Source organism: Macaca fascicularis, chromosome 12 (assembly GCF_037993035.2).
Source record: "Macaca fascicularis isolate 582-1 chromosome 12, T2T-MFA8v1.1".
In the NCBI taxonomy this organism is placed as follows: Eukaryota; Metazoa; Chordata; class Mammalia; order Primates; family Cercopithecidae; genus Macaca; species Macaca fascicularis.
The window spans coordinates 20,786,807-20,897,473 of record NC_088386.1 but is presented as its reverse complement, the minus strand read 5'-3'; the positions used below and the strand labels follow the sequence as shown (position 1 = coordinate 20,897,473).

General features: G+C 41.8%; 1 protein-coding gene across 2 annotated transcripts; it reads left to right on the top strand.

Annotated features, from left to right (window-relative positions):
* The first annotated feature begins 44,426 nt into the window (after nucleotides 1–44,426).
* On the top strand, nucleotides 44,427–107,349 carry MAP3K19 (mitogen-activated protein kinase kinase kinase 19). Of its 2 annotated transcripts, XM_015432016.4 has the most exons (11): nucleotides 44,427–44,589; nucleotides 47,127–47,242; nucleotides 50,326–50,441; nucleotides 67,290–67,386; nucleotides 71,461–71,539; nucleotides 72,480–72,739; nucleotides 81,177–81,220; nucleotides 84,664–87,117; nucleotides 89,101–89,250; nucleotides 91,712–92,409; nucleotides 106,915–107,349. In XM_015432016.4, the coding sequence occupies exons 1-11, from the start codon at nucleotides 44,492–44,494 to the stop codon at nucleotides 106,979–106,981; spliced, it is 4,179 nt and encodes a 1,392-aa protein (XP_015287502.3). In that variant the 5' UTR covers nucleotides 44,427–44,491; the 3' UTR covers nucleotides 106,982–107,349. The 2 variants fall into 2 exon arrangements, with proteins under 2 accessions (XP_015287502.3, XP_015287503.3); XM_015432017.4 differs by lacking the exon at nucleotides 89,101–89,250.
* The last annotated feature ends 3,318 nt before the right edge of the window (nucleotides 107,350–110,667 follow it).

Genomic DNA, 110,667 nt, shown 5'->3' with positions numbered 1-110,667 from the left:
TAATAATAAGTCAAGAGCAGCTAATTTCAGTCCTTAAGTTTGTAATTTGTTGTCTGGCAGGTTTGAATAAGACATAACTGCTAACAGGTTGATTTAGTTTGCTCAAGTTTATGTGTTTCTAGTTTTAAAAATATTTTAATGGATCTTCAACAGAGAATGTGAGAAACAAAATAGTTAATTGAAGAATCATGAGAATTACATAAAGTTTAGAGAATAAGCATATTCTGCTAAGTGAGTACATGTGAGCATATATCTATATACAACTAATTACTATATTTCACACAGACATATTCTTATTTAAACTCTAATCTTTCCTAATTCAGGATGGGGAACTATTCTAGCTGCAGATGATTAACAAATGAGGCCGAATGCAGTGGCTCATGCCTGTAATCCCAGCACTTTGAGAGGCCGAGGCAGGCAGATCACCTAAGGTCAGGAGTTTGAGACCAGCCTGGCCAACACGGTGAAACCCCGTCTCTAATACAAATACCAAAAAAATTAGCCAGGCGTGGTGGTGCGCTCCTGTAATCCCAGCTGCTCAGTAAGCTGAGGTATGAGAATTGCTTGAACCTGGGAGGCAGAGGTTGCAGTGAAACAAAATCGTGCCATTGCACTCCAGCCTGGGCGACAGTCTAAAAAAAAAAAAAAAAAAAAAAAGCAAAGTTTTAGACCTAATCCTGACTATCTTCATCTGTTTCCTATTGCTTATAACAAAATGTCTGGAAACTGGGTATTGTATGAAGAAAGAAATTTCTTATAGTTGGCCGGGCGCGGTGGCTCAAGCCTGTAATCCCAGCACTTTGGGAGGCCGAGACGGGCGAATCACGAGGTCAGGAGATCAAGACCATCCTGGCTAACAAGGTGAAACCCCGTCTCTACTAAAAATACAAAAAACTAGCCGGGCGAGGTGGCGGGCGCCTGTAGTCCCAGCTACTCCGGAGGCTGAGGCAGGAGAATGGCGCAAACCCGGGAGGCGGAGCTTGCAGTGAGCTGAGATCCGGCCACTGCACTCCAGCCCGGGCTACAGAGCAAGACTCCGTCTCAAAAAAAAAAAAAAAAGAAATTTCTTATAGTTATATGGAAGCTGAGAAGCCCAAGGTCAAGGAGGCATCACATGAGGAGAGGGCTGAGTGTGCTAGCTTAGATCTCTTCTTCTTCCTCAAAGCCACCAGTTCCACTCCCACGATAACCCATTAATCCATTAACCTATTAATTGATTAATCTGTAAGTGGATTAATCCATTCATGAAGCCAGAGAGCTCATGATCCAATCACCTCTTAAAGGCCCCACCTCTTACATTGCCACATCGGAGATTTTTAACATGAGTTTTGGAAGGAACATTCAAACCGTAGCACTGCCTTTCTTTTGTGTCACATTGCTCTGAGTCCCAGTAACTACTTTCACAGCAATAACATCACCAAATGCTTGCTGGTCTGCTCCTCAGATTTTTTTAAACATCCACTTCAGTCTAATTACTAACGTTTAAAGATTTCCATCTCAGCCGGGCGCAGTGGCTCACGCCTGTAATCCCAGCACTTTGGGAGGCCGAGGCAGGCGGATCACGAGGTCAGTAGATCGAGACCATCCTGGCTAACACGATGAACCCTGTCTCTACTACAAAAATACAAAAACCTTAGCTGGGCATGGTGGTGGGCGCCTGTAGTCCCAGCTACTTGGGAGGCTGAGGCAGGAGAATGGCATGAACCTGGGAGGTGGAGGTTGCAGTGAGCCGAGATAGCACCACTGCACTCCAGTCTGGGTGACAGAGCAAGACTCCGTCTCAAAAGAAAAAAGATTTCCATCTCTACCACTTCTGCTATGTTGTTGCAGTTGATCTTGCATCTTCCATTTATGTCTGTTGTTTGGAGATACTTACCACTATTTATCACCAAAGATACAGCCTGGGAATCTGTATTTTAATTTAAATTGTCTAAGTATGAGACAAGTAATAGAAATGTCATAGGAATGTCTTCTCATTGTAAAAAGTTCAAATGATATGCATAAAATGAATGCCTTCCTTGACTGTCTTTCCAATGCACATACTCCGAAGATATAATGATTGATACTAGTTAAGTATGAATCTTTTCAGATGCTTTCCTATGCTGTTACATACATATTTGCATATAAATAGTTTTTACCTTTTATTTTATCAATATTTTGCACAAATAAGGATGTCTGTCACTTGATATGTACACTCCTCTAAGTACTTTACTCCTATTAATTCATTTAATTCTCATAATAACCCTATAAGATATACACTATTGTCATACAACCCTATTTTATAGATGAGGAAACTGAGGCAGAAAGAACATAGACGACTTGCCCAAGTCAGTCACCTAGTAGGTGGTAGGGCTGATCCCTGAAGATGTTCTCTGAATTCCTTCATCATACTGGTATCATATGATATGCATTATTTACCAATTCACTTTTTTTACTTAAGTATATGACTTGGAGCCCATTTAAGACGCGATATAAGCTCTTTCCTCCTTTCTTATGCTGTTGCACAGTATTCCAAACTCCAATGCATGGATATACCACCTTTTGTTTAACTGTCTTCTAAGTTTTGACACACAGACCATTTACTATTGACTGATAACTTGCTGTCAATGACAGTCTTAGATGGGTGAGAAGTTTATGGGGGTTCATTTTACTATACTGTTTACTTAGTACATTTGAAATTTTCATAATAAACATTTAAAAATATGGTCATGTAGGAATTATTGTAGGGTAAATACTGAGAAATGGAAATGCTGGGTTGAAGAGTATGTGCATTTTGCAATGTAATAGGAGCAGATTGCAATGTCTAAAATGGACTTCATTAATTTACATACTTACTAATAATATATGAGTACATATTTCCCTACAACATTTAAAACTATTAATCTTTTATACATTTGGCAATATGAACAACAATGGGTTGATTTGCATTTCTCTTGTCAAATTAAACAATTTTAGGCCAAGTGCAGTGGCTCACATCTGTAATCTCAGCACCTTGGGAGGCCGAGGTGGGTGGATCACTTGAGCTCAGGAATTCAAGACCAGCCTGAGCAACTTGGTGAAATCCTGTCTCTACAAAGAATACAAAAATTAGCCGGGCATGGTGGCTTGTGCCTATAGTCCCAGCTACACAGGAGGCTGAGGTGGGAGGATGGCTTGACCCCAGGAGGCAGAGGTTGCAGTGAACCAAGACTGTGCCACTGCACTGTGGCCTGGATGACAGAGTGAGACCCTATCTCAAAAACAAAAAATAAAAATAGAAAATAAACAAAACTATTTTATATGTGATTTTTAGCCACATATATTCCTCTCCTCTAAAGAATGATTTCAAATATTTTGCTTCTTTTTCTGTGGAATTGCAAGAATCTGTGTTTTTATAAACTCTCTCCAGATGAAGCTAATAGTCAACCATATTTGGGAGCTAGGGCTTTAAGGGATGGTCATCTTTGGCTCTATGCCATAAAGTTGGGAACCTCCCTGCTCACATTGCCTTTCTGAGTCATAAAACACCTTAGTTAATGAAATTGGCAGCCATCCATTCAGAGTTACAGGAAATCCTGTTCCTTCACATTTCTCCAAGCGTCTGTGACTCTTGGCCCAGACCAGAGTGCAGTGGCGCGATCTGCTCACTGCAACCTCTGCCTCCCAGGTCCAAGCAATTCTCCTGCCTCAGTCTCCCGAGTAGCTAGGATTACAGGCGTGTGCCACCACACCCAGCTAATTTTTGTATTTTTAGTAGAGACGGGGTTTCACTATGTTGGCCAGGCTGGTCTGGAGCCCCTGACCTCAAGTGATCTGCCGGCCTCGGCCTCCCAAAGTGCAGAGATTACAGGTGTGAGCCACCGTGCTTGGCCCCTCAGTGGTCTTTTACCTCTCTTCTCAGCCCACTGAGATGCCCTAGTTATCTTGCACCCTTTCTTCCATCTTCTATTTCTTCCTGATACCATCTTTTAAATGGAAAAAAAAAAAGAGATTTTGGGCAAAGTGTTCCGAGGAAATTTGTGTTCCTTAAAAGCAACAGACTTCTTCATGGTCTTCCTGAAAAATCTTTCACCTTTTCCAAGTGTGTTGCAAGGGACAAATAGGTCATGCTTTGTCCGGAGCTGCACGCCCCGGCCATAGCGAATAATAATTAGGGATTAAACGCCTGAGCTATATTCATTTCCACCCCACACCTTCTCCCTATCTTTGCCTTTTTTCCCCTGTACTAATACCTCGTTAAATATGGCGCTCTTCCTGCTTCTTCTTCACTCACTTTTCCCGCGCCCGGGAAAATTGTTACTTAATAGCGCAAGCGCAACATGATGTCCGACCGGAGAAACCGAAACTAACCTGGCCACGCCCTCGGCAATGAGATCATTTCCGCCTTAGCCCAACCCCTTCCCTTCCAAGTGTATATAAGGCAGTGCATTACCGCCATTAAACGAGACTTGATCAGAGCACTGTCTTGTCTCCATTTCTCGTGTCTCTTGTTCCCCAAATTCCCACCCCCTCCTCCAGGGCCTGCTCTGACTATCCCGCGGGCCGGGATACGTGGCACCCGAACAGGGACCTGGAAACGAGGGACTCCGTGAGGAAGAGGACGCCAAAGGACGGTCTACCGCTAACGAAGACAAAAGGAGTCAAACTTTTCCGATCACCGCGGGAACCTGCCGCGTCAGGATCAAAGGTAAGTGACGCGTCCGAAATGGGACAAGAATTAAGCCAACATCAAATATATGTAGGACAATTAAAAGAGGCTTTAAAGATACGAGGAGTAAAGGTTAAAGGTAATGATTTGTTTAAATTTTTTGATTTTGTAAAAGATACTTGCCCTTGGTTCCCACAGGAAGGAACTATTGATATTAAAAGATGGCGTAGAGTAGGGGATTGTCTTCAGGACTATAATACTTTTGGGCCAGAAAAAATTCCTGTAACCGCCTTCTCTTATTGGAACCTCATTAGAGATTTAATAGATAAGAAGGAGGCCGATCCGCAAGTCATGGCTGCGGTCGCTCAGACAGAGCATATTTTAAAGGTTAGCTCCCACTCTAACCTCGCAAAGCCTCCGCAAGATACGGAGGAAGATCTCATTTCCCTCGAAAGTGATCATGAGGAAATGAAGTCTCCTTCTGTAACAGATAAAGAAATACCACATGAAAACAAACCAAAAAAATACCCAATTTTACAGATGCTTCAAAAGGACGAGGAAATTAATAAGCCTAATCAATTGGATATAAATTGGGATGATTTAGAGGAAGAGGCGGCTAAATATCACAACCCTGATTTGCCTCCCTTTACTTCATACCCACCCCCATATAATAAGACACATAATGAGGCTTCTGCGCCCATTGTTATGGCAGCAATAGATCCCAAAGAAGAATTAAAGCAAAAAATTGTTCAATTAGAAGAACAGATTAAACTTGAAGAGTTACATCAATCATTGATAATTAGGCTCCAAAAGCTAAAAACAAGAAATGAAAAAATACCTAACTCAGATGCTATGGAGGGTTCCTTGCGCGCACTTCAGCGGCCTGGACAACATGTTCCAAGAGGGGGGTTAGTTGCTAGCCGACATAGAGAAGACTCCTCCCCCAAAGACGTTTTTCCGGTCACGGAAACCATAGATGAACAGGGACAGGCTTGGAGGCATCATACTGGATTTGATTTTATTATTATAAAAGAGTTAAAGACTGCTGCCTCTCAGTATGGGGCTACTGCTCCATATACTCTTGCTATAGTGGAATCTGTAGCTGAGAATTGGCTCACTCCTACAGACTGGAATACCTTAGTCAGGGCAGTTCTTTCTAGGGGAGACCACTTAATTTGGAAGTCAGAGTTCTTTGAAAATTGTAGAGATACAGCTAAAAGAAATCAACAGGCAGGAAACGGTTGGGATTTTGATATGTTAACTGGTTCAGGTAATTATGCAGACACTCAGGCCCAAATGCAATATGACCCTGGACTGTTCTCACAAATCCAGGCTGCTGCTACAAAAGCCTGGAGAAAACTTCCCGTTAAAGGAGATCCAGGGGCCTCGCTCACAGCGGTTAAACAAGGACCCGATGAGCCATTTTCAGACTTTGTGCATAGACTTATGACCACAGCAGGTAGAATCTTTGGAAATGCAGAAACGGGTGTAGATTATGTTAAACAGTTAGCTTATGAAAATGCTAACCCCGCCTGCCAAGCGGCAATCAGACCTTATCGAAAGAAAACAGATTTAACAGGATACATTCGCCTTTGTTCAGATATTGGGCCCTCATATCAACAAGGCCTAGCAATGGCCGCCGCTTTTAGCGGCCAAACAGTAAGAGATTTCCTCATTAACAAAGGTAAAGATAAAGGGGGATGTTTTAGATGCGGTAAAAGGGGACACTGCAAAAGATTGCTGTGAAAACCAAAATAAGAGTCCAGAAGCAAAAATCCCAGGCCTTTGCCCAAGGTGTAAAAGAGGAAGGCACTGGGCAAATGAATGTAAATCTAAAACTGACAGTCAAGGAAATCCTTTGCTCCCCAGGCAGGGAGACGGGATGAGGGGCCAGCCTCAGGCCCCGAAACAAGCCTATGGGGCAGTCAGCTTTGTTCCAGCCAGCAACAGCAATCCATTTCAAAACTTAGTAGAGCAACCCCAGGAAGTGCAGGATTGGACCTCAGTTCCACCTCCCACACAATACTAACACCTGAAATGGGACCGCAAACCTTAAATACCGGAATATATGGACCCTTACCACCTAACACTTTTGGGCTACTTTTAGGAAGAAGTAGTGTCACCATGAGAGGCTTACAAGTCCTCCCTGCAGTTATCGATAATGATTATGAAGGAGGAATTAAAATTATGGCCAGAGCTATTGATAATATTATTACTGTCCCTCAAGGAGTTAGAATAGCTCAGTTACTCCTGCTACCTTTGGTTAAAACAGATAATAATATCCAATACTCTAATAGAAATATAAAAGGTTTCGGATCATCAGATATATATTGGGTGCAACCAATTACAAATCAAAAACCCTCTCTAACCTTATGGTTAGACGGGAAGACATTCACTGGACTAATAGACACAGGGGCTGATGTAACTATCATTAAACAGGAAGATTGGCCCTCTCATTGGTCTACCACAGAAACTTTAACTCACTTGAGAGAAATTGGACAAAGCAGTAATCCTAAACAAAGTTCTAAATACCTAACATGGACAGATAAAGAAAACAATTCAGGCCTCATTAAGCCATTTGTTATCCCTTACCTACCTGTTAACCTTTGGGGGCGAGATCTACTCTCTCAAATGAAAATTATAATGTGTAGTCCAAATGATATAGTTACTGTACAAATGTTGACTCAAAGATACACCCCTGGTAAAGGTCTTGGAAAAGGAGAGAACGGTATCCCACAGCCTATACTGGTTTCAGGACAACTTGATAAAAAGGGGTTTGGAAATTTTTAGCTCAGGCCACTGACATACCTGCACCCCAAAGGTGCACTGACCCCATTACTTGGAAGTCAGATGAGCCCGTTTGGGTTGATCAGTGGCCTTTACTCAATGATAAACTAAGTGCTGCCCGACAGTTAGTGCAGGAACAACTAGCAGCAGGACATATTGAGGAAAGTAATTCCCCTTGGAATACACCTATTTTTGTTATTAAAAAGAAGTCTGGTAAATGGAGACTCTTACAAGATTTAAGAGCAGTAAATATCACTATGATCTTTATGGGTGCCTTACAACCAGGATTGCCTTCACCGGTTGCGATTCCTCAAAAATATTTTAAAATCGTTATTGACCTTAAAGATTGCTTTTTTACAATTCCCCTTTACCCTGCTGACCAGAAAAGATTTGCCTTTAGTCTTCCATCTACAAATTTTAAACAACCAATGAAGCGCTATCAATGGAAAGTCTTACCTCAGGGTATGGCCAATAGTCCTACCTTGTGTCAAAAATATGTAGCTGCCGCTATAGAGCCAGTCAGAAAAACATGGGCACAAATGTATATTATACATTATATGGATGATATTTTAATAGCAGGAGAAATTGGCGAACAAGTCTTACAGTGCTTCGCCCAACTCAAACAAGAGTTAACAGCAGCCGGACTACAAATAGCCCCAGAAAAAGTACAATTACAAGATCCATACACTTATCTTGGTTTCCAAATTAATGGACCCAAAATCATTAATCAAAAGGCCGTTATACGTCGTGATCATTTAAAAACTTTAAATGATTTCCAAAAATTACTGGGAGACATAAATTGGCTTCGACCGTACTTAAAGCTCACCACAGGAGAGTTAAAACCTCTTTTCGATATATTAAAAGGAGACTCTAATCCAAAATCCCCCAGGTCCATTACTAAAGAAGCATTAATAACACTCCAACAGGTAGAACATGCCATTGCAACACAATTTGTTACCGGTATTGATTATTCTCAGCCATTAATATTCCTTATTTTTAACACAACAATAACCCCTACTGGCCTATTTTGGCAGAACAATCCCATTATGTGGGTACACCTGCCCATCTCCCCTAAAAAGGTTTTGTTGCCTTATTATGATGCCATAGCTGATCTAATTATCTTGGGAAGAGAAAACAGTAGAAAATACTTTGGAATAGAACCCTCTACCATTATACAGCCCTACACTCAATCACGCATCCATTGGCTGTTACAAAATACGGAAGCCTGGCCAATTGCTTGCGCTTCTTATACTGGCGCGATTGACAACCATTACCCACCTAACAAACTTATTCAATTTTGTAAACTTCATGCGTTTGTATTTCCCCATATTACCAGTAAAGAAACTCTCAATGACGCATTACTAATTTTCACTGATGGATCTTCCACAGGACTTGCCGCTTACACTTACAATAATGTAGTCGTTAAATTCCAGACCACTTATACATCAGCTCAGCTGGTCGAATTGCAAGCTATAATTGCAGCACTATCAGCTTTTCCTTGTCAGCCACTTAACATTTATACAGACAGCGCCTACCTGGCTCATTCAATACCCCTCTTAGAGACCGTGTCTCAAATTAAACATATTTCAGACACAGCTAACCTATTTTTACAATGTCAACAACTTATCCGAAAAAGGACTATTCCCTTTTTTCTTGGGCATATTAGAGCACATTCAGGATTACCGGGACCTCTAACACAAGGTAACGCAACAGCTGACACGGCAACAAAAACTATAGCCACAGTCACTACAGACAATTTGCAACAAGCGCAAAAAGCACATGCCTTACATCATTTAAACGCCCAAACCTTAAGACTTATGTTTAAACTTACCAGAGAACAAGCTCGACAAATAGTTAAACAATGCGCCAACTGCATAACCTATTTACCTGTTCCCCATCTAGGAGTTAACCCCCGAGGACTCATCCCCAACGAAATTTGGCAAATGGATGTTACTCACCACTCAGAATTCGGTCAACTAAAATATATCCATGTATGCATAGACACCTATAGTGGATTCATCAGTGCAACTCTCCAAACAGGAGAGGCCACCAAACATGTCATAGCTCATTTATTACACTGCTTTTCTATTTTAGGAATACCCAAACAAATCAAAACAGATAATGGCCCCGGTTATATATCCAAAACCTTCTTACAATTTTGTAATACCCTACAAATTAAACATACCACAGGCATTCCCTATAATCCCCAAGGACAAGGTATAGTAGAAAGAGCTCATCTGTCATTAAAAACTATTATCACAAAATTAAAAGGGGGGAGCTGGTACCCCGTGAAGGGTACCCCCAGAAACATACTCAATCATGCCCTGTTTATCCTTAATTTTTTAAATTTGGACAGTCATGGAAAATCGGCTGCCGACCGTTTCTGGCATCCTGAATCTCAAAAACAGTTTGCAATGGTAAAATGGAAAGATCCACTTGATAGTTCATGGCATGGCCCCGATCCAGTTTTAATTTGGGGAAGAGGCTCAGTATGCATCTTCTCACAAAAAAATGATGCAGCCAGATGGCTGCCTGAAAGATTGGTAAGACAAATAAATCATAACCATTGTCAGTCCAGGGAAGATAAATCTCCCTGAGAAGTTCTTTCCTTCTTGTTTTTCAGAAAATGAAGCCTAACATGAAATTCCTTTGGAGAATAATTGCTCTATATAACATAGTGAGAGTCTATGCAGGTTTTGGTGACCCTCGTAAGGCAAGAGAATTATTACGAAAACAATACGGCCAGCCTTGTGACTGCAGAGGGGGACAAATATCTGAACCTCCGTCAGGTAGAATCACCCAGGTGACCTGCACGGGCAAGACAGCTTACCTAATGCCAAACCAGTTATGGAAATGTAAGTCTACCCCAAGAGATACCTCACCTAACGGGCCGCTCCTAGAATGCCCTTGTAGCTCTTTCCAATCTTCTGTACATAGTTCCTGTTATACCTCCTATCAACAATGCAAATCAGGCAATAGAACATATTATACGGCCACGTTACTAAAAACACAAACTGGAGGCATTAATGACGTACAAGTATTAGGATCCACTAATAAACTTGTACAATCTCCTCGTAACGGCCAAAAAGGAAAGCCTGTTTGTTGGAGCACTACCGCCCCCATTCACATTTCTGATGGAGGAGGCCCATTAGATATTGCAAGAATTAAAACCGTCCAGAAAAAATTAGAAGAAATTCATAAAGCTTCTTATCCTGAACTTCAATATCACCCTTTAGCCCTGCCTGAGCTTAGAGGTAATTTTAGGCTCGATGCCCAAACCTTTGATATCCTCAATGCTACTTACAATTTACTTCAAATGTCCAATACAAGCCTGGCCCACGATTGTTGGCTTTGTCTTAAAATGGGCCCCCCTATTCCTCTAGCCATACCTAACCTTTCATTGTCCTATGTCAATTACTCAAATGAATCCTTAGTAAATAATTCCTGTCCTATTCCCCCCCCCCCTTAGTTCAACCGATGACGTTTTCTAATTCCTCTTGCCTCTTTTCACCATCATATAATAACACTAAAGAAATTGATTTAGGCTATGTTGTGTTTGGCAACTGTACTTCCATAATCAATGCCACCAACCCTTTGTGTGCTATAAATGGCTCGGTTTTCGTTTGTGGAAACAACATGGCATATACGTATCTACCTACAAATTGGACAGGGCTTTGTGTCCTGGCCACTCTTCGCCCCGACATTGATATCATCCCTGGAGATGAACCTATCCCCATCCCCGCTATTGAACATTTTATTTATAGACCAAAACGAGCCATACAATTTATTCCCTTGTTGGCTGGACTAGGAATCACCACTGCTTTTACTACAGGAGCCACAGGCCTAGGAGTCTCACTAACCCAATATACTAAATTATCCAATCAATTAATTTCAGATGTACAGACCTTATCCAGTACTATACAAGATTTACAAGACCAAGTAGACTCGTTAGCTGAAGTAGTTCTCCAGAACAGGGAGGGATATGTTTGGCTTTACAGGAAAAGTGCTGTTTTTACGCCAACAAATCCGGAATCGTCAGAAATAAGATAAAAACTTTGCAAGAAGAACTAGAAAAGCGCAGAAAAGGCCTGGCCGCCAATCCACTATGGACTGGACTCGATGGACTTCTCCCCTATCTCCTGCCATTTCTTGGTCCTTTACTCACCCTTCTACTTTTCCTCACTCTCGGGCCTATAATCCTTAATAAGCTTATGGCATTTGTCAGACAACAAATTGAGGCCTTCCAGGCCAAACCTATACAGGTCCATTATCATCGCCTTGAGATGACTGAAAATGGTGAGTCTTATTTACCTTAATAAGACCACCTCCCCTGTGTGCTGAACTGGACAGTCAATGACGGGTAAGAGGACACTATCTCCATCGGAGTCTAAGACAGGAGGGCCGCCCTTGCTGCTGCCTTATCCCATGACGGGCCTAGAAGGTGGGGGTGAGTTGACCCAACCTAAGACAGGCGCAGTTCCCGAGGGGTTTTCTTATCATAAAAATATAAAAAGGGGGACCTGTCCGGAGCTGCACGCCCCGGCCATAGCGAATAATAATTAGGGATTAAACGCCTGAGCTATATTCATTTCCACCCCACACCTTCTCCCTATCTTTGCCTTTTTTCCCCTGTACTAATACCTCGTTAAAGATGGCGCTCTTCCTGCTTCTTCTTCACTCACTTTTCCCGCGCCCGGGAAAATTGTTACTTAATAGCGCAAGCGCAACATGATGTCCGACCGGAGAAACCGAAACTAACCTGGCCACGCCCTCGGCAATGAGATCATTTCCGCCTTAGCCCAACCCCTTCCCTTCCAAGTGTATATAAGGCAGTGCATTACCGCCATTAAACGAGACTTGATCAGCACTGTCTTGTCTCCATTTCTCGTGTCTCTTGTTCCCCAAATTCCCACCCCCTCCTCCAGGGCCTGCTCTGACTATCCCGCGGGCCGGGATAATGCTTCACATGCAGAAGATGTAGCTCACATTCGAACCAGTGCTGTCTCAGCAAAAAAGCTCTTTTTTAGAACCTTAAATACCTTTAATCATTTTTAACTCAATTCATTGGGGTCACCCAAGCATTTCAAAATTATTCATAGTGTTCGTCTCTTACAGCTAGCATTAGATTCAAAATGATAATTGTCATCCTTTTCAAGGTCCTCCTTTCCAGCATCTCATCTGACACTAGTTTCCTGAAATTATTTCTCCTCCTTTCCACCCAGCCAGAATATAATAAACACATAGCTCTGCTGAGAACCTGAGCTTCTGCTAGAGTGAGCAAAATGCCACTGCGTGAAATTCTCTAAGAAACTTTTTTTTTTTGAGATGGAGTCTTGCTCTGTTGCCCAGGCTGGAGTGCAGTGGCGCAATCTTGCCTCACTGCAACCTCTGCCTCCTGGGTTCACACCATTCTCCTGCCTCAGCATCCCGAGTAGCTGGGTTTACAGGTGTCTACCACCATGCCTGGCTAATTTTTTAAAATATTTCTGGTAGAGACAGGATTTTACCAAATCAGTCAGGCTGCTCTTGAACTCCTGACCTCAGGTGATCCGCCTGCCTCGGCTTCCCAAAGCACTAGGATTACAGGCATGAGTCACCGTGCCTGGCCTCTCTGAGAAACTTCTATGTGTAAAACACATAACCACAACACAGGAAACAAAGGTAATTAAAACACATTTCTAATCCTCCACAAACTGGAATCTAATGGAGAGATAAAACAACTCCAAACAAGACTGGCTTTGTTATGTGTTGTAATAGAAATAGGAAAAGGCATGGGAATAGAATGGCTTGGGGCTTGGGAGGGAATATAGCTGAAGGAGGAGTATAGCTGAAGGAAGGCAGGCGTTTGAACGTGTTGACCACCAGAGGGAAGACTTGACTACTGTCATGATTCTTGTTTCTTTCTTAATTTTTCTTGTGTAAATAAATTGTTGGCTGGGTGTGGTGGCTCACGCCTGTAATCCCAACACTTAGGGAGGCAGAGGTGGGCGGATCACATGAGGCCAGGAGTTTGAGACCAGCCTGGCCAACATGGTAAAACACCGTCTCTACTAATAATACAAAAATTAGGACAGCTGCCTTAACTCCTTCCTGCCCAATATTTACATATTCAGTAAAAAGTAAATTGGCCCCATACGTATTCATCTTCCATAACACTACCAGATCTTTATAGGAAAGAGAAAAAAAAAACAAAAACCGAGAAGCCTGTAGTTGTCTATATTTAACTATGATCGAGTGAGGGGAAATGAAAGTGTTAGAACTAGACTCCTTCAGGGTCTAGTTTGTGCTTAGCCCTCCTACTTCAATGCTAACACCTTCCCACCCTCCTTCTGTCTGTAACACTACCAGATCTTCATAGAAAAGAGAAAAAAAAAAAAAAACAAAAAACAATAAGCCTGTAGTTGTCTGTACTTAACTGTGATCAGAGTGAGGGGAAATGGAAGCATTGCAATTCTGGTTCTAGAGCATCTTTAATCATAATCTATAAAAATGCTAACGCAAATTGGTTTCTTTGGACCAAACAAATAACAGATGTCCACAGGCAAGCAGTCACTTCCCAATGCCTTTTATTTCACTCTGCCTTAGTTTAAAAAAAAAAAAAAAAAAAAAAAAAAAAGTGCTCATAAGAATGTCCTTCAACCAGAGCACTTTTAAAGTCATTTATATTTTTTGCCTTTGAAGTTTCCACTCATTGGCAGATAGGCAAACCAAGCACCAACTGCTTTGACATTCACCTCTGACTTCCATTTTTGTGCCCTACAATCTTTTCTCTATAAAGCTATTGATGTGATCTTTTAAAAAACCAAGTCAGACCCTATCATTTCCTTGAGTAAAATATTCTAATGGCTTCATATTGCATTTGGAATAAAATCAAACGTCTTACTATTATCTATGAATCCCTTCAGAGTCTATTTTGTGCTTAGCCTTGCTACTTCAATTCTAACATCATCCCCACCCTCCTTCTTTCTGTAACTTGAGCATTTTATATATATATACGTGCCTCAGGACCTTTGCACAAGCTGTCCCCACTACCTAGAAGTTTCTGCCCCCAACTCTTCAAAGGGCTGGCTGCTGCTTTTCAATCAAGTAACAGATGAAATATCGCCTCTTCAGGAGATCTTCCATGAGTGCACAATCTAATAAAATTCCCCTCTTGTCCACAACTGTCAGGCTCTATTACTTTAATTTTCTTCATAGCATTTATAGCCAGTTATTATTACCTTTACTGTTTATTTGCTTATCTTATCTACTTTGTTTTTCTGATATTTCTCCAGTGCTTACAGTAATACTTTGCACAAAAAAAGGAAACTCAAGATACAGTGTTGAGCACAGGTTCAGCAGCTCACACCTGTAATCCCAGCACTTTGGGAGGCCGAGGCGAGTGGATCACTTGAGGCCAGGAGTTTGAGACCAAGATGGGGACACTCCATCACTACTAAAAAATACAAAAATTAGCTGGGCATGGTGGTGCACACCTGTAATCCCAACTACTCAGGAGGCTGAGGCACGAGAATCACTTGAACTCAGGAGGCAGTGAGCTGACATCACACCACTGCACTCCAGCCTGGGCAACTGAGTGAGACTCTGTCTCAAAAAGAAAAGAAAAAGATATAGTGTTGAATGAAAGAATGAATGAATGGGTAGGTCTCCTTCCTTCCTTCAGGCACACTTTCAGGTAATTTCACCCAGTCCCATGGCCTTATGTCATCCATATGTAGACGACTCTCAGATTTTTCTCTTGCACCCAAATAGCACCCTTGAACTTCCATATCCAGTTGCTTACATGATATCAATTCTTGGAAGACTAACAAATATCCCAAACTTAAGTAGGTCCAAAACATAACTCTTGGTTCTTTTGCCCTAAACTTTCCTCTAGCACTATCTGTATCTCAGTAAATACATCCTGTTGAAAGACAAAATTACAACAAATTTAATATAAAGATATCAAATGGGCTTATTTTCAATTCTATCATAAGGCAACACTTTATTCTATAAAGTAGAATAAGTGTTTCAATGAGCTAAATGGAAAAAGTTGCTTTTATAGACATAGAAGGACCAAAGAAAGCAGAAACCAAGAACCAAAAGCAAATTTTCATCATTTCAAAGTTACTTCCCTTGTAAGGCAGGAACAGAACAGAGAAATAGAAAAATAACTTAGTGGTTAACATCAAGTTACTTCAAGTTATCTTTTGTGTAAGGATTAAAGACTGGTGAAACTTCATTATTATGCCAATTGAAACTGGTCTATTTGGGAAATTAGGCTATTTTCTCTCCTAATTTCTCGGAAGGACTGACAACAACTCAGTTTTGGTTTGGTGTGTCATAGAACCTCACCATGAGTGACTCCATTTTGATTTAGTCTGGTCAGTTGGGGTCTGGTGCAGGAGCTTAATCTAAAACTATAGCCTTCTATAATTTTTATTTAACAACCTCCTCCATTTATACTGTTGCTGAAGTCTGAACATTAAGCCTTCCTTGATTCCTTTCTATCCTTCACCTCCCAATTCCAATCCTCTTAACATAACCTATTAATTCTACTTCCAAAATAGATTTCAAATAGTCCACTTTAGAACTGGAACAGAAACTATCACTTGCAAAGCCAACTCTTTCCTGACTCAAAACAAATAAATTGTACCAAATCATGATGTGCAAAACAAACTGTCTAAGCTTAATTCAGAGTCACATCTACCAAAACAAGTCCACAGTCATGGTAATTTTACATAGATTCACATGTTCTAAAGATAAGCCCACTGACTGTTGAAGCAATGCACCTACTTTACAGATTCCCTGCCAAACTGTCCTGTGACTAATTCCAGTACTTAAAACTCTAAGTATCCTTTCCTAATGCCCCCTTTTTGAGACACCTCTCCCCTTTGCTCAGCAACTTTAATATATCCATCTCCTTTTCTTATAATGAACCGTTTACCTGGTGGTTTTGTATAGGGATTTCAACAATTTCTGTCTCTCCTCATGGCTACCATTCTAGTCAGCCTCTATCATCTCCCATCTGGATTTCCAGCAAAGTCTTCTAAACAATCTTTCTGCCTCTCTTGTTGAAATTGTCTTTGCAAAAATTATAACTGTGAATAGAAACTATCCCAGCAAAGAAAAGCCCAGCACCCGATGGCTTCACTGCTGAATTTCACCAAATACTTAAAGAGGAAATAATATCAATTCTATTGAAAGTGTTCCAAAAAAATAGAGGAGGAGGGAATATTTCCAAACTCATTCTAGTAGGGCAGCATTACCCTTATACAAAAATCAGACAAAGACACATCAAAAAAAGAAAATTATAGGCCAATATATCTGACAAACAGATACAAAAACCCTCAACAAAATAGTGACAAATCAAGTTCAAGAACACATTAAAAAGATTCATCATGACCAAGTGAGATTTATCCCGGGGATGCAAGAATGGTTCAACATATGTGAATAAATCAGTGTGATACATCATATCAACAGAATGAAGGACAAAAACCATATGATCATTTCAATTGACACTGAAAAGCATTTGATAAATTCAACATCCTTTCATGACAAAAACTCTCAAAAAACTGGGGATAGAGAGAAGATACCTCAATACAATGAAAGCATAGACCCATGGCTAGTATCATACTGAATGAGGAAAAACTGAAGGCCTTTCCTCCAATAACTGGAACAAGGCAAGGATACCCACTTTCACCACTGTTATTCAACATAGTACCAGAAATCTTTGTTGGTGTTATTGTTGTTGTTGTTGAGCCAGAGTCTTGCTCTTGTCACCCAGGCTGGAGTGCAATGGCACTATCTTGGCTCACTGCAACCTCTGCCACCCGGGTTCAAGCCTCTCCTGCCGCAGCCTCCTGAGTAGCTGGGATTACAGGCGCCCACCACCATGCCCGGCTAATTTTTGTACTTTTAGTAGAGACGGTGTTTCACCATGTTGGCCAGGCTGGTCTCGAACTCCTGACCTCAGGTGATCCACCTGCCTCAGCCTCCCAAAGTGCTGGGATTACAGGCATGAGCCACCACACCCAGCCCCAGAAATCTTTGCTAGAACAATAAGACAAAAGAAGGAAATAAAGGACAGCCAAATTGGGAAGGAAGAAGTCAAAGTATCCTTGTTTGCAGATATGATCTTATATTTGGAAAAACCTAAAGACTCCACAGGAAAACTACTAGAACTGATAAACAAATTCAGTAAAGTTGCAGGATAAAAAAAATCAACATACAAAAATCAGTAGCATTTGTATGTTATCAGTAAATAATTTGAAAAAGTATCAAGAAAGTAACCCCATTTACAACAGTTACAAATAAAATACCTAGAAATAAACTTAACCAAAGAAATGAAAAATCTGTACAATGAAAACCATATCCAGGCATGGTGGCTCATGTCTGTAATCCCAGCACTTTGGGATACCAAGGTGGGTGGATCACTTGAGGCCAGGAGTTGACACCAGCCTAGCCAACATGGTCAAACTCCATCTCTACTAAAAATACAAAAATTAGTCAGGCATGGTGGTGCACACCTGTAATCCCAGCACTCAGGAGGCTGAGGCAGGAGAATTGCTTGGACCAGCAGAGGTTGCAATGAGCCAAGATGGCACCACTGCACTCCAGCCTAAGTGACAGAGTGAGACTCTGTCTCAAAACAAACAAACAAACCAACCAACCATAAAACGTTGATGCAAGAAATTGAAGAGGACACAAAGAAATGGAAAAACATTGCATGTTAATGTATTAAAAGAATTGATATTGTTAAAATGTCCATACTACTCAAAACAATCTATAGATTTAATGCAATCCCTACCAAAATACCATGACCTTCTTCACAGAAACAGAAAAAACAATCCTAAAATATATATGGAACTATAGAAGACCCCAAATTGCCAAAGGTATCCTGAACAAAAAGAAGAAAACTGGAGGAATCACATTACCTGACTTCAAATTATACTACAAGCTATAGTAACCAAAACAGCATGGTACTGGCATATATGCAGACACCAATGGAACAGAATAGATAACCCGGAAATAAATCTCTGTACATTTACAGCCAACTTATTTTCAAAAAAGAAACCAAGAACATACATTAAGGAAAGGACAATCTCTTCAATAAATGGTGCTGGGAAAACTGGATATCCAAATGCAGAAGAATGAATCCAGACCCCTATCTCTCACCATATACAAAAATCAAATCAAAATGGATTAACGACTTAAATCTAAGACCTGAAACTATGAAACTACTGAAGGAAAACATAGGGGAAACTCTCCAGGACATTGGTCTGGGCAAAGATTTCTTGAGTAATACCCCACAGGCACAGCAACCAAAGCTGTAATTGACAAATGGGATCACACCAAGTTAGAAAGCTTCTGCACAGCAAAGGAAACAATCAACAAAGCAAAGAGGCAACAGAATGGGAGAAAATATTTGCAAACAACTCATCTGACAAGGAATTAATAGCCATATTATATAAGTAGCTGAAACAGATTAATAGGAAAAAAATCGAATAATCCTATTTAAAAAATAGGAAAAAGATTTGAATACACATTTCTCAAACGAAGACATACAAATGAGAAACAGGCATATGAAAAGGTGCTCAACATCACTGATCATCAGAGAAATGCAAATCAAATCTACAGTGAGATATTATCTCACCCCAGTTAAAATGGCCTTTCTCCAAAAATAGGCAATAACAAATGCTGGTAAGGCTGTGGAGAAAAAGGAACCCTTATATACTGTTGGTGGGAATATGAATTAGTAAAACTACTCTGGATAACAGTATAGAGGTTCCTCAAAAAACTAAAAATTGACCTACCATGTGATCCAGTAATCTCACTGCTAGTTATATACCCAAAAGAAAAGAAATCACTATATCAAAGAGATGTCTGCATTCCTGCGTTTGTTGCAGCACTGTTTACGATACCTAAGATTTGGAAACAACCTAAGTGTCCATCAACAAATGAATGGATAAAGAAAATGTGATACATACACACAATGGAACACTATTCAGCCGTAAAAAGAATGAGATTCACTCATTTGTAGCAACATGAATGGAAGTAGAGATCATTATGTTAAGTGAAACAAGCCTGGCACAGAAAGACAAACATCACATATTCTCTTTTACTTGTGGGATCTAAGAATCAAAACAACTGAACTCATGGACATATAGAGAGTAGAAGAATGGTTACCAGAGGCTGGGAAGGGTAGTGGGGGTTGGTTGGGGAGGGTGAGATGGTTAATGTGTACAAAAATATAGTTAGATAGAATGAATAAGATCTAGTATTTGATAGCACATCAGGGTGACTACAGTGAACAATAATTTATTGTAAATTTTAAACTAAAAGAATATAAATGGAATGGTCATAACAGAGAAATGATAAATACTTGAAATGATAGATACTCTCCATTTATCCTGATGTGATTATTTATACATGTTATGCCTGTATCAAAGTTTCTTATGTAACCTGTATCACCTACTATGGTCTCATAAAAATTAAAAATTAAAACAAAATTATAACAGTGTGAGAAAGCCAATCTGATTCCATGTTGCTTCTAACCTCAGTGGTTTTGCTAACTTTGAAACAAAGAGAGTAACAGTCCCTCCCTGAAACTAACCCCCTCCTTGCTTGGGGACTGAAACCACCACAAGGTTAGGATTATGGGATGGGCTTGAATTCCACTAAGATGTAGGCATAGTTAAATGATAACCAGCCATTGTTCCCTAGTTTGCCTTTGTGTAACCACTTACTGCTCAAGAGTTCAGTAGCTGGGAAGCCACAAGATTTGCAACTTCCACAATTGCTCCTATAGATAACATCACCATTGTCAAAACCTAAGATTGGTCTTTCAGATATTTTTAGACTTTTGCATTTTGGTGACTGACTGACTCCACCCAGACCTGTGACTCATATCTAGAGACTGACTCCCACCCAGAAACTCCCACCAGAAACTGATTCAGCACATGAACACAGTTTGAATACTCCTACGGCTTCATGGGTGCTGATCAGCAGCACCCATTCCCTATCCCCTCCCTGCCAAATTATCCTTAAAAACTGTATCCTCTGAGTTCTCAAGGAAGTGGATTTGAGAACTATCTCCCATTCTTCTGCTCATCTGGCCCTACAATAATTAATCTTGTTCTTTACTGCAAAACCTGCTGTTCTAAGTGCATTGGCTTTTTTGGGCCAGTGAAAAACCTGTCAGGCTGCTACATGATTGCCTTCCTTCAATTTGTTCTCTTGATTGTGAATCTTGCTAAAGAAGGATTTTGGGGGTGAGGGGTTGGTCTGCTTTCTGTTTCATTGGTTATACTCTTTACTTTGTTATTTGCTTTCACCTATTTACGTCTTCTACATTCTTCTGTTTATAGCTTCTTCAGATGGAATCTTTGAAGGTCAATAGCTTTAGCCCTTTATTCTCTCTTCTAATATAATTATTGAGGCTATCAGTTTCTCTCTAGGCGCTACTCTTACCATAGCCAACGAATTTTAATATGTTGTATTTTTATTGTCATTCACTTCAAGATATTTTAAAATTCTGCAAATGATTTCTTCTTTGATCCCTGGCTTTCTTAGAAGTATGTGTACAATTTCCAAATATTTGAGATTTTACTAGATATCATATTGTTATCTAATTTACATTGTAAAATTTCAATATTTTGAAATTTATTGAGAACTGGTGTGGTACAGCATATGCTCTATCTTGTTGACTACACTGCATTCACTTGAAAAGAATATATATTCCATAGTTTTTGTGTCTGGAATTCTATACACATCTATTAGGTAATAGTGACTGATTTTCTATGTTGTTACTAACCTTTTCGGTATATTTAGTCTCCTGATTCCTTAAAAGGAGTATTAAAATCTCCAGCTAGTATTGTGACATCCCTTTTTTTCCTTCAATTACGTCCATTTTTGCTTCATATTCATGATTGTTGTGATTTCCTGATGAATTGATTCCTTGACCATTATGAAACATTTCTCTTTATCTCTGGTAATACTCTTTGCCTTGAAGTCTATTTTATCGGATATTAATATAGCCACACCAACTTTGCTTTGGTTGGTTTCTGCATGGTATATCTTTTGCAATCTGTTCACTTGCAAACTATCTATGGCTTTATATTTACAACATGTCTCATATATAGCATGTAATGTGGGTCTTCTGGTTTTTTTGTTTGTTTGTTTGTTTGAGAAAGAGTCTCACTCTGCTGCCCAGGCTGGAGTGCAATGGCACGATCTCAGCTCACTGCAACCTCCGCCTCCCGGGTTCAAGCAATTCTCCTGCCTCAGCCTCCCAAGTAGCTGGGATTACAGGCATGTGCCACCACACCCAGCTAACTTTTTGTATTTTTAGTAGAGATGGGGTTTCATCATGTTGGCCAGCCTGGTCTCAAACTCCTGACCTCAGGCAATCCACCTGCTTTGGCCTCTCAAAGTGCTGAGATTACAGGTGTGAGCCACCGTGCCTGGCTGAGTCTTCTGTTTTATTCATTCTGACAACCTCTACCTTTAAGTTATAATCAATATAGTTATTTTTATGACTGTATTTCTGTCTACCACCCTACTATTTGTCTTCTAGTTGCCCCATCTATTCTTTGTACCTTCTTATCTCTTTAACTTTCAGATTACCAGTTCATTTTCCATACAGCAAACAGAGTGATCTTCTAAAAAAAGGGAATTGGACCAATGCAATTTCCTGCTTAAAAGCCATCAATGGCTGTATAGTGCCCCGAAATAAAATTCTAACTCCTCACGGTGGCCTGCATGATCCAGCCTTTTCATGTGACGCAAATCTCATATGCTACCGCTTTCTCCCTTGACCAATCTTCTTGAGTCACGCTCCTCCTTCTTTTTGTTTGAACAAAGCTCAAAGTTCTTCCCCTCCCTAGGCCCTTTCCATTGATGACAACCCCTTTCCGTAGTGCTCCTCCCCAGGATCTCCAAGCTGGCGAAGTCTCTGAAGTCCAACTGGAAGTGCTGGGGCAAAAATTACCCATCAGGAAATGCGTAGCCCCTTGTACTACGGCCTTGCTCAGTTGACCATTGGCCAGGATCTCCCCAAGAAAGGAGTGGCCTTGGCTATCACTGTTTGCTCAGCTTTTGGCTGGAGGAAGTACTCCAAGAATAGCAGGTCCTTGGCTGAACAGTTAGACAAACCTGATAAACCCAACAGCCGTTCACCTAACTACACGCCTTATAGCTGGGCAGTGACTCTTTCTTTAAGGGAGGTCTGAGCAGCACATCTCTGTGTCTGCTACTCTCTTTTAATAGACACCCTCTTTTAACATGCACCTACAATGTTTTCCACATGCTGTGCTTTCTCTTTCCTCTGGACACGCTATTGTTTAGAATCTGCAATGTCCTTGTGTCTATAGTTTACCTGGTAAACTATTTGTCCTTCAAGTTTGAGCTTGGATATTTGCTCTTCTGTGAAGACTTTCTCTGCCCCCTGTTATGAGCTTATTTGTATTTGCAGTCAGTTTGGTGGTAATCAGTTGGATTCTCACTCAAAATTCGTATGTTGAAGCCCTAACTCCTAGTACCTCAAAATGTGACTGTATTTATGGACAGGGTGTTTAAACAGGTGATTAAGTTAAAAGTAGGCCATTAGAGTGGGCTCTAATCCAATCTGACTAGTGTCCTTATGAGAAGAGATTAGGAAACTAGGGATGTGCACACACAGAGGAAAGGCCATGTGGGGACACAGAGAGAAGGTGGCCACCTGTAAACCAAGGAGAGGGGCCTCAGGAGAAACCCAACCTGCTGATACCTTGGTCTTGGTCTTCTAGCCTTCAGAGCTGTGAGCAAATAATTTTTTTTTTTTTTTGAGACGGAGTCTTGCTCTGTCACCCAGGCTGGAATGCAGTGACGAGATCTTGGCTCACTGCAACGTCCGCTTGCCAGATTCAAGCAATTTTCCAGCTTCAGCCTCCTGAGTAGCTGGGATTACAGGCACATACCACCACATCCAGCTAATTTTTGTATTTTTAGTAGAGACAGGGTTTTACCATATTGACCAGACTGGTCTCAAACTCCCGACCTCAGGTGATCAACCCACCTCGGCCTCCCAAAGTGCTGGGATTACAGGTGTGAACCACAGTGCCCAGCCCTGTGAACAAATAAATTTTTGTTGTTTAAGCCTTCCAGTTTGTGGCATTTTGTTCAAGCAGCCTGGGCAAACATACATCCCCCACCCTCAATCCAGGAAGTCAGACACTCCCCTTCCATGCTTCCTTAGAGCTTTTGACACAGCCCTAGGGCAACCTGATACTGTCCTTGTTTTGCATGACTATCCCTTCACTATTTTTAAAAATTGAGTTTCTTTAAAAAAAGAAAAAAAGATTCGAATGACTCTATCTCAAAATGAGAGACAAAAGGAGGATTCCTTTTTTGTTTAAAGACAGAATGTCTTTCTGTTTCCCAGGGTGGAGTGAAGTGGCATGATCATAGCTCACTGCAGCCTCAAACTCTTGGACTCAATCAATCCTCCTGCCTCAGCCTCCTGAGTAACTAAAACTACAGGTGCCCACCGCCACCTCCAGCAATTTTTTTCTATTTTTTGTAGAGACATGGTCTCACCATGTTGCTCAGGCTGATCCCAAACTCCTAAACTCAAGCAATCCTCCTACCTTGGCCTCCCAAAGTGCTGGGATTACAGGCATGAGCCACTGCGCCTAGCCAAAGGATTACAAAGGATTACAGCCGTTGCCCAGGCTGGAGTGAGGTGGCACGATCCCGACTCACTGTAACCTCTGCCTCCTGGGTTCAAGCAATTCTGCCTCAGCCTCCCAAGTAGCTGGGATTACAGGCGCCAGCCACCAGACCCGGCTAATTTTTTTTTTTTTTTTTAAGACGGAATCTCCTTCTGTCGTCTAGGCTGGACAGCAGTGGCGCCATCTTGTCTCACTGCAAGCTCCACCTCCCGGGTTCACGCCATTCTCCTGCCTCAGCCTCCCAGTAGCTGGGACTACAGGCGCCCGCCACCACACCCAGCTAATTTTTTTTTTTTTGTATTTTTAGTAGAGATGGGGTTTCACCGTGTTAGCCAGGATGGTCTCAATCTCCTGACCTCGTGATCCACCCGCCTTGGCCTCCCAAAGTGCTGGTATTACAGGCGTAAGCCACCATGCCCGGCCTAATTTTTTTTTATTTTTAGTAGAGATGGGGGTTTCACCATTTTGGCCAGGCTGGTCTTGAACTCCTGACCTAAGGTGATCCGCCCACCTTAGCCTCCCAAAGTACTGAGATTACAGGTGTGAGCCACCACGTCTGGCCAGGATTACTTTTTGAGAAGGCAATTTAAAGATTCATGGATTGCAGACAAGCCAGAACCCTAGGATAACCTGTCAGAAATCCTAAAAGTCAGAAACTACAGTACTTACACCTTCCTCTGTTAGGCTGAGACAGTACTCACCTTGCTGGGAGTGGAGACAAAGTAGAGTATAGGAAGCAAAACAGAGTAACAGCTTGTGTGTGCCTAAGTTGGTGTCAAGCAGCTTGAAACTGAATTGGTAATGAGGGAGTTTACATAGATCTAACAATCTCTGAATGGCTTTTACCCTGAAGTCTTCATCCACTGGAGAAGAGAGAGAGAGAGAGAGAGAGAGAGAGAGAGAGAGAGTGTGTGTGTGTGTGTGTGTGTGTGTGTGTGTACGCGCTCACGCATAGTAAAAGTAGTATTTCAACATCGTGCCCAGGCCGCTTATGTTCAATCCCTAGCTCCACCATTCATTAGCTTAAAAGCTCTGAGCCTCAGTGTCATCTTCTGTACATGGCAATGATGCTATTTATTGTTTTAACTCCATGGAGTTGTTGTGAGGGTTAAATGACATTAATCATGTCCTTTATGGACTAACGTAGGAACTAGTCAATAAATGTCAGCTGTTGTTATTGTGATAGAATATCGTAGCCCATTCAGTTGAGAATATATAATGTGATGCCCTACCTTAGAAGAGAAAGCTACCTTACAAGAGAAACCCCTGCATCCTTTGGTTACTGGCAGAAGATAATTTAGCAGCACACAAATGCCAGGTGACCTTATGGAGTGCCCTGTGTCCACTTCCTCATGAGTATGTTTTCATAGTCCATGATTTGAAGTCTTTTGCAGCTGGGTTTATTACCATTTGACTCAGACAAAAGTGCAGTCTCTTTACCGAAGCTTTTGCTTCAGAATACCACAAGCGTACCTAGAGAAGAAGTATGTTGTAATGTAAGGATTTCCATCTGCTGGCGCTTTCTCAAGGCTGAGTCTAAGAATGCAATCAGTTTGGTGATAATCGATTGGATTCTCACTCTGTCACTTATACGCAGCTTTGAGAGGGCCCCTTCAAAGGCGTGGATCTCTTGGAGAAAGCCTCCGTGCATCAGGTGATCATGGTAATTGTGCCAACCATGGAAGTACATAGGGGTTCGGTAGTTTTAAAGCACGTGAGCAACAACTCGGAAGAGCATACAACACTTGTTTTCCTTCCCGGATGGACTGTCCTGCTTTCAATTCTCTAAGCTAAATGCACAGTGGATGGTTGCCTGGGCAACAACCTGTAAACTAAGCAGTCTCTTTGTAGCTTACTTAAGGGTTTGTGCATGCAGGATCAGCTTAATTAAAGAAAAAATTTAAAGAAAAATTATTTGGGCTGTGTAACACTGTAAAATCATTAAAGAAAAAAAAATCTGAATCTATGCTGTTTTTAAAATGGATCCCTAGTTGAAGTGTGGGCTACAGCTGTCCCGGAAATCAGTGCCACGATGAATTAGGATGATGTTGGCTACTGTTTGGCTTGGTGTTTCTTCAACCGTGTGCCACCTCCCTCAGCAAAACACAGCACAGGTAAGCCAAATCTCTGCTTTTCATTCCATTTTAGATAAACTGTATGTTGCGACTTTTTTACTCCCCAAAGGATGTCCCAGAGGAGGAACGCCAGGTAAACTGATAGAAGAAACTGTGTCCTAATCTCAAATAATAATATCCTTAGAGTTGTAATAAACTATTTTTTACTTTTCAAATATTGTGACGATTTCCTCCAATACTTATGTAGGCACCTCTAGACCATAGGCTAAATTACTAATGACAAGAAAAGTATATGAAAAACACTTGCCTTCATTGAATTATACCTAGGGGTAATCTTTTAGTTTAATCACCCAAATATGTGTAAACTTTACATGGTATGAATCTTCTTGTAACCAATCAATATTGTATACATATGTTCTTAACCACGCTTTCTCAACATGAAATAAGATTTCTGTTGCTTTAAATCTTCATTACATAAGGTTCTAAATCAGATGTACAGTATAACAAAAGGTTTTGGTTTTACAGATAGATAAACCATGCATGCAATTAAAAATAAAAAAGACTGGGCTTTAATAGATGCTAAACTAAAAACCTCTGTGGAATGAAAGATTATTCCTCAAAAATCATTGACCAAAACAATTCTAAATGGGCAGGCATGGTGGCTCATGCCCGTAATCCTAGCACTTTAGGAGGCCAAGGAGGGTGGATGACCTGAGGTCAGGAGTTCGAGACCAGCCTGTCCAACATGGTAAAACCCTGTCTCTACTAAAATACAAAAATTAGCCGGCGTGGTGGTGGGCACCTGTAATCCCAGCTACTTGGGAAGCTGAGACAGGAGAATTGTTTAATCCAGGAGGTGGAGGTTGCAGTGAACCAAGATTGTGCCACTGTACTCCAGCCTGGGCGATACAGGGAGTCTCTGTAACAGCAACAACAACAACAATTCTAAATGGAAAATCGAGAAATGTTTTCTTATGAAAGAAACCTAAAATGGACATGTACAGATTGAATTCAGAAGGGGATATAGAGCTCAATAATAAAAGGCATTGTGGGTTCATGACTAAGCCTGGGCAAAATAGTGAGACTCTGTCTCTACAAAAATAGAACATAAAAATAACTAGTGGGGCATAGTGCTGTGCACCTGTAGCCCTAGTTATCCGGGAGGCTGTGGTGGGAGGATCCCTTAAACCCAGGAGTTTCAGGCTGCAGTGAGCTATGATCAAGCTGCTGTACTCCAGCCTGGATGACAGAGTGAGACCCTGTCTGTAATAAAAATAATTTTTAAAAGCCATGGTCTGTGCATGTTAACTAAAAGAATGACCTGCATATAGAGATAATGCTATGAGCTCATTTAATAGTCACTGTCTTCCTCCCATCACTATTGAGTATGTGAGACAATAAATGGCCAAATAATGACCACATTGCCCGGTATTTCAGTGATTTGATTTGATAACTTTGGGATTGTAGTTTAGCTAAATCTAAATTTTTATGTTTTATTTTAGATGATAGATACTACTTACGAAATGCTCTCCCTTAAGGGTTACATTAAAAAGTTAAGTTACAACTCCATAACATTGCTAGGTAATAACCTTGGGGGAAAAATGTTTGAAGTTTTATTTTTACTTTATGAATAAGGTGTGATATAAATATCTATTTGTTGCCTAACTGTTATTTGAATACCTGATTTTTAGCTTTATTGAAAGACAAGTTTTAATTATCTTTTGTTTCTGAAAACCATTTCCCCCCCCCCCGAAATGATCCTGCAAATACTGTTGCATTTTCAAAAACAAGTATGTAAAATGTAAATCTGAGTTACAAAGCAATTTGCTGGGACAGATGTGTGTATTGGTTTTAATTATTTCTGTGGCCTGATTTTGAGTATATCATCTGCCCCTTCCGCCCTTAGTAAGGTTCCAAGCACACTGCTTATTAAATGCTAATGATGAAGATAATGATGATTAAGTGACAGCAATCAACCAAACGTCTGCTTCTCTTAAAAGAGCTTAAAGAAAACAGGCATTATCGGTGGCAGTGTAAATTGATACAGCCATTCTGGAGGACAATCTGGTAGTACTTTGTGAAATTAAATCCATTCGACCCACTTGCCCCAGAGAAACGTTTGCAGGGTGCATAATAAGGCCTAAACCAGGATATTTATCACAGTGTTGTTCGTGGAGTGCACAACTTAGATGTCCATCACCAAGGCAGTAATAAAATATGGTGAACATAAAACCAACAACCTTGTACATATAAGTACAAGGATAAAGCTTAAAAGCGAAGTGTTAACAAATAATTAATGAGCTCTAGAGTACAATATTATTTGTGTAAATTAAAAACCAATGTAACATAACAGCACTATATGCCTTATAAGGATATACACTTATTGAGGATACCTCTCAGGCACATTAGATTGGGTTCTTATCAGACAGAGGGGATCAGAGCTGAAGGGTAAAAATAAAACAAGAGGAAAGTCTGACACAGTCCAGTGTGGCTAGCAAGGAGTAATGATGAGCTCATCCGCATCTACCTAACGTCCAAACATGAAAATGGAAATAAGCCTATTCTGCAAATGCACCTTTAAATACTCGTTCCATTACATCTTTTTTTTGTTGTGGTTTGTTTGAGACAGCGTTTCACTCTTGTTGCCCAGGCTGGAGTACAATGCTACAATCTTGACTCACTGCAACCTCCACCTCCCGAGTTCAAGCAGTTCTCCTGCCTCAGCCTCCCAAGTGGCTTGTATTACAGGCATGCACCACCATGCCTGGCTAATTTTGTATTTTTAGTAGAGATGGAGTTTCACCACATTGGCCAGGCTGGTCTCGAACTCCTGACCTCGGGTGATCCACCCGCCTTGGCCTCCCAAAGTGCTGAGATTACAGGTATGAGCCACCGCGCCTGACTCCATTACATCTTTTTGGGCAGTAGCGCTCTCATCTCTCTGGAGTGAGATCCCATTTTGCCAGTGTCTGTGCTTCATTTTCCTCATCTATAGAATACAGATAATAATACAACTGTTCTGATAGTATTATTTGGAATTAAATAGAAAAAACACCTGTAAAGCATTTAGAACAGCATATGACACGTAGCAAGCATTCAATGAATGTTGGGCATGTTGCTGCTGTTGTATTATTGTTATTATGTAACTTCACTTTGAACAAAGGTAGATAAAGACTTGAGGAATTCATTCTCTATTTCAAAGTATTCCACTAGAAATTAGAAGGGGGAACTACTATCTATTCTAGGAAGTTTAAATCAAAAGGAGTAACAGGTAGTAATGATAAATGTCAATTAGAAAACAAAGTGGATTGCAAGAAAGATTGTGGATTCAATTCTGTGTTTCTAGAAGTTGCCTGATGGGAGCCTCCCAGAGACAATAAAAAGGTCCCCGGTTGCCCAGGGCTAGTGTGGAGGGAGGAAAGAATGGGCAGAACACAGAGATTTTTAGGGCCATGAAACTATTCTATACATACTAAAATGGTGGATACATGTCATTATACCTTTGTCCAAACCCATAGAATGTACAACACCAACAGTGAACCCTAACGTAAACTATGGACTTTGGGTGATAATACTCTGTTTGTAAATTCATCAGTTGTTAACAAATGTACCACTCTGGTGCAGGCTGTTGATGGTGAGGCCAGTAGTGGGTAGTGGAGAGGGAATATTCTGTACTTTCTGCCCAATTTTGCAGAATTTGCCCAATTTTGCATAATAAGCTTTAAATTGCCCTAAGCAATAAAGTCAATTTTTTAAAGTCTATGAAAAATTTCTTTCAAAAAAGAGAGTCCCCAGCCTCATCCCAGATCTACTAAAGGAAACTTGGAATCTTTATAACAAGGCAATGTTTATGCTCAAGCAAGTTTAGGAAACTGCACTGAGCTAAGGCCACCATTTCTTTGAAAGCCAAGAACACCAACCACACACACTTGTTTATGTACTGGTTCTGCTGCTGACCTCATCTATTGTCTTTCTGTAAAAAGAATCACCTGCCCAGCTGTGGGTCCTCCCTCAGTTCCTGGACCCCAACCTCTTGGACCTTTTCATTGTCTGTGGTCAGTCAGTCACAAATCCTGTGAACCTTCACTTCAAATTTTGTTGTTGTTATTGTTTTTTGAGATGGAGTCTCGCTCTGTTGCCCAGGCTAGAGTGCAGTGGTTTGATCTCGGCTCACTGCAACCTGTGCCTCCTGGGTTCAAGCGATTCTCCTGCCTCTGCCTCCTGAGTAGCTGGGATTACAGGTGCGCACCACCACACTGAGTAATTTTTGTATTTTTTAGTAGAGACAAGGCTTCACCATGTTGGCCCAGCTGGTCTTGAACTCCTGAACTCAGATGATCCCCCCACCTCGGCCTCCCAAAGTGCTGGGATTACAGGGGTGAGCCACCATGCCCAGCCACATTCAAATTTTTGTTTCTGCCTTTTTCCTCTGCATCATAATAATCTTACTAAAGTACCAATGTTCCTAAAACGCACTGCTGAAAGCTCTCCATGGGCTTCCCGATGTGTTGGGGAATCCAGGGTAAATTTCCTTCTGGTTTCACTCTCTCCTCCTCAGACCCGGGTAGAGGCCTGGGTTCATGCCTGTCCTTCATCAGAGCTGCCCATTCTCCTTCACTCTGACTCTCCAGATATCACAAATGCCTTCCTTCCTTCCTTCCTTCCCTCCTTCCCTCCTTCCCTCCCTCTCTCTCTCTCTCTCTTTCCCTCCCTCCCTTCCTTCCTTCCTTCCTTCCTTCCTTCCTTCCTTCCTTCCTTCCTTCCTTTCTCTCTCTCTCTTTCTTCTCTCTCTTTCTCTCTCCCCTTCCTTCCTTCCTTCCTTCCTTCCTTCCTTCCTTCCTTCCTTCCTTCCTTCCTTCCTTCCTCCCTTCCTTCCCTCCTTCCTTCCTTCCTTCCCTCTCTCTCTCTCTCTCTCTTTCTTTCCAGAGTCTCGCTCTGTTGCCCAGGCAGGAATGCACTGGCACGATCTCAGCCCACTGCAACCTCCGCCTCCTGGGTTCGTGCCATTTTACTGATTCAGCCTCCGGAGTAGCTGGGACTACAGGTGCCCGTCACCACACCCGGCTAATTTTTTGTGCTTTTAGTAGAGACGGGGTTTCACCGTGTTAGCCAGATCTCCTGACCTCGTGATCCGCCCGCCTCAGCCTCCCAAAGTGCTGGGATTACAGGCGTGAGCCACCAAGCCCAGCAATGAATGCCTTCTTTCAAGGGGATCTTCCAGATCACATGGCCAGCCCATTTCTCTGACATCTGTAAGATTCATTATCTGCTGTTTGCATGGACACTTAACCATGTGTGCTCTTTCTTGTATTTTGTCTAACCTGTTTTGTGTTATGTTTATTGGGACAGGTCAATGAAAGCGGCTGAAGGGCATATAGCATCTTCCTAATGAATTGATGAATTCATGGACTAGAACTATTTCTAGAGTGAAGCACATGTTCTCATTTGAGAACGAGGGCTCTATGTAGTCTGGCCCATGAATTCTGAAGCCATTTGTGTGTTCAGAACATTAAAGAGGAAATCTAGACTTTTTCTTGTTTGTTTTCCTTAGCTTTCCTCCACAAAGTTGTACTATGAAATGAGCCTCTTGTTCTTTTGTTTTCAATCTCATGCCAGATTACTGCAAGGAAATTGCACATCGAATCGATAACATGTGGCTACATACAGTGAGGTGGTGTCAGAAGCAGAAGTTGGAGTATAGAGCCTGACAAAGGATGTCATGCTGTTACTAACAGCAAGAGGCTCCAGGCTGGGCGCGGTGTCTCACGCCTGTAATCCCAGCACTTTGGGAGGCCAAGGCGGGTGGATCATCTGAGGTCAGGAATTCCAGACCAGCCTGGCCAACATGGTGAAAACTCATCTCTACTAAAAGCTACAAAAATTAGCCGGGTGTGGTGGCCGCCTGTAGTCCCAGCTACTCGGGAGACTGAGGCAGGAGAATTGCTTGAACACAGGAGGCAGAGGTTGCAGTGAACCAAGATTGTGACACTGCCTTCTAACCTGGGTGACAGAGTGAGACTCTATCTCAAAAGAAAAAAAAAAAAAGGTCCATGCAGGAGAGGGTAGTTTGGTGACCTCCAAAATTGCAATTTGAGATATTTCAATGATTTGGAAAACTGATGTGAGATATTTAAAATTAGGGCTTTCCTGGAAAATCTAGAACAGTGGGCACTGTGCTCCTCCATGATTCCCACTGTGCTACAATCAAAGAGGAGATGAAAGGACAAGTCATGTAATGTCCCTGCTATTGAGGAGCTTACCGTATTGTTGGGAAGATGGGACTTTCAGAAAGGAAATACGTATAAGGTGGTTAATAAACAATCTAAAAAAAAAATAACAAAATCCAACAAGAATTTTCACCTGTAGAATGTGCCAACCCTCTGTAGATCATATTTCAGATCCTCACCAACCTTTTGAAGAGGGGACGATCATTTCCATTTTAGAGATAAGTAAACGCAGCCCAGAGATGAGCCATGTGCTCATGGTCACACAGTTGGTAATCTGTGGAGAAGGAATTTAAATCCAGGTTCTACTGGGCTCCAAGCTTGTGCTGTTTCCATTCTGCTGTTGATCCATCCTCTCTTCTCCTCTACCATAGCAGATCTTCCAAAATAATGGTGAAATTATTATTCTTCCTAATTCAACATGTACGCAAAAAACCAAGCCTGGTGGTATTGTGGCATTTCCCACTCTTTTCAAAATTGTCTTTGAAACGGTTATGAGATTTTTATACATAAAAGAAGGAAACAGGTGGCAGTAAAGGCAGACTATGTTACATTTGAACCATTCACAGCTTTGCTGGCTCTCATATAATTAAATCGTTCCTTTTCTCTTCAAGGCAATCATGTGGAACTAGCAAGATGAATAAAAATAAACTGATTCATGATTTCCTAGAAGTAGTTTCAAGAGGTGATGTGGAACTCATCTGTGACTATATTACTAAAGTCCAGTCCGTCCTCGGAAACCTCGACTTTCAGCACCCAAAGACGGGAAATACGCCTCTCATTACTGCCGCAGAGGAAGATCTAACAGAGGTAACATGTGGCGTGCTGGGCTCAAGGACAAAAAGTCTTCCAAGCTAAGGATTCTGAGAATGAGATATTTGTGAATAGTGATATCACCCATTGCCATAAACGAGTGTCCGAAGACACACAGTGGGGTATGGGGAGGGAGATACCCTAAATCTAGATAGGAACCATCTCTATTCATTTCTTCACTCAGTCCACAAATATTCCTGCTATATCCAAGAAAATCACTAGATTTCATGGTGGATCTGGATGTGAGTCAAACATAGAAGCCACCCCCGAGGAGCTAATGGTCTAATGGCACCATATAATGAACCCCCAGCTCCATCGGTACCTGGAAATTTATGCTCTGCTCTAACAAATGCACGTAAACCTGGAAGGAGGGAAACAGGGGTAAATAAGTGAATAATAAGGCCTAAAAGGGCAGGAGACTTTGTCCTCTTTGTTCTAGCTGTATCTCCAGCTACAAGCAGAGCGCCTGACCCAGCCAGGTGTTAATAAATATTTATTAAATGGAGACATTAATGAAAAAGTAACCCATTTGGATCTTATTCATCAGTTACATCATTGTGTGTGGTAACTTATAAAGTTCTGTTTAAGAATTCAGGTAAAAGTGGCAACAATATGAGCATGTAGAGTTGGGGAGAGGCAGCAAAGAGGGAGGCTTCATGAATAGAAAGGGCAAGAATGGGGAAACTAGGGTGGAAAAGACAAATTTCACTCAACTGCACAAGTTGATGCCTCTACAAGTTCTTGGGACTTTGTTTTTTTGTTTGTTTCATTTTGTTTTGTTTTTTGAGACAGGGTCACTCTGTCACCCAGGCTGGAGTACAGTGGCACCATCTTGGCTCACTGCAGCCTCAAACTCCTCGGACTCAGGTGATTCTCCAACCTCAGTCTCCCAAGTTGCTGGAAATTACAGACACACACCACCATGCCTGGCTAATTTTTTTTTTTTTTTTTTTTTTTGTAGACGTGGGGTTTCAGCATGTTGCCCAGCCTGTCTCAGACTCTTGGTTTCAAGAGATCCACATGCCTCAGCCTCACAAAGTGCTGGGATTCCAGGCATGGGCCACCGCACCTGGCCAGTTCTTGGGACTTTAAATGCAAGTGGACCCTGAATCCTGCCTGGTCACCTTTGCTTCCTCAATTAGCCTCTCTTGACTATGTTTTAAACTCTTTTTCTTTTTTGACTCCTTTCCTTGAATGCTTTTTGAACAAATTATAAAATATAGCACATATGCTAGAAAGAAAGAAAGAAAGAAAGAAAGAAAGAAAGAAAGAAAGAAAGAAAGAAAGAAAAAGAAAAAAAGAAAATTAATGAAACAAGCACCCGTGTACCCAACACCCAGGCCAAAAATTAGAACGTTGCCATGCCTCAAAAGCCCTCTCCATATATTCCTGTCTTGAATTGCATCCCCCACCCTGGCTAACCATTATCTGGCATTTTGGGTTAATAATTTCCTGGCCACCTCTGCATCCGTGCCTAAATAATTGCTTGCTTTTTCCTGCTGTTGAATATTATAAAAACAAACTCACACTGCATATGCCCTTGCATAACTTTTTTTTTTTGAGATGGAGTCTCACTCTGTAGCCCAAGCTGGAGTGCAGTGGCATGATCTTGGCTCACTGCCACCTCTGCCTCCTGGGTTCAAGCGATTCTCCTGCCTCAGCCTCCTGAGTAGCTAGGACTACAGGCGTGCGCCACCACACTCCGCTAATTTTTTGTATTTTTAGTAGAGACGGGATTTCACCATGTTGGCCAGGCTGGTCTCAAACTCCAGACCTCAAGCAATCCTCCCACCTCGGCCTCCCAAAGTGCTGGGATTACAGGCCTGAGCCACTGTACCCAGCCATGTTCCTGCATAACTTGCTGCTTCTGTCCACTATCATGTTTTTGGGATTCCTCTATTTTGAAACACAAAGTGTAGCTATGGTTTTTCATTTTTAGTGCTATGTAGTGTTCCATTAGATAAAAATATGTGGCACAATACAGGCGCAGTGGCTCATGCCTGTAATCCTAGTACTTTGGGTGGCCAAGGTGGGTGGATTGCCTGAGTCTGTCAGGAGCTTGGGACCGGCCTGGGCAACATGTCGAAACCCCATCTCTATTAAGATACAAAAAATTAGCCGGACATGGTGGTACACACCTGTAATCCCAACTACTTGGGAGGCTGAGGCATGAGAATTGCTTGAGCCCAGGAGGCACAGGTTGCTGTGAGCTGAGATCGTACCACTGAACTCCAGCCAGGGCAACAGTGCAAGATTCTATCTCATTAAAAAAAAAAAACAAAAAACAACATATATATATTTGACTCTGTCAAAAACAAAAACAAAAAAAAGAATGTTTTACTGGTTTATCCTCACTGCCCCTACTTGCTTACTTCTTCAAACTATATATATATAGAGGCTGGGCGCGGTGGCTCAAGCCTGTAATCCCAGCACTTTGGGAGGCTGAGATGGGCGGATCACGAGGTCAGAAGATCGAGACCATCCTGGCTAACACGGTGAAACCCCGTCTCTACTAAAAAATATAAAAAACTAGCCGGGCGAGGTGGCAGGCGCCTGTAGTCCCAGCTACTCGGGAGGCTGAGGCAGGAGAATGGCGTAAACCCAGGAGGCAGAGCTTGCAGTGAGCTGAGATCCGGCCATTGCACTCCAGCCTGGGCGACAGAGCAAGACTCCGTCTCAAAAAAAAAAAAAAAAAAAAAAAAAAAAAAAAAATATATATATATATATATATATATATATATATATGCCACAATTTATTTGCCTACACAATTTATCTGCCTATCCTACTCTGGTGGACATCTGGGTGGTCTCCAGATTCTTGTTATTACAAACAATGATGCTTCTTTCCATCAGCATTTAAAAATGCTTAGATAAGTGCCTTCTGCCAGTGCATAAAGAAGCAAACACCTCCACTGATCCCACGTCCTCCTGCAACCACTTCCTTTCCTCTCTCAGGCCTTTTCACTTGCAGACATCTCTTGAGAACTATGAAGGATCTGAGATTTTACCCTACTCGCAGCTAATGAGTTAGCTTGCCAGAATTGCTTGGATTCCTAGCAGAAGAAAGAACTACTGGATCAGAGCAAAAGGGCAGTGTGTTTATTCATAACAATAGCATTAGTCAGAATTTTAGCAATTTTGTATCCGTTCCCTAAGCCCTAATTCCCACTGAGTAATAGGAAGAGGACCAGGTGACCCCTGAACATGCAGTGGGTTGCATAACAGCAGAGGAACCCTCAACTTGGAAATCCCTAATAATTTACAATGGGCAGTAAGCAAAGCTACTCTTTGCTGGAGAAGGAGACACTATCTCTATCTTCCAAAGCCATTCACTATACAAATAAGCTTGAAAAGTTTGCATGGAATAAAAGCAATCAGTGCCTTTGCTCACAAGACCTGCAGAAATATAAGAGACCCATGGAGACGTGCCTCCTAACAAGGTCCACCCCTCATTTCTACACTATCTTGGCATCTGATGATTTTTCTCATGATCTCACCAGTCTGTTGGCCACTCTGATTAATCTCACCAACAGAGGCTAGGGCCAGATTCATCACTTTGTCTCATATAACATTCAGTGAAAGCTATTGTCAACAGAACTCCAAGCAGCAGGAGGAGGCCAATCTACAGTAATCACCTCAACAATGCCACCCAAAGTCCTGAATCCATTCAGCTGAACAAATCACATAAACCATCAGGGTCTGCTGTCAAAAACCAGGTGACGGCCAGGCATAGTGGCTCATGCCTGTAATCCCAGCACTTTGGGAGGCCGAGGCAGGCAGATCACCTAAGGTCAGGAGTTTGAGACCAATCTGGCCAACATGGGTGAAACCCCATCTCTACTAAAAATGCAAATATTAGCCGGGCATGATGGCGGGTGCCTGTAGTCTCAGCTACTACAGAGGCTGAGGCAGGAGAATTGCTTGAACCTGGGAGGCAGAGGTTGCAGTGAGCCAAGATAGTGCCACTGCACTCCAGCCTGGGCAACAGAGGGAGACTCTGTCAAAAACAAAAACAAAAAAAAGAATGTTTTACTGGTTTATCCTCACTGCCCCCACTTGCTTACTTCTTCAAACTACTGCAGTCTGACATCTTCCTCTACTACTCCATTGAAACTGCTCTTGCCAATGTCCCCTATAATGTCCTTTGCCACTTCTACCTCTTAGCACCGTTGGACTCCAATTTTTCTTCAAGTGTTTTCTTCCTTGACCTCCTCCTGGTTTTTCCCCTTACCTCTCTGGCAACTTCTATCCAGTCTCCTTCATGGGTTCTTTCTTCTCATCCTTTAAATTTTGGTGTCCTTCAATAATGTGAGGATGGCCCGTGATTCTCAAGCCCATATCGGACACACACACACACACACAATGTTGAACTCCAACTAAATATCTCCACTTGTATATTATAGACATCCCAAACACAACAGGTCCAAAATTATCTTCATCGTCTTTCTTCCCAAACCTTACCCTCCTGAGGGACACCGGTATCAGTGTTACCCATCATATTAAATCAAATAAACATTTAATTATTTGAAATTGAATTAAACTAAGGCATCATCATCTATTTATCTTAAACCATTCACTCACTCATTCATACAATATTTGTTCATGTAATAAGATCTCTTGTCCTTGGGGACTTACATTTGAGGGAAGGTGAAACACAACAAATAAGGAAACAAGAAGCACTTTAAAAAATTACAAATTGTGGGCCGGGCGCAGTGGCTCACGCCTGTAATCCCAGCACTTTGGGAGGCCGAGGCGGGCGGATCACGAGGTCAGGAGATCAAGAGATCAAGACTATCCTGGCGAACACGGTGAAACCCCGTCTCTACTAAAAATACAAAAAAATTAGCTGGGCGTGGTGGCGGGTGCTGAGGCAGGAGAATGGCGTGAACCTGGGAGGCGGCGGAGCTTGCAGTGAGCCGAGATCGCGCCACTGCACTCCAGCCTGGGCGACAGAGCGAGACTCTATCTCAAAAAAAAAAAAAAATTACAAATTGTTATTAGTACTTTGAAGTAACCAATAGAGGGCTTCTCTTTTGATAAAGTGGTCAAGAAATCCTTACTGATGTGTTGTATTTATGCTAAGACATAAATGAAGGTCAATTGGGGTAGACGGAACAGCAAAGACAAAGGCCTTGGTTAGGAAAAAAAAGTCTTGGCTGGGAGCGGTGGCTCACGCCTATAATCCCAGCACTTTGGGAGGCTGAGGCAGGCGGATCACCTGAGGTCAGGAGTTCGCGACCAGCCTGACCAACATGGAGAAACTCCGTCTCTACTAAAACTACAGAATTAGCCGGGCGTGGTGGTGGGGGCCTGTAATCCCAGCTACTTAGGAGGCTGAGGCAGGAGAATCACTTGAACCCTGGAGGCGGAGGTTGCAGTGACCCGAGATCGCGCCATTGCACTCCAGCCTGGGTAACAAGAGTGAAACGCCATCTCAAAATAATAATAATAATAATAATAATGAAGGAAAAAGAAATCTTGTACATTTGAAGTATAGAAAGGTGACTTGATCTTGCAGAGGGAGGATGAAGACTGGCACAAGATAAAACTGGAAATGCAGACAGGCGCTGGATCACGCAAGGCCATAAAGGCATGCAAAGGCATTTTCAAAAACAGCTTTATTGAGATAAAATTCATATACCATACAATTTACTTTTACTTAAAGTGGCTACTTCCTTTTTTTTGAATATTCGTATTAATGTGCAATTCTCACAATTGATTTTAGAACACTTTTATCATCTCAAAAAGAACTTCATCCCCAGAAAAAGAAGATAAAAAGAAACCTGATATCCTTTAGCTATCACTCTCTATCCTTTCTTCCCAACTCCACCCCAGCCCTAAGCAGCCACTTATCTACTTTCTTTCTGTATAGCTGTTCTTTTTTTATTGTTTTTTGTTTGTCTATTTGTTTGTTTTGAGACAGGGTCTCACTCTGTTGCCCAGGCTGAAGTGCAGTAGCACAATCACAGCTCACTGCAGGCCCTACCTCCTGGGCTGAGGTGATCCTCCTGCCTCAGTCTCCCGGGTAGCTGGGACTACAGGCATGTGCCATCACACCCAGCTAATTTTTGTATAGAGACAGGGTTTCACCATGTTGCCCAGGCTGGTCTTGAACTCCTGAGCTAAAGTGATCCACCTGCTTCGGCCTACCAGCCTACCTACCTGTGCTGAGGTTACAGGCATGAGCCACTGTTCCTGGCCTCTATAACTTTTCTTATTTGGGACTTTCATATGAATGGAATCATGCAGTATGTGATTGGCTTCTTTCACTTAGCATAATGTTTTCAAGGTTCATTCATGTAGTAGCATGTGTCAGTACTTGATGTTTATAGCCAAATAATATCACATTGTCTTGATATACAACATTTTATTTATCCAATCCATGGATGGAAAATGGTTCTTTTCACCTTTTGGTTACTATGAATAATGCTTCTGTAAACATTTGTGCACAGGTTGTGGTGTGGGTATATGTTTTCATTTCTCCTGAGTACCATACCTAGGAATGGAATTGCTGGATCATAGGGGCGTTCTATGTTTAATCATTTGAGGAACTGCCAGACTGGTTTTCTTTCCTTTTCTCTCTCTCTCTCTCTTTGAGAGAGTCTCACTCTGTCACCCAGGCTGGAATGCAGTGGCATGATCTCGGCTCACTGCAACCTCTGCCCCCTGGGTTCAAGCAATTCTCCTGCCTCAGCCTCCCAAGTAGCTGGGATTACAGGCACCTGCCACGGCGCCCAGATAATTTTTGTACTTTTAGTAGTGATGGGGTTTCACCATCTTGGCCAGACTGGTCTTGAACTCCTGACTTCATGATCCATCTGCCTTGGCCTCCCAAACCAGACTGTTTTTCAAAGTGGATGCACCATTTACACTTCCACCAGCAGAAATGGTGGTATGAGGGCTCCAAGTTCTTCTCATCTTCCCATCTCTTGATGTTATCTGAATTTTTGATTTGGGCCTTTCTAGTGAGTTTCATGCAGAAGCACTTGATATGGAGAGAAGGCTGTTCCATTGCTTCAGGCGAGGGACCATGGCAGCCTGGTCTGCAGTGGCAGTACAGAAGACAGACAAAAGTACACTGAAGACAGTATCTTGGAATTATCCTTGATTTCTGGCTCACCATTAACTCCCACATTGAATAAGTGGCTATGTTCTGTCAATTCCACCTCTTAAATGTTCCTAGATTATGCCCTCAGTCACTAAATCTCCACTACCATTTCTCTTGTTCAGTCACTGTCATCTCTCCATGAGGCAACTGTGGTAGTCTACTCCCCGGTCTTCCCACTTCCCTTCTTCCCCACATCAATCTGTTTCAGCAGCCAGAGTGATTTTCTAAAACACTCACCGAGTATGTCATTTTTCTGAGGAAAATCTTTCACTGTCTGCCTATTGCCCTGAAGACACAGCCCTAACTCCTCAAAGGGGTTTGTCAGGTCTTTCAGGACTCAGGCACTGCTGACTTCTCCACCCACATCTCCTTCCCTTCCGTTTCTTATCCTGAGCTCTAGACATACCTAACTCCTTCCAGAGCTTTGAATATTACTTGCCCTCTTGTACACACTGTACTTTATTCACATTGTATGCTCTGCTTGGAACAATCTTTCTCCCAGTGTGCCTGGCTGAGTCTGATTCTTCAGGTCTCAGCTTAGACATCACTTTCTCCAAGAAGTCTTTGCAGACTCTCCAAGATATCTTTAAAAATTTCCTCAAAGTGCCCCCATCAGCCTCCTGTATTCACTTCTCTTGTTACATTTATCACCCCATGTTGCAATTACCTTTTTTTTTTTTTTTTAAGTGTCTTTGTTCTTCAGTAGACTGCAAATACCTTAAAGGCTGGCTACTGGTCTTGTTCATTGGTGCAGTCTCAGCACCAAGGACAGTTCTTAACTCGCAACTGGGCAATCTGTCCCCTTACCATACTGAATAGAGTTTACTCTCTTTCTAGAAACACTTGCAGAAATACTTGCAACATTCAAGAATAAGTAAGCCTGAATCATCTTTGTTTTTGTATTTTTTTAGAGACAGGATCTTGCTATGTTGCCCAGGCTAGAGTGCAGTGGCTATTCACAGTAGGATTATGGTGCATGATGGCCTTGAACTCCCGGGCTCAAGTGATCCTCCTGCCTCAATCTCCCAGTAGCTGGGATTATAGGTGCACACCACCATGCCTCCTCCCTTTGATTTTGTATTCTCGATGTTAGACAGTTATAAAACTTCAATGTTTTGTGTGAGTTTAACATACAATACTCATGGATCTCTAGTCCCTCCAAAAAAGAGTATCCAAAAATCATGCATGTCATGAGATTTTTGTTTCCCAAATTAAGAAGGGCAAATAGCAGTCACCCACTTCCCAATGAATCAGAGCCATGCCTAAGTCAGTTTTCCACCCAGCTCTGAAGACACTGTTGGTACTTAAAAATATTTAACTAAGACTGTGTCATTTTGCAGGTTGTTGGATTTCTTCTGGAAAGGGGAGTAGATATCACCCTTTGCAATTACAGCAATCGAACCGCAATTCACGTAGCTAATTGCAATATCCAAAGAAAACTCTTGGCAGTTAATAGAATCCAGGCTCCCCAAATGCAACTTCTACAAAGTTCATGGCAAGGTGATCTTGAGCAAGTTCAACATTTACTGGTTAGTTGATATTTGTTTCCATCTTTGGGTGGGTGAGTGGATGGTGAAAAGGGGACAGACTACATATGACTCCTTTTAAAGAAAAATGAGTTCTTTTCCAATGTAATCCTAGGAAGTTTCAGACAGAATATATAAAAAAGAAAAGGGATCAAAGAGAACACTGGGGTGGAAAACAAGATAATAAAGGAACACAGGAGCAGGTCGATTTCCACCTTCCTTGGGCTGGATGCTAGAAGTCACACAACACCCCTGGGAAATGATTTGCTCCAAGGAAGCCTCCAGAGGACCACTATCAACTTGCTCAGAGGAGTTCCCTTGGCATCGCTGCCGTTTGTACGATTGCTGCTTAGATCCCTTTGGACCAGTTGCTGTTATTATCTTTATCCTGTAAAGGGAATCAGAGAGCCTATGCCTTGCATAATATTTAGTTGTTATGAAAGGAGTTCAGATGATACATTTTTAAAGGGCTGTCTTCTCAGGGTATTGATCCTCTTGTTTAGATTTTCTACTTACAGATACTTTTTCAGAAAGCAATTTGCAAAATCATATGCATAACCAAGGACATTAATTATTGGTGACTGGCAATTGCCTGCTCTTGGCATTTACCTTCAAAGAGACTGTCAGACCATGTGATCTTCCAACTGAAAGAAAATCAATTGCTGCTAAGAAACAGTTTCTTCTAAGCCCTTATGATAAAGACACAAACAGATAAAGAAAAAAGTGAAAGATATTCCAGTCAGGTACAGTTCAAGGAGAGATATAACAAAACCAAACAATACTTCAAATTCTTTGGTTGGACTAAATGATAGTCTAAAATTGCCAAACATCACGAACTGAGGCTTAGAAAATTTTTTTGAAAGACAATGTATTTTACTTAATGGTGTTTTCAGTAGTTGTAATTGTAATGTAATGTCTTTTTTTTTTTTTTTTTTTTGACAGAGTCTCGCTCTGTCACCCGGGCTGGAGTGCAGTGGTGCCATCTCGGCCTCCCGGGTTCATGCCATTCTCCCGCCTCAGCCTCTGGAGTAGCTGGGACAACAGGCGCCTGCCACCATGCCCGGCTAATTTTATTTTTGTATTTTTAGTAGAGACGGGGTCTCGATCTTCTGACCTCGTGATCTGCCCACCTCGGCCTCCCAAAGTACTGGGATTACAAACGTGAGCCACTGCACCTGGCCCAATGTCTGTTTTTATAACCACATTTTTAACCCCTAAACATTAGGAACCAAGTTTTAAGAAACTGGTACCTGTAACTGGATCTATACTTTGATCAACAGATGCTGAATTGATATGCTAATACGAGACTATTCTCAGTTCAAAATTTTCATGTTGGTTCTAACTAATAATAAACATTGATATCAGAGGTGGTTTCTTCTTAGAGACTAAAAAAAAAGTTAACTAATTAATTCCCACAGTACCTTGCTGAAGTAATACCATTCTCTCTAGTTTGTCCCTAGAGAAGCTGAGGTAGAGACACTGAGTATATTGACACGGCATAAAGTGAAATAGAGATGAAATCAGTGCATTTCTTTGGTCTATAAAATGAACAATTTAGGTGTTTTGGCCTGCGGTAGCTTTTCAGTTTTGAATTATCCAAATTAAGTTTTACTTTCATTAAGGCATCAAATTATATCCATATACCTCCCTCCATTTGACTATATAAATACAGGTAAGTTAGCTGTTTTTAAAATTTTTTTTATTTTTTATTTTTTGAGACAGAGTCTCACTATGTTGCCAAGACTGGAGTGCAGTGACGTGATCACAGCTCACTGCAGCCTCGACCTTCCCGGGCTCAGGTGATCCTCCCACCTCAGCCTCCTGAGTCACCAGGACTACAGGTGCATGCTACCAGGCCTGGTTAATTTTTTGTATTTTTAGTAGAGATGGGGTTTTGCCATGTTGCCCAGGCTGGTCTCAAACTCCTGGGCTCAAGCAATCCACATGCCTCAGCCTCCTAAAGTGCTGGGATTACAGGTGTGAGCCACCACGCCCGGCTGAGCTGCTATATTGTTATGAATTATTTATTCATTCAGTGAATGTTTACTGAGCACTTACTGTGTGTCAGACACTCTGCTAAGTGCTTTTTACATTCTAGCCCCAATCAGCAACATAACCCTGCAAGGAAGACACTACAATTCCACCTTACAGCTGAGGGCCCTGAAGTTTAGCAAGTAGGGTTGCCAGATTTTGCAAATAAAAATACAAGACACCCAGTTAAATTTAAATTTCAGATAAACAACAAATAATATTTTGCATAAATACATCCCAAAAGAAAATTACACATGATTTAACTGGATACCCTCAATTTATCAGGGTAATTTGATCACCTTTTAACTGGGTGTCCCTGATACAACTTGTCAGGGAAGTTAAATAACCACCTTAAGGAGCTGAGATTGAAACCCAGATCTGTCTTTCTGGCTTGTGTTCTTTCACCTCATCAGTTCCCTTTCAAGGACAGACACTCAGAAAGAACATATTGAAGTTATAGTGAAAAGTTGGCCAAGCAATGAAAATGCAAAGATTAGCATAAAGAGCTATGCAGTAAAAACACAACAGAAATAAAGCTGCATGTTTTTAAAGGCATCCGAAGAGTTCCTGGATATAAATTTCCCAAACCAACATGGCTTGACCCCTCTGATGCTGACTGTGAGAGATGTGGACCTATTTGAGAGTCTTGACATGTTAACAGCGTACAGACCTGTGGAAGTTCTGTCCCAGCTCCTAAGGCATCATGCGTGAGTACGAGCAGTTAGTCAGCCCAGCCGAAGGGTGTCTATTCCATTGTTATTTACAGAAATCACATGTAAACCGAGACACATAGCTTCTTTTTTCCCCTTTCCCTCCCTCTCTTCTCTCTCCTTTCCTTCCTTCCTTCTTTTCTTTTCTCTTTTCTTTTCCTTTCTCTTTCTTTCTTTCTTTCTTTCTTTCTTTCTTTCTTTCTTTCTTTCTTTCTTTCTTTCTTTCTTTCTTTCTTTCTTTCTTTTTCTTTCTTTCTTTCTTTCTTTCTTTCTTTCTTTCTTTTTCCTTCCTTCCTTCCTTCCTTCCTTCCTTCCTTCCTTCCTTCCTTCCTTCCTTCCTTCATTCTTTCCTTCCTTCCTTCCTCTCTCTCTTTCTTTCCTCTTTTTTTTTTTTTTTACAGGCTCTGTTGCCCATGCTGGAGTGCAGTGGCGCAATCATAGCTCACTGTGACCTCAAACTCCTGGGCTCAATGGATCCTCCTGCCTCAGCCTTTTGAGTAGCTAGAACTACAGGCACATACCACTATGCCCGGCTAATTTTTAATTTTTGTAGAGATGAAATCTCACTATATTGCCCACGCTGGTCTCGAACTTCTGCCCTCAAGCTACTCTCCCATCTTGGCCTCCCAAAGTGCAGGGATTCCAGGCTGTTTTCTACTATATATACCAAATGCACGCACACCGTCATAGAAGTGACTTCACAGTGGCAAAGTGATGTGCAGTTTTTAAAATTTGCTACCTATTATTCTTATGATATTCAGCTCTTTGTTTCATTTCTTTAAATGAGTAGTGTTTTAGTAGTTACTGGGAATGTCAAATAATTCTTGAGTATCCAGCTCTCAACCCCCAAGATGTTACTAATTATTTCAGAAAACACTGTCAATGTCTGAAAAGCAATTTCTAATAGTGTTTTCAAGTTATCTTAACATTACTATATGTCAAATGCTCTTTTGGGCGGGGGAGATAAACAATGAACTTTTTTTAAAAATAAGAAGGTTAATAAGCAATCTCTCATGTTACAATTGCAGTTTCCTAAAGCTGTTACTTAGTTATCTTGTCATCAAACAAGAACAGATGGCCTGAGCTCTTTCTCAGCATTTCATATGAATTTTGTTTTGGAAAAAAAAAGGAGGAGGGAGCTTCAAGAACAAAATTATAGTCAAGAACACAAGATATTGTAAAAGGATCAGTTAGTATAATGGAATGAAAAGGGAATTTTGAAGCTACTTCAGACTAGTGCTGAGAAATAGTTTGGCCGATTGATGAAAGTGGAGATTCCTGGACATCACCCCAGAGATGTTCAGTAGGTCTGGATTGGGGTCCAGAATACCGGAAATCAAGATATGCCACTTGGAGACACCCTAATCTAGGCAGATGAGGAGAGGTCCCAATGAGTTTACCTTTACTTGTTTTTATGCATCCTTAAATAATTATAAAAATGTTTGTCCAAAGTTGGGAATTCTCTGCAAATATGTTAAGTGGCTTGCTTAAAGTCACATATCAAGGTAGTGGCAACCCCAATTTTCAGTCCTATGCTATTTCTTTTGAATTACAATCTTTGATGAAGAAAAGTCCATAAGAGAATATTACTGTGGCTCATGACACATTACCCTGTCCCACAGCAACGAAGAGATTCAAATTCAAAGGTTTTAGAATAGAGACCATGATCAACTTGCTCCTTGTCCTAGAATAGGACAAGTAAAGCCAGTTTCATCATTGTTCCCCTCACTATAATCTATTAATGGAATTCTCATCATTTGACTTTGGATTTCTCTGAGCCGATATCTAATGCAAGTGTTCAGTACAACATAGAGAGGAGAAGAAGAGACTTGTGCTGTTGTAAATGGTCCTAAGATCAGCCAGTTGGGCTTACCAACCACAAGGCCAAGTAAAGAGGAATGAAAAGGTCATGTAGAGAGGCACACTGTGGTTTTTTATGACAAGATTGCTCCACTCAACCAAGAGACCGTGAAATAAAAGTATCAGCTTAATTTTAAAGAGAAGATTCTCTGCCATTCCACCATTTTGAATCATAAAAGAGCTATCTGTTAGCATTAGAAAAAAGAAATATCAAGAAAGTCAGCCGTTAGCTTAATTATTGAAAAGAAAAAAAATCAAGTGAGCTATTTGGAATGGTAAGACAATCGTTTATCAAAATGTTTTTATCCTTATGACTCATTGAAAAAATTTAAAAGTGTGAAAAAAAACCCAACAAAAGATGTTTTTATCTTTACTTGATTTTATGCACCCTCAAAGAATTATAAAAATTTTGTCCAAAGTTGGGAATTCTCTGCAAATCTTAGAATGTTTTTAGAATGGGGATGGGAATAAAGATATACAGCAAATTCCTTTCATTTAAAATCTTGGAAAATTGTCATCCTCTATTCATACATTTTGAAATAATTATTATTATCCCCAAACTACATAAGATTACTTTTTATTTATTTGATGTAAATGTTTGCCCTCTCATATTAGTTTTCTTTTTTCAACAGATTCAACTAAATAAACTTTAATGTTGATTCTGTTCTTCCTAGAGATCCTAAACTTTGTGATTTTAGTGGAAAATCAGCGATACATTATGTGTCACAAATAGAGAGTTCAAAGAAACAGAAGCTTTTGGACATTTTAATGAGTTCTATGCCAAAACCAGGTAAATACTTTCACTCCACGTGCATAATTTCCCAACCCAAAAATTCCTGTTAGAACTCTTTCTTTTTCTACATCTGTTTGATGGATCCATTTAAAGAAATCAAGGCCGGGCGCGGTGGCTCAAGCCTGTAATCCCAGCACTTTGGGAGGCCGAGACGGGCGGATCACGAGGTCAGAAGATCGAGACCATCCTGGCTAACACGGTGAAACCCCGTCTCTACTAAGAAATACAAAAAATAGCCGGGCGAGGTGGCAGCGCCTGTAGTCCCAGCTACTCGGGAGGCTGAGGCCGGAGAATGGCGTGAACCCGGGAAGCGGAGCTTGCAGTGAGCTGAGATCCGGCCACTGCACTCCAGCCTGGGCTACAGAGCGAGACTCCGTCTCAAAAAAAAAAAAAAAAAAAAAAAAGAAATCAAGTCCACGGCTATTTATGGAGCAGTGACTCTGTACAAGGCCCATGACTAGGTGCTCTGGGGGATGCAAAGAAGTCTAATGCAAGGTTTAAACTTTTGAAAATATACAGCATGGTCAGGGACACATCACGTAAGTCAGAGAGAAAGAGCTTGCTGTAAACTTGAAAGGGGAAGAAGGACTTATAGTGGTTCTTGAAGGCTGGATAACTGTGGGAAGGTTTGATATAGGTGGGAAAAGAGTCCAATCAAAGACATAGAAACAGCCACAGCAAGAAGTATAATGAAAAGTGTGCCACTGAGCAGCGTGTGACTTTGTGAAAGCTGCCTGACTTTATTGTTTGATTCGCTTTCTGTTTGAAGCTTCGGGGGCAGAGGACAAAGCTATACCTAAGAATGTTTCATGAAAGAGGTGAGACTTGATCTGACCCTTGAAAAAAGGATGCAATTTGATTTTGTGGAGCAGAGGCCCCTTGCTGGGAGTGAGCATGGCTTATCCCAGGGGCAAACAAGAAACTAGAACTGAAAGTTCATGTCACGGAAAAGAGAAACAAAAGGTCAGATACATAAAGAAACTGGGTCCATGGAGGGGTGAGCCTTAGATGTCAGGCTGAAGGACATCACTTTTTTTAAAAATAAAACAGACACTAAAGAAGTTTAAGCCAGAGAATGATCAAGGCCATGCTCTAGGAATATTAACCTGTTCCTATCGTGTTGGATACATCTGAGGGAAAAGGCAGGGATCTCTATTAAGAAATTATAGAAGTGCCCACATGTGTGGTGGTAAGAACTAGGGAATGAGTCCTTGGGTGGGGCGTGAGATTGAGAGACGCTGGGAGTGGTGGATCTAGGAGACATTGTGGAAGAACAATTCACAGAACTGCGAGCTGTGACGTTGACAGCGGAGACGCAGAGACAAAAGTTGAGTCAAAGATGACTAAATTTTAAGGCCTGTAAAGTACGGATGATGGAAATACAACCAACAAAATGGGAGCACATTGGGACTTTTCAAGTAGCAAGTTTCTGTAGGACTGGGCTTGTGGGAAAGGACCGGTTGAAAGGCTAGTTTGGGAGTTCTCTACAGAGAGGAGATTGTGAGGACATGATGGTGGGTGAGGTTGTTGAGGGATTGATGAGAGTGAGAAAATTGCAGAGTGCTGAGCTGAGGAGGTGCACATACAGATAGAGAGGAGTGGTACGGACATCAGGACTCAGGAAGTGAGAGGAGGAGGAGGGGGAGAATCAGAAGAGGGTTGCAGGAAGAAAGGAGCAGGAAACAATGTTAAATTGGAAAAGAGATTACAAAGCAGATGTGGTAAGGATGTGAGACGTTTCAATGGCAAGATGTAGGCAAAAGATAGATTGCAGAGACTAAAGCAGGAAAATATGGTGAAGAAATGGAAGGTCTGGGTATAGGTCACTTGTTCAATTTTGTCTCCACTACAAGATAAGCAGAGGAGCCACTGAAAGAGGGAGTTTTTGTTGAAAGAAGCCAATGCTTATTTGAAGAAGCCAGGATAGCAGGAGGGGATGTCCCTAGGGTACAAACTGGGAGTCTGCTGTTTGGTGTTAGGAACTCTGTCCATTTAATGTGGCTTTAATCACTAGATAAGAAGTGTGCTCAGAGGAGCTGAGTGTCTTTGTCCTGGGCAACTGTAGAGCAAATGTGATTTCCAGCTCATCATTAGGGTTTCTCTTAGCAACTTTGCCTACCACAAACCATTACTCCCAAACATTTGAAGTGGTAACTCTTGATTACTATTAATTTAACTTCATGATTCACTCCCTTCTACAAACTAAAGAAGAAAGTTTGAGCGATCTAAATTTTTTAAATTATAGGATGGTCTGTAAGGCCCTGTATTGCTCTGATTTCAGTTGTTAGCCAAATTGTGCAGAAATTATCCTCAATCCCCAAGAAATAACTTCAGGGGCTTCAGGGCAGTGCACAGATTCAGAGAAAGAAAATCCAATATCGATTGAGCCGGCACTAAGTGTTCAGTACCCTAAAAAATACATGGAAGTTTTTCAGGGTTTAGTTGGAAGAGTCCAAGAAGCGTCTCCTAATTTTCCACCAATAGAAGTCCGTAATGATGGGACATCCTCAGGAAACATGGAAGACAGATGTCCTTCCTCTGCACAGCTCTGGAGAAGAGGGTCCCCTAACCTTGAACTGCTGACAGCTTTAATGGTTAAAAAGTTCTTACTCATGTCCCAGCACCCTACAGAGGGTTTTGCAATGACGATGTAGACATTAAGTAGGAGGTAACTGGATTTAAGTTTAACTAAAATCTGACTCTTGTAAAGTTTTAATTTCTCATACAGCTTAAAATTTAGTGGGTACTCAGATCAGAAAGGATGATTGATTCATCCTAACTCTCTAAAAAATTTCACTTGCCCAAAATCTCAAAGTACCTGTTTGATTTTTTTGTCCTTATGCAATAGCAGTTACCATCAAAGCCTTTAAAAAAATAGTAAGCGATCCACTCTGTGGACTCTTGTCTTCACATCCCTTCTTGTGAAAATTAGTGCCAGAAGCTTCATCAGGATCCCAGACCACTATTTCAGGAAAATGTTTGACACAATGGAGCTGATTTTAGAACACAGAGCTAGCTCTTCCTTTGAAATTGCTGGAGATGAATCTTATCAAAACGTACTATTATGTTTCTTTTGATAGAAAGACATGCTGAGTCATTGCTTGACATTTGTCATGATACAAGCTCTTCTCCAACTGATATGATGATAGTTACCAAAAATCAAAACATCATCTTGCAAAGCATCAGCAGCAGTGAGGTAAGAGCCTCCCTTTAAAGAAACAACAGACAGCCTACTCCATCTACTACTTTATTTGTGCTGCTTGAATACTTCATAACAATCATATATTACAATTTTATTTTTAAGTGTAATCATAAAAAAACACATTTGGTAAGACGCTCTTCTGAAAGTTTAATCTCTGAGCAGCAATTAGCTAGTAAACTCTGAGACTCATGCATAAGATGTGTGTGTACGTGTGTGTGTGTGTGTGTGTCTTAGTCAGTTCTGGCTGCTATAACAAAGTACCATAGATTGGGTAGCTTATAAACAGAAATTTATTTCTTACAGTTTGGGAGTCTGGAAGTCTGAGATCAGGGTGCCAGCAGGTTTGAGTCTGGTGAGGGCTGTCTTCTGGACTGCAGATTGCCAACCTCTCATATGCTCACTTGATGGAGAGACAGCTAGCTAGTGCTCTGGGGTCCCTTTTATAAGAGGCACTAATCCCATCATGAGGACTCTACTTTCTTTTTTCTTTTTTCTTTTTTTTTGAGATGGAGTTTCGCTCTGTCGCCCAGGCTGGAGTCCAGTGGCCGGATCTCAGCTCACTGCAAGCTCCACCTCCTGGGTTCATGCCATTCTCCTGCCTCAGCCTCCCAAGTAGCTGGGACTACAGGCACCCGCCACCATGCCCGGCTAATTTTTTGTATTTTTAGTAGAGATGGGGTTTCACCATGTTAGCCAGGATGGTCTCGATCTCCTGACCTCGTGATCCACCCGCCGCGGCCTCCCAAAGTGCTGAGATTACACGAGCCACCGTGCCCGGCTGAGGACTCTACTTTCATAACCTACCTCCCAAAGGCCCTACCTCCTACTGCCATCGCGTTGATAGTTAAGATTTCAACATATAAATTGTGGTGGGACACAAATATTCGGTTCTTTACTCTGGGTGTTCATGCACACACACACACGTGCGTGTGTGTCTGTGTGTTTGTGTGTGTCTCCAATACCACAGAAGATTGTTTCAGCTGAATCCATACTAAATGATCAAATGTACCTTCCTTTTATATACATTAATATTGAAAAGGAAGTCTAGGCTGGCCGTGGTGGTTCACACCTTCTATTAGTCCATTTCACACTGCTATAAAGATACTACCTGAGACTGTGTAATTTATAAACAAAAGAGGTTTAATTGACTCAGAGTTCCACATGGCTGGGGAGGCCCCAGGAAACTTACAATCATGGTGGGAGGCAAAGGGGAAGCAGGCACATCTTCACAAGGTGGTAGGAGAGATAGAAAGAGTGCAGGGGAAACTGCCACTTTCAAAACCATCAGATCTCGTGAGAACTCCTTCACTATCATGAGAACAGTATGGGGGAAACCGCCCCCATGATCCAATCACCTTCTACAAAGTCCCTCCCTTGACATGTGGGGATTACAATTCAAGATGAGATTTGCTGGGGGACACAGAACCAAATCATATCACACCTGTAATTCCAGCACTTTGTGAGGTTGAGGATTTCTTGAGGCCAGGAGTTCTGCACTGGCCTGAGCAACAAAAAGAGATCTCATCTCTACTAAAAATAAAAAAATTAGCTGGTCATGATGGCACACACCTGTAGTCCCAGCTGCTTGGGAGGCTGAGGTGGAAGAATCATTTGAGCCCAGGAGTTTTAGACCACAGTGAGCTATGATTGCACCGCTGCACTCTAGCCTGGGTGAGAGCAAGACCCTGTCTCAATTTTTTTAAAAAGGAAAAGACAGTCAGGCACGGCGGCTCATGCCTGTAATCCCAGTACTTTGAGAGGCCAAGGTGGGCGGATCACCTGAGGTCAGGAGTTCAAGACCAACCTGACCAACACCGTGAAAGCCCATCTCTACTAAAAATACAAAAAATTATCCAGGCGTGGTGGTGGACACCTGTAATCCCAGCTACTAGGGAGGCTAAAGCAGGAGAATCACTTGAACCAGGGAGGCAGAGGTTGCAGTGAGCCAAGATTGTGCCATTGCACTCCAGCCTGCGCAACAAGAGCAAAACTCCATCTCAAAAAAAAAAGGAAAACAAAAGGAGATCATTAACCTGATCATATCAAACCCATCATAGGGTACCAAAACGGAGGTGCCTCCTCGTGGCCCTGGTTATCATCCTGCCTGTGATGAATGACTTTACAAAAAATCCCCTGTAGTACAGTAACAGTATTAGTAACAAACATTGCAGCCCATAGAAAACTGTGGAATGAGACCCAAGATGTACAACAAACCAGCAACAGTGGTTGCCTACAGAGAGAGAACTGGAGATGCAATTTGCACTGTGTACTCATTTGTACCTTTTGAATATTTATAAAAATTAACATATCCCAAATAAATATACTACTACTCTATATTTTATTGGTTAAAAAAAAGAAGTCCAAAAAGTCGTTTATTTATTTTGAGATTGAGGTCTCATTCTGCTGCCCAGGCTGAAGGGCCCTGGCATAAACATGGCTCACTGGAGCCTCAATCTCCCAGGCTCAAGCAATCCTCCTACCTCAGCCTCCTGACTAGCTGGGACTACAGGCACACGCCACCACACCTGCTAATTTTTTAAACTTTTTGAAGAGATTGGGTCTCACTATGTTGCCCAGGCTAGTCTCGAACTCCTGGCCTCAAGCAATCCTCTTGCCTCGGCCTCCCAAAGTAGTGGGATTACAGGCATGAGCCACCATGCCTGGCCCCATTGCCCATTTTCTTATTGGATTATTTGCTTTCTAACTGATAGGTTTGGAGAAGTCTTTATATATTCTAGGTATATGCTTCATAAAATATTTTCTCCTAGTCAAGAAAATTATTTGACTTGTTTTTTCATCCTTTTTAATGTTTTATTAAAAAGAAGTTTTAAATTTTGATAAAAAACGACTCATCCATTTTTTTCTTTATGGATCATGATTTTTGTGACTAAGAATTGTTCACCCAAGCCTAGGTCACAATTTTATCCTATGCTCTCTTCTAAAAGAGTTATAGTTTCACATTTTACGTTTAGATCCATAATGCAATTTGAGTTTTTTTTCCTTTTTTTTTTGAGATGGAGTCTCACTTCTGTCACCCAGGCTGGAGTGCAGTGGCACGATCTCTGCTCACTGCAACCTCTGCCTCCCAAGCAATTTTCCCATCTCTGCCTCCTGACTAGCTGGGATTACAGGTGCCCGCCACCACGCCTGGCTAATTTTCGTATTTTTAGTAGAGACAGGGTTTCACCATGTTGGCCAGGCTAGTCTCGCATTCCTGAACTCAGGTGATCCACCTGCCTTGGTTTCTCAAAGTGTTGGGATTACAGGCGTGAGCCACCAGCCCAGCGGAATTTGAGTTAATTTTTACAAAGTACAAGGTTTAGGTTGAGGTACATATTTTTGCCTGTTGTTCCTCTATCATTTGTTGAAAAGACCATACTTCCTCCACTGATTTACTTTCACATCTTTGTAAAAAAAGAAAGAAAGAAAAAGAAAAAAGATCTGGGCCAGGTGCAGTGGCTCATGCCTGTACTCCCAGCACTCTGGGAGGCCAAGACAGGAGGATCACTTGGGGACAAGAGTTTGAAACCAGCTTAGACAACATAGCAAGACCCTGTCTCTACAAGAAATTTTAAAAATTAGCTGGGCTTGGTGGTGCATACCTGTAGTCCTAGCTACTCAGGAGGCTGAGGCAGAATAATCTCTTGAGCCCAGGAAATTGAGGCCTCAGTGAGCCAAGACCATGCCACTACTCTCCAACCTGGCCAACAGTGAGAGGCCTAATCCCTTAAAAAAATATATGTTGAGCTTCTTTTTTCTTCAATTAAACTACTATCAATTCTTTTTTTTTTTTTTTTCTTTTTTTCACTCTTGTCGCCCAGCCTGCTGGAGTGGAATGATTTGATCTCAGCTCACTGCAACCTCTGCCTCCCGGGTTCAAGCGATTCTCCTAATTCAGCCTCCTGAGTAGCTGGGATTATAGGCATGGGCCACCACACCTGGCTAATTTTGTATTTTTAGTAGAGATGGGGTTTCTCTATGTTGGTTGGGCTGTTCTTGAACTCCCGATCTCAGGTGATCTGCCCACCTCGGCCTCCCAAAGTTCTGGGATTACAGGCATGAGCCACCGTGCCCAGCCTAAACTACTATCAATTCTAAGATGTGTATTTTTGTGTTTTAACCTCTTTGAAGTCAGACATCTTACAACTGTCACTGTCAAATTGGTACTGTTTTGTCATTTTTAGTGGTACATAAAACAACAGTGTAGCTTTTAATCAGGGACATCTTTGATTTGGTGAAACATGGTAGGATACATTGCTAAACCCAAATCACAATATAAGATGTCAGAATGTGGATAGAGAAGTGAGAAATGATTTTGCAGCATGGAGAATGGTAAAACTTAATTGTCCAGGGAAAGGATATTAATGAGAATCAAGATGATGTACTGCAAAGAACCGTGGAAAAGCCCAGGAATTAGAGGCACCAGGTACTGCAGAAGTTGGGAGTTAGCATGAGGTTGAAAAAAAAGAGGGTTTGGTTGAAAATGTATATAAGGAGCAGAGAGATCCCCAACATTCTACTTCCACTCTATGTAACTACACCACTTACTCCTTCCCCACCCTCACAGAAGGCAGGAAGATTTGGTGGAAGTTTATTTGAGCTGGAGGAATTCTGGACTTAGTAACAACATACAAGGTGAAAGATGGGAATCCGGTCTCAACCTGGAGGCTTAAGTCTGAACATTGACAGAGATATTGCTTCCATCTTCCTTCCCCACCTAGCTCCCATATGGCCAGCAGCCCATTTATACTACTAAGCCAAAAGACGGGAAGATTCTCTTCTGGAGATTTAATAACCCCAGAAAATAGACCTACTAATACTGACACTTTTAAGTTCCCTGAAACAAAAGCATTTCACTATCAGATCAACCCAGCGAAGCCCACCAACAGGTAAATAGCAACATACAGAGAGAACTTCTAGTCATATTTTTAGTGTCTCTTTCTTAATAGGAAGAGTCAAGATAGCCAAGGGTCACCAGGTATTTGAAGAAAGCCTCTGATATGAAAAGTAGCATCAAAACAACAAGGAATGCAGATGAAATCAGGAGCACAGAGAAATGAAGGGGAAGAAATAGTTTTAAAGGGAGGAGATAAAAATAAAGAAAAAAAAAAGAAAAAAAATGTTATCAGAACCAAATGATATGAGTTTTCAAGTTTAAAGCACCCATCACTGCAGGACAGTGACTAAGTAAATTACCCTAAAGTATTGTGAACTTTTAAAGCACTGAGGCTACAAGAGGATCTTGAAAGTTTTCAGAGAAAGAGAGATAATATAAAGGATAGGAAACTAGAATGGCACCAGATGTCTTAAAAATACCATTGTCGGCTACAAATATATGGAACTACAAATATATGGAGCAATAAAAGACCTCTACACTGGAAGTAATAAAGTATTGCTGAACATTTTAAGAAGACTTAAATATGGCCGGGCGCGGTGGCTCAAGCCTGTAATCCCAGCACTTTGGGAGGCCGAGATGGGCGGATCACGAGGTCAGGAGATCGAGACCATCCTGGCTGACACGGTGAAACCCCGTCTCTACTAAAAAATACAAAAAAAAAACTAGCCGGGCGAGGTGGCAGGCGCCTGTAGTCCCAGCTACTCGGGAGGCTGAGGCAGGAGAATGGTGTGAACCCGGGAGGCGGAGCTTGCAGTGAGCCAAGATCATGCCACTGCACTCTAGCCTGGGCGGCAGAGCGAGACTCTGTCTCAAAAAAAAAAAAAAAAAAAAAAAAAAGAAGACTTAAATAAATAGAATGATGTAACATGTTAGTGGATTGGAAAATTTAATTTTATAAAGATGTCAATTCTGCCAAATTAGTTTGCAGATTCAACACAGTCCCATTCAAAACCTATCAGGTGTGTGTGTGTGTGTGTAAATTAACAAGCTGATTCTAAATTGATATAGAAAGGCAAAAGGCCAAGAACAGTGAGGGCAATATTGAAGAAGAACAAAGTTGGAAGATTTAGGCTACCAGATATCAAGTCCTATTATAAAGCTAAATCAATTAAGGCAGTGTGATATTGATAGAAATATAGATAAATTCATTACCTGATATATGACAAAGTTCACGCTGCAGTGAAATAGGGGAAAGAATTTTCAATACATGGTTCTGGGTTGCATAGATAGCCATACAGAAAACAATACGTATGTTGACCCCTACCTCACACCATACACAAAATCAATTCCACATTCATTGGAATTTAAAATGTGAAACATAACAGCTCACTGCAGTCTAGTATTCCTGGGCCCAAGCAAAACTCCTGCTTCAGCCTCCTGAGTAGCTGGGACTACAGACACATGCCACCATTCCTGGCTAATTTTTAAAAATTTGTTATTGGTAGAGATGGGGTCTTGTTTTGTTGCCCAGGCTGTTCTTGAACTACTGGCTTCAAACAATGTCCCTGCCTCATCCTCCCAAAGTGCTGGCATTATAGATGTGAGCCATTGTGCCTGACCACACTAACGCTTTTGAAAGAAAATGTAAGATAAAATCTTTGTGACCTTGGAGCTGGCAACAATTTTTACAACAAAACACATACAAAATGCTTGCCATAAAAGAAAAGTTAATTAAATGGACTATATTAAATGAAGCATTTCTTTTTTTTTTTTTTTTTGAGACGGAGTCTCGCTGTGTCACCCAGGCTGGAGTGCAGTGGCGCGATCTCGGCTCACTGCAAGCTCCGCCTCCCGGGTTTACGCCATTCTCCTGCCTCAGCCTCCGAGTAGCTGGGACTACAGGCGCCCGCCACCATGCCCGGCTAGTTTTTTTGTATTTTTAGTAGAGACGGGGTTTCACCATGTTAGCCAGGATGGTCTCGATCTCCTGACTTCGTGATCCACCCACCTCGGCCTCCCAAAGTACTGGGATTACAGGCTTGAGCCACCGCGCCCAGCCGAAGCATTTCTTTTTATCTAAAGACATCATGAAGATAATAATAAGCAACTCATAAAGTGAGAAAAGATACTTACAATGTATGTATCTGACAAAGGACCTGAATTCAGAAAAAATTTTAGAACTCCCACAAATTAGGAACAGATAGCTAATAGAAAGTGGGCAAAAACTTGATCAGACACTTAGCAAAAACAGATGTCTAAATGGGCAATAAAATATATTAAAAGATGCTGAGCTTTCAGTCATTGGATAAATGTAATTTTAAACTACAATGTGATAACACTGCACATCCACAGAATGATTACAATTTTAGAAGTTGGGAAATATCAAGAGTTGACAAGGATATAGAGCAACCAGAACTCTCATGCACTCCTGCTGGGAGAATGAAATGTTAGAATAATTTAGAAAGCTGTCTTTTAGTGTCTGTTAAAGAGAAATATATGCATACTCCATAATCCAGCAGTTCTGCTCCTAAGTACATACCTAACAGAAATGCATCATATGTTTACCATAAGCTACATCTTATAATGATCATAGCAGCATTATTATAATAGCCCCCAAATGGAAACTAATTAAGTGCCTATCAAGAATAAAAAGGATACATAAATTTTGATATATTCACATAGTGTAAAACTACACATAAATGAGAATGAGAATGAATGATCTAAAATTACATGCAACAATACAGATGAATCTCACAAATACATTGTTGAGCAAAAGAAGCCCGACATAAATTAAATCCTATATGGGTCTATTTATATAAAAACAAAAGGAGGAATAACAAATCTATGGTGTTAGAATTCAAAATAGCACTTGCATGAGAGTGTTCTTTGGGGATATTGGTAGTGTTCTTTTATTTGATCTGGGTCCTGGATACATAAATGTGTTTGGTTTATTAACATTAATCTATACACATATGGTAAGTGAACTTTTCTGAATGTATGCTATACTAAAATCAAAAGTAATGGAAAAGGGGTGGAGTAGGGAATGTCTTCAAATATCTGACACACACAAAAAAGAATATGTTTTTCAGCCAGGCATAGCTGTGGACACCTGTACCTGTGGTCCCAGCTACTCAGGAGGCTGAGATGGGAGGATCACTTGAGCCCAGGAGTTTGAGACCAGCCTGGACAACATAGCTTTTTTTTTTTCTTTTCTTTTATTCTTTTTTGGGGACAGGGTCTCTCCCTGTCACCTAGGCTGGGATGCAGTGGCCAGTGGCACGATCACAGCTTACTGCAACCTCTGCCTCCCAGGCTCCAGCAATCCTCCCACCTCAGCCTCCTAAGTAGCTGGGACTACAGGCGTGCTCCACTGTGCTCAGATAATTTTTGCGTTTTTTTGTAGAGATGGGGTTTCACCATGTTGTCCAGGTTGATCTCGAACTCCTGCCCTGAAGTGATCTGCCCACCTCGGCTTCCCAAAGTGTTGGGATTACAGGTGTGAACCACTGGCCCAGCTGAAGATGGTTTTCAAACTAGGATTCTATGCCCAAACAAACTCTCAGTTAAGCATTAGAGTTGAATAAAGACATTTTTTCAGACACAGAAATCTCAAACATCTTACTTCTGATACACCTTTTAAGGGAGCTACTAAGTGCTCTATTAAATTGAGAAAGTAAATAAAGAAAGAGGAAAAAATAGGATCTATGACTCAGGGGATCAAGAGAGAGGAGGGAATCATTGGTATAATGAAGAAGGCAGGACCAGGACTTCAGCTATGTAGCAAGTCTAGAAAACAAAGAGCTCAGATGATTGGGGGATTGGGATGGGGGCAGGGAGCAGGACAGAGGAGGGAAACAGAACAGATATATTGTCTGATAAATTTCATCAAGTGGAGAGACCATTGTAGGTTGGGAAGATGTAGGCATTTAATAAAAAGACGTAAGAGAGTAAATAAAATAAACCAACTAGAAATTTAAAAAAAATAAGGAATGAGGGGAAGGAAGGATGAATAGGCAGAGTAAAGAAGATTTTTAGGGCACTGAAACTACTCTGTATGATTCTAATGGTGGATACAGGTCATTATACATTTGTTCAAATCCATAGAATGTACAACACCAGGAGTGAATCTTAATGTTAACTATGGACAACTGTAACAAATGTACCACTCTGGGTGAGGCTGTGCATGTGTGGGAGCAGGGAGTATATGGGAAATCTGTATACCTTCCTCTTTTTTTTTTTTTGAGATGGAGTCTCACTCTGTCACCCCGGCTGGAGCACAATCTTGGCTCATTGCAACCTTCACCTCCTGGATTCAAGTGATTCTCCTGCCTCAGCCCCCCGAGTAGCTGGGATTACAGGCATGCTCCACCACATCTGGCTAATCTTTGTATTTTTAGTAGAGACAGGGTTTCACCATGTTGGACAGGCTGGTCTCAAACCCTTGACCTTAGGTGATCCACCCACCTCTGCCTCCCAAAGTGTTAGGGTTACAGGCGGGAGCCACCGCACTCGGCCTATACCTTCCTTTTAGTTTCTCTGTGAACTTAAAACTGCCCTAAAAGTAAGGTCTATTTAAACAAACAAACAAGGGTTTGGGGGTTTGTTCAGGAAAAAAATATAGTTATACAAGAAAGAAAGCATAATCATACTACAGTACAATTGTACTACTACATAGTACAATAGCCTCATAATCATAATTAGCCATTGACTATTGATTTAACAACAAAGAAGGTAAATGTATTGGGAGGATGAAGGCAGGGCATAATAAGTCAATAGAGGATGCCTCACTTTGATGAGTCAAGAGACAGCATGATAACTATGCAGAAATACGGAAGAAAATACCAAAAGAAACAGCTGAAAGTTTGGAAGTGGTTGCCTCTGAGGAAAAGGGTGACTGTTTTTCTTGGTATAAGTCTTTTACCATTATTTGATTTTTTTTTTTTTTTTTTGAGACGGAGTCTCACTCTGTCGCCCAGGCTGGAGTGCAGTGGCCAGATCTCAGCTCACTGCAAGCTCCGCCTCCCGGGTTCGTGCAATTCTCCTGCCTCAGCCTCCCGAGCAGCTGGGACTACAGGCGCCCACCACCTCGCCCGGCTTATTTTTTTGTATTTTTAGTAGAGAAGGGGTTTCACCGTGTTAGCCAGGATGGTCTCGATCTCCTGACCTCGTGATCCGCCCGTCTCGGCCTCCCAAAGTGCTGGGATTACAGGCTTGAGCCACCGCGCCCGGCCTTATTTGATTTTTTTTAATGTGCAGTTTAATTTTGATAAAAATTAAGTGAAAATTAAAAATAAAGAAATGGTTAAATCAAGACCTCTCTGGGACATGGGGTGGGATGAGCTACCATAGAAACGTTCCTTTTTAAATCCTATTTGAATATTTTAACTTTCTGCATTTTTAACTTTTATAAGTAGTTTAGTCTGCTTCCTACCGAAGTAGAATTTAGTACCCTGGTTCCCAGCAAGGGAGTGATTCCCAGCCCCCACCCTTCCCACCCTAGGGGGTCATTTGACAATGTTTGCAGACATTTCGGTATCATCACTGGGGGAGAATGCAGCTGGCATCTAGTGAGTACAAGCCAGGGATGCTCCTAAACGTCCTACCAGGCACAGGACAGCCCCCACAGCCAAGAATTACCTCGTCTTGAATGTCAGCAGTGCTGAGACTGAGAAATTTGCTAGGTTTTGTCACAATATTGAAGATTGCATTATATTTGGTTACTAACATTATGTAGTAATCAATAAAATGTAGTAATCAATAAAAAATAAAATACCTAGAGACAAATCTTTGAGATGTCATGCAAAAGATATTGATAAACAAAAACATACTTTTATTTTTTATGGTCTATTTAAGCAACTTTCTTTTTAAAAGGACTAACTATATCACTTCATATTAATACATTGAAATAAATGTTTAAAAATTTTTTCGTAGAGACAGGGTCTCATTATGTTGCCCAGGCTGGTCTCAAACTCCTGGCCTCAGCCAGGTGTGGTGGCATGCACCTGTAGCCCCAACTACTTGGGAGGCTGAGGCAAGAGGATCACTCAAGCCCAGGACTTCAAAGTTACAGTGAAGTATGATCACACCACTGCACTCCAGCCAGGATGACAGAGCGAGAGTCTGTTTCTAAAAAACAAACAAGCAACATCAAACTTCTGGTCTGAAGAGATTCTCCCACTGCTGTCTCCTAAAGTGCTGGCATTACAGGTGTGAGCCACCGTGCCCAATCAGTACATTTTTTAAGGCAACTTTAAATCTTTTTAAAAAAACTTTCACTAGGTGTTTTTTCTTATTGTAGCTGAAATAAAGTTTAAACTCCTTTTTGAGCGAGAAATGGACTTTTTTTCAGTACTGTATTTGCCTTTTCTTCCCTAGTGGTTTAACTGGGGTTTAAATCCCTTTCACTGTTTTCTTTAAATGAAAGCTTGGTTTTCTTTTTGGTTGTCTGAAATAGGTTTTTATAGTTTACAAATATAAGCAGCGGCCTTGCCTGCAGGACAGCTCCAGAGAGGCTCGTTATAGACTCGCTCAGTCATCTTTTTTCATCTGAGGAGAATCTTCTTTCAAAATTTTATCGTAGGCTGGACGTGGTGGCTCATGCCTGTAATCTCAGTACATGTGAGGCTGAAGTGGGATGATCCCTTGAGTCCAGGCATTCGAGACACTCCTGGGCAACATAATAAGACTTTGTCTCTACAAAAAGTTAAAGAATTAGCTGGTTATGGTGGCATGTACCTGTAGTTCCAGTTACTTCCTGGAGGCTGTGGTGGGAGAATCACTTGAACCCAGGAGTTCGAGGCTGCAGTGAACTAAAATTGTGCCACTGCATTCCAGCCTTGGCGACAGAGCGAGATCCCATGTCTCTAAAATATAAAAATAAAAAAATCTAATTACGGCTGATTTCTATCATGCCTTTACCATCTGTATGTTTGGTACGCTGTTGTCTGAAGGCTAGAATGCGATGCTCTATTTCTCATCCATCTATCAGCTCCCGTGGTGTTGTCAATGGTTTATGAAATCCATCTATGCTTGGGATTTGCTATTCTGGTGTTTTGTCTCTTTTACTCCCTCGTAGGTGACACTATTTCAATTCTCCTCCTTGTGGCACCCAAGCACATCTTAAAGTCATTCCTGTTTAGCATTATAAAATAAGTTAGAAAATTCTGAGCTGTTTCTGTTTGAGTCTTCACTTCCATGATCACCTTCAAAGTAGATCTCATTCCCTACATCCTTTTTGATTGTGATACTGATGGTTTTTCAGTTTATTCCAGGGCATAATTTTTTGTCAGGTACTTATAGATATCACACATCTTTTATTATTATTTTTTCTATGCAAAACTTATCAATTAGGTTTGAGTATCCTTCCCCTTTATTTTGCTCATTAATTTTTTTTTTTTCTGGTTCTTGTTGAAATTCATTGTTTCAAACTTTTCATGCTAACAAGATCACAGAGTGGTTACAAGCTCCGGACCCAGATTTCAGAGTCTGGGTGTGAATTCTGGCTTTGCCACTGGCTAGCTGTGTGACCTCGTGTAAGCTACTTAACTTTTCTGGGCCTCAGGTATAAAATGAAGATAACAGATCCTAACTTTAGAGTTGTGAGGATTAAATTAGTTAACCCATTTATGCCTAGTGTTCCATTACTGGAATGCTGAGTTTGTGGGGGTTATTTATATCCCACTGCTCAAGGTCATCACCGTTGTCTGATTTTTCACACAAGAAAATGTGCAACCTCCGGCATAAATGGGTTAATATGTGTAAGGCATATAGAACAGTGTCTGTCACTATATATGTAAATGCTAGTCATCATTATGCATTTTGTAGGTGGGTACGACCACACTGCCGGCTTCCAACTTTTCCCACAGGACCAACTGACAAATGAACTGAATAGTTGAGATTGACCACAGCTCTGTAATCAACATGGAAACTTGATGTGAGAACCAGTTGTATGTTTAACACTTCCAAATGAAGGCTGCTGTTTTCCCAAAGCTTAGCATAAAAATTTCATTGAATCACTGTAATTAGATGAAATGGTAGAAATATGTTTTGAGGTCTCTTTGTAGAAATGTGTTTTGAGGTCTCTTAGAGTGTTCTAAACTAAGGATCTACACAAAAACTATATATAATACTAAAAAAGAAAAATTCAAATGACCCATAAACATCTAAAACTATCTCCAACTTTTCTATTAATCAAAGTATTCACATTCAAACAATAAGAAGAAGATCAATTCCATATATTACATTAAATATAATAAAATGAAAAGTCGGCCAAACGTGGTGGCAGGTGACTGTAATCCCAGCACTTTGGGAGGCAGAGGGAGGTGGATCACCTGAGATCAGGAGATCAAGACCAGCCTGGTCAACAGAGTGAAACCCATCTCTACTAAAAATACAAAAAAAAAAAAAAAAAAAAAAAAAAGCCAGGCATGGTGGCAGGCACCTGTAACCCCAGCTACTTGGGAGGCTAAGGCAAGAGAATCACTTGAACCCGGAAGGTGGAGTTTGCAGTGAGCCGAGATTGCACCACAGCACTCCAGCCTGGGCAACAGAGACTCTGTCTCAAAAAATAAAAATTAAAATGAAAAGGGGCAGGGCATGGTGGTACATACTTGTAGTTCCAGCTACTCAGGAGGCTGAGGTGGGAGGATCACCTGAGCCCAGGAGTTCGAGGCTGCAGTGAGCCATGATAGTGCCATTGAATTCCAGCCTGGGTGACAGAGTGAGACATTGCCTCAAAATAATAATCATCATCATATAAACACCTGTGAAAAGAAGGGAAAACAATAATTAATTCATTAAATGAAAAGCAATGACGATAAGGGAGAAGATGTGATGTAGCACATTCATACACTGCTGGTGGATTTTAAATAGGGATAAACTTTTAAGGCAATATATGTACAAAAAGCCAACTTTTTCATAGTCTTTGGATCAATAATTCCATATCTACGGATCTACTCTAAAGAAATAATGCAAAATTGGTGTGTTAGTTGCAAATATTTAATAACACTATGTGTAAAAATGAAGAATTTAAAACGACCTACTAGGCATCATGGGACTTACATTGTAAGACTAATGGGGCTTATTAAAGAAGTACTATTGGCCGAGCGCAGTGGCTCACACCTGTAATCCCAGCACTTTAGGAGGCTGAGGCAGGCAGATCACAAGGTCAGGAGTTTGAGACCAGCCTGGCCAGCATGATGAAACCTCGTCTCTACTAAAAATACAAAAATTAGCCGGGCGTGGTGGCAGGTGCCTGTAGTCCCAGCTACTCAAGAGGCTGAGGCAGGAGAATCACTTGAACCCGGGAGGTGGAGGTTACAGTGAGCTGAGGTCACACCACTGCACTCCAGCCTGGGCAACAGAGCAAGACTCCATCTCAAAAAAAAAAAAAAAGTACTATTATGACCCTCTGATATTTGTTGAAGGAAAGAAATCTTAAATTCCATTAAAATGACATTTACTTAGTAAATTGCTTATGAATGTATGCTTAAGTGAAAAAGTCAGATACAAAAATTATATGATGCAAGTATATTTTTAAATACTTAGGAGAAACACGAAGAAAATATGATTTCTATGTTAACAGTGTTTGCTCTTTGGTTGTCAGGTTATAGGTGATTTTTTAAAATCTTGCTTTAAAAAATACTTTTTTGTATTTTCATATGTTCTAGGAAGAATAGATCCCCCTTTGCGATTTGATAGGAAGGAGGAGGAATTTGCCAGATGATGGTAGAATTTTTGAAATACAGAGAAGAATAAGCAGTGAAATTGACAACAGCCTAGGAGCCGAGTGAACCCATCTGCCACTGAAAACCAGGATAGTCTGAGATAGGGCACCTGACTTTTGCCAGGAGATAGAAAATGCTTTAGAAAGTATTAATAAGGGTGTAGTGGGGAGTAGGCAGGAAGGGGGATGGTTAATAGGTACAAAAAAAAAAAATAGCTAGAAAGAATGAATAATCAACCCAATGAGAGAACAAAAAGAAAAAGAAAAGGAAAAGAAAGAATAAGACCTAGTATTTGATAGCACAACAGGGTGACTATAGTCAGTAATAATTTAATTGTACATTTAAAAATAACTAAAAGAGTATAATTGAATCATTTGTAACACAAAGGATAAATGCTTGATGTGTGATACCCCATTTACCCTGATGTCATTATTATGCATTGCATGCCTACATCAAAATATCTCCTGTACCCCATAAATATATATACCTATGTACCCATAAAAATTAAACATTAAAAAACAATGTTTAAGTATAAACTACTGAATACAAGTAAGGTATGACAACTAAGTTGTTATGATTGAATACCTAAAATATTTTTAATGACTGTATAAATGGAGGGTTTTATCTCTGGATTTTTTTTTTTTTTTTTTGAGACAGGGTCTCACTCGGTTGCCCAGGCTGGAGTGCAGTGGTGCAATCATGGCTCACTGCAGCCTCAACCTCCTATGGCTCAAATGATCCTCGCACCTCAGCCTCCCGAGTAGTTGGGACTACGGGCACGTGCCACCATGCCTGGCTAATTTTTGTATTTTTTGTAGAGATGGGGCTTCACCATGTTGTCCAGGCTGGTCTCAAGCAAGCCACCCATCTGGGCCTCCCAAAGTGCCAGGATTACAGGTGTGACCCACCACACCTGGCCGGGTTTTACTTTTACTTCCTTTATCTTTTCTTTTACTTTTCTTTTTTTTCTCTCTCTCTCTCTTTTCTTTTCTTTTCTTTCTTTTGACAGGGTCTCACTCTGTCACCCAGGCTGGAGTGCAGTGGCATGACCCTAGCTCACCATGACCTCGACCTCCTGGGTTCAAGCCATCCTCCTGCCTCAGCCTGCCAAGTAGCTGGGACAACAGGTGTGTGCCATCACGTCCAGCTAATTTTTGTATTTTCAGTAGAGACAGGGTTTCGCCATGTTGCCCAGGCTGGTCTCGAACTCCTGAGCTCAAGCGATCCACCTGCCTCAGCCTCCCAAAGTGCTGGGATTACAGGAGTGAGCCACCGTGCCTGGCCAACTTTTATTATTTGCTACAACAATTAAAATGAACAAGGAGAGAAAAGCAAGAAATTTCCTAGCTCTCTTGGGAATTAATAAATGAGCTCTCAGAGAATTCTTGTGACTCGCCACTTCTCTGACATTTCAGATGACAGGCTTGTGCACTTAGGGCAAAGACTTCTTGTCCAACAGTCCCCTTAAATAGGTAGGCCACCTAGATCATAGAAACCAGACAGCTAGTTGTAACATTTGGGTTGTGATGGGATGTTTTAACTACTACTTGGGTCTATCATGGTTCTAGAAATTTAAAGGCACAAAATCAGCAGCTATAACTTGTAATGAAGGAAACTATCAAAAACAATGAATTCTAAGAAAACATTTCTTCTTTAAAATGTTTGGAGTACTTTCTGTAAATCAAGTTGGTTTTCAACTATAATGATTATTTTCCGGAGAGTGAAAAGGAAGTTTAAGAGGTGTTGTGCACCATGATTTAGATCAGAACGCCATCATAGGGAAGACTTTAATCAGCTTTGCTGCCTCCTTTCAGTCTAGGGTTATATCTGTAGCTTCCACAAGGAGCAGGGATTTCCATTCTTGCTATTTGTAAATGATGCCCCAGGGAGGCATTATGGAAAAGATCACGTTCCTTTGGGGTTGTTCACTGTGACTGTGGCCAAAGGATTCTTTCCACTTACCCACCCGGATGGAATCTGGGGCAGCTTAGCAGCCTGGGCACTGAGACGATAAAGTATAAAACACTGAATTTCTATGTGTCAATGTGATTTGAGCTTTGCTCTTCATTTTTGATTATGCAATTAATCACATCCATGACTGTCTGAGCCTAGTGCTCCAAGAGCAGATACTTTCTTATTATTTTATTCCTAAATACTTTATCCAATTTAAAAGAAATCCACGGTGTGAATCTTTAGCCTAGAAAAATCAACATTCATTCTGCCAACAAATTGGTACATTGAATAACTAATTACTGAGTTTTGAATTTTATGATATTGCAGGAGTTCGACCAAGATGGTGACTGCAGTCATTCCACACCGGTTAGTGAAGAAGATCATCCCAGTGGTGGTAGACAGGACTGGCAACCCAGGACAGAAGGTATCGGGCTTCAGTCCTTAATGTGTTTACAAAGATAACATGATCATATGGGCTTCCCTTCAATTTCAGAAGCGCTCATTGTAGAAGTTTGAACAAAACACACTGGGGCCTATCGGAGGGTGGAGGGAGTGGAGGAGGGAGAGGATCAGGAAAATAACTAATGGGTACTAGGCTAAATACCTGGGTGATGAAATAATCTGTACAACAAACCCCATGATATACATTTACCTATGGAACAAACCTGCACTTGTACCCCTGAGCTTAACTCCTGCAATAAAAGTTTAAAAAATAATAATAAATAAGTTTGAAAACACAGAAGAAGCCCAAAGAAGAAGAAAATCACTCATGATACTACCTTTTGGTCCACATCTGAATCAGTGGGTCTAGGCAACTTGACCGTCCAGAATAGACAATGCTCTCTGGCTCTTTCATTCCACCTCACTCCAGCTCAGCCAAGCCGTTCCCTGTCCCTTCCTTTTTGTCTGATAACATCCCTTCCCCATTTTCTTCCTCTCAGAATCTTCCGGCAGCTTCAGTGATCGGTTCCCTTCCAGAGCCACACATGTCTCCATCAGTTGTTGTCCCTGAGGGGAAGGTGGGGGAATGAACAAGGCATGAAAGTCCCTAAGTCTCGGTTTTTTATTTACAAGGCCATAAGTCTGGAATCTTCCAGAACACCACCCATTTCAAACATGTTATCCTGTCAGACCGTAAGTGCCCTTGCACTTAACAGACCACAAAGTATTTGCAGATCCTCTCCTCAGAACATAGTTGCCACGGCTATCCCATTTGTCTGTCATCTATCCATAACCTTCCTAAAGTAAATGTTTATTTGAACTGCTGCAATTTCTCCCGGGCAATTTTCTGGCTTCTATTTCTAACACTCCAGGGAAGCCGCCCTCTTTGATGCTCGTTTTTTTCATCCCTTTGCACCTCCCAGAAGGCTGCAGCGCTCCCGAGTAGCGTCTCCCGGGAGGTGGTGCGATGGTGCCCTCTCCTGGGCAGCCGCCTGCCTTGCTCACGCCCACTGGAATCTTCCCTCCCTAGGCCGAGGGCCGAGAGTAATTTAGTAACCGTTAAAATTGTGAACACCATTAAGCCTGAAAGAGCTAACGAAAGAAAATAAATCCTGAAACCCTTCAGAACGGTCCTTGCAGTCCTCCGTCGACTTTCATAGACTTCAAAGCCAAGCTCTTAGAAGCCTAGTGGTGTCGGCCGGGCGCGGTGGCTCACGCCTGTAATCCCAGCACTTTGGGAGGCCGAGGCGGGTGGATCACAAGGTCAGGAGATCGAGACCACAGTGAAACCCCGTCTCTACTAAAAATACAAAAAATTAGCCGGGCGCGGTGGCGGGCGCCTGTAGTCCCAGCCACTCAGGAGGCTGAGGCAGGAGAATGGCGGGAACCCGGGAGGCGGAGCTTGCAGTGAGCCGAGATCGCGCCACTGCACTCCAGCCTGGGCGACAGAGCGAGACTCCGTCTCAAAAAAAAAAAAAAAAAAAAAAAAAAAAAGTCTGTGTTGAGCTTCACAATTTAGGAAATCATCAAAACGTGAAGATGGCATCAAAATATTTTGAATCTCCATGCTCACAATCCAGACAGATACGCACATTCATTTAAATAGAACAAGGACCCCATTGATATATGCACCTATTAAGTACCCACAAAAATGTAACAAATGAAATAAGGAGAACAAACAGGAAAGTGAGGCTTTTCTGGAGAAAATAATTTTTCTTTATTGAAATCAGCTAGGCTGGGCCAGATTCTATGTTTTTATTTTAATAATGGCTTTGACACTAATAACAACAAATTAATGATCATTTTCTGACTGGTTATGAATGTCATTTTCACCTCTTCTATAAAGAAAATATATTCGTGGCTATGTTGAAATGTTGCCTTTTAATTTCTCTCTAAGGTAATATTTTCTGATAGGGTTAATTGACCCTCATTATGTGAAAAATGCGCTTAGATAAGAGCAAGTGTTTTGTTTTTACCTGTGACAATGCATCCTCTTCCCTGGCCTACTGGGTAGCTCGAGAGGCCTTATCCATAGCAACCTCAGCAACTCACAGTATTCAAGAGGCAGAACAAAGAGAACATTTGTATGTTTCTAGAGGACTTCAGAATCAGTGCATTCTATAATCTTTTTTCCAATTTAGGACCAACAATTAGGACAGTGGCCCTTAGCTCTTAACAATATCTTGAAAGGCAGGTAGGTTTTCTCTTACATGTGCTTATCTTTGTTTCTTGGTTTGAAAAAGAAGTCAGCTGATGAACAGATTTTAAGCGCATTAAATTTGTTTGAAAGCATTCTGGATCTATTAATTCTTGACAACTGCAAAAGTACAGTTGTTCTTAAATATGGTTCATGTGAATACAGTCAGTTTTCTAATTTTCACAGCAAAGAACTAAATACATTTAGTTTTTGTGCCAGAACATTCTTTTCACTGACAGTTTAGTTATTAGGAATGTATGCTGTATGTTTTTCTCACTCTAACGTGTCAGGTAGGTGTTTGCACTCAAGGATGACTACCAAAATGTTGTGAAAGACATCCGTCTTCCTTTCAAGTAGGAGAATGACCTTGAGCATGTCATGCAAACTCATTGCTATCAGTTTCTTTGTCTCTAAAATGAAAGGCTTGGATTAGGTGACCTCTAAGTTCCTTCCAGCTCAATAATTCCAAGCCTCTCATTTTGTGCTACATAGTGTGGTGATAGGCTCTTTGAAAACTGAAAAAACAATGGACTATTCCTAGGAAACTTCATTTTTAGACAAGCGTTTCATGCAATATTATAGTATTAGAAAACATGCAATCAAGTTGTCTTATTTGAGAAACGTTAAGAAAACCAAAGCTAGCTACATTTTTATGGTAGCACAACACATAATATTGGATGAAAATGATAGTAAACACTATTATCATTTGCCTGATGGTAAACAAAACTTTTCCTTTTGGAATTTTTTACTGTTTTTTTTTTTTAATGTACTTGTTTCGTTAAATGGCACAGGTATAAAAATTGAACAACAAAAATGCTTTCACTATGGTAGCTCCTATGTATTACAAACAAATATATCCAAAGTCTTTTAAAATAATAAAAATCTACTAATTTAGATAATGGTGACAGCTATTAAGCAACTTTCCCAACGTCACCCAGGAAGTGGCAGAGAAGGGATGTCTGATTCACACTCTAAGCTTATCCTCCCCGTGATACTCCTTCCCCAGCCTTCAATTAGTGGAGCTCATACAGCCATTGCTCCTCCAGGCACATGCAGATTGAGTGAATAAATGGCTCTGACAGATAAATGGATAGAAATGAATACCGGGACAAGCATTGCGTCTTCCCGGAAGGACACTTCTCTCTGCTCCCACATCACCACTTGCTTCTATCACAGTGCTTATCTCACTGCATTCTGTATTTTCTTATCAGCTCTGCTAGGGCCTCAGCTGCATCTTGTTTATTTCTCTGTTTTCAGCACAAAGTGCTGGGCTTGGCATATGCTTAATAAAAGTTTGTTAAATGAAAAAAAGGAACGAATGAACACACCTTAAAGAACAGGCAATGTTAGAGTCATTCACACTAGTTTTTTACATAAATTTGCTTGACATCTTATATTGTGAGCAAGCACATATTCTGTAAGTTGGAACTTTCTCTCTTAAGGGTTATTCTGGGAATTATTTCATGGAACGACCAAAATTACAAATACAAGCAAACATCTTTGGTGTTACATAAATTATCGCATTGAATCCTCACAATAGTGCTGGGAGATAGGTGCCATTACACTTTATAGAAGGTGGTCCTGTTTTCTTCATCCTGGGGACAACATAGCTTGTTATAAAACTTTATTTCACATCTGTAAAATATTATTATATGGTGTTTTGCTCTTTAAGCAAGCATTTATTTAGGATCTATCATATTCTGAACAGGAAAGATACAAAGATGGCTAAACCTCAGCCCCTGGTTAATGTCCATTTTGTAATTATTAAGAAGAGATTAGCCAAACAAACAAAGTATGTCTCCCGCTTTCCACTAGAATTCATTACTTTCTTCCTTCTACTACTGTGATATGTTTCTATAGGTATTGAGATCACTGTGACTTTTCCAAGAGATGTCAGTCCTCCCCAAGAAATGAGCCAAGAAGACTTAAAAGAAAGGAAGTAAGGAATATTCTTTGAATTATCAGATTTGAAATGAAGTATGAAGCAATGATACTCATGTGGCAACCTACATTATTAGTAATTCAATTCATAATAATGCTTAAAAGTAGAGGTCACAATAAAGAGTATGTGGCAGAGGCCAGATCATAAACACTTTGGCTATGTGGGCCATATGGTCTCTGTTGCAATGATTCAAATCTGCAACTGTCATTTGAATGCAGCAACAGATAATTTGTAAACAAAGGAGTGTGGATGTGATCCAATTAAAGCTACAGAAAAAGGATGAAGGCTGGATTTGGCCCCTGGGCTGTAGTTTGCTGACCCTACTGCAGGGCAGAGCTACTTAGAATGTGGTTCTGCGGTCCTGTTACCAGTCCATGATAAGGTCAGGACAGGCTGTGAGGGTGACCATTAAAAAAGTTACAAAGCAATTTGGCAAATAACTTACGTTCATTGATTGGGTAGTAAAAAAAATTGAGGCTTATTTTTTGCATGTCTTTTATTTTTCTTCCCTTTTTATGGCAATTCACTTATATTTTACAAAAGTATCAGTTCACAATGATTGGAAAATTTAAATGCCAGTTCTTCATCAAAGATAGTTTGAGAAGCACTGGGCTAGTCAGTGCCTGTGGAGATAAAAAGGTGCATCCCCCATTCCTGCCCTTGGTCTCTGATTTCTCTGTGCAAGGAAATGGTGATTGGGAAAATGAGAGTGAGCTGAAACCTAATCCATCCAGGCGAAGGTACAGAGGGCTGAGGAGGCCGAGAGGAGTCGATGGGTGGAGACGTCTTACCCTCTCAGGATTCAGCTTTGCCTTTCAGCAGCACCATTTGGAAATAGTTCTTCAAACTTTCTAGTGATGTCAGGCTGGACTGAGAACTGGAGATTCAGAAGATGTGGCAACCGAGTTTTAAATAAAACATTTCCCTCCCCCTTTAGTCAGATAACCTCATCGCATCAAGAATGGGCACAAGCACATGCAGTTTCTCATCCAAATGAAATTGAGATGGTGGAGCTCAGGACAAACACGCTGACCATGCGGCCCTTACTTTTGCAAAAAGAAGAAAGTTCCAGGGAGCTCTGCGATGTGAACTTGGGCTTTTTGCTGCCGAGATCTTGTTTAGAACCAAACATTTCCATGTCTGTAACCAGAGAAGATGCTCCTCATTTTCTGAAGGAGCAGCAAAGAAAATCTGAAGGTAAGTTGAACATTGAATTCCACAGTGAGTCCTTTCGGTCAACAAATATTTATGTATTGTGCCAGGCACTGTTCTAAATGCTGGAGATATAGCAGTAAACATATCAGACAATAACCCCAGCCCTTGTGTAATTTACATTCCTGGGGGCCATGGGGGTGCTGGGCAGACAATAAACTAGTAAACAAGTAAAATGAAGGATGGTATAATGTTCCAGCAGAAAGAACACTATATGTGCAAATGTTTACATATTTGTTCAAGGAATAGAAGACAAATATTTTGAGAATATCTTATTGTTTAGATTATTTCATTGATTATTTCTTTAAACATTTCAGACGTTATTTTATAAACTATATTTGATAATTTCAGTTAACAATATGCTACTGATTTGCACTATGGTTGACTTTTTTTCTTTTTTTTTTTTGAGACGGAGTCTCGCTCTGTCGCCCAGGCTGGAGCTCTGTCGCCCAGGCTGGAGTGCAGTGGCCGGATCTCAGCTCACTGCAAGCTCCGCCTCCCGGGTTCACGCCATTGTCCTGCCTCAGCCTCCCGAGTAGCTGGGACTACAGGCGCCCACCACCTCGCCCGGCTAGTTTTTTGTAGTTTTAGTAGAGACGGGGTTTCACTGTGTTCACCAGGATGGTCTCGATCTCCTGACCTCGTGATCCACCCGTCTCGGCCTCCCAAAGTGCTGGGATTACAGGCTTGAGCCACCGCGCCCGGCCGGTTGACTTTTTTTCTTGAGTGTTTGAAAATCTTCATTGTGAGCTCATATTTGGTTGCTGTCTATCTGTGAGAATCTTGGGGGCCCATGCTGTGGATGCCTTTGGCCAGAAGTATTGAGTTTACTTCTACCAGGTCCCAGGGTCGTTATGGACTTGAGTCTACTTTAGCCTTATTCCTGGATCCCCAAGTTAATGTGCAAGTCTAAGAGTCAACTTCCACCTATATTGAGTCCAAGATTCATTTGTTAGATAGCAGCACTGATGCCAGCATTTCCCCCTGTGGCAACATTGTCTTTGGTATTTGCTTACCACTGTCCTCAACCAACCAGCCCAAACCACCAGGAACAACCTTGTAATCCAACAAGTTACATTCATTGATTTGTCACAATGAGGGAGACTGCATGCCAGCGGAGCTGCGAGGCATCTTACCAAAAAAAGAAAAAAAAGAAAGAATAATTATTATGGGATTTTAAGAGAAGGATACATTTTAAGTGAAATTTAAATGAAGCAGTGCTTAAATTTATGTATTTATTTATTTATGAGACGGAGTCTCGCTCTGTCGCCAGGCTGGAGCATAGTGGCGTGATCTCAGCTCACCGCAACATCTGCCTCCCAGGTTCAAGTGCTTTTCCTGCCTCAGCCTCCCAAGTAGCTGGGACTACAGGTGCATGCCACCACGCCCAGCTAAGCTTTGTATTTTTAGTAGAGACGGGGTTTCACCATGTTGGCCAGGATGGTCTCGATCTTTTGACCTTGTGATACTCCTGCCTTGGCCTCCCACAGTGCTGGGATTACAGGCGTGAGCCACCGTGCCTCACCTAAAAATGTTTTTTGATTTCATTATGCTAAAATGTGTGTAACATAAAATTGACCATTTTAATCATTTTCAAGTGTACAGTTCAGTGGCATTAAGTACATTCACACTGTTGTGTAACCATCACAACTATTCATCCCCAGAACATTTTCTTCTTGCAAAACTGAAACTCGGTGCCCATTAAACAATAGCTCTCTATTTCCCACTCTCCCAAAGCTTCTGGCAACCACTATTCTATTTTCTGTCTCAATATGAATTTGACCATTCTAGGTCTTTTATATAAATGGAATTATGCAATATTTGTCCTGCGTCTGGCTTGTTTCATTTGGCATGATGGTGAAGCAGTGTTTTGATGGGCTGTATGTAAAAGAGTTCCTATGAAATCTGGACTGTGAAGTGGACCTAGACTCTTGCTCCTTGAAGTTTGCAAAGTTAGTTCCCAAATCTCGATAGCGTTTTTTGTTTGTTTGTTTTGTTGTTTTTAGACAGGGTCTGGCTGTGTTGCCCAGGCTAGAATGCAGTGGCATGATCTTGGTTCACTGCAACCTCTGCATCCTGGGCTCAAGCCATCCTCCCACTTCAGCCTCTTGGGTAGCTGGGACTACAGGTGCATGCCACCACACCTGGCTATTTTTTTTGGTACAGATGGGGTTTCACCATGTTGCCCAGGCTGTTACTGAACTCCTGGGTTAAAGTGATCCTCCCACCTTGGCCTCCCAAAGTGCTGGGATTACAGGCGTGAGCAACCGTGTTCAGCCTCAACAGCCTCTTTCAACCTCATATCCTGCCACTCTTCCTCAGCAGTATGATAAACTTTAGCACACTAAATGCCCTCTATTCCCTAAACATGCATGTGAATATTTGCACCTACTGTTCTTTCTGCTGAGGCATTATGCCATCCTTCAGGTTTTGTCTTAGAAACCACTTCCTCTGGAAAGTCTTCCTGAACATCCCAAAACTGGATGAGTTGCCATTTCTTTGTTCCCCTATAGGCTCCTGATCTTACTTACAACGTAGCACTAATCAAGCATAATTGTCACTATTTGTTTATGTGCTCATTTTCACCGGATTACAAAAGTAAGAATCATTCAACCTCCACGCACCTGGCATCATACCTGGCGCATAGCCATTACAAATGCACTTTTAATTAATAATAATAATAATAATCAGGTCCAGGGCAGCACTTTGGGAGGCCAAGGCGGGCAGATCACTTGAAACCTCCAAAAAAAAAAAAAAAAAAAAAAAAGAAAAGAAAAGAAAAAGAAATAAGAAGTACTGGCTGTGCACAGGCACACGCCTGTAACTCCAGCACTTTGGGAGTTCGAGGGAGGAGCACTACTAGCTTGAGGCCAGGAGTTTGAGGGCAGCCTGGGCAACATAGGCAGACTCTACCTCTAAAAACAGTACATATGGCCGGGCGCAGTGGCTCAAGCCTGTAATCCCAGCACTTTGGGAGGCCGAGACGGGCGGATCACGAGGTCAAGAGAGCGAGACCATCCTGACTAACACGGTGAAACCCTGTCTCTACTAAAAAATACAAAAAAAAACCTAGCTGGGCGAGGTGGCGGGCGCCTGTAGTCCCAGCTACTCGGGAGGCTGAGGCAGGAGAATGGTGTGAACCCGGGAGGCGGAGCTTGCAGTGAGCGGAGATCCGGCCACTGCACTCCAGCCTGGGCAACAGAGCGAGACTCCGTCTGAAAAAAACAAAAACAAAACAAAAACAAAACAAAACAAAAAAAACAGTACATATATAAAAATAAATTTTAAAAACTAAGTGGCTGTGGTGGTGCACAGCTACCTAATAGCTCAGCTACTCAGGAGGCTGAGGTGGGAGGATTGCTTGATTCCAGGAGCCCAAGGCGACAGTGGATGATGATTAGTCCATTGCACTCCAGCCTGGGTGACAGAGTGAGACCTCATCTCTTAAAAAAAAAAGTACAGCTAGTACAAGACTGTTTCTTCTAGTGTATGCTTTCATATTGCTACATATCATGTTTAGAGTGGTATTTATTGATTGTCCAGTTTGGGCTTCATCTGTTAAGATTTATTACTTTTACATTACTTGCCTCACACACAAGCAATGCCCAGTTTTCCCAATCTTTGTGTTTGTTTGTTTATTTATTTATTTATTTCGAGACGGAGTCTCGCTCTGTCACCCAGGCTGGAGGGCAGTGGCGCGATCTCGGCTCACTGCAAGCTCCACCTCCCGGGTTCACGCCATTCTCCTGCCTCACCTCCTGAGTAGCTGGGATTACAGGCGCCCGCCACCATGCCCGGCTGATTTTTTGTATTTTTAGTAGAGACGGGGTTTCACCGTGTTAGCCAGGATGGTCTGGATCTCCTGACCTCGTGATCCACCTGCCTTGGCCTCCCAAAGTGCTGGGATTACAGGTGCGAGCCGCCGCGCCTGGCCTGTGTTTATTTTTTTGAAATCAATATTCAATGTCTCTGTTATTATGACTAAGGTAAAATATTATTTGCAGCTGAGCTCCATAGTGTGTTGATTACATTTCCTCTCCTTTTAGACATTGTATTCATCTCGGTAATAACCACTTCATTTCTTCGTTTACTTACTCTTTGTATATCTGTTACTAATTCATCCCATCCTGGGTATTGCACCTGTAAAACAAATCTCAATACAGGTGATTAGATATCAGGCAATCTGTTGGTTCCTTTTGTTTTTGGAGACATTGCTCCTGGACCCTCCTGGCCTCCAGTTTTACTCCGCACCACCTGCTCTCTGGATCTACTGCCCAGCCGCCCATCTGAGATTCCCTTCGTGTCATCCTGGGAATTCCTTTGCCTCCTTGCTGTGTTAAATCCCTGTCTACTGGATATGTGGCTTAATCTTCCTTTCCTTTTTTTTTTTTGAGACAAAGTCTGACTCTGTCACCCATGCTGGAGTGCAGTGGCGCGATCTCAGCTCACTGCAACCTCCGTCTTCTGGGCTGAAGCCATTCTCCCTCTTCAGCCTCCTGAGTAGCTGGGACTACAGGTATGCACCACCAGGCCCAGCTACTTTAAAAACATTTCTTTTTTAGCGATGGAGTCTCACTATATTGCCCAGGCTGGTCTTGAACTCCTGGGCTCAAGTGATCCACTCACCTTGGCCTCCCAAAGTGTTGGGATTACAGGCTTGAGCCACCTTGTCTGGCTTCCCTGCTTCACTTAATCCTCATTTACCAGGGCATATTTCCCAGCAGCTTCTTGAGAAAGGGTACACGGAGAATATGAATGACAGAGTTGTTTGTTTGTTGTCTCTAATTCTTCTGAGCTCCTTTCTTTCTTTCAGTTTGATATGTTCTCTGTATTTTCATATTGGAGCGTTTCCCTACATATCAGTTGAATCTTGTCTATTTGTATCTAAAGGGTTTCACTAAAAAGTTCTGTATGTTTGAGTGAGCTTGTTGAATGGGCCTCAAGGGAGTTGAATAGGTGGAGAACTGGACGATTGGTAGAGGGATTCCCAAGTGTCAGCTTGTATAGATTGATGGACCTTTTCTCTCAGCTAGTTTTCCCCAGAGAGAGAAACCAAGTGCCTGCCTGCAGGTTATTAGAGGCAATGTTCTTGGCACTGAATAGGGTTCATATTTCCGTGTGTACACTTCTCCTTAATCCTCATATTTTCACTCCAGCACCCCATTTCTGCTCTCAGCCATACCCAGCTCCTTAGCATCTTTGTTTCAAGCCCTCCAGGGAATAAACTTCCAGTCATCTGCAGGAAAGGAGAAGAGTAAATCCTCATAGTGGACAGGGCAGGGAATCTGGGACTTATTCCAGCACAGGCTTATGAGCACCCTCTCGTTTCAGTCTTGCCTGCATCCCTGTCTTCGGAAGTACCTTCAGTTCCCATTCCTTTCCGAGATTCTTATTTCTGGTTGGGCTCTCCCCTTGCAAGCATCGGGCAGAACACAGAAAGCTGACAATTCAATCAGTTATTATTCGTCCATATAGTTTTCTCTGTCCAAAATGTTGATATTGCTCATCTGTTGTTTTATCATTTGGGTGTTTTTATTTTTTTGTCCTTATTTAATTTTTTTTAAATTTTTTAATTCCTTTGCTGTGATTTTAGTGTGATTTGTGGAGGGACTGGAGAAAAGCTTGTAAATTCAATCTGCCATTTTTAATTGGAACTCTGTACTCATTTTATTTTATTTACTTGTTTGGAGATAGGGTCTCGCTCTGTCACCCATGCTGGAATGCAGTGTTGCAAACATGGCTCACTGCATTCTCGATATCCCAGGCTTAAGTGATCCTCCGCCACAGCCTCCTGAGTAGCTGGAAGTACAGGTGCATGCCACCACACCTGGCTACTTTTAACATTTTTTGTAGAGATGGAGTCTCACTATGTTGCTCAGGCTGGTCTCTACACATTTAAAAAAGGCTTTGACACATGTTGTCAAATTACCTACCAGAAAGATCTTGCCTCTGCATTCCCACCAGAAGTCTTTACCCCACATAATTCCTGACCAATATTGGATAATATTTATCCAAATATTGATAAGAATACTTGAAAGGAGTTTTTTTTTTTTTTTTTTTTTTGACACGGAGTCTCGCTCTGTCACCCAGGCTGGAGTGCAGTGGCCGGATCTCAGCTCACTGCAAGCTCCGCCTCCCGGGTTCCCCCCATTCTCCTGCCTCAGCCTCCCGAGTAGCTGGGACTACAGGCGCCTGCCACCTCGCCCGGCTAAGTTTTTGTATTTTTAGTAGAGACGGGGTTTCACTGTGTTAGCCAGGATGGTCTCGATCTCCTGACCTCGTGATCCGCCCGTCTCGGCCTCCCAAAATGCTGAGATTACAGGCTTGAGCCACCGCGCCCGGCCTTGAAAGGAGTTTTTTAAAAAAACTCAGGATGTTATCCATATGTACCCAACTATAAATTATATTCAATTGTATTTCTGGATTAACTTCTAACATCTTTTCAATGAAAACCTCAACCTCCGGAATGCAACCCCTGGGAGCAAAGAGCAAAGATCTGTCTTTCCTGCTCACAACTATCAATTGCCATCTTCTGGGACAGCGTTGGCCACTCAGTAGGCACTCAGTAAATAATTGTTGAGTAAATGCATTAAGAATGAAGTGGGGGTGCCATGGCCAGCTGTGTCCAAGGGGAATGCCTGTGGCCCCTCCTGTTGGGGTCCTCTTCTTAGGTGACTTGTTTTCACCTGGGATTGGCTTTTCTACTGTGTTAAATCTTAAAGAAGTCTTTTTCTCTCTGTGTGAAACTTCAGAATGACAGCCTGTGGCTGAAATGGACCTACAGACATTTGTTTGACCCTCACAACATTGAAAAACCAGGGAGGGGAGGCCAGTCCCAGTGGCTCACACGTGGAATCCCAGAACTTTGGGAAGCCAAGGTATGAGGATTGTTTGAGCCCAGGAGTTTGAGACCAGCCTGGGAAATATAGTAAGACCCTATCTATACAAAAAATTAAAATTATAAAACTTTCAAATAAATAAGCAAGGGTAGGGGAAGGAGATTTCACATAAAATCTGCAGCTTGGGCCGGGCATGGTGGCTCACGCTTGTAAGCCCAGCACTTTGGGAGGCTGAGGTGGGTGGATCACAAGGTCAGGTGTTCGAGACCAGCCTGGCCAACATAGTGAAACCCTGTCTCTATTAAAAAAAAAAAACAAAAAAAACACAAAAAATTAGCCGGGCATGGTGGCAGGTGACTGTAATCCCAGCTACTCAGGAGGCTGAGGCAGGAGGATCACTTGAACCCAGGAGGCGGAGGTTGCAGTGAGCTGAGATCCTGCCACTGCACTCCAGCCTAGGCGACAGAGCGAGACTCCGTCTCAAAAAAAAAAAAAAAAAAATCTGCAGCTCTCTGGCTTCTCTTGGAAGATCTAGCAGTGCTGAATTACCCATCTGGATTGGATGACGTCACTGAGAGCTGGGTAATGATGCCCCTTTAGTTGGGGCATATGATCTCCATTTACTGCTGTGCCTTGCTGTCCCACTTCATCCATTTCTGTTTTGACCCTGGAGACACTGGAGCTTTTGGCTTCAGCTTTAGACAGTCCAAACTATGCAGAGGTGGTGGTGGTGGTGCGTGGGGTTTTGGGGATCATTCTGACTTTTTGGTAAGAAGAGAACAACTTCCAGGTTTTATACTACCTAGTAAGTCCCATCTCATTACCTGGGTGAGTCTTCCTCACACTCACCTTTCAGAGTTTGTGGTTGATCTAGTTTAAACAACTGTTGGGAGACACATATAAGAATATTTTCACATTTCTGCACAGTTCAGGCCTTCTAAGCAAAAAACACTAGGAAACCAGTCAGAAGATGATTGAACAGCAAAAATGCCTCAGAAGTTAGTGTATTGCTCCAGAGAGGTTTAGAGACTGATTTCCCCAAAAGCTGTTTGCTTATATTCTAGGGTAATAAAACACAGAGGCACCCTTCTCCTGGAGGCATTTGCTTACAATTCATAGGAAAGTTCTCTCTTTCTCTGGAGGGAAAGACGGGCTAAAGTGCCACCCACCCAACACACCCCCTGAGTCTCATCATTCCAGGGCTCCCTCCTGTGATGCAACTCTACCAGCTACGCAGGTCGACACCCGGCTCTCATCACGTTGCCCTGTGAGGAACTGGGATGTGGGGAACTGGCATTACAATGTTCTGTGAGTGATCAATGGTCTGCTCTGCGGTCCAGAGATCTCGGGTTTTCTCTCAGAATAGAGATAGAAATATAAAACAGCAACCCCTGCTAGTGGCAGTAGCCTGAAGTTTTGCGTAATGAGTTCACCTCTGTGTGAATTCCACAGGGGAAGCCTCCAATATCTACAGCTTTTCCTCAGACCCCTTAGCATCTGCACTACTTCACCCGCAGACTCTGGCTTGAGACTGTTTTCTCTCTACTACTAAGAATATACAGTTATTTTTTTTCTTGTTGTAGAATCTTCGACCTCTGATGTGAAGTACAGTGGCCAAAGCATCGAGGTAAGATTAGTGCTAGCATTATTGACTGAGAATTAAAACAAAAAAACTCTATCAACTAATTTAGAACCAAATCCTCAGCAATTACAGTTGACCCTTCAACAATGCAGGGAATAGGGTCACTGATGTCCCCAACACAGTCAAAAATCCACACATAACCTTTGATTCCCCTAAAACTTAGCTACTTATAGCCTACCGGTTTTTTTGTTTTGTTTTGTTTTGTTTTGTTTTGTTTTGTTTTGTGTAGAGACAGGGTCGCACTGTGTTGGCCACACTGGTCTTGCTCCTGGCCTCAAGTAATACTCCCCTTTAGCCTCCCAAAGTGCTAGGATTACAGGTGTGAGACACCGCACCTGGCTGCAATAGCCTACTGTTGACCAGAGCCTTATTGATAACATACACAGTTGATTAACACACCTTTTGTGTGTTACATGTATTATATGCTGTATTCTTACAAAAAAGCCAAGAAAATAAAATGTTATTAAGAAAATCGTAAGGGACCAGGTGCGGTGACTCATGCCTATAATCCCAGTACTTTGGGAGGCCAAGGCAGTGGATCACGAGGTCAAGAGATCGAGACCAGCCTGGCCAACATGGTGAAACACCATCTCTACTAAAAATACAAAAATTAGCTGGGCATGGTGGCGTGTGCCTGTAATCCCAGCTACTCGGGAGGCTGAGGCAGGAGAACTGCTTGAACCTGGGAGGCAGAGGCTGCAGTGAGCCAAGATCGCGCCACTGTACTCCATCCTGGCCACAGAGCAAGACCCCGTCTCAAAAAAAAGAAAGAAAGAAAGAAAGAAAGAAAGAAAGAAACCAGCAACAACAACAAAAGAAAATCCTAAGGGAGAGAAAATATATTTACTCTTCATTAAGTGGAAGTGGAGCAGCATAAAGATCTTCATCCTCATTGTCTCCACGTTGAATAGGCTGAGGAGGAGGAAGAGGAGGGCTTGGTCTCGCTGTCACAGAGGTAGCAGAGGAGGAAGAAAATCCACATGTAAGTGGACTTGCACATTTTAAAGCTGTGTTGTTCAAGGGTCAACTGTGTTTCTTGGAAAAACAACAACTCACATGTAGTTCCTAGAGTAGCAAATCATTCCTGGGAAAATTACGCCTTGCCAGGTGCAATGCTTTTCTGGAGTGTTTCTGTTCTCATTACATAATGAGCTGAATAGCTCCCTGAGACATTTTTTTTTTTTTTTTTTTGAGATAGAGTCTCTGTTGCCCAGGCTGGAGTGCAGTGGTGCAATCTCAGCTCACTGCAACCTCCACCTCCTGGGTTCAAGCATTTCTCCTGCCTCAGCCTCCTGAGTAGCTGCGATTACAGGCACCTGCCACCACGCCCAGCTAATTTTTGTATTTTTGGTAGAGATGGGGTTTCACCATGTTGGTCAGGTTGGTCTCGAACTCCTGACCTCAAGTGATCCACCTTCCTTGCACTCCCAAAGTGCTGGGATTACAGGCATGAGCCACCACGCCTGGCCAGACATATTTTAATTTGTCTTTTTTCAACCTATCTAGAAATTAGGCAATTGTTTTTTTTTCCCCCAGTGGTGGAAAGGTTTTCCTAGTTGTCTAATTTATAAGTTTTTGGAAAGATACTTGCAATTCTTAGTTTCTCAACTACCTGACCCTTCTTTTCCTATGAGCCTTTGAGAAATACTTACGCATAGGTACTGTTTAGCATTGTAAAAAGAAACTTACTGACCTAAAAAAATGTAATGGCCATTACTAGGCAGATGGTTAAGCACTGGGTGAATCTGCCTTTATTTCCTAAGTCATTCTGAAGAAATGGGGAAAATCATCCAGACAGTAAAACTGGGACCTACACTACATCTCATCTACTTTTAATGCCTAAGTTTCTAGAGTCAAGTTCCATTTCCTTCCTTCCTACACGTACGTGGCGATAGAATGAAAATTAAACATATATTTCTCAATTACTACCCATGACCCATGCCTTTAAATATTGTGATATAAATAGGTACTGAGTCTGTATACACAGGAAAAGACCACAATGAAAAGAAGCATAAAGTTAAGGAGTTCATAGCTTACTGCCTACAAAGCTTAATATTATACATTGGGTTACACTGACCTCTACAGGATGATAATAAAAACTAGCTTAGTTTGAAAATAGAGGGCAAAGGAGAAATGAAAGGCATCCATTTTCCTTTCATCCACAAAAGAAATTTTGTACATTTCATTCACAAAATAATTCAGCAAAATGATGGTAAGTAGTTGTGTTTCAGATACAAATTCTGAGTTAGTCAATAACTGGTAATTTTTGAGGTATTTTAACAACAACTTTAAACTGTTCTGAGTGGGATTTCAAAAATCTTAAATCAATTCTATGGAAAGTAAAAAGAAAAAGGAAGAGAAATAAAATGCTTCTTATCTTAAATTTTTACCATTTACATTATAGGGCCTTCGTTTAAAAATATATAACCATGAATATTTGCATCTATAATAATTCTGGTTTTAAAATGTGTTGTTTTGCAGCACACCAACATAGCACATGTATACATACGTAACAAACCTGCACGTTGTGCACATGTACCCTAGAACTTAAAGTATAATAAAAAATATTAAAAAATTAAAAAATTGGCCGGGCGCGGTGGCTCAAGCCTGTAATCCCAGCACTTTGGGAGGCCGAGACGGGCGGATCACGAGGTCAGGAGATCGAGACCATCCTGGCTAACATGGTGAAACCCCGTCTCTACTAAAAAATACAAAAAACTAGCCGGGCGAAGTGGCGGGTGCCTGTAGTCCCAGCTACTTGGGAGGCTGAGGCAGGAGAATGGCGTGAACCCGGGAGGCGGAGCTTGCAGTGAGCTGAGATCCGGCCACTGCACTCCAGCCTGGGCGACAGAGCATGACTCCGTCTCAAAAAAAAAAAAAAAAAAAAAAAAATTAAAAAATTGTTTTAAAACCTTAAAAAAATGTGTTGTTTTAAATTGGTTCTAAAAAAAATATTGGGAATGAGGTTTTAGTTTTAAAAATTGTGATCTTTCCAGGCATAGTGGCTCATGCTTGTAATTCCAGCATTTTGGGAGGCAGAAGTGGGAGGATTGCTTGAGGCCAGGAGTTTGAGACCAGTCTGGGCAACATAGAGAGACCTCGTCTCTACTAAAATTAAAAAATTAGCCGGGCATGGTGGCACACGCCTGTAGTCCCAGCTGCTCAGGAGGCTAAGGTGGGAGGATCGCTTGAGCCCGGGAAGTTAAGGCTGCAGTGAGCTGTGATTATTCCACTACACTGCAGGCTGGGTGACAGAGCGAGACCATGTCTCAAAAAAAAAAAAAAAAAATTGTGATCTCCAGGCTAGCTTTGTACTTTAAAAGCCTTCCTTAAAAGGATATTATAATCTCTTTAGACTACTTTAAACCAGTTAGCATGATATTTATATATGTTTCTGCATTCATAGCTTTTTCTCTCTTTCCTTTTAGTTCCCTCTGCCACCACGGTCACTCTTGCCCACACGATCTGGTGTCCTTAGTATCCCCCGAAATCACAAGTTTCCAAAAGAGAAAGAAAGAAAAATTCCAAGCCTCACATCTTTTGTGCCTAAGCTCTCAGCGTCTGTTCGTCAATCTGATGAGCTTAGCCCAACAAATAAGCCTCCAGGAGCCCTAGTTAAGTTGTTGATGGATTCGACTCTCAGGTCTTCTGATGGCTTCATTTGGTCAAGAAACATATGCTCCTTTCCTAAGGTTAACCATCACAGACAATGCCTGGAGATGGAGGAGAACTGGAAATCCAAGGAAATAGAAGAATGTAACAAAATTGAAATCATCCACCTTGAAAAAGGGCAGTCTTCGGTGTCTTTTGAGAATTTGAAGGAAGGCAATATTCCTGCAGATAGGGAAGAGGATATTGACTGCCATGGGAGTAAAACGAGAAAAGCTGAAGAAGAGAACTCTCAATATCTTTCATCAAGAAAGAATGAGAGGTCAGTAGCCAAAAACTATGAACAAGATTCAGAAATAGTACGTACCATTCCAAGCAAGTTCCAAGAAGCCCAGCATTCAGAAATAACTCCAAGCCAGGATGAAGAGATGAGAAATAATAAAGCTGCTTCAAAAAGAGCTTCATTACATAAAGGTGAAACAATGGAACCAAACAATATTTTAGAAGAGTGTACTGTACTTAAAAGCTTATCCAATGTATTCTTTGATGACCCCATTGATAAACTCCCGGAAGGTCGTAGCAGCATGGAGACAAACATAAAAATATCAATAGCAGAAGGAGCCAAACCAGAAATGAGTGGGATGGTGCCTCTTATCCACATCACCTTCCCTGTGGATGGAAGCCCCAAGGAACCAGCAATAGCCAAACCAAGCCTCCAAAAAAGAAAGAGAACCATTCATAACAACCATAGTGTCAACATACTTGTACACCAAGAAAATGACAAGCATGAGATGAATTCCCATAGAAGTAAGTTGGATTCAAAGACTAAGACAATTAAGAAGACACCTCCGAATTTCCTGATTTCTACTGAAGGTCCCAGTAAGCCTACCATGCATAAAGCCAGCATAAAAGCACAAATCTTCCCTGCTTTGGGACTTGTTGACCCTAGGCCTTGGCAATTGCCCAGGTTTCAAAAGAGAATACCACAGATAGCAAAGAAGCAATCAACTCACCGGACTCAGAAACCTAAAAAGCAATCATTTCCTCGCATATGTAAAAATCCAGGAATACAAAAGTCATGTGTTCCTCTTTCTGTTCAACCGGCAGAGCCAAGACTAAATTACCTAGATCTTAAGTATAGTGATATGTTCCAAGAAATCAATTCAACTGCTAATGGACCTGGAATCTATGAAATGTTTGGGACCCCTGTTTATTGTCATGTGCGAGAGGCTGAAAGGGATGAAAACAAATATTACCGTGAGATATGTTCGGCTCCATCAGGCAGATGTATCACCAATAAATGTCGATCTTCACACAGTGAGAGGAGCAGCAATATCAGAACAAGACTTTCTCAGAAAAAAACACATATGAAACCCCCAAAGCCTTCATTTGGCATTAAACAAGAGCACAAAGGCTTAATTTCTAAAGAAAAGAGTTCCAAGGCTGTACGTAGCAACCTACATGACATTGAAAACGGAGATGATATTTCAGAACCAGACTGGCAGATTAAGTCTTCAGGAAATGAGTTTCTATCTTTCCAAGATGAAATTCATCCCATGAACTTGGCTCAGACACCTGAGCAGTCCATGAAACAGAATGAATTCCCTCCTGTCTCAGATTTATCCATTGTTAAAGAAGTTTCTGTGGAAGAGTCTATGGGCAATAGAGACATTTCTAACAATCAAATACTCACCACAAGCCTCAGAGATCTGCAAGAACTTGAAGAGCTACATCACCAGATCTCATTTATCCCTTCGGAAAACAGCTGGGCAGTGCCAAGTGAGAAGAATTCTAACAAGTATGTACAGCAAGAAAAGCAGAATACAGCATCTTTTAGTAAAGTAAATGCCAGCCGAATTTCAACTAATGATCTAGAGTTTGATAGTGTTTCAGATCAGTCTAAAACACTTGCAAATTTCTCTTTCCAAGAAAAACAAGAAAGTGCATCTTCCCAGACATATCAATATTGGATACATTATTTAGATCATGATAGTTTAGCAAATAAGTCAATCACTTATCAAATGTTTGGAAAAACTTTAAATGGCACAAATTCAATTTCCCAAGGAATTCCGGACTCTGTAAATAATGAGGAATTGACAGATGAACTATTAGGTTGTCTAGCTGCAGAGTTATTAGCTCTTGATGAGAAAGATAACAACTCTTGCCAAAAAATGGCAAATGGAACCGATCCTGAAAACCTAAATTGTATCCTCAGTCAGAGAGGAAGTACCCCAAAAGAAATGGACAGAGGGACAACAAATGTCAAAATGCAGGTTGGTAAAATTAGAATCCGAGATTCATTGGGGTGGGAAGGACCTCAGAGATAATCTGGTTCAAACCCCTTATTTTCAAATGAGGAATTATAAACCCTACACAATTAAATAGTTTCTTCAAGGTCTCATCGTTTGATCACAAGGTTGGAATTCAGGTCCTCTGACTCCCAGGCTAAGATGTTTTCATTATGCTGCCTCACTTCTGGAATTTAGCTAGCTTGACATTGCAATGAAATCAGTTTGGTTAAATTAATTTAGCAAAACCATTCAAATAGGTCAGTATTTTATTCAATGATGACATTTTCAATCAACAGCATATCATTTCCAACTATCAGCAGAGAGATAATTATAGGCAAGACATTGCTCTAGGTATGTGAGATAGAAAGAAATGAACATGGTCCAGAAGTGGCTCACCATTTTGTTCATATGAAGACATGAAATGTACATTTCTTAGAGTCCCTACACCTGAGCATTTGCTGTCAGATGATTCACTACTTTAATGCAAAATTATTATTGATGCCTACTGTGTTTCTAGCAGTGGGCCAAGAACTAGGAGCATAGTGCTGTACAAGACTCAGCCATTGTTCTCATGGAAGTGTAAGCAAAAATCCTGAAATAAGATTTTAAAAAATTTTGTTTGGCATGGGAGTGGGCATGGAGTGGGGAAGAAGATCAACAGATAGTCGAGTTTTCTTTGTTATCATTTTCACTAAAGTACACGAGCCTCCCAAACTGAAATTCTAAAGACAGAAACAGTAGTTAAGCTGAAATATTATGTATTGAATGCTAACTCAGGTTATAGTACACTACATCCACACTGTATCAGGATCAGGAATAATTTTTTTTTTTGAGATGGAGTCTTGCTCTGTTGCCCAGGCTAGAGTGCAGTGGTGCGATCTCAGCTCACTGCAACCTCCGCCTCCTGGGTTCAAGCAATTCTGCTGCCTCAGCCTCCCGAGTAGCTGGGATTACAGACACTTGCTACCACGCCTGGATAATTTTTGTATTTTTAGAAGAGATGGGGTTTCACCATCTTGGCCAGGCTGGTCTTGGAACTCCTGACCTCGTGATCCACCTGCCTTGGCCTCCCAAAGTGCTGGGATTACAGGCGTGAGCCCCTGCACCCAGCCAGGAATAATTATTTTAAATAGTTGGTCAGAAGAACATACAAGGTAAAGAATTATCCCGTAGCTTCCCGGACTGTTTGCTAGAGATACTAGTCTGACTTCCCGCAAGTCTGACTTGCAGACGGTAAACTGGCTTCCTGGTTTGGTTACTGTAGATAATGGGTTGATTTCCTGGGTTGGTTGCTGCACACTGTAGGTCAGAGTTCTATTTTTATATATGGTCTGGCCATTGTTGGTTTGTATATTATCTCTCAGTACATATGTGTATGTATATATGTGATGTATATGTGTGCATGTATGTTTATGGATTATATATCATTTATGTTTATGTGTGTGTACATTTGTGTGAACACACATATGAATATGTGTGTATGAGTGTGTGTGTCTCTATGTATGTGTCCAGCTCTGCGTATGTTTCTCTCTCTGAACAAGGCTGTGTTTAGGAGCAAGTTGACCATGATAATGGGAATTTTGAGGAGAGTTGAGGTTAGGGGGCTGAGGAGATGGCACACATTAACATATTCTGTCATGATAGGGACCTTGTGAAAGATCATTCTCAAAAGACAGTGGTTAGTAGCTGCAGGCTCATGTGGGGCCTGAGATGAACAGGCCTAAGATCTCCTCCTAGAAAATATACAGAGCAAGATGTGGTTTTAAAATGTGTATAATTAACAAGGCTGAAGGACACAGCTAAGATACACCACGTGGTCATTTGGGGGAACGATGTGTCTCGAGAAGTTACCTTTAAGAGTGGCCACAGACGGGAACATGAAAAGAAGACTTTACTCTCACCCCTTTCTCTCCATCCCAGTGACTTGGTTTAATGGTCATCTTTCCTTTTGTCTCATTCTTCCAGAGGCATAGTAATGGGCTCAGGACATATGACAGGGAGGAGAAATTTCTCATCTCAAATGAAAAGATGACATTTTCTGAAAATAGTTTAAAGTCTGAAGAACCTATCCTATGGACCAAGGGTGAGATTCTTGGAAAGGGAGCCTATGGCACAGTAAGTTAAACTGGAAACTTGAAATCAGCACTCCCCACCCCTCCACAGTCCCTCCCTCCGCCCCCCTCGTTCCCCAGTCATCCTCCCTGCTTCCTCTGGCAAGCACTCTTTTACTTAGAACTCTTTCAGTTGAAGTAACAGAAAATCCAAGCACTGAGGGAAAGGACCATTACTGCTTTATCCAATCGAAAGGTCTAGAATAGGTCAGGCTCTGGGCTCAGGTGGCTTCAGGAGTCAGACGATGTCATCAGGATCTGGTCTCTCTCTCTGTCTGGCTCTTTCTCAGGCACATATAGCGATACAATGGCCACTGCATTTCTAGCCTCTCATCCTCCCAGGTTCAAGTCCAATGGGAAAGAAATATCTTCCTTTGATCGGGCGCAGTGCCTCACGCTTGTAATCCCAAAACTTTGGGAGGCCGAGACGGGCAGATCACGAGGTCAGGAGATAGAGACCATCCTGGCTAACACGGTGAAACCCCATCTCTACTAAAAATACAAAAAATTAGCAGGGCATGGTGGTGGGCGCCTGTAGTCCCAGCTACTCAGGAGGCTGAGGCAGGAGAATGGCGTGAACCCGGGAGGCGGAGCTTGCAGTGAGCCGAGATCGCGCCCCTGCACTCCAGCTTGGGCGACAGAGCAAAACTCCGTCTCAAAAAAATAAAAATAAAAATAAAATATCTTCCTTCAACAGCTGAATATGTTACTGGAAGTTTGGAGGGAATCATTGGTAGATGGCAAAAACAAAAGATGTTCCTTACATTTTGTGAATTGTGTAAGAGATCTTGGAGGGTGGGGGGTGAAGACAGGTGGGTACAAACGTACAGTCAGATAGAAGAAATAAGTTCTAGTGTTTGATAACACAGTAGGGTGACTATAGTCAACAACAATATATTGTGTATTTCCAATTAGCTAGAAGATTTGAAATGCCCCCAACACAAAGAAAATGACAAATATTTAAGGTGATGGATGTCCTAAACACGCTGTCTTGATCGTTACACATTCTATGCATGTATTAATATATCACATGTACCTCTTAAATATGTACAAACATTATATATCTAAACCCTAGCACTTTAGATAGTTATTTACATAGACGAGTAAAGAAAAGGCTGGCCCCCAAATAAGACTTGTGCTGTCTCCAGATGGGGACATTTCAGGAATCAGTGAGAAGATAGGAAGACACAAAACCACTGAGATTACATCACAAGGGTGATTTCCAGGGCCTGTCTCCTCGCTCCAGAGAGCTTGGGAGCTGAACTAGCTCTATTTTACGTATTGTCAGGAGCTTTTCCAAACCACCATCTCATGTAGTCATCATAGAAATCTGGGAGGTAGGCCAGGTGTGGTGGCTCTCGCTGTAATCCCAGCACTTTGGGAGGCTGAGGCAGGTGGATCTCTTGAGGTCAGGAGTTCGAGACCAGACTGACCATATGGTGAAACCCCATCTCTACTAAATACAAAAATTAGCCAGGTGTGGTGGCACACACCTGTAATCCCAGCTACTCAGGAGGCTGAGGCATGAGAATTGCTTGAACCCAGGAGGCAGAGGTTACAGTGAGCCCAGATCATGCCACTGCACTCCAGCCTGGGTGACAGAGCGAGACTCTGTCTCAAAAAAAAAAAAAAAGAAAAGAAAAAAAAATTCTGTGAGGCAACCTGGGCAACATAGGGAGACCTTGTCTCCACAAAAATACTTTAAAAATTAGCCTAGTGTGGTGGTACATGCCTGTAGTCCCAGCTACTCAGGACACTGAGGCAGGAGGATCGCTTGAGCCCAGGAGTTTGAGACTGCAGTGAGATATGATCAGGGCCACTGCATTCCAGTCTGGGTGACACAGAGAGACCCTGTCTCCAAAAGAAAAAAAAAGAAAAAGATAGCACAGTGGCTCTACAAAAAGTACACACACATACACACACATACACACACAAAATTAGCCAGGTGTGGTGGCACACACCTATGATCCTAGCTACTAGCTATTCAGGAGGCTGAGGCGGGAGGATTGCTTGAGCCCAGGAAGTTGAGGCTGCAATGAGCTGTGATTGTGCCAATGCATTCCAGCCTGGGCAACAGAGTGAGGCCCTGTCTAAAAAGAAAAAAAAAGAAAAAGAAATCTGTGAGGCAAGTATTGTTACCTCAGTTTTACAGATGAGAAAAACTGAAGTCAAAAGATTAGACATTTATCCCAAGTTATACAGCTGGGGAAAAATGAAACCAGGATTCTAGCCAATTCAAGCCACTGTAAGCCAATATGACATCCATCCACCATGTTTCTCATACCCATCTTGGCTCCACTGAAACACTGAATTTGCTTAAATACTTTGCATTTAGGAAGGGAGGTATCGACTTAGAGAAAGACAAGGGTTTAGGAAGAGAAGGGAAAGTCAAGTGTCACCTGAGGCATTTTGTGAATGAGTTATGTCATTAATTTAATAACAAGGTATTATTGGTTTGCTTCTAGGTATACTGTGGTCTCACTAGCCAAGGGCAGCTAATAGCTGTAAAACAGGTGGCTTTGGATACCTCTGATAAATTAGCTACTGAAAAGGAATACCAGAAACTACAGGAAGAAGTAGATTTGCTCAAAGCACTGAAACATGTCAACATTGTGGCCTATTTGGGGACATGCTTGCAAGAGAACACTGTGAGCATTTTCATGGAGTTTGTCCCTGGTGGCTCAATCTCTAGTATTATAAACCGTTTTGGGCCATTGCCTGAGATGGTGTTCTGTAAATATACGAAACAAATTCTGCAAGGTGTTGCTTATCTCCATGAGAACTGTGTAGTACATCGCGATATAAAAGGAAATAATGTTATGCTCATGCCAACTGGAATAATAAAGCTGATTGACTTTGGCTGTGCCAAGCGTTTGGCCTGGGCAGGTTTAAATGGCACCCACAGTGACATGCTTAAGTCCATGCATGGGACTCCATATTGGATGGCCCCAGAAGTCATCAATGAGTCTGGCTATGGAAGGAAATCAGATATCTGGAGCATCGGTTGTACTGTGTTTGAGATGGCTACAGGGAAGCCTCCACTGGCTTCCATGGACAGGATGGCTGCCATGTTTTACATCGGAGCACACCGAGGGCTGATGCCTCCTTTACCAGACCACTTCTCAGAAAATGCAGCAGACTTTGTGCGCATGTGCCTGACCAGGTAAGAAACTGAAAGCAAGAGGAAGAAGACAAATGCCCAGAGATTCCAAGTGGCTGACATTTCCCTTGCAATTTATGGCCCATTAAAAGCTTCGTTTTGGTTATGAAGTCAAGTAGACAGTGATTTTGTGCTGAAAGTAATCATAATCAGTCATATTGGGTAATTGTATTCATTGTTTTATCAGGGTATAGGAGGCAATGCTTCAAGTAGAAAGTGCCTCCGTTAAATGTCTTATTAAGTTCTGTTAATACTTGCCCAAATCAATGGGTTTGCAAAATGTGTTAAAGATCTGCTTATTTGCCAATGAGACATCTTCCTAGGAACTGGCTAGGGTGAAATGACATCACCTCGCATTTAAAGTGAGGGGAAACATTTGGGGCCAAATAAACAAATGTCTAATTGGAGTTGAAATCTCCAAGTTCAATGTCAAGTTGGGGAATATTTGGTGAATCAGAAAAGCCTTAGAAAATTGCCTGTTTTCCCCTTCATTATCTTCTCTCATATCTATGGAATTAAATTCTGGGTAAAATGTTAGAACTGTAACTGTAATGTAATGGAGACGAACTAGTGCTGTGATTTTCAAATTTTTAGCCAGGTACTCTCTGCTCATATGAAATCTTAAATCAAAGAATGAAATAAAAGCAGAGAGATGACTCTAGTTAAAGTGTGTACCCATGGGGTGGGGAAGAGTTAAGGAGTAGGGCTGTGGGTGCTGGAGTCCACTCTAGGATATTGCACAGCAGCCCCGAACCCACCTACCTAGCAAGGCTCAGCTTTAGTTGGAGGACAAGAAAGGCCTGAGACTCAAAGTCAATTTCCTGTCTTTCAAGGAAGTGTGCCTTCTTATCCCTCGATGAAAAACTCCAGTGTCCCATCTTTTAGCAAGCACATATGGCAACCCCCAACACCCAAGGGCTTCATTTTGCCTTTCTGAATGAATCTTAGAATCTACAGGTCTCCCTCTCTGCCAATGAATTTGCCCGTTTTTAAGTCTCTCTCTCTCTCTCCCAGCACGTGTGTATCAGTCCGTCCTGGCTGATTTCAGGATGATTACATGGGCCAGGGCAGGAATGCCACTCCAGGGGTATAGTTTTTGGCATTGCTAGATGCAGAGACCCCTTAGGTTTCCAGTGTGGATTTTGTGGACAAAGCCCCAGACACCGAGCTGCCCACCCTCTCCCCAAAAAAACAAACTGCATAAATGTGTTGGAATATCACATAGACCAGTACTAGCTTTAGAGATTTGTGTTAACTCTTAAAACTATTGTAGTTGCTTTGTTCTGAATTTAACAATTACCTATATTATTGACTCACAGCTAGAAACCACTTGTTATTCTCATTTTCTTTCAAGTTGTGATTAAACACACACACACACACACAAAGCGCTCTAAAGAGAAATGGTGGAATCTTCTTGTATGGCTCTCCTTTTGAACCATTGCTTCATAAACTAAGCAATGTACAATTCACACCACTAATAATGAATTAACAGGGTTACTGTGAAGGTTAAGTGAAATGGTGCATGTAAATTGCTTAGCAGAGTGTGGGGCACAAAATTAGGAGTTTACAGTTAATGATCATTAGGAAGAATACTAACATAACTTACCTAATTAGAGTCATATACAAGTATATAATTACCTTCTAAAATTCTATGGCAAAGACCCTGAGGTATATTGATATCTCACCTGATATCAATAACAATACTCCTTGGAGATATGGATGGCCAGAAAATAAAGGGCGAGGCACTCTTAAAGATTCAGAAATAGAGGTAATCAGACATAGACTAGGAAAAGTCTAAATAAAACAGAAATGAACTTGGGGAAGCTGCGAGAAATAAGCATGGAGCGGGTACTCTTAGGGACAGACCAAGTTCTGGGAGGTCAGGCCAAGGAGTTTAGCTTTGTTGCAATGGGCAGTGAGGAGCAGGGGGCTGCAAAAGATTTGGGGTAGAAAAGACCATAAAGAAAAGGGTCTGTGGGAGGGCAGGTCAGATGGCAATGTATTGAAAGGCCTGGGATGGATGCTGCTTGAGACTAGAAGGCTCTGCAGAAATCTAAAGCTTGGATGCTGATGGTGGTAAAGTAAAGTGGGATTGTAAAGGATTCCAGAAAATTTCAGAGAAAAGGTGAATCAAGACTTGGTAATGGAGTAGGATGATAGGATTTCATGTTTTTGAGTGTGGATAATGGGAGAAATCACAGTTGTGAGAGAAGAACAGGGGAGGCAGCTAAACCCTTCCCACCCCATATAAGGAGACATTTGAAGCTATGAAATTACAGCTCAAGAAAGCAATTAAGATTGGAAGGACACATTTAAAAATCATTATAACAGCCAGGTGCGGTGGCCCATGCCTGTAATCCCGGCACTTAGGAAGGCTGAGATGGGCGGATTGCTTGAGTCCAGGAGTTCGAGATGGAGACCAACCTGGGCAACATGGCGAAACCCCATCTTTTCAAAAAAAATACAAAAATTAGCCAGGCATGGTGGTGTGTGCCTGTAGTCCCAGCTACTCAAGAGGCTGAGTTGAGAGGATGAGAGGATCCCTTGACCCCTGGAAGTTGAGGCTGCAGTGGGCTGAGATGGCGCCACTGCACTCCAGCCTAAGGGACAGAGCGAGACCCTGTCTAAAAAAAAAAAAAAAAAAAAAAAATCATTATAAGGTTGATTGCTACAGTCATAAAAAAATGTAGGGCTGAGGAAAATATTTTGAAAATGCTCACAGTGGAAGCTAACAGAAATGCATGGCATCAAGTCTAGCACATAACTGGAGAAGGGAAGGGAGGAAGGAAAGGGAGTTGCCCCAAGGTGTAAGAAGAAACAAGAGGACAGAGTGTCCCGTAAGTCTAAGCAGAGGTAGTTTCAGGTAGGAGGGAGTAGTGAATATTTCAAATGCTACAGAAATGACAAAAAGGATGAGCTCATTAAATTTGGTTAATTTCAAGAAATTTCAAGAGGGCAATTTCTATAGAGGAATGGGCCAAATGGTTAAGAATACTGGAGGGAAGTCACCGAGTTTAGCCCTGTTAGAGACATTTGGCAGCAGTTTTTAAAATGGGATGGACCAGGCGCAGTGGTTCACGCTTGTAATCCCAGCACTTTGGGAGGCTGAGGCAGAATAACTAATTGAGCCCAGGAGTTTGAGATCAGCCTGGGCAACATAGGGAGACCCTATTTCTACAAAAAATTTAAAAATTAGCCAGACACGGTGGCTCACGCCTGTAATCCCAGCACTTTGGGAGGCCGAGGTGGGTGGATCACGAGGTCAGGAGATCAAGACCATCCTGGCTAACACAGTGAAACCCCATCTCCACTAAAAATACAAAAAATTATCCAGGCGTGGTAGCGGGTGCCTGCAGTCCCAGCTACTCGGGAGGCTGAGGCAGGAAAATGGTGTGAACCCGGGAGGCGGAGCTTGCAGTGAGCCGAGATTACTCCACTGCACTCCAGCCTGGGCAACAGAGCAAGGTTCCGTCTCAAAAAAAAAGAAAAAAAAAAAAAAATTAGCAAGTCATGGTGGCGTACACCTGTAGTTCCAGAGACTCAGAAGGCTGAGGTGGGAGGATCACTTGCGCCTGGAAGGTTGAGACCACAGTGAGCCGTGATCATGCCACTGCACTCCAGCTTGGGCAACAGAATGAGATCCTGTCTCAAAAAAAAAAAAAGTGGGTGGGGGAGCGGTAATAGCTAGAAATGGTATCCAGTTTAAGGAAAGGATTTTAAAAGAGAGAGATTTCTGCATATTTTAAAGGCAGGAGAAAGGACCTCCCCATGGGGAAAGGATTTTTTTGTTTGTTTGTTTTTCGAGACGGAGTCTTGCTCTGCTACCCAGGCTGGAGTGCAGTGGTGTGATCTTGGCTCACTGCAACCTCCATCCATGGGTTCAAGCAATTCTCCTGCCTCAGCCTCCCGAGTAGCTGGGATTACAGGCGCCCGCCACCACGGCCAGCTAATGTTTTTGTTTTTTTAGTAGAGACAGGGTTTCACCATGTTGGCCAGGCTGGTCTTGAACTCCTGATCTCCTGATCCACCCGCCTTAGCCTCCCAAAGTGCTGGGATTACAGGTGTGAGCCACTGTGCCTTGCTGGACTTTTTTTTTTTTTAACTTTAGAAATGACACAAAATATAATACTTTTACACAATATAAAATACTTTTAAGAGTATTTATTTTCCATTTTCAACTGGAAAATGATCTGTTGGCCATTGTGCTTTCAAAAGTATTAAAAGAGGAGGGGCTTCAAGATGGCTGACTAGAGGCATCTGGCACTTACTTCCTCCACAAAGAACTGAAATAGCAAGTAGATAACCACATTTCAAATACAGCATCTGAGAGAGAACATGGATTTCAACAGAGAAGTGACAGGAAACCCCTGAGACATGGAATAAAAGGGAAGGAAGGCAGTCAGTTTGGTTGAGATTGGCTGAGAGCCCAGAGAGGCTCCCCAGTGTTGGGAAAGGGTGAGAGATCCCCAGTGGTCCACATTCTCACAGTGAACTCCTGTAATCCTAGCCATGGGAGAACCCTTTAGTCCTTGCAGACACTGAGACTAGAATATGGAGCTGCCTGGAAACCTGCTCCAGAGAGGGAGCTCACACCAAGTCCCATGCATCCCTGAGTCCTAAGCAGCTACAGCATGGCATCATTTTGAGAGTCCGGTCCCCACCAGACTCCATCCTGCCCTGGGGTCCAACAGCCCCTGCAACTCCATATCCTTGGAACCCTACTTACATCTTCTTGTGTTTACCCGGAGGGCTGCAGCAGTGTGATGCCAGTTGTGCCCAGTGGAGTGTCCAGATCCCCAGCATTGTAGCACACATGGTGTCCTGCACCCCAGAAACAACAGTGCAGTGCACCAGGGAGGTTGCTCCTGGGACAAAGGGAGCCAAAGCATGTGCTCCCCAGAGCCTAAGAACTGCCTACCTGAGGTGGCTATAACAGATAGCAACTCCACCCTTTCCAGCAGCAGGGCTGCCACACACATGCTCTGAGGACAGGCTCTGCTGCTGTCCACTGCAGCCTCTGCTTAGGCTGAAGTGTGTGCCACTGGCAGTGACCCCAACTGCTTTAGCAACAGGGTTGCAGCACATTTGCATGTGCCCTGAGGACTGGCTTTCTTGGCTGCAGCTACTGCCACCACCAGAAGCCAAACCGTGAGCTCCCTGGAACCTGAAAGCCACCTGCCTGAAGCTGCTGCCACGGACAGCAACTCTGCTCCCACCAGTAGCAGGGCTATAGCACACTTGCACGTGCCCTAATGACAGGCTCCCCTTGCCCACCACCACTGGAGCTGCAGCCACCCAATCATCATGCCAGGGCCCTAGGGATCACCCCACCCTGCCCGCCACTGCTGACACCTGAGTGTACCACTGGAGGGCCTGAGGAAAGGTCAAACAAGCCTGGCCCAGAACCCCTGCCAGTGTCTGAGCACATTGCCTGGGGCCTGGGGATTCTCTGCCCTATCAATGCTGGTATCTGTACATTCCTCCTGAGGGCTCAAGGACTGGCCCATCCAGTCCATTGCAGCCACTATTAACACCAGTGCCAGGCCGGGCGCGGTGGCTCAAGCCTGTAATCCCAGCACTTTGGGAGGCCGAGACGGGCGGATCACGAGGTCAGGAGATCAAGACCATCCTGGCAAACACGGTGAAACCCCGTCTCTACTAAAAAGTACAACAAAACTAGCCGGGCGAGGTGGCGGGTGCCTGTAGTCCCAGCTACTCGGGAGGCTGAGGCAGGAGAATGGCGTGAACCCAGGAGGCGGAGCTTGCAGTGAGCGGAGATCCGGCCACTGCACTCCAGCCTGGGTGACAGAGCAAGACTCCGTCTCAAAAAACAAAAAGCAAAAAACAAAAAACACCAGTGCCTGCTGCTATTGAGCCCAAGCGTTATCCCAGTACCACTATTGCCATTGCCCATGCCATGCATACTGCCCAGGAGTCTAAGGACCTATCCACCTACCCAGCACACCACTACCACTACCAGGACCTGAGCAAGCCTTGGAAGTCCAAGAATTGGCCCATTTGAACCCGTTAACACTAGTGCCCACGTATGCCACCCAGGGCCCAAGGATGGGTATGCTTGACACACCACCACTACCACTCAGGCTAGAGGACTGGTCCACCTGGCATGCCAATCCCCAGTAAAACCTCACCACAGACTCCACTAACAATCACAGACTAAGCCACTGAGGAAATCACAGACACCACTGGTGCTGTTTACAGATGAAGAAATTATACCAAGACCACACTGCTGCATACATCCAGAATCAAGGCTAAAGCATCCTACCCAATCAACACCATAGATACATCTTCAGGAAAAAGTCTTCCCCTATGAAAGCCAATCCAGAAAATTAAAAGAAATGACTGTTACACCACATGTGCAAATTCATTCAAGAGCTTCAACAATAGACTACATCAAGCAGGAGAAAGAATCTCAGGACTTGAATACGGATCTTTTGAAATAACCCATTCAGACAAAAATAAAGAAAAAAAAAGGAGTGAACAAAGCCTACATGACACGTGGGAAACCACAGATTGACCAAATAGACAATTTTGGTTGTTCCAGAAGGTGAAGAGAAGACTAAAGGTATAGAAAATCTATTTAAAGACAGACTAGTTGAGAATTTCCCAGGTCTAGCAAGAGATTTAGACATCCAGATACAGGAAGCTAAGAGATCCACAAATAGATACAACCTAGAAAGGTCTTCTCCATGGTACATTATAGTCAAACTATCAAAAGTCAAAGACAAAGAGAAAATTCTAAGAACAGCAAAAGAAAAGCATCTAGTAACATATAAAAGAATCCCCATGAGACTAACAGTGGATTTATCAGCAGAAACCTTACAGGCCAGGAGAGAATGGGATGATATAGTAAAAGTTTTAGGCCAGGCATGGTGGCTCATGCCTGTAATCCCAGCACTTTGGAAGGCCAAGGCGGGTGGATCACCTGAGGTCAGGAGTTTGAAACCAGCCTGACCAACATGGAGAAACCCCATCTCCACTAAAAATACAAAATTACTCAGGTGTGGTGGCACATGCCTGTAATCCCAGCTACTCAGGAGGCTGAGACAGGAGAATTGCTTGAACCTGGGAGGCAGAGGTTGCAGTGAGCTGAGTTTGTGCCATTGCACTCTAGTCTGGGCAGCAAGAGCAACACTCCGTCTCAAAAAAAAAAAAAAAAAAAAGTTTTGAGGGCCGGGCGCGGTGGCTCACGCCTGTAATCCCAGCACTTTGGGAGGCCGAGACGGGCGGATCACAAGGTCAGGAGATCGAGACCATCCTGGCTAACACGGTGAAACCCCGTCTCTACTAAAAGTACAAAAAAAAACTAGCCGGGCGAGGTGGCGGGCGCCTGTAGTCCCAGCTACTCGGGAGGCTGAGGTTGGAGAATGGTGTAAACCCAGGAGGCGGAGCTTGTAGTGAGCCGAGTTCACGCCACTGCACCCCAGCCTGGGTGACAGAGCAAAGACTCCGTCTCAAAAAAAAAAAAAAAAAAAAAAAAGTTTTGAAAGGGATAAAAACAAAAACAAAACTGTCAGCCAAGAATGTTATACTCAGCAAAGTTATCCTTCAAAAATGGAGAAAGCCTTTCACAGACATGCAAAAACTGAGAGACTTCATCACCATTAGTGGCTCTACAAGAAATGCTTAAGAAAGTCCTACACCCGGAGCTGGGCATGGTGGCTCACACCTGTAATCCCAGCACTTTGGGAGGCCAAGGCAGGCAGATCATGTGAGGTCAGGAGTTCGAGACAAGCCTCAACACGGAGAAACCCCGTCTCTACTAAAAATACAAAATTAGCCAGGTGTGGTGGTGCATGCCTGTAATCCCAGCTACTTGGGAGGCTGAGGCAGGAGAATTGCTTGAACCTGGGAGGCGGAGGTTGCGATGAGCTGAGATTGTGCCATTGCACTCTAGCCTGGGCAACAAGAACGAAACTCTGTCTCAAAAAAAATAAATAAATAAAAGAAAGTCCTACACCTGGAAGGCCGAGGCTGGTGGATCACCTAAGGTCAGTAGTTTGAGACCAGTCTGACCAACATGGAGAAACCCCATCTCCACTAAAAATACAAAATTACCCAGGTGTGGTGGCACATGCCTGTAATCCCAGCTACTCAGGAGGCTGAGACAGGAGAATTGCTTGAACCTGGGAGGCAGAGGTTGCAGTGAGCTGATGATAGATATGAATCTATCTATCAATCAATCATATCTATCATCATGAAAACATATGAAAGTGTAAAACTCACTGGTAGAGCAAACCACACAAAAGAGGTAGAGAAAGGATTCAAATGTTAATGCTACAGAAAACCACCAAACCACAATGATAAATAATGAGAGAGAAAGAAACAATCAATCAAACAAACAAACAAAAAGCCAACTAGAAAACAATCAACAAAATGACAGGAATAAGTCATCACATATCAATAATAACCTTGAACCTAAATGGATTAAAATTTCCAATTAAAATGGTTAAATAGATTAAAAATGACCCAAAAATATGCTGCCTTCAAGAAACTCACTTTACCTGTAAAGACACATATAGACTGAAAGTGAAAGGATGGAAAAAGGATGGAAAAAGTTAGTTCATGCAAATAGAAACCAATAGAGAGCATGAGTAGCTATATTCATATCTGATAAAACACTCTTTATGTCAAAAACAGTAAAAAGAGACAAAGTCACTATATAATGATAAAGAGATAAATTCAGTCAGAGGATGTAACATTTCTGATGCAACCTACACCAGAGCACCCAGGTACATAAAGCAAATATTATTAGATCTAAAGAGAGATAGACTCTAATACAATCTTAGATAAAGATGGGGACTTTTAACACCCCACTCTCAACATTAAACAGGTCATCTAAACAAAAAATCCATAGAGAAACACTGGATTTAAACTGCACTTTAAGCCAAACAGACATAACAGATACCTACAGAATATTTTCTCAAACAACTACAGAATAAATGTTCCCATGTAAAACATGGAACATTTTCCAGGATAGGCCATATGTTAGGCTGCAAAAAAGTTTCAACAAATTTTTAAAAATCAAAATCATAACAAGTATTCTTTCAGCCACAATGGAATAAAACTAGAAATCAATCACAAGAGGAACTTTGGAAACTGTACAAATACATGGAAACTAAACAACATGTTCCTGAATGGCTATTGGGGCAAGAAAGAAATTAAGAAGAAAATTTAAAAATTTCTCAAAACAAAATCAAAACACAACATACCCAAATCTATGTGACATAGTAAAAGCAGTGCTAAGAGGGAAGTTTATAGCAATAAAAGCCTACATAAAAAAATGTATGAAGATTGGCTTGGCATGGTGGCTTACACCTGTAATCCCAACACTGTGGGAGGTCAAGGTGGGAGGATCACTTGAAGCCAAGGGTTCAAGACCAGCCTGAGCAGCAAAGTGAGACCTTGTCTCAAAAAGAAAAAATTAGCTGGGTCACTTGGGAGGCTGGGGTGGGAGGATTGCTTGACCCAAGAGTTTGAGACTGCAGTGAGCCATAATCTCACCACTGCATTCCAGCTGGGGTGACAGAGCAAGACCCTTTCTTTTAAAAATGTATAAAAATTTAAATAAATAATTAAGGAAACAGAAGAAAAAGAGAACAAGCCAAATCCCAAATTAGTAGAAAAAAAGAAATAAAAATCAGATTACGTTAAGTGAAATAAACCAGGCTCAGAAAGATAAACATTGCATGTCCTCACTTATTTGTGGGATCTAAAAATAAAAACAATTAAATTCATTAACATAGAGAGTAGAAGGATGGTTACCAGAGGCTGGGAATGATAGTAGGAGGATAGGGGTAGGGCAGATAGGGATGGTTAATGGATTAAAAAAAAAAAGAGTTAGAAAGCTTGAATAAGCCGGGCACCAGTGGCTCATGCCTGTAATCCCAGCACTTTGGGAGGCCGAGGCAGGCGGATCACGAGGTCAGGAGATCGAGACCATCCTGGCTAACATGGTGAAACCCCATCTCTACTAAGAATACAAAAAATTAGCCGGGCGTGGTGGCGGGCACCTGTGGGCCCAGCTACTCAGGAGGCTGAGGCAGGAGAATGGCGTGAACCTGGGAGGCAGAGCTTGCAGTGAGCCAAGATCGTGCCATTGCACTCTGTCACTCTGGGCGACAGAGACTCCACCTTAAAAAAAAAAAAAAGAAAGAAAGAAAGCTTGAACAAGACCTACCATTTGATAGCACATCAGGGAGACAGTAGTCATTAATAACTTAATTGTACATTTAAAAATAATTCAAAGAGTGTAATTGGATTGTTTGTAACACAAAGGATAAATACTTGAGAGGATAGATACCCCATTCTCCATGATGTGATTATTTGACATTGCATGCCCGTATCAAAACATCTCATGTACCCCATAAATATATACACCTACTATGTACCCACAAAAATTAAAAATAAAAAAATTTTAAATTAATAGAAAAATAATAAAGGTCAGAGTAGCATTAACGAAATACAGAAAAAAAAGGATGAGTTAAATGAGAAGTTGGTTAAAAAATAAAATGAAATCAGTAAACTGCTAGCCAGACTAACCAAGAAAAAAAGAGATGACCCAAATAAAAATCAGAAACAAAAAAGGAGACATAACAACTAATACTACAGAAATGAAAAAACCCAGCAGAGAACATTATGAACAAGTATAAGCTAACAAACTGGAAAACCTAGAGGAAATGGATAAATTCCTTGACACATACAAGATTGAGTCAGGAAGAAACAGAGAACCTGAACAGACCAATATTGAACAATAAGATTGAATCAGTAATAAAATATCTCCTAACAAAGAAAAACCCAGGACTGGATGGCTTCATTGCCATATTCTACCAAACTCATAAAGAAGAACTAACACCAGTTATCCTCCAACTATTCCAAAAAATTGAGAAGGAAGGAATTCTCCCTAACTCATTCTATGAAGCTGGCATTACCCTGATACCAAAACTAGACAAGGATGCGAAAACCACAAAAAAAGAAAACTATAGGCCAATATCCTTGATGAACACAGATACAAAATTCCTGAACAAAATACTAACCCAACAGCATATCAAAAAGATAATACACCATAATCAAGTGAGTTTTATACTAGTGATGCAGGGATGGTTTAACATGCACAAAACAATAAACATGATACATCACATTAACAGAATGAAGGACAAAAACAATATGACCATCTCAATAGAAACAGAAAAGGCATTTTCTAAATCCAACATCCCCTCGTGATAAAAACTATCAACAAACTAGGCATAGAAAGAACATACCTCAATATAATAGGCCATATATGACAAACCCACAGCTAACAACATACAGAATGCAGTAAAGGTGAAAGTCTTTCTTCTTAGAACTGGAACAAGAGAAGGATGCCCACTTTCACCACTCCTATTCAACATAGTATTGGAAGTTCTAGCCAGAGTGATTAGGCAAGAGAAACAATAAAAGGCATTCAGGCTGGGCGTGGTAGCTCATGCCTGTAATCCCAGCATTTTGCAGGGCTGAGGCAGGCAGATCACGAGGTCAAGAGATAGAGACCATCCTGGCTAACACAGTGAAACCCCATCTCTACTAAAAACATAAAAAATTAGCCGGGTGTGGTGCCGGGAGCCTGTAGTTCCAGCTACTCAGGAGGCTGAGGCAGGAGAATGGCGTGAACCCGGGAGGTGGAGCTTGCAGTGAGCTGAGATTGTGCCACTGCACTCCAGCCTGGGTGACACAGCGAGACTCCATCTCAAAAAAAAAAAATAAATAAAAAAAAAAATAAATAAATAAAAGGCATTCAAACTGGAAAAGAGAAAGTCAAACTGTGCCTCTTTGCAGGTGACGTGATCTTATATCTAGAAAAACCTAACGACTCCACCAAAAACTCTTAGATCAATTCAGTAAAGTTGCAGGATAGAAAATTAACATACAAAAATCTGTAGTGTTTCTATATACCAGTGAAGTAGCTGAAAAAGAAATCAAGAAGGCAATCCCATTTAAAATGGCTACAAAAAGAAAATAAAATACCTGGGAACAAATGTAACCAAGGAGGTGAAAGACCTCTACAAGGAAAACTACAGAACATTGATGAAATAAACTACAAAACATTGATAAAAAAAATTGAAGACACAAACGAATGCTCATGGGTCACATGAATCAATATTGTTAAAATGGTCATACTAACCAAAGTCATCTATGGATTCAATAAAACCTCTATCAAAATACCAATGTAATTTTTCACAGAAATATATAAAAAACAGTCCTAAAATTTGTGTGGAACCAAAAAGGAGCTGAAAGAGCCAAAGCAATACTGAGCAAAAAGAACAAAGCGGGAGGCATCACACTATGTCACTTCAAAATATACACAAAATATATACAAAATATATTACAAGTCTATAGTAACCAAAACAGCATGGTATTGGTATAAAAACAGACACATAAACTAATAGAACAGAGCAGAGAACCCAGAAATAAGTCCCATATGTAAACCAACTTATTTTTGACAAAGGGACCAAGAACACATACCAGGGAATTGACACCCCCCTCTTCAATATATGGTGCATATTTATATGCAGATGAATGAAGTTAGACCCCTATCTCACCATATACAAAAATCAACTCAAAATTGATTAAGTACCTAAACATAAGACTCAAAACTATAAAACAACTCGAAGAAAACACAGGGAAACACTCCAGGGTATTGGTCTGTATAGAAGCTCTTTAATATATAGTTTAATTTGTCTATTTTTGGTTTTGTCACCTGTGCTTTTAAGGCAAAAGAAATCACAGAGTGAAGAGACAACCTGTTGAATGGGAGAAAATATTTGCAAAATGTTCATCCAATAAGAAACATATCTCAAAAGAAGACACAAATAGCTGACAGGTATATGAAGAAATGCTCAACATCACTAATCAACAAGGAAATGCAAATTAAAACCAGCAAGAGATACCATCTTATCCCAGTTAAAAATGGCTACTATTAAAAACACACAAAAATAACAGATGCTAGCAAGAATGTATAGATAAGGGAACTCATGTACTGTTGGGTGTGAATGTAAATTAATACAGCCATTATGGAAAACAATATGGAGATTTCTCAAAAACAAAACAAAAAAAAAAAACAAAGAAAAAAAACAACTAAAAATAGAACTACCTGCCGTATGATCCAGCAATCCCCCTACTGAGTATTTATCCAAAGGAAAGAAAATCATTATCTCTAAGGGATACCTGCATCCTCACGCTCATTGCAGCAGTATTCACAATAACAAAGGTATGGACCCACCTAAGTGTCCCTCAACAGATGAATGGATAAAGAAAACTTAGTATATATATACAACAGAATGCTACTCAGCCATAAAAAAAAATGAAATCTTATAATTTTCAGCAACATAGATGGATCTGGAGTTCATTTTCTTAAGTAAAATATGCCAGGCCCAGCAAGACAAATATCACATGTTCTCACTCTTATGTGGGAGCTACGAAAGTAGATCTCATGGAGATAGAAAGTAAAATGACAGTCATCAGAGGCTGGGAAGGGTGTGTATGTGGTGGGGCAGGGAGGATAAGAGAGGTTGGTTAATGGGTACATAATTAGATAGAAGGAATAAATTCCAGTGTTTGATAACAGAGCAGGATGACTAATTAACAACAATGTATTCTGTATTTCAAACAGCTAGAAAAGCAGACTCGAAATGTTCCTGACATATAGAAATGATAAATACTCATTATATATCAATAAAGAAAGTGCTTGCACAATGGTGGAGGGTAGGGGAAGTTACCTGTTTGTTAAAGCCTTAATAAATATTTATGTATCTGAAAAAAATATATCAAAAGATAGCTAATTTAACCAAAAGAATGCCTCTGGAATAGGCCATTGAAGCTAATTATTGACTATTTCATTAGCTCATTGGTTCATTAACTGGCTCATTGACTGATACCTTTCTAACATCTTTTGAATTTCTTGAAGTAAAAAATTATGCCACAATAGTACTGAACAACTGTCTCCCTCTATCTTATGTTAATCCAGGAGTGCCCGAAATGGGATTATTTCAATTAATCACCAAAGCATATTTGAATATCTATTTTAAAAAGTCTTTTCAGTTCTGGATTTTAATGCTTCTAAATTTTAAAAGTAAATGTAAGTGTGAATTTTACCATATGTAAATTAGACTCCAAACAAATTGAACAAAAGTACAATGGGAAACTAGGGCCTAGTTTTCAATCACAATAGCTACCACTATTCGAACAAGTACCATGCTGTTGTTTAAAAGTTGTATATATATTATTCAATTCTCCCAATGAATTAGGTATTATTGTTATCCCCAGCTTACTGATGAGGAGGGTTTTAGTCACTTGCTTAAGGTCACACAGCTAAAAATTGGAGACTGGACTCAACCCAAGTCTGTTTGACTATCATAAGTTGTATTTCCATCTTTAAAGTCTGCATTTAAGTAGATCTCATTGGCAGTCTCATTACTGGGTGCTGCTGTTTCTAATGTGTGTTTCCCTTCTTAGGGACCAGCATGAGCGACCTTCTGCTCTCCAGCTCCTGAAGCACTCCTTCTTGGAGAGAAGTCACTGAACATACATCAAGAGTTTCTTTCCAGTTCCACTGCAGATGCTCCCTTATTGCTTAATTGTGGGGATGATGGCTAAGCGATCTTTGTTTCCCTACTGAAAATTCTGTCTAACCCAGTTTAACTAGATCCTATGGAGTCGCTAAATGGAAGCTTCAGTTACATATTAGCCTCCTCAAGTGTCAGACATGATTACTTATAGTATCAGAAAAAAGTTTCTTAATAACAACAAAAAACATATTTCAGTGTTTACAGTTTTGATTGTCCAGGAACTACATTCTCTATTGCTTTACATGACATTTCCTTTTATTTTTGGCCTGTCCTGTCAATTTTTTAATGATGTTAGTTTAAAATAAATTGTAAAAACAACTTATATTTTCTTGCTCGGTGAGTAAAGACGCTTACTTAATTCGTCCAAAGCAGACTAAAGGCAGGAAGGTAAGTTAAAGAGATTCTAGATTCTGTACTTTGGCAGCAATCTTAGCCTTAAAGATTCTAGGAGGTTCAAGGCCTAATAGGAGGAGGTGAGGGCCCCTAAACTCCTCAGATGTCTCCAAGAAATTGTGCTAGTTAAGGTGGCATCATAAATCTTGGGCTCTGTTTCTCTGTAATTTATTTGTAGTGATTTGAAGTTTTTGTTTGTTTGTTTGTTTGAGATGGAGTCTTGCTCTGTTGCCCAGGCTGGAGTGCAGTGGCATGATCTCTGCTCACTGCAAGCTCCGCCTCCCGGGTTCATACCATTCTCCTGCCTCAGCCTCTGGAGTAGCTGGGACTACAGGCGCCCGCCACCACACCTGGCTAATTGTTTTGTATTTTTAGTAGAGACGGGTTTCATCGTGTTAGCCAGGATGGTCTTGATCTTCTAACCTCGTGTTCCGCCTGCCTTGGCCTCCCAAAGTGCTGGGATTATAGGCGTTAGCCACCGCGCCCAGCGATTTGAAGTTTTTATCTATTTGCAGTGAATCAGGTCATTTCCATATGCAGAACTAGCTAAGCCTAAACCAGTTGGTAGGACAAAAGCTAGTTCTGGTAAGGAAAGGATGAGTCAACACACAAATTTTTCCAGAGACCTTTGCTCATTTCATCTGAATAGTTACCTCTGTTGAGGTCATCCTTCAAATACTGCCATTCCCAGAACATTAGTAGACCTCACAAAAGTGAGCATGGATGAGTTAGTAGTATTACAAGTCATTTTAAGTTGGTGGATTAGGCTATATATATATATATATATATACACACACACACACACACACATTTTTTTTTTTTAAATCTGAGTCTTAAACTCTATTGCCCAGGCTGGAGTGCAGTGGCATGATCTCAGCTCACTGCAACAACCTCCGCCTGCCAGGTTCAAGTGATTCTTTTGCCTGAGCCTCCCGAGTAGGTGGGATTACAGTTGCCCACCACCACACCCAGCTAATTTTTGTATTTTTTGTAGAAATGGGGTTTCACCATGTTGGCCAAGATGGGGTTTCACCGTGTTGGCCAGGTTGGTCTCAAACTCCTGACCTCAAGTGATCCACCTGCTTCAGCCTCCCAAAGTGCTGGGATTACAGGCGTGAGCCACTGTGCCCGGCCAGGATTAAGCATGTTTCCATTGCTGTTGATCTTACTCATCCACTAAACTTCGCATCTATTGTTGTGGGTTTTTTTTTTTTTTTTTTTTTTTTTTTTTGAGATGGGAGTCTCGCTCTGTCGCCCAGGCTGGAGTGCAGTGGAGTGATCTTGGCTCAGCGCCACCTCTGCCACCTGGGTTCAAGTGATTCTCCTGTCTCAGCCTCCGAGTAGCTGAGATTAAAGGCACCTGCCACCGCGCCTGGCTCATTTTTGTAGTTTTAGTAGAGATGGGGTTTCACCATCTTGGCCAGGCTGGTCTTGAACTCCTGACCTCATGATCCACCCACCTCGGCCTCCCAGTGTTGGGATTACAGATATGAGCCAACATGCCCAGCCAGCACCTATTGCTCTAAGCTATAGTCACAGATATTTTTATTGGCTGCCATCATTTCAAGGTGGTTCAACTACAAATTACCTTTAGGAGTATTCTAATACTAGTATCAGGATTTGTCAAAACCAACCTGCTTTAGTTTTTTTTTTTTTTTTTTTTTTTTGAGACGGAGTCTCGCTGTGTCACCCAGGCTGGAGTGCAGTGGCGCGATCTCGGCTTACTGCAAGCTCCGCCTCCTGGGTTCACGCCATTCTCCTGCCTCAGCCTCTGAGTAGCTGGGACTACAGGCGCCCGCCACCACGCCCGGCTAGTTTTTTGTATTTTTAGTAGAGACGGGGATTCACCATGTTAGCCAGGATGGTCTCGATATCCTGACCTCGTGATTCACCCGCCTCGGCCTCCCAAAGTGCTGGGATTACAGGCTTGAGCCACCGCGCCCAGCCCGCTGCTTTAGTTTTTATGAAATAAATGTGAAATGCTGTCCAGGTGAGGTAAAAACAGATTTTACTTTGGACGTGTAACATTGGATGAGTCTTTGTCGGTATACCTTTTCTTAAATTTCTTTTTTTTCCATATTTAAGAAATTAAGGAGGTCGGGCGCGGTGGCTCAAGCCTGTAATCCCAGCACTTTGGGAGGCCGAGGCGGGTGGATCACGAGGTCAGGAGATCGAGACCATCCTGGCTAACACGGTGAAACCCCGTCTCTACTAAAAAATACAAAAAAAACCTAGTCGGGCGAGGTGGCGGGCGCCTGTAGTCCCAGCTACTCGGAGGCTGAGGCAGGAGAATGGCGTGAACCCGGGAGGCGGAGCTTGCAGTGAGCCGAGATCGCGCCACTGCACTCCAGCCTGGGCGACAGAGCGAGACTCCGTCTCAAAAAAAAAAAAAAAAAAAAAAAAAAAAAAAAAAAAAATTAAGGGAAGAATATGTCCTTTATTTTACTTGCTTGTATCTCAACATGACCAGAAACAACGTAACTTTGAAAGGTTAGGGCTTATTCCTTTTCCATTTTGGAGGGATTTTCAGCATTCTCTCAAATCTGATTATTATATTGGATTTTAAAGCAACTATTTATAATCAAGCCCGTTAAACCCTATGGGGAAAGGGCAAAGAGTAAGACATGTTAATACTGTGTATAGAGATCACAGTAATAGACACATGAAGTTGGTGTTAACAAGTTTACTCCTATTCTACTGAAATATAAGGATACTGAAGACAATTTTGGAATATTGAACAGAAACTTCAAAATGCTGAAGTTTTGGCTGGGCAGGGTGGCTCACGCCTGTAATCCCAGCACTTTGGGAGGCCGAGGCGGGTGGATCACTTGAGGTCAGGAGTTCGAGATCAGCCTGGCCAACATGCTGAAACCCCGTCTCTACTAAAAATACAAAAAATTAGCTGGGCATGGTGGCGTGTGCCTGTAATCCCAATTACTTGGGAGACTGAGGTGGGAGAATCACTTGAACCTGGAAGGCAGAGGTTGCAGTGAGCCGAGATCGCACCACTGCACTCCAGTCTGGGCAACAAAAGTGAAACTCCATCTCAAAAAAACAAAACAAAGCAAAACAAACTGAAATTTTCAATAGGCAAGCCTTGGTCCTCAAAGCTTCTGTGTTTTTGTTATTCACTGGGTTTAAGACATGACCAATTGTTTGGAATTACACTCTTCATTATAATTGCCCACGTGTGCTCTCTTCCTTTTGAAGAGGGTCTGAAAGGATGTTGGGAGTGGAGGTAGGTTGC

Excerpts from the sequence above, each read along its gene's own strand:
- MAP3K19 (XM_015432016.4), top strand. The coding sequence starts at position 44,492 with ATGCTGACTGTGAGAGATGTGGACCTATTTGAGAGTCTTGACATGTTA. Across the intron at positions 50,442-67,289 it reads AAAGCATCAGCAGCAGTGAG|GAGTTCGACCAAGATGGTGA; the intron begins GTAAGAGCCTCC and ends ATGATATTGCAG. Across the intron at positions 71,540-72,479 it reads GAAGACTTAAAAGAAAGGAA|TCAGATAACCTCATCGCATC; the intron begins GTAAGGAATATT and ends CTCCCCCTTTAG.